Source organism: Sarcophilus harrisii, chromosome 3, assembly GCF_902635505.1.
Source record: "Sarcophilus harrisii chromosome 3, mSarHar1.11, whole genome shotgun sequence".
NCBI classification, from domain to species: domain Eukaryota; kingdom Metazoa; phylum Chordata; class Mammalia; order Dasyuromorphia; family Dasyuridae; genus Sarcophilus; species Sarcophilus harrisii.
Window position 1 is genome coordinate 545312360 of NC_045428.1, and position 137026 is coordinate 545449385.

The window sequence follows — 137026 nt, forward strand, 5'->3', positions numbered from 1 at the left end:
ATCTGAAGTAACTTTTGTTCATATTTTCAAAGCAGAGGGACTGAGAGCCTGAGTCATAAAAACATTTGTGTTGGTAAGTCATATCCTTAATGTTTCTATGATTTCCTCTATTTGAGTGCCAAATCCCTCCATCACTATCCATAGCAACTCTCTTAACTGAGGAGTGACTCCTCTTTCTCAAGATCCATCAAGAAAAAAAAATTCATCACCATGTGACCAATCTTGTGATGACAATCTTGTACCCTGTTTAGCTTAGAGTAGTGCAGTGTAGAGAGTCCTGAAAGTGGAATCGGGATACATATATCAAATAATCCTACATTTACTAGCTATGTGACCACAGAATGTAAAATGGGAACAATAATATTTTTCACCATGTATCTCAGTGATATTATGAGGAAAGTACTTTGCAAATTTTAAAACAAGAGTTCTTAACCTGGGATATGAACTTAATTTTTTTTGAATATTTATTTATAATTCTGTGTATTTTATTTTGTGTTTTAAAATAACATAAAAAGAAAAGGTTCATATTCTTTAGATTGCTGAAGAAATCTGTGACACAAAAAAAGAGTTCAGTAGAGGGACCCTAGGCGTAGCTTGATGGTACAGTGGGTAGAGCACCAGCCCTAGAGTGGATTCAAATGTAACTTCATACTTTTAATATTGTGTGATCTTGGGCAAGTCACTTAATCCCATTTGCCTAGCAAAAAAAGAAAAAATAAAACAAGAGAGGGACTCTAATCGCTGAAACACTTTCTTTGAAGAAATACCTTGAGCACACACAGTCTGGGGCACAGACTGCCCCAGAGATTGGACTCTTCCTAGATCTCAATCTCAAATTTCTTGAGTAAGTAAACTTCTGATTCCTTAGAGAAAATACAGTTGGTACCATTCCTGTTATGGGTAAAGAAAAAAAAATCCATTCCTTCTATGAGTAGGACAGAAGAATCCATACCTACTATAGACCAGGGATTTCATCAATTCTATCAATTGAGGAATTCCTTAGATATGAGTTAATTCCTGGCATTTTTTCTATAGGGAAGAGATTATTATAGACAAATGAATCTCTTATAAGTAGAAGAATTGATGGGATGCAGTAATAGCATACCAAAATGAAGGTCCTCTTGATCTTTGTTTTGCCACTGAGTCTGGAGGAAAGAATGAGAAAGAAAACTTTGCACAGCTCTGCCATACTCAAATCCCATTCAAACACAAGTCAACATACTCCTGTTGTCATTGGTCCTCTTTGAGAATGAAAGATGAATAACAATAACCAAAGTGAAACCTCCTAGAAAAACTCATATTTTGTGACCAGGAGAAACTTCTGGTTCAGCCCAATATGCTAAAAGAGGAAATCATAAAGGATTTGCTGATGAATTATTCTGATCTAAATTTTATCTGACCTAAGTTGGGCACTTTTTGGTTAATAATTTTATTAATTGAAATTTGACCATTGAACAAACTTACCCTTACCAAATATATTACTGATTTGTTGGGATACCCACCACTCCTTAAAAGGCCCATTCTTCTTTAACCTTTTATGTTTTCTACCTCTTTGTTTTCTCTTTTCACAACTTCTGTTCCATTTTACTTTTTTTTTTTTTAAACTATAGTAGATTTAATTTCTTTTGAACATGAGGGGTATCTTTTCTCTCCAAGATTGATTCTTCTTACCAGACAATAAATATATCTTTAAAACCCTACCAAATTTTTAATCCCCTTTCTAGCCACTTGGAGGAAAGATTCTTCTGAAATTAATAAAAAACCTTGTTATATTTGCTGGCCCACAGTCATACTAATTGGCCTTTACAAGATCCTATCAACCCAGTGAATTTAGGATTATATCCATTCAATTATAGCCATAAAAGTTGCCCTAGATGGCAGAAAGAGAGCATAAGCATACTTAGATCCCCATTATGAAAATTTCCCACCTGGTTAATTCTGACTATGACATCCTGTGAATCATTTTAAAGTTTGCTGTGTGGTTATGTTAACTAAGATTCTTGCCTAGAATCTAACAGAGCTAAGGGAGTTTTTCCCTATCATCATTTATGTCAGGTCAGTTTGTACCCATGAAGGAACAATCTTGACACTGTTAGTACTATGTCTGGCCTTTTCCAAGGATTCATAGCAAATTTCTATAAGCAGGGCAGGTGAACTGTGAAGATTTTGTAATACCATATCAATTAATAGATTAATACTGAAACATCTCTGAGTTACTAAGTAAATAAGTTCTTGGATCCACTATTCACTTCTTACTAGTTATAAAACATAATTTGTTTCCTCACAATAAAATTACACATCTTAATGATTTGCCATCTAAAGAAAGCAGCTGGAAAACAAGAACATCTACAAGGAGCACTAGTTAATTTTATCTGATAACTACGAAAGCCAGATTTTGTTCTTCAACAGCCCTGAAGATTATTAATATAAAAGAAAACAATATAAGAAAAATAAGCCAAGTACAAAACATTTTAATTTTTCTTTCAGAGCTGATATGGGATAACAGTATAAGTAATAAATTAGGTAAAAAGATAAAAATTTTCTAATAAGAGTATTAAAATTTGAAAAAGCAATAAGATTAGTTTTCTCTAAGAAATGGGATACACATGTACACACTATTGGTTTTCTGATACTGAAGATCTCTAAATTGAGGGAGCACATGGGGGGGGAGCAAAGAAGACAAGATCAGATCATTATCACTATTTTTTTTTTTTCTCCTGAGGCAATTGAGGCTAAGTGACTTGCCCAGGATCACATAGTCAGGAAATATCTGAAGCCTGATTTGAACTTCAGGGCTGGTGCTCTATCCACCTAGCTGCCCCTACTAATTTTTTTTTTTCAGACATGGGTAGAGACAACCTTATGACTCTTTGTCTAAGAGGCCTAGGAACATGATCTCAACCCTTGCTTCAAGCACAGCCTCTGCCACCAGTTTTCAGGGGAGAACCCCCTGTAGAGATCCAACTAGACACTCATCCCTGCAAATATTTCACTTCTCTCCCAAAACACACAGTCACTAAAGCTACTGAAGACCTACAAAAGAGCATCCTCACTATTCTTTGGTGGAGCCTTGGCAAATAGCTTATCAAAATGGATATGGGTTTATTGATACATGAAGATGCTCTGGTGTTGCACCCTACTGATTATTTTAAGTAGGTGAGTAGGTAAGTAGATAAGTATATTTCATGTCATAGTATCTGATTATCTGCCTCAGAGATGAGTCCTATTATATGCATTGTTTCCCCCTACCCCCCCCCTTTTTTTTTTTTTACAGTGTGAGCTCTTTAAGAGCAGTCATTGTCTTGCTTTTCTATTTATCTACTCTGAGTTTAACCAGGTGCTTGAAAAATAATTAGCACTGGAGAATTACTTTTCCCCCTTTTTCTTTCATGAATAGATGAATCATCCTTATGGTCATTGAACCAATTCTAAGTTCACACAACTAGATTATTGTATAAACCACTTGTCCATCTTGTCCACAATAATATGAGACAGACTGCCAAAATCTAGACATACTTTGTTTACATCATTCCTGATCAGTCTAACAACTCTACTAAAAAATGTAGTTAGTCTAGCATTTCCTGTTCTTGATGAAAACAGGCCTGGCTCTTAGAAATAATCATCACTTCCCTTTCTAAAAGCTAATAAAACCACTCCCTAATCATATAGTCTAAAATTTTGCTAGAAGCTGATGTGAAACTCACACAAGTCTTTAGTCTTTCGACTCCTTCCCCTTTTCAAAACTGCATCAATGGATTTTGGTCTCAAATCCTATTGAACCAGGTTCTGTCAATTTCACCTTCAACACTTTCCCATCCCTCCTTTCCTCTTTATTTTATTCTGCTAGCTTCTGGAATATAAATTTTTTAAAATTTATGAAGTTTTTGATTTTTATACCAATGATTTCCAATTGCCATTCTTCAATACTACTTTCCCATATGGCTAGTTAAGCTAACCCATACATTATGTCTGTTAGCCCTTTGTGCAACTTTGAACATCCATAATTCATTTCCCTTCTAAGGAGGGGGATGGAGATTTAGTTTATATATATATGTCCTCTGGAAAAAATTGATTATTGCCTTTAAACTGAGTTGAACCAGCTTCGGGTATTTTCCTTTTTCTTGATTCTGCTTTCTTCACTGTGCACCACCAGATCACTTAAGTCCATATTTTTTTTCTGAATTCCTACTTTCTAACAGGAAAATCATATTCTATTCATTTAAGATGGCTTGAATATACCATATTAAAAGAGCCTTCAGATCATAATAGTTTTTAAACTGGAGCTATCTATAATTCTACGACGTGGATAGTCTGAGTTTACATCACCTAATGGGTTAGCTTGCCATCTTGGCTTATTGGTTGTCTCCTCACTACTGTCCAAGAGCCATGTTGAGCCCAGCCAGCCTCAACTGCCCGTGGCCTTGCCCTGATAAACACAACATGGGAAAGTAGACCAGAGCCTTGGGGGTGAAGCTCATGAACCTTCGCGGAGGATCCTCCTTCCCCCTACACACACTCTGAGCCACCTTTTTCAATGTGCTGTGAAACCAGAAGGTGGGCCTGGTGTCTTCTATCTTTGATATTCTATGATCTTGGAGAAATCTCTACCCTTCTCTTGGCCTGTTTTCCTATCCTTATGGAGTTGAATTCTATTTAAAAACCATTTATTAACTTCTACTGGTCCAAGCAATGTGTGCATGTATGTGAGGAGTGGGAATATTTACATACAATGTTTGCATAATACAAACTCCTTGGCTCCATGGGTAACTTGTTTAAGTCTTGTATATTATCTAAGCTTCCTTTCAGTTCTACGTCCCGAGATTTCCTAGGCCCTGAGCGCCACGAGGCCAGGGCTCATATATATTTTCTGCCAAAACACTGAGGTTTTTGGACAAATATGTGGTTTTTTTATTGAATTGACTTCAAGTCCAGTTCCCTCTACGTGCCTCAGTTTCCTCAGCTGTAAAATGGGCTGGCCTTAGTAATCTTCTAAGCACCTTACCAGCTCTGAAATCTATGGGTATGAAGAGCTTAGAGGGCTGAGGCAGGGGTGAGAGATGGAAAAGGAGGGTGCGGAGGGGGCACCAAGTGCCTTAATGAAAGAAAGGACAAGGCCTACTCTGGGATTCTGAGGATTCCGTGTTCTGGGAGGGAGGAGGAAAGCCTGCCCGGACTATGAGGGGGTGGTGGGTAGTGGTGGCGAGGGTGGGTGCCGGTGGTGTGTGGGGGGGTGCTGGTGGTGGGTAGTGATGGTGCCGGCCGTGGGGGGCCTCCTGCCCTTTCTCCTCCTCCTCCTCTATCCACCCCTCCCGCAGAATTGGAGAAGAGGGAAGAGGGAGGAGGGAGGAGGAAAGAGGGAGGAGGGAGAAGGAAAGAGGGAAGGAACGTTGCCAGGGCGACGGCGAGGAGGGAGATCCCTGACTGGTCATTACCCAGAGTATTAGTGGTAGGGGATAGCAGATAGGGGGACGGCGAGCACTGCAGGGGGTAGGAGCAAGGGTCGGGGGCGTAGCTAGGGCACCGCCTGCGGACATGGGAAAGGGGAAGGGCAAGGGGAAGGGCCATTGCTAGGGCAGCTCCTCGGAGCAGGGGGCCGGTCACGAAGGGGGCGGGGCCGTTACTAGGGCACTCAGAGGTCAGGAGGCTGGGCCGTGATTCAGGAGGCGGGGTTGTTACTAGAATATCATGGAGGTGGGGGGTGGGCCGTGGGCCAGGAGATGGGGTCTTGGGGAATAAAGGAGTTAGTTCCAGGGCACTGCCTTGGGTTGGGGCCGTTTTTAGGGCTTTTCCACGGAGTGAGGCCGATACTAGGATGTTGCCATGGGGAGCGGGGGGAGGAGCCATTATTGGGGGGGGGGGGAATGAGGAAGCAGGGAGGGGCCGTCTCTAGGACGCCTCCTTGGAGGGGCAGGGGGTGGGGGCCGAAGGGGCGGAGTTTTTACTAGGACTTCGCTAGTTTTAGGCCATCTTGGAGGGGAGGGCTAGGACCCGGGAAAGTTAATTGAGCAGAAGGCGGGACGCTTACTAGGGGACCAGATTGTTTCAGGGGCGTCGCCATGGGAGGGCAAGGGACTGGGCAGGTAACCCGAACCCCCCCCGAGAGACAGAGAGCATAGACATTACCGGGCATTTCCAGGATGGAGGAAAGGGGCAGGCCGTTACCAGGGCGTCGTCATGGGGGGGCAAGGGGCGGGGCCGATAAGGGGAACTGGAACGGGGAGGGGGATAGGGGCGGGGTCATTACGGGTGCCGCCATGACGGGAAAGCGGGGCGGGGCCAGGCGGTTACTAAGGGGTCGCCATGGGGGGGAAGGGTGGGGCCGTTACTAGGGTGCCGCCGCAGCAGGAGGATAAGGGGCAGGACAGTTCTCAGAGGGTCACCGCTGTTAGCGAAAGTCGCTCCCAATTCTCTGACGGAGAGACAAGGGGTTAGGGTGCGGATATTGCTGCTGGGGTTCTTTAGGGGAAGATGTGGGATCCTCGGCAAGGTCCGTAGAAGCCCTTTCCAAGGTTTCTCTTGGCGAGTATGGGCGAGACCGTTTCTTCCCACCTCCTATTAGAGGCCAGGGCTAGATCTTGATCCGAGAGTAGTCCTGAAGAGGGGAGAGTCTGATCAGGTTGTTGCTATACAGAAAGAGCAAGTAGAGAGAGCAGTGTTGGGGAAACTGAGAGCAGAGCATTGTCTAGGGAGCTTCTAGGAAGGGAAAGTAGTGGAAGTGCGAGAGGGGCGTGGCCGCGTTTGTTGCTATGGCGCCGCGTAGGCTTGGTTGGGAGGGGAAACGAAGAGCACGTAGTCTTCGTAGGTTGGGGCTTTCCTAGACGCCTATCGTTATGTCATCAAACGCGCGCCCCTTGTCGCAGGGCTCTCACATCATCGCGGGGCGGGGGCTGTGAAGGGAGCGGGAGGGGGGCGGTGCCGCTGAGAAGTACGTCACGTGTCTCGGTTGCCTACGCGCCGCTGGGCCGTGGGAAGATGGCGGACGGGAAGGGAGACGCCGCTGCCTCTGGAGCCCCGGCCGGGGCCGGGTCGGGAGCCGGGGCCCGCAGCCGCCGCCCGGCATCGCCCGCGTTGGGGCCCCCGGGCCTCTGGTCGCGCCTCTGGCAGCTGGAGACTGAGCTTCGCGAGCAGGAAGTGTCGGAGGGCTCGTCGCGCGTCTACTGCCGGAGCTTCTGCCAGGTGAGGGGCTGACGGGCCCGCACCCCTCGGAGGCTGGGCCGCGGGGGCGCGGGCGGCCTCGAGGCCGGGGCTGGGCCGCCAGTCTCCGTGGGGTGGGCCAGACCAGGCCGGGGCTGGCCTGCGGAGTTTCAGGCTCCGGCGAGGGCAGACCTGCCCCGGGAGAGGAAAGGCTGGCTCGGGAGCTCCCAGGGCGGGGGAAATCTCGCCTGGTATCGGTCGCGGGAGGCCTCGGGGGCCCATTGTTGGTGTCCGATCTGGGCGAAGAGGGCAGCCTCCCCACGCGTGTTCCCCGCCCCACGGTGCCGTAGCATCCCACGGGACGAGGGAGGGACTATCCTTTCCCCACAACCCTCGTCCGACCCCCACAGCCCATTCTGGGCCGTGCCCCCACCTGACTGGGTCTGCCCGGAGCGACACTTTCTTGTCCCTGTGGGGGATGCTGCCACACTTGGGAGGAGATGGCTGCAGATCTCTGCTCTGGCCGGGCAGCGCCTTCCGAAGCGATTTAGCTCGGTTCAAGGCGTCTGGGGTCTTAAATCAATCCCTCACCTTCCTCACTCTTCAGCTGACAGCGAGTCCTTGAAAGGTGGTCTGCCCATCTCTCCTTCAGCGATTTTGGAACGAAATTTTTATTTGCGTTTTAAGGCATTAATGTAGATCTCTCTTCTCTTGTGGTTTGAAATTACAGGGGGTGGAGGAATATAGACCAGTTTAGTAGCCATTCTGAGTCTTAGTTTTTTAGTGGTTCTGAAAAGGTGGACTTGGCTAAATTAGCTCTTTTCTGCATCTTGCTGTCAAATTTTCACTATTGTGGATGGTTAAACTACTTTACAAATGTGCAGGAAGCTTTTCTTTTTGTCTCTGAAAGTCCCTTGAAAATTGAAAAGCTGTGCAAATATAAATTATTGTTGTGAATATTTTCATTCCTGCCGATTTCCTTCCCATCCTGTAGCATAACTCTGAGCCACCTGTGCTGTAAGGCGCCTGTGTGTTCTTAGATTGCAAACTTAATGCTGCTTTGTTTTTCTTAAGAGTGCTAAGGGTTTAACTGAATAATCTGGGTTTTAAAAGTAAATTTTCCCCGAATTTTACATGTCATTTTTGGTTAATCTCTTTATGATTTTTCTCTATTAGTACAAATGCCAGATACTAAAAGTGCCAACATCACAGAATGATAATGAATTTTTTCATAGTTTCACTTTGCTGAATTCAGATTTTATCCTCAAGGCACCTCCTTAAAAATTGTTTTTTTAAGTGGAATTCAACTCCTGATGATACCATTTGGGGTTTTCTTGGCAAAAATACTAATGTGGTTTGCTTCAGCACCTTTTACAGCACCTACTTCAGCACCTTTTACAGATGAGGAGACTTAGGCAAACAGGATGAAAAGATTTGCTCACTGTCTCAAAGCTAGGAATTGTCTGAGGGTCAGATTTGAAGTAAGGAACAGTAGTCTTCCTGATTTCAGGCTGGAACTCCTCTACACTGTACCACCCAGCTGCCCCTTAAAAATACCTTAAAATGATTAGGGTTCTAGACCCTTTATTTGAAGGGGGATTCTCATGTACTTAAAAGTTTTTCACATCTCTTGTTTTTACACTACCTTCATTTCCCAAAGTATCTCTCTTCACCTAGAAAGATATCCCCATTGATCCAGAATAAAGAGAAAAGAGCAATTATTCATCACATCAGTCCAGACTAGCCATATATAACATCCATAGGACTCTCACTTTGGTAAAGGAACAATAATGCATTCTCGTATTTTTGGGGGCCAAGCTTGGCAATTATGATTACACAGGGTTCAATTCCCATTTTTTTTTTCATTTACATTGTGGCAGTAGTTGTCATTTTCCTTTTTCTGAGTATTTCACTTTGCATCACTTATGTCTTTTCATGCTTTGCTTGTATTTTTAATGTTTACTCTTGTGTACTTTTAAATAATGGTCTGCAATTCTCTACTCATATAATATACATATTTTTAGAATAAATGCACATTAGATTATAAGCTTTTGGAGGGTCAGAACAGAACTTTTGTATCTAGGTGCTTGGTAAATACATTTTTATCTTGCTTTGAACTTTTGGTACCACTTAGATATGTAAAGACATAACTTCATAATTTTTTTTTCAATTTCACTTTAGTCAAGGACCCTTTTAAAATTCTTTTTTCATGAAAAATTTTAGATTACATTTAGAGTGACAACTAACATATTCAAGATAAGATCTTACTCAGTTTTTATTATCCCAGAATTATACAAACTATGCAACAGGCAGATTTTTGTCTTAGTCAGACATTGCTTTCTAGAGGTCTAGGTAAGGTGAACTATTTCTTTTCAGTTTCAAAGTATTTCTTTGCTTCCATGTACAGAAGTGGGGAAAAATAAAGTAGATTACAAAAAAAAAAAAAAAAGAAACCAGGAAGAATTTTGTTGTCATTTTTCTGGTGCTGGAGGTCTTTTGGATTCTAGGTTGTCTGCATGCAGAAATGAGTGTCCTCCCTGCCTTTAAAATATATTACTGTAGATTTAAAATTTCTTGAAATCTTTTTCAAACTATACAGTATCAAACTTCTTCAGATATTTGATATAATCTATGGTCCTGACAGGCGCATATATAGTAAGATGGAGACAGAATCCTCCTTCAACCCAAACTCTGATGCTTGATTTTCTCCCATTGCTTAGATTGCTTTCTCTTCTGCAGCATGTGAAAGGAGCAAGTTGGCTTTTGGAAACACTGCAACTCGTTGAAAAATAAATGAGCATGTAGAAGAATATAGAAGCTCTTCATTTGGGAAAAGTTTCAATTTTCAAGGAGTTCTTGGAGATGAAAATGGAAAAAATAAAGCCTCAGAAAGAGCAAAAACCAGCTGAAAAATGATACAAGTTAGACAAAAGAGTGTAATTAGCGAATTTGGAGGTGCCCCCTTCCCCACTCTGCAATTTTGATAGCCTTTGAGAATTGCCTAGGGATACTGTGTGAAGTGATTAGTCCAGTCATAAATTAATCAGTTGGAATTTGGTAAGCCCTAACTACCGTATATATTAATCCCTGAGAGTATTTAGGCAGAAACCTGTTCCAGAGCTCAGAAGCTGACATTCTAATTGAGAGAACATCCTGCAAACAAATAGACACTATAAATGGAAGATAATCCCAAAGAAATGGCCCTTGGGTTAAAGCACAGGGGAAAATCCTCTTCTAGAAAATTGGGCTCTGTGCTGAGTCTTGATGAAGATTAGAAGGTTGAGGTAAGGAGGGAGAGCATTCCAGGTGTCACAAATGAACCCATATACATCTGAGGTAAAGTTTAGAAAAATCTTCCTGTTTGAGGTGTAGGTCTCTTATCCACTACTTGCATCTCATCTGACATGACCTCATTGCATATATTATCTCATTTAATATGTACGCAAGCCAGTGTGACACTTTTTTTTTTTTTTTTTTTTTTGGTAAAAGAAGGAAATAATACTTGTTCTGAAGAAACTCTCAGGTAAGGGGACTGGCCTAATGAGACATAATCAGAAATGATAGAATTGATACCCAAATCTGAATTTTTTGGCTCCAAATTCAGAGCACACATGTACCATATCTAAAAATATGGTAACCTATTTTATTTTTTTATTATAGTAGGAATAATTTTTACATTCCGTTTTTAAAAGTTTCTGTGCAGATTGATTAAAACTTAAGATGCTTCCTTTATTCTTTAAAAGTTCAGTTACTTATTGTCCTCTGTTAAAATTAAAAAAAAAAAAATAAATTTACTTAGTAATTAGCTATTGCCTGAGTAAAAACTATCCTTTAACTACCAAGTATAAATATAAACATCCCAAATGCCCTAATATGCTTTGAATTCTGACTTAGGAAAGCAAATTTAAATGTTATCATTATTAAATACCTATCACTTGTCATTCAAAGGTGAATAATGCTGCATACCCAGTCCTCGAGGAGTTTATACCGAGGGAAGAAAATGTCATTATTATTATCACTAAATATAATAATGACTTATTTGATTTAAAGCGGTGAAGTAGGTACTGCTGACATCATCCCTGTATTATAGATGAGGAAACTGAGGCTCTGAGCAGTTAGGTAACTTGCCCTTCAAACCAGTCTCTTTTTCAGTTGTGCTGTGCTTATCAGGCTGAATGTCTTGAGAGCAAACACTTATGAGTTGGGTAAAGTAAGGAAGACTTCATTAAGGCAGAACAACTGATAGTTGAAGGAGTTGACATTTGAAGAAAAGGAAGGGTTTTGATATTTTGCACTGAAAATGAAATCCTTTTGAAGTGAGAGGAGTGGTCGACATAAATTGTAAGGGATTTGAGAAAGGGATATGAAGAAGTTAAGAGCTAAATTTGCATTAGTTTGTCAGGAATATAGAATGTGAAAGGAATAATGTAATCAAATATGACTAGAAAAGTATGGGGGAGCCACACCTTGAATACTAGGTTAAAGATTTGACTTGGAAAAACCTTTGATATTTTTTTTTCTTTCATTCCATTCATTTCCAAATACATTCTTTCTGAGTGAACGATCTTTTATTAAAAAAAGATTTTTTAAAAAGTAGCTAACCTAATCAACACGTACTAGTAAGTATACTCAGTATTTTATATCCATATCTTCAGCAACTAAAGAAAAGAAGATACCTTTTTCACTAGGGCCAAACTTGATCATTCTAATTACTCAGCATACTGTTTTCTTTATTTCTCTCCATTATTGGGTTTATCATTTTTCTAGTTCTGCTTATTTAATTCTACTTCAGTTCATATATATCCCCATGATTTTCTGAATATATTTATGTGTGAAACTTTTTTTTAACCTTCTTGAAAAATGTTTCTAGTAATGAGATCTTTTGAGTCAAAAATTTTTAACATTTCTAGAAATTGTTTTCCATATTGATGATTGGATCAATTCACAGCTCCATCAATAGTATATTAGTGTGTTTGTCTCTTTTTTGCAGCTCTTCCCAAACATTAACTTATTTTCATCATTGTCCGTTTTTCAAACTTCTTTATTACTGCGATAAAACCTCAGAAGTTTTAATTTACATTTTGGTTAATAATTTGGACTAATCTTTCATATGAAAGTTTGGAGTTATTTTAAGAACTATACTAAGTAGGAAAATGCTTAAAATTTTTTTGCATATGTTCATTTCAGTTTTCTCTAAAAATGAGACTTTTTCCTTAAAAATTCCTACTTTTCGAAGGGAAAGAGACTTTTATGTCCAAGAATTTTTGTGGCAGCCCTCTTTGTAGTGGCCAGAAACTGGAAACTGAGTGGATGCCCATCAATTGGAAAATAGCTGAATAAATTGTGGTATATGAATACTATGAAATATTCTTGTTTGGTAAAAAACGACCAACAGGATGATTTCAGAGAGGCCTGGAGAGATTTACACGAACTGATGCTGAGTGAAATGAGCAGAACCAGGAGATCATTATACACTTCAACAACAATACTATATGATGATCAATTCTGATTGACCTGGCCATCTTCAGCAATAAGATGAACCAAATCAGTTCTAATGGAGCAGTAATGAACTGAACCAGCTACGCCCAGCGGAAGAACTCTGGGAGATGACTAAAAACCATTACATTGAATTCCCAATCCCTATATTTTTGCCCGCCTGCATTTTTTATTTCCTTCACAGGCTAATTGTACAATATTTCGGAGTTCGATTCTTTCTGTACAGCAAAATAATGGTTTGGACGTGTATACTTATTTTGTACTTAATTTATACTCTAATATATTTAACATGTATTGGTCATCCTGCCATCTAGGGGAGGGGTGGAGAAGGAGGGGGAAAATTGGAACAAAAGATTTGGCAGTTGTCAATGCTGTAAAATTATCCATGCATATAACTTGTAAATAAAAAGCTATTTAAAAAAATTCTACTTTTTCCCCCTGCATCTTTAAAATATGTAGCAAATATATATCTGCCTTGGCATGTATTTTAAGGAACTTGTTTTAAAGTTCATGTTGTTAGAGGAAATAAAGACTATGGATTTAAAATTCTTACAAGACTGCTCTTAAAATTCTTTGAGGAGTTAGTTCCCCTTAACTTCCCTCCATCTTTTGTTTACAGGCTGCTGGTGCTAGTGATTCTTTCTGACTTTATCCATTGGGTACATATTTGGACATATTGAAACTTTTGGAAATTATTGTCATTCTCGATAAGGAAAGGAGAAAAGTGGGTTTTGGATGCAAAGGATTGAAGGTACAGAAGAACAGGTGCTTAATGTTTGTCAGATTGTTGCTGGCATAAAGTGAAGGCAACAGATACCTGCATTAAATGTAGAGCTTTGGCCACACATCTATCTATCACATGCTTTCTCCTGAAAGGTTATCAGTAGGTGAAGATGGAGTTTGCTTCCAAGACACTCTGGCTTGTGCTTTTTTATAGTTTATACATGACTAAATTTTCATTTAGTATTATGACCCTAAAGCCTGAGTTTGATGTAGTACTTGTGTTCTCTCATGTACCTCATCTGAATTCTAATTATAGTTTTTAATCTTCCTGAAAGTTTTTCACTGTTCTGGAGCTAAGAGTTTGAAACCATTGGTAGTCTAGGTTTAGTTCCATTTTCTCATTTGTCTTTATCTCTACCAGGCAGCCTTAGGGACACCTTGCTTTGCTCCCTGCCACCTCTTGTTTCCTGTTGTGCTCATTTGTCACCCCAAGGCTTTTTTCAGCATTCTTCTGCTGTAGTAGTTTTCTATAAAGTTGGTATTAGATTTCAGAGCTTGCTTACTTATGAATCATTGCTTGAATGTCAAACTAATTAGTCCAATAAAGCCTCTTTAATTTGGACAGGCCTAATAAGGACTTTGTGGCACTTGGAACATAATTTGGAACCTTATATAAAGTGAACCTATTATGAATTTTAACTTTTAATTTAACTCAAGTTTATTTATCAGTTATTAAAATATGTCCTTTGCTTGAGACCCACAAGTTATGTTTTTTAGTAACTTGGTTGTTTTCTCTTCTTCCCACAATTAATGAATTTTCAATAGTAGAAAGTTTCAGAAATGTTTATTTTTCTATAATCTTACAATAGTATCACCATATAATCTTTAAATCTGGACAGCCTTGAAGCCCTCAGGAAGTGGTGTGCTATTACAAAAGATAAGCACCTTCATTAATTGTGGTTGGCATTTAAACTGAAAGTGAATGGAATATGTGGCGCAATTAAATAATTGCTTGTAACTATGAGAAATTTTTAAATTATATAGTATTTTCTAACTGTTGGGCCACACAGCTAAATCAGCTGGAGTATGTAAGGATTTCTTTTGAGCTGTATCCTTTGCTTCGATTGAAACCTTGATAACTCTTCCATAACTTTACTAAATAGCTAATTCACTTTGTATCAGTCATTCCTGGGATTCTAAGCATCAGTTCTCTCATCTGTAAAATAGGGACTTAGTGCCTTCTTTAAGAGGGAGCTCCTGAGCTAAAGCTGGTGAAAAAGTTAAGGATTCCTTTTTTTTTAAATAGTATTTTATTTTTCCAAATGCAGCAAAGATAGTTTTAAATATTCATGTTCACAAAAGCTTGTGTTCCAGGTTTTTCTCTCCCCGACCCTCCAAGACAGCAAGCAGTCCTATATAGGTTAAACATTTGCAATTCTTCTAAACATTTCCATATTCATCATGATGCACACACATGCAAAAAAATCAGATCAAAAGTGAAAAAAATACAAGGGGGAAAAATGCCAAGCCAAACAGCCACCACCAAAAAAAGGTGAAAGTACTTACTATACTTTGATCCACATTCAGTCTCCATAGTTCTCTCTCTGGATGCGGATGACACTTTTCATCACAAGTCTATTGGAATTGCCTTGAATCACTTTATTATTGAAAAGAGCCAAGCCCATCACAATTGATCATCACATAATCTTGTTGTTAGAGTCAGTTCGTGTAAGTCTCTCCAGGCCTCTGAATCAACTTGTTCATCATTTCTTATAGAACAAAAATATTCCATTACATTCATATATCATAACTTACTCAGCCAATCCCCAACTGAGGGGTATACACTCAATTTCCTGTTCCTTTGTCACAACTAAAAGAACTGTTACAAACACTTTTACATATATGGGTTCTTCTCCCTCTTTTATGAATTCTTAGGGGTACAGATCCAATAGAGAGAGATGCATAGTTTTATAGCCCTTTGGGGCATATTACTCTTTAGGATGTTTGGGTCATGTCACCACTCCACCAACAATGCATTAATGCCCCACTTTTCCCACATCTCTTCCAATATTTTATGATGATCTTTTCTGTCATCTGGGCCAATTTGAGAGGTATGAAGTACCTTGGAGTTGTCCTAATTTGTATTTCTCTAATCAATAGTGATTTAGAGCATTTTCATATGACTAGAAATAAAGCTAAGGATTCTGATAATAGCTAGCATTTACATAGTACTTTGAGGTTTACAAAACATTTTGCAAATGAAACTGTTTACAATTTATAAATGTAAATGTTTACAAACATTTGTTTTCTCACCTCTCCTGTGAGAAGTTGTGGGTGCTATTATTAGCCCCATTTTACAGATCAGGAAACTAAAGCAGAGAGTTGAGTGACTTGGCCAGCATAACCAAGTGTGAGTGTCGGAGGTGAGAATCAAATACATTTTTAACTTCCAAGTTCAACATTCTACAGTGTGATGCCAGGCAGTTGTGGGAGAGCAAAGGTAGCTAGTGTATATTGCAGGTATAGGAGTATGATGGAGTGCCTGTGCAAACAAATAGAGGCCATTCTGAATTTGGGGGGGATTATTTTTAGAGGTAGGCCATTTTGGCTGAAAGTGAGAAAATATGAAGTAAACTTGGAAAGATAATCTTGATCCAGATTTTCAAATTCTTTAAATGCTAAATTCTGATGAGTTTTTATTTTATTGTAGAAGCAATAGGGGGCTATTGATCTTGAATTTGGTATCATAGTTAATTTGTGATTTAGAAAAACCATTTTGACATCTGTGTAGATGATGAATTGTAGGGAAGATACTGGATCCATAAAGGTCAGTTAGGAAACTGCTCTTCAGGTCTGAATGAGAGGTGGAAAAAGGTCTGAACTATAATGATGGTATGAGTAGAGAGGAGAGTCCAGTGCTTTTCCTCCATTAATTTAATATTTATCCTGTATATAACATTGCATATATATATATATATATATATATTTGTTTATATGTTGTCTATCCCGAGAGATTGTGAGCTTTTTGAGAACAGGGACTGTCTTTTGCTTCTTTTTGTGTCCCCAATGGTTAGCACAGTGCCTGGCATATAGTATGTATTTATTAAATACTTATTGACTGAGAAATGTTAAAAAAGTAGAATCCATAAGACCAGATAAATAATTGAAACTATTATTAATTCTATCCAGTGTTTCTCAGAACTGTGTATTCTGTGCTAATATTCCTGAATTATTCTTTGCTATCTAATGGATATTTCCACCTGAGTGTTCCATGGGCATTTTAAGCTCAGGATGTGCAAATTGTGTCTCTTAACCCTCCCTTCTTTTTAACTTCTCTATTTCTGTTTATACTAATTTATTTTTATTAACATTTTCTGTTCCTTTCACCCTTTCTCCATTGGAAACCAAATCAAACCCAACCATTCAAACAATTATTCTTAGTCAGGCTTTAAAAAAAAAAATCCCCACATTAGACATATTTAAAGGTTTAAGTACTTTACTATCACTCCCTTGTCTTCTTCCTGAAAGCCTAAAGTTAGGAAAAAAAAAAGCCTAAGGTAATTTTTACCTTAATTTTTAAGTATTGCACTGGATAGAGAAGTGGATCTGACTTCAGGAAGATTCAGTTTAGATTCAGCCTCAGACATTTGCTGGGGCTGTTGACCTGGCAAAAGTTCACCTGTCTGCCTTAGTTTCTTCAACTTTGATAGGCATAAGAGAATCTGCTTCTCAAAGTTGTTATGAACATCAAATGAGATTTTTATAAAGTGCATAATGCCACGGATTAAATTGCTTTTGCCAACTCGATGCATTTTCAGTGGCCACTCATTCCTCATTTCTGCCTTCTGTTCTGTCCACTTTAATTTTGGTGTCTTCTTTCTGAGACTTTCCCCAATTTTCCCCATGTATCCTTGTTTTTACATAGTTTGAAGACTGAGACAGTTTTTTGCTTTTTGTTGATATAATACGTGGTACCCAAGTAAGCTTGCTGTTTGACTAGATCTTGATTTCGTAATGCAGCATTTTATTCACTACTTTCATTTTGAATGTGTTGAATTTGAAATGTCTTTGGAATGTTCAGAAAAGAGGTTTTTCTTTAGACAGTTGACTGTGGGAATTGGAGCTAAGCAAGGAGATTATATTAGATAAATATGGATTTGGGCGTCATCTGCATGGAGATTATAATTGAACTCATGGGAACTGATGAAATTATCAAGAGGGAGAGTGTAGAAAGTGAGAAGAGGGCCTATGACAGAGCCTGCAGATACCCAGTTTTCCAATGGGAACTAATAGATGATGATCTAACAAAGGATACTTGAGGAGCCATTGAATGGAGAATCAGGATAGTACAATGTTCCTAAAGCTGAAGGAGCAAAGGATATGCAGGATGGTGAGCAGTATCAACAACTACAGAGAAGGATGAAGACTGAAAAGATGAGATAATACCCGTTTGAGATCACTGGTAATATGGGGGAAATAATGGTAGGACGGGAATGGACATTGTAAAGACTTGTAAGGTAAAGAGGGTGGAAGAGTTTGTCCAGAAATTTTTCTACTAATGGGAAGGTCAAGGTTCTTTGTTCTTAACTGATAGAGGAGACTGGAGACACATTAATGTCAACAAAGAAGGAGGCAGTAGGTAAATACAGAAAGATCTGAGATCCCAGAAAGGGATGATATCCAAGAAGCAGATGAGGCAAGTAAACTGAAGGAAACTGGAGGTGTACAAGTAGCAGGGTTGACCTTGGAAAGGAGAAGGGCTTTTTCTTCGTCTGACACTAGAACAAAGAGAAACAAAAAGGAAGGTGATATAGAGGGGTTTTGAATGTGTAACAGAGAAGAAGAGAATGACCTCTTTTTTCATTAAAGTAGGCAGTGTAGGAAGAGGGAGTGCTAGTGATGGAGGCTTGAGGGAAGAAGATGGTTGTAGAATGTTAAGAGCTGAAGGAATTCCTTTTCACTCTTTTGACAGAAATTTTTTCATGGCTCCAGGTATATAGGTATATAAAATCAGTATCCATATCAAACATTTACTGATAAATCATAATTTCACAATCTTCACATTCAGTTACGAGACCCTATATGGGATCATGGCCCACAGTTTAAGAAGCTGGATCTAGTCTTATACAGTCTTTTTTTTTTTTTTTTTTTTAATTTAATAGCCTTTTATTTACAGGATATATGCATGGGTAACTTTACAGCATTAACAATTGCCAAACCTCTTGTTCCAATTTTTCACCTCTTACCCCCCATCCCCTCCCCAGATGGCAGGATGACCAGTAGATGTTAAGTACATTAAAATATAAATTAGATACACAATAAGTATACATGACCAAAACGTTATTTTGCTGTACAAAAAGAATCAGACTCTGAAATATTGTACAATTAGCTAGTCTTATATAGTCTTTTTTTTTTTTTTTAATAGCCTTTTATTTACAGGATATATGCATGGGTAACTTTACAGCATTAACAATTGCCAAACCTCTTGTTCCAATTTTTCACCTCTTACCCTCCCACCCCCTCCCCCAGATGACAGGATGACCAGTAGATGTTAAATACATTAAAATTAGTCTTATATAGTCTTAAAGAAGTTAATTGGTTTGTCCAAGTTCACAGAGTGAAGACAATTAGGACCAGAACCTCATCCTCCTGATTTGCCAGTTTTTTTCCTTTCCATTCATTGTTATATCAAGTAAAATAATATCTATAAAGGGTTGGGGCAGTTTAAAAACACAGCATAAATTAGAACTATTATTATTGTTGATAATAATAAACATCAACTATATTTAATGTTCTGTATTAAGGGAGATAAGTTTAGAGTTCCTAATGAAATAACATTTTAGAACCCCTTGAAGAATTACTGAGGACAAAAAAATCTACAGAATTTACAACATATCATCTCATTTTAGTCTCAGTAACCTAAAGTAGAGGCAACCAATATTCTCATTTAACAGATGAGCAGGAAGTTGAATGACTTGCTTTATGGTCCTGTAAAATGCTCTGTGTTAGAAATGAGATTGGAATCTTTGTTTCTGATTAGAACTCCAGTATTCTGGCTATCATTAAGGAAATAGTAAGCTAACTAACTAAATAAATGAAAATAAAGTCAATATTCATTTCTTTTTGAGTTAGGCACAACTGTTTTACACTAGGTATTCCCACTTGCCTCAGATAGATTATAATGAAACAGATTTCTGCAGTGCTTTGAAGTTTACTTAGAATCACTTTGTGAGGGAGATAGGGGATATGTTGACATCCTCATTTTAGAGTTTAGTACGGTGAAGTCTGAAGTAAGTGCACTAGCTACAACTAGAGGACATTAGAACCTTCCTCATTAGAACTATCCTTAGGTTCATTTAAAAAAAAAAAAAGTGTTTTTTATTACCAGAAACATCAAGAAACTTTGTTTAAAGAGCATTTCCCATTCAGAAAAGATCTTATTTGAAAAATAATTCCCAATGTGGTGATCTTGCTGACACTTTTCTTTGTTGAAATGTGAAATAGAAGACCATAGATTTAGAGGTGGATGGATGAAATACACTATATACAGATTTCTACAATGCAAGTATTATTGTCCTTTTTATAGATGAGAAAAGTAAGACTTAGGTAGTGTTTTTCCAGGGTCACATAGCTGACAAAGTGGAATAGCTGGGTTATACCTTGGTTTTATATATATACCTTGTTCTTTTGATTTCATATCCAATTTTTTTAAATTTTCAGTTTCAAATTTTCTTCCTCCAATCTTAACATCAGTTCTGCTCCATTCACTGAGAAAGCAAGAAGTGTTATAACCATTATACATATACAGCCATGCAAAACAGTTCTGTATTAAGCCTTATTTTGTCATATGGGAGTAAGGAGTAAGAAAAATACATTAAAAAAGAAATTCTTCAGTATATATTGATTCTATTAGTTCTCTGTCTAAGAGTATATAGCATTTTATATCATGAATCCTTTGGACTTGTGGTGGATCATTCTATTGATCACTACTAAGTCTTTTGTAATTGATTGTTGTCTTTATAGTATTGCTGTGTTTGTATAGATAATTCTCTTGTATTTTTCCTCTCTTTGGATCAGTTATAAGTTTTCTGAGGTTTTTCTGAAACTATCCTCTGTCATTTTTACAGCTCCATAGCTAGAATTGTATTTTAAGACATGGAACTTTTTTTCAGAGAAACTTGTTAAAAGATTATTTCTTTTGTTTTCCTCTTTTTTCCTAATTTTGGCTATTTTGATTGTGATTTGGACAATCAAAATTGTCCATTTTAATACCATGAACCTCTCTGTCTTTTATTTGGTTATGAACAAGAGTTATCTGTTAGATTTGATAGATGATTTTTCCCATATTCCCCTAATTTGCTTATGACACTACTCTTTATATTTTTAAATTTCTTTGTCTTGATCTTTGACCATAGTCTTAACCATCCATTCCTATGGATGAATTTTGTTAAAAATTTTTCTACTTCTGTAAAGTAATCCTTTGGTAGTTTGATTGGTGTGGTACTGAATAAGTTAATCTAGATAGCATTATTTTAATTATGTTGGCTAAGCCTACCCAAGAGCAGTTTGTATTTTTCCAGTTGATTAGATGTTTTTATTTGTGTGAAGTATTTTATAACTGTGTTCACACAGTTCTTAAGTGTTTCTTGGCAAGTAGACCCCCAAGTATTTTATACTGTCTATATGTATTTAAAATCTTTTCATTCCATGTATTCTTATTGGGTTTTGTTGGTAATGTACAGAAATAATAATTTGTGAGTGTATATTTTGTATCCTCTAAATTGGCTAAAGTAGTTTATTGTTTGTATTAGTTTTTTAGTTGATGATCTTTTTCAATTTATGTAGTATTTTTTCTCAGTTACATTTAAAAACAATTTTTGACTGTCATTTTTAAAACTTTTGAGTTCCAGATTCTTATCCTTCCCATCTCCTCACTCCCACCCCTATTGAAAAGAGAAGCAGTTCCACATAGGATATGCATGTGTAGTCATGCAAAATATTCCAAACAATGCAAAAACCAAACCCAAATCTTCAGGTAATATAGTCAGAAGAATACTTGAATCTGTATTCAGACACCATCAGCTCTTTCTCTGGGGATGGCTAGCATTTTTCATCATGTAATTGACAACTGACCATCTTACAATATTGCTATTATTTTGTATGCAGTACATTTCACTTTGTACTGGTTCATGGAAGTATTTTTTTGGCTGAGGCAATTTGGATTAAGCGACTTGCCTAGAATCACACTTAAGTATCTGAGATCAGATTTGAACTCTGGTCCTCCTGATTTCAGGGCTGGTGCTCTATCCACTGTGCCCTCATCATTTCTTAAAACACCATAGTATTCCATCATAGTCATACAACACAATTTGTTCAGCATTTTCACAATTGATGGGCATCGCACTATTTTCAATTCTTTGCCCCTATAAATATTATTGTGTGTGTGTGTGTGTGTGTGTGTGTGTGTGTGTATGTATGTATGTATGTATGTATGTATATAGGGCCTTTCCCTTTTTGTTTTATATCTCTTTGCGGATACAGACCTAGTAATGGCATTTTGTGTCCTATTAGCCAGTCTAATAGGTATGAGGTAGTACCTCAGAATTATTTTAATTTTCCATTTCCCCAATCAGTAGTGAATTTAGAACATTTATTCATATTGCTATAGATAGCTTTGATGACTTCATCTGAAAACTGTTCATATATTTTGATTATCAATTTGAGAATAGCTTTTTAAAACTTCAGTTCTTTGAGAAATAATATTTTTATCAGTCTTGATTCAAATTTTTTTCACTGTTACTTTTGCTATTATTATACTATTAATAATTAATAATATTAATAACAATTAATAACAGTATTATTATACAATGATTATACTATTTTCTTTTTTTCTCACTCTGTTCCTCCTCAAAAGTATTTTGCTTCGGGTACCTTAAATCTTCCCTTCCTTTTAACATTCCTTCCCCTCTTCTCTGACCCCCTTCCCTTCCAACTTTCCTGTAAAGTAAGATTTTTATACCCAATTGTGTGTTATTCCTTTTTTAAGCCAGTTCTGATGAATAAAGTTCATTACCCTTTTCTTCCTCCTCCTTTCCCTTTGCTGTAAAAAGCTCTCTTGCCTCTTTTTCTACCTTTCCCTTTTTCCTAGTATATTCTTCTCACCCTTTTGTTTTTTTAGATATTGCTTCACATTCAGTTCATAACTCACTTGTGCCCTCTTGTCTATATATATGCCTCCTAACTGACCTAATAATGAAAAAGTTGTTAGGAATTACAAGTGTCATCTTTCCATATAGGAATATAAACAATTTAACCTTATTAAGTCTCTTATGATTTGCCTTTCCTGTTTACCTTTTTATGCTTCTCTTGAGTCTTGTATTTTAAAGTAGATTTTTTAATTCATCTCTGGCCTTTTTTTTTTTTAAACTGAAGCAATTAGGGTTAAGTGACTTTCCCAGGGTCACACAACTAGGAAGTATTAAGTTTCTGAGGCCAGATTTGAATTTGGGTCCTTCTGACTTCAAGGCCGGTGCTCTATTCACTGTGCCACCTAACTGCCCCTACCTCTAGTCTTTTCATCAAGAATTCTTGAAGGTTTTCTATTTCATTAAATGTCCATTTTTTTCACTGAAGGATCATAGTCAGTTTTGTTGATTCTTGGTTGTAGTTCTAGCTCCTTATTCCAACTCCTCCAATCCTTTAATCTAGAAACTGATAAATATTGTTATTCTGACTGTGGTTTCATGATACTTGAAATTTTCTTTCTTGATAATTATTTGAAAATACTTATATTTTCTCCTTTATTTGGAGAGCTGGAATTTGGCCATAATATTTCTAGGAGTTTTCATCTGGGGAATCTCAGGAAGTAATGGTAGATTCTTTTAATTTCTTTCAACAATAGCACAAACCCCCTGAAGGTTGGGACAATACAGTCTACACCCTGGAAGCAGAACTCTATTTTAACAAAGAGTTAAAACATCTAGTAATAGTCTGGGAAAATGAGCAAGCAACAACAACAACAAAAATTCTGCCCATAGGAAGTTACTATGGTATCAAGGAAGATCACAACCACACACTCAGAAGATAACGAAGTCAAAGCTCCAACATCCAAAACCTCCAAGAAAAATATGAACTGGTCTTAGGTGGAGAACACAAAAAAATTTTTGAAAATTAAGTAAGAGAGGTAGAGGGCAAATTGGGAAGAGAAATGAGAATGGTGCAAGAAAATTACAAAAAAGGATTTGGCAGAAGAGTGGTCCTGCTTGGAGAATGAGATATCTGGAAGAATGATAACAGGATAGAGGTTTGGTCCTGGTAGTGTATATATCTCCTGGCTAGTTCTTCAAGTAGGGAGTCCTGGGGTTAGCAAGGTTGGGAAAGTAGCCTCAACCCTAGCCATAGGAACTTTCATCTTTCACACAATGTGGGAAAGATTGAAGAAACCCTGCTGACAAGGGATCCAGCTGTTGTACTGCTGAGATATGGCCCTGGGTGATTGCAGAAGTAGTGTGGCAGGAACATTGCCGGTTGCTAGGTTAGGCTTCTTGATTTTATGTTCTAGGCCAGAGGTACCATTCTTCCATATCCTAGGAGTAAAGGTGATTACACCAATAATCTAAAACACAGCAAACCTCTCCTACCTCATAAGTCAAATGATCACCTGCCCAAAAAGAATTCATAGAAGAACCTAACAAAGACTTTTTGCTGCACAAATGAGAAATTGAGGAAAAAAATGAAAAAATAAAAAGAACAATCCAAGTAAAACAAGATTATGGAAAGAAAATTAACCAACTAGTAAAGGAGATCCAGAATCTTTAGGGGAAAAAATTGACTCTTTGAAAACTAGAATTGGGCAAAGGGAAGGCAACAAAGTTATAAGAGACCAAGAAATAATAAAATATAAAGAATGAAAAAGTAGAAGGAAATATGAGGCACATCTCATAGGAAATCCAATAGATCTGGAGAAAAAGTCGAGAAGAGAAAATTTGAGAATAATTGGACTTAAAGGTATTATCAAAAAAAAAGAACCTTGACACAATAATACAAGAAATAATAAAGAAAATTGCCCTGAAGTAATAGAACAAAAAGGAAAAGTAGAAATAGAAAAAAATCCACTGATCACCATCTGAAAGAGATCCTACAATGAAATCCTACAGGAATGTTATAGCCAAATTTCAAAAAGGATAAGAAACAAGAAATACAAACATAATAATGATCAGGAGTAGAATTGATTATTTAAAAAAAAAAAAAAAAAGTAAACTACACTATGTGAGCCATATTGGTTAATATTGCCAGGCTATTTAAAACAACTGGATTATATAAAGTTGGAATATTATTGTGGTGTATGAAATGATGAGTTGGTGTGTTTAGAAAAATATGGAAAGACTTGGAATGATGATGTTACTTTACCCATCTTCAGAGAAACAGGAAAAACAAATGTACAATCTTACATAGATAAATATTTGTGTATGATTATAGATGTTTGTGTCTATGGAAGTATACATGCATATGTATATATGTGTATATCTTTGTTCAAATGTAGCCTGTTGGGAGAGGTGGGAGGAAAATAAAAAGAATATAGTGAAAAGTGTACAATTATATGCTTTCTTACAATGGAAATTTGTTTCATATATTGAATCCTTATGTTCTAATACAGGACAATTTTTTTCATTATTCTTTTCCCTGATTAGTATAGGTTTTAAATAAATAAATATGAAAAAAGAAAGACTGAAAAAATGCTAATTTGAATTCAAGACTATGTTTGCTAAGGAGTCATTGCTGCCCAGTAGTACTTTGATAGATGAACCTGATTTTATATTTCTAATATATTTTTAATACGCATTGCTTTTAGAGAAAAATTGGAGCAAAAGAGTACAAGCTTGGGAGAGAAGAAGTGAACATAGCATGGTTGATTTACATTCAGTCCCCTTGGTTCTTTTTCTGGATGCAATGACATATTCTGTCCAAAATCTATTGGTATTCCTTTGGATCACTGAAACACTGCGAAGAACCATGTCTTTTCTTGTTGTTATTGTGTATGATGTGTTCTGGTTCTGCTTGTTTCACTTAGCATCAATTCCATGTAAATATTTTCAAGCTTTTCTAAAATCAGCTTGTTTATCATTTTTTGTAGAATAATAATATTCCATTACCATCATATACCACAACTTGTTCAGCCATTCCTCAATTGATGGGCGTAAATTTACTTATTTTCCAATTCTTTGCCTCCACAAAAGGAACTGCTATAAATATTTCTGCATATGTGAATCATTTTCCTTGAGATACAGATCCTGTATCAAAGGTTGTGCAGTTTTATAGCCTTTTGGGCTATAAAATTGTTTTCCAGAATGTTGGATCATTTCACAACTCTACCACAACAATGCATTAGTGAGTGGACATTGATTGAGTGGACATTGATTCTTCTTCATCTTAACACCATTTCTCATACTTGGGAAATTCAGTTTACATGTTGATATCTCCTCAAAAAGCACATTGCTTTTCAGATCATCTTATTTCACCTCAGCTATATACATACAGATCCCTTTATCTTTGATTTCATTATGTACAATTAAAAATTGAAATTTAATCAAGCTGTATTTAATTTATTTAACCTTCAATGTATTTAACCCGTTGCAGGGGTCCTCAAACTACGGCCTGAGGGACAGATGCAGCAGCTGAGGACATGTATCCCCCTCATCTAGGGCTTTGAAGTTTCTTTATTTAAAGGCCCACAAAACAAAGTTTTTGTTTTTACTATAGTCCAGCCCTCCAACAGTCTGAGGGACAGTGAACTGGCCCCCTATTTAAAAAGTTTGAGCACCCCTGCTTTAGAGATTCCTTCTTGTAAACATCAGTCACAGCGCTTCTAGTAGAGAAACTTCTCTAAAGGTCAAGTTTTGGTCTTGTAATAAACTCCACCATTGTAACCCCACCAATCACCCACTTTTTTGAGAAGCTTGGTTAACCCAAAAGTCAAATCTCATTAAACTGTTGTATTTAACACTTTTCTGTTAAAACTACTACTGTTGCCTAGGAACTTTTGTATTGTAACTGGAAAGATGGGTCTTGGTTGTGCTTGTGGTTTTCACCAGGGGCTATTGTATTCTTAACTCTCACTGTGTCATCAGTAGCCAATAAAGAGAAGGCATACCATAAGCTCTGTCATTTTGCTAATTGTTATCAAAGATCCTGTCAACTCATTTAGGCTCTTTGTATTGGCTCTTCCTCATACCTGGAATGCACTCCTTCACCTATGATCCCTCATTTCCTTCAAGGTACAGGTTAAACACCTTCTACATGAATATTTTCTTGATTCTCTCCAGTTACTAGAACTTTCCCTCACTACCCAATATTTTAACAACTTTGTCCTTTTTTGTTCTGTATGTATCAGGGTCAGGGCATGTGACACAGTAATATGAGTACTGGGCTTGGAATTGGGAAGACATCTTCAGGAGTTCAAATTGACCCCAGATACTTGCTAGCTATGTGATTTTAATCAAATTACTTAACCCTGTTTGTTTCGGTTTCCTCATCAGAAATATGAGCTGGAGAAGGAAATGGCAAAGTCAAGAGTCTTTGTCAAGAAAATCTCAAATGGGGTCACAAAGAGTTGGACACAGCTAAACGGCAAATAAATTTATATTAGAATATAAGTTCCTTCTAAATAGGGATTATTTCATTTTCATTATTTCAAAATATTTCAGTGTGTTTGAATTTTTTAAGTCATTTTTCTTAGTCATCTTTACTAAAAATAGTAAATAATAAAGTAGATTCACTTTTTAGGAGATTACATTAACCTCTACTTCCATTACATAGTAATTGTGCATATTGCTTTCCATGTTTCTGCTTACTTCACACTGCATCAGTAAAGCTTCTTATGCTTTTCAGAGATCCTCATCGACATAATTTCCTATAGCTCAATTATATGCTATTACATTCATATAGAATAATTTCTTTAGCCATTCCCCAATTGATATCAGCCCCTCTATTCTTATATTCAATCTCATCCCTTCCTGGCTTTTCCTGTTTGCACCCTGTCATTCATTTCCTTCCTCCACCCCCTTTAATCTCCAATCTCTTTTTAGCTAACAGCTAATTCCTTCCTTGCTGCCTACACACCCATTTCTTCCCCATGCTCAAAGAACCCTCCAACCCTTACAGAATGAAGGACAAACAACAGTCTATCATTCTATTATTTCTTCTTCCTTTCCCAGCCAAAATAATAGAGAAAGCTTTCTATAGTGCTTTCACTTCCTTTGCCCTCCTTTCATTTTTCCTGAATGGAATGGGCAGTCAAGAATAATTTTTTCCTAGGGCTAAAAAGCTACAGGCAATGTTGAGTGCTTAGAACTTAATCTTATGTCAAGATTATTCACAGCATCAGATGCATGCAACTCAGCCTCAGTTAAATCCAGCATATGAATCTATACTCCTTCCTTCCCCTCACTTCTCTATGTATCATTGGAAATGACTCTTAGAAAATGAAGGGCAAACATCAAATTCTCAACCTTTTGCAATCTGACTTTTTTCAGACTTTCAAATGAAACTACATTCTTCAGAGTTACAAATTACCTCTTCTAAAGAGAATTTTGTATGAAGTCCTGATTCTCCATTTTATACTACTTTAAAAGTATGTAATAAGTTGTACATATTCTTTTCAAAACTGAACTGTTTGTGCTAGTGTTCTATGGATTTCTAAAAACAGTGTTATACTGGTTTTCCTTTGGGTGGGGATTGCTTGCTCACCACTCCCAATTAGCTTGAGTAAGAATTGTGTATGGGGAAACTATACTCTTAATAACAGTTCAGCTTTGTCAAACAAAATCAACACAACACACATATCCACTAATAGTTGTCTCTTTTTGCATCTTATATTCATCAGCTGTTGGGTATGTAACATGATTCATCCTAGCCCCTCTGGTGACATGGTTGATCATTGCTTTAATTAGGGTTAAATCATTCCGTTTTGTTTTTGTTTTTTGAAATGGAGTTTTCCTTGCAGAAATTGTTCTCCTGGTTCATCTTTCTGATTCAGTGCGTGCTTCACTGTATTCTCTGAAACTATCCTTTTTTTTGGTCATTTCTCACAAAGCAATTGAATTCCATTATATACATATGCCACAGTTTAATTCCTAGGATGTCTAAAAAGATGATCTCAGTCACTCCTCCATCCTTTTATATTAGATATATATATTCATAATTATAATGTGATATACATACATAATATAATTTATAGTTCCTCAAGAGGAATTATAAATTATATTATGTATGTATATCAGAAAGTTGTTTTGCTTTAAGCTGTTCCGATATTCTCAGTCCCATGCATCTGTCCACCTTAAAACTTTTCCAGTATACACACACACACATCGCATGCCCATCCTTACCTGTTTGATTTTTGATTATTGGGTTTGATGTAATTCTCTTCCTGTGTGTATGTATATTCAGTTTTTTGTTTTACATAAGCGTAAGATTCATCTGGTGCCTTCTCCCACCTCTTTCTCCACATTATAGTGTGTATACTCTTTTCCTCAGCCATCTTAATTAAGAGAAGTTGCAAGTTTTATCCTCCTTTTCAAACCCCATTCCCCATCTTTTACCATGCAATTCCTTATTTACCATCCTTAAATTTCCTGGTTGAAAATTCCAACCAAACACTACCCTCTCCTTTCATTGTGCCCTTTGAAGTGCCTGTTCATAGACAACAAACCTCCTTTGGTGAGAGATTGTGTAGTTTTCTCAGGCTTATGGATCACTTCTACCACTTCTGATCACTTCTGTTATTAAGACCTGACCTCCGTTTTCTTAATAAATCTTTATAAGAAGACATACATAAGACTCCTCATTAGATATTTCTAATTATGGTATATAGGGGTATGCATAATGAGGGATTGGGAATTTTCTACCTCATAATTGGACCTAGAGGCATTATGAATAATTATGATAAGGTCTGATATGGTTTGCTTTGCACTCATTAGTTAGTTAGCCTCTCTGAGCCTGATCTGATATGGGCAGGGACTGGGGACTGTGTTAGGAGATAGGATAAAAAGAAGCCTGAGACCTCTTACAATTTGAACTCCTTGGCCCTGGGGGTTTGAGACACTAAAAGTTCACGCTATGCCCTTTCTCATGGAAAAAAAAAACAAAAACTAAAAGCTTTTGTTTTCTGACTCAAATTCCACATTTTCTGTTCTGGTGGTTTTATACATTCATTCTAAATCTTCCTTTCCTAATCTTTCCACCTCCTAATTTATTGAAATTGGCTCTCCATACTGACAGAAGATTCTTTGTTATTATCCTTTTGGTACCTTGAGGTTGATAGAATTCATCATTTGACTTTTCCTCTCTCTGCCTTCACTTATCAAACCCTGTCCTTCACACACACACTGTCACTTTCAATTCCTTGGCCCCTAGTTGTTTTCCCTGACCATGAAGAAGCCTGCCCTAGCCATTGTCTTCTTTTCCTGTTTTTTTGTTCCTAGTCCTCTTCTCATATTGCTGATTGACCTTGCTAACTCTCAAGACCTTAGATCATTTTCATCATTGACCACCTTCACTCCTATAACATGTATTGCTGACAAAAACTGCCTTTTGCCTGACAATTAACAAATGTTTGTTGACTGACACAAGTATATTATACCTTTTAAACTTTTGTATTGCCCTTCTTCAAACCCTCAGAATCCATTGTGCCAGGACCTTCTTTTTCTTTTCCTGTTAGAATGATAGCACTATCATCATAGCTACTTTCATTTGCTCAAATAAATTTATCTCTCCTGGTTTCTCTGGATTATAATTGTACTTCAAAAATTCCTATTCTTCCCCCCCATCCCCCGCCCCCATATGATTTTACCCAGCTTTTCAGGAGAAATTATTTTTTCTTTTAAGCCTTTAGTCTTTTAGAATATATATTGCAGGATGATCTGGTTTTTGGTAGAAATTGCCAGATTTTATGTGATACTGATTGTAGTTCCCTTGGTACTTGGACTGCTTCTTTCTAGATGCTTCTAGTATTTGTTGTTATTGTATGTAACAACATTTGTAGATCTGATCAAAGCCTTTGATACTGTCAGTTGTGAGGGCTTATTGGAAATTATATCAAAATTTGATTTCCCAGAAGATTTCATCAGTGCATCAGTTTCACAGTGGCATACCTGCTAGGGTTCTGGACAATAGATGATGTTCTAGCACTTTCCCAGTCAAATTGAGTGAAACAAAGTTTTATGCTTGCTTCCATGCTTCTTAGTATGATGTTTTCAGCCCTATTGCCAATTCCTACAATGAGGACAAACATTGCTTCAAGGCCAGCTATCACATTAAAGGTAAATTCTTGAAAAGACTATAAGTCAAAGCTTAAGTGGATGGATTATTGTTGGTCCATGATTTTTTTGTTTGTATATGCACCCTGCTGAGTTGCAGCAAAGTATAGATAAGATTCTCTGCTGCTTATGCTAATTTTAACACCAAGAAAATATAGGCTACCACCACATCATCCATATATGTGGAACCATCCATTACAGCCAATGGAGAAGTATTGAATGATATGAAAAATTTCATTTACCTTAGTATGCTTTCCAGAGGTACATATTGATGATGAGGTTGATGTATGCAATGTCAGAACTAATACTATATTTGGGAGGCTTCAAAGGAAAGTGTGGGACAGGAGAGTTATTAGACTGATTGTCAAACTCTAAAGAGCTGTTGTCCTTGAAACTTGGTGAAACTTGGACAGTATATCAGTCCCATGTTAGGAAATTGAATTACTTCCATTTGAATTGTCTTGGAAGATTCTGAAGATCACCTGGCAGGATAAGGCCTTTTCTTGAACTAAGCTGCCAAGCGTTCAAACTATTACAGAGTGCAATTCTATTAAGCTATCCACATATTCCAGTGCCAGATATATCTGTACTAAAAAGATTATGCCATGAAAAACTCTTACAGGGCAGGTACTCACTGGTGGTCAGAATGACATGGGAGGCACTGATACAGGACTACCCATAATGGCATGCCCTCATTATACTATATGGGCAAAACAGAATTGAAGTAGCTCAAAAGAAACTTGAAACCCCAAATATTTATATGGATTGTTTGTGCCCAGTCTTTGGCCAAGTATTCTGAACTCGTTTTGGTTTGAGCAGCCACAATCAGACTACTGTAATTTGACACTATCATACGGATGTCATTTTGGTCCTTTTCAACATCAAGGGACAAAAGCCACACAAACAACTTGTGGCATATGATTGTGACAGAATATGATTTTCTTATTAGAAAAACCAGGACTTAAATGAAATGATGCAAAGTGATGTAAACAGAGCATAACATCGTACATGGTAATAGCAATATTGTAAGGATGACCTAGCCATTCTTAGCAATATAGTGACCCAAGATAGTTCCAAAGGACTTGTGATGAAAGGATGTTCATAGGAAGTATGCATAAAATGGTTTTACATATATTTATAAATCTGTGTCAAATGGTGGCTTTCTCTAGTGGTCAGTGAGGAGGGAGGGAGACATGTAACAAAAAAAGTTATATTTGAGGCCCAGAGTCACAGATCTTCATGGTACTCTGTGATATTTCAGAACAGAGTATTAGGGATATTAGAACTCCTGGATCTGGGTTTGCCTGGGACTGAACATTGGTACCCTAAGATTAACTTGCTGCCTGTTGCTATGGGTGTTGTTGCTATTTTCCAAGGTGTCCTAGGGCTTTTTCAGGGGATCCTTCTATTCTTGACTCATCCTAATATAAAGCCTTATAGGTTTTTCCCATGTAGTCTTTGATTGTTCTGGGAGACTACCCAGTTATGGCATTTGCTTATTAAGGTCTGCTGAGTTCTTGAATAATTTTAGAGTGGAAGAAGCTACTTACTATAGTTTTCTCATGTTTCTTGATCATTCTCTGATCTCTTTCAAACTTAACAGGTTTTTCTGGGAAAATTGTGGGAACTGGGCTTGCCACTTTATACTTCAAGTGAACATCTTGACCAGTATTAATCATAACTGATCTTTGTTGCCATATTCAACAGTCTTTTCCCAGGCCATATATATCCTCCTTGACCTTTCTGTAGTATTTTATACTATTGACCATCCTAATTTTTTGGTAGTACTGTTCTTTTTTGTTTGATTGTTATCCTTTATTCCCTCTGCTTTATAGTTCTTGAACCCAAAGCTCTGCCTAGACCCTTTCAGGAAGCTCCCATGCTTCTAATTATCCTTTATACAAATGATTTCTGAATTTATATATCTACTCTGCTGTCAATTATTCTGAGCTCCATCATAACTTACATTGGAGACTTTTATTTGGATACCTTATAGGCGTCTCAAGCCAAGGTAGAATTATTTTCCACTCAAAATCCACCTCAAAATGTCCCCTATATCTTTTTTTTAAATAGCTTTTTATTTACAGTTATATGTATGGGTAGTTTTACAGCATTAACAATTGCCAAACCTTTTGTTCCAATTTTTCCCCTCCCGCCCCCCACCCCCTCCCCTAGATGGCAGGATGACCAGTAGATGTTAAATATATTAAAGTATAAATTAGATACATAATAAGTATACATGACCAAACCATTATTTTGCTGTACAAAAAGAATCAGACTCTGAAATATTGTACAATTAGCTTGTGAAGGAAATCCAAAATGCAGGCAGGCAAAAATACAAGGATTGGGAATTCAATGTAATTCCCCCATATCTTTAAAAGGCACGATCATTCTTCCATTTACCCATCTTAATAACATTGTTGTCAAAAGTAAATCTTTTGTCCCTCTTAATTGGGGAATAGAAAATTACATGGTCACATTTACAGTTGAAAAAAATAACTTTGGCAGCTAAAAGAAGTTGATATGGGAGACTAACTAGAAGTTTATTGAAATAGTTCAGACATGAAGTGATAAGAGCTTAAACGAAGAGATCTATTATGTATGTGGAGAAAGGGAGATGTTGTTCGGTGTAGAATTGACACCACTTGGTATGATTTGTGTGGCCTGAATGTAAGTGAAAAGAGGGTGACACTTGGGAGGATAGTGATACCTCCTGTAATAATATGGAAGTTGAGAAGAATGTTTTAAAAGTTAAGGGTTTAAGAGTAAAGACAGTGAGTTCCATTTTGTATATGCTGAGTTTGAGGTATCCCTCCAATAATCAGTTGATTATGTAATAATGGAGCTCAAGTGAAAATAAATTTCTCTTCCTTCCCCTCTCCCCAAGTTATCATGAATGTTCTTAACCATTTTCTGTAACTTTCTTGATGATACCTTTTCCCCTCATTTACCTAGCACTGTGTTTTGCAAAATAGTTGTATATAATAAGAATTTCTGGATTTCAGAATTTCAGGCATAGGATATGTGGTTAACAGCTTTTTTTGTTATATAAGTATTTGAGCTTTTAGTTTTCCTCATCTTCTTCCTTCCTCTCCTTGAGATAGCTATCCTGATCTCCTTGCAAAGCTCCTATCCTTAGTATCTGACTTTGACACTTAGCATTCTGAAAATCATTGAGAAGGAGGTCCTTATCACAAAATTATTTCAGTAAATTTATTTTGCCTTTCTTTTCTTTTCCCTTATTCAACTTAAGACCAATTATTGGCTGCATTTGAACGCAGGATCAGATCCACCCCATTCTTTGGACATGGTGGACTGTTCACTCTTTGCTCTTTTCTCCTCTTGTGTCTCATCTTTAGTGATGCCAGACTCTCCTTCTGTCTTCTTAATGTCTTACTACCCTTTAAATGTAGGTGATCCATAAGTTTCTGGTGTAGATTTTTTTCTTTATCTTTCTTAACATGTATAAGAATCAAAATCTGGAGTGGAAGAAACTTCAGAGGCTGATAAGAATTCTCTCCAAAAACTTTCCCTTAAAGAACTATAATGATTTGGAGCGCATGCACGTGTGTGTGTGTGTGTGTGTGTGTGTGTGTGTGTAGCTATAAACTAAATAACTTGGATTTCTTCTTTGGGAAGGGGGACCCCCAAAAGTTTCGGGTCCCAGATTAGTGTCATAAGTTGTCTCAAAAGAATTTGCGGGTTTGAACCCATCTCTTAGTCAAGGGGTGAAGTTTATTGAAAGTAATACCATTACAAAGCTGACTAAATTGTAAAGGAATTCAGCAGAGAAACAGAAGCAAGGAGATAGTTATCCAGCTTATCCAGTTACCCAGATAGTTATCCATATCATAGATATGAGCCATAGAAATAGCATATTCTATGGCTCATATGTAGGAAGATCTTTGGGATTTGGTTCACTTGACCAGATTATTACGGACCACGTTATCAGTCAGCAGTGAATAGAGGAGTGGTCTTATTCACTATTGTCTCTGGAGTTTGAGCCTGTGGGAGTTTCTTGAGGCCAGAAGCTACCTAAGGAGTGGTCAGAATCAGACACTGTATTGCTCTACTATATCATATTTATAACCTTAGGCCTTTTCTCATTTGGGAGTGGCTATATAGCTATATCTCAGCTATAGCTCCTTCTGTGCTTTAGTGCTTATTGACAGTATTCTTATTTAAAAATGCCACCTTCTGTTCCAAATTTTCCCCTCCTCTCCACCCCCTCACCTATATGGCAGGTATTCCAATATATATGTATACATATCCATACAGTAATCTTGCTACACAGTTAAAAATCTGAGAAGGAAAACAAAAATGCAAGCAAACAGTAATAGAGTGAAAATGCAATGTTGTGGTCTACACTCTTTTCCCACAGTTCTTTCTGTGGGTGTAGCTTATTCTCTTCTTTACTGAACAATTGTAACTGGTCTGAATCATTTCATCATCTCAATGTTGAAGAGAGCAAGCTTTATCAGAATTGATTATTGTACAGTCTTGTTGCTGTATATAATCTCTTGGTTCTGCTCATTTCACTCAGCATCAGTTCATGTAAGTCTCTTCAGGCCTCTCTGAAATCATTCTGTATGTCATTTTTTTAGAGAACAATAACATTCCGTAACATTCATATACCATAATTTATTCAGCCATTCTTCAGTTGATGGGCATCTATTCAGTTTTCAGTTTCTAGCCATTATGAAAAGGGCTGCCACAAACATTTTTAAAATGCCACACTTCTATCTTAAATGTGATTTCCAAATCATTATCTTCATTCTTTGCTTTTCACCAACTAGTCCCATGTTTCCAATTGCTGCAACATATCTCTATCTGGATGTTCTGTCTTTTGAATAGTACTTGGTATTCAAACTGAGTTTCTTGTCAGCAAGTATTTACAGTTTTATGCAGTTAATTTGTACCAGGAACTGGTACTGATTTGGAGGCTTACATTAAATTAGCGGGAGCCACTAGCAACTGTGGCAATTAGGAGTAGCTTCCTACCAAAAATTGTTCTTGAGTTGAGTCTTGAATGACATTAGAGATTCTGAGAGGCAGAGGGCATAGAGCTAGAAATTGGTATGTAGGGTAAAATCAATTTGGCTGTTTTATATATATTTTTTTAAATTTTTATTATAGCTTTTTATTTACAAGATATATGCATGGGTAATTTTTCAGCATGACAATTGCAAAATCTTTTGTTCCAACTTTCCCCTTCCTTCCCCTCCCACCCTCCCCCAGATGGCAGGTTGACCAATACGTGTTAAGTATGTTAAAGTATAGATTAAATAGAATATATATATATATATATATATATATATATATATACATGTCCAAACAGTTATTTTCCTGTACAAAGAGAATTGGACTTTGAAATAGTGTACAATTAGCCTGTGAAGGAAATCAAAAACGCAGGTGGACAAAAATAGAAGGATTGGGAATTCTATGTAGTGGTTCATAAGTCATTTCCCAGAGTTCTTTCAGTGGGTGTAGCTGGTTCAATTCATTGCTACTCTATTGGAACTGATTTGATGCATCTCATTGCTGAAGAGGGCCATGTCCATCAGAATTGATCATCATATAGTATTGTTGTTGAAGTATATAATCTCCTGATCCTTTGGCTGTTTTATATAGCATTAAAGAGTGATGTGAACTAAATCTGGAAAAAGGTAGGTTGGAGTCAAGATTTTTTTTTTTTTTTTAATCTGCCTAATGCTCATTCATTCATTTGTTTATTATTAAATGTTTAATGTTAACCAACTGAGGTTGGTTGACTTGTCCAGGGTAACATTTCTGGTAAATGTGTAAGGAAGGATTTGAAATAAGGACAACACTTAATACACCTAGCTGTCAATTTACCTTTGCCTTTCTCTCTCTTAATGAGAGATTTTTAATTAAAGCTTTTTATTTACAAAACATATGCATGGATAATTTTTCAACATTGATCCTTACAAAGACTTCTGTTCCAAATTATTCTTCCTTCCTTCTACACCCTCCCCTAGATGACAGGTATTCCAATACATGTTAAATATATTAAATCTAATACCATCTTAACATAAGCCCCATAAAGAGTGCAATCCTTTTTCAAAGCTTTGATTTTTTTTCCTGTTCAGGAGTGTATCTTCTCCTTTGTTGAACTGAAGACTCAAACTCTTGAATAACAGGATTATGCTTTTATTTTTAAATCAGATATATCCTGTCCTTTTTTAAGCTTTTTTAAATCATTGTATAGGGGGTAGACCAAGCTCCGGCGTGGATGGTGCTGATGGTGTTACTCCTCTTCTCCCTCCCCTCCTCCCTTCACCCATGAAGGATTAATTGAGGGGGGTAGATCAGGGGATGGGGAATGCCCTAATGGCTCCTGTTGTAAAGCACCACATTTAATTTCATCTACATTTTATTTAACTCCTTTTGTAATTCTTCATGTTTTTCACCTAGTTTGTCAGTTTGTCAGTTTTTTCTCCTTTTTCCTAATTCTAAAACTTAAAGCCAATTGTATTAAGTTATATGTATAGAATGTTTCTTTAGGAATTGAATCTGGACCATTATCATTGAAATATTTAATTAATTGCTCTCCTACTAGTTTCCACTTGTCTTGCTCTAATTCTTCCTTTGAGAACCAAGAGACAAGTATTATAATGTTTGTAAAAGTCCAGTGATCTGTTCCCAAGTTACAATCAAACCTTGGTTTTTTTATTAGTCTTAATTATGCTTTCTACATACTTTCCTTGCAGTGGAAAAGGCTGTTTTCTAAACATTTGTCCCATTTCAGCTGAAACACTAGTTTAGCCCTTTCCTTCTTGTCTATTTTTGTACCTAATTTGGGGGTCATGGAAACTTCTCCACTGAACTCGGAATCATGTCAGTCTGGACTGCCCAGTGTAAGTCCCACGTTTGGGCACCAAAATGTAGTGTTCTCCTTGGTTTTCTGAAAGTCTTTGGACCAGTCTTCCTTTCAGAAGAGTAATCACCACAAGAATAGCCAGGGATAAAGTCCAAATTCTTTACTGTCTTCTACACATTCTTGTCTCCTTGCCTGGGGGCCCATGCTAGCTTTCAGGAGGCCTTTTCTGAAGGGTCTTGGTCTTAGAGAAATGAAGGACAAGTCAGCCACCATGGTGGTGTGAGATGGAATGAATGTCTCTCCGAGATTGGAACTCCTCCAATCCTCTGTCTTCTCTCTTCCCTCTGTCCCTGAGCCTCTCTAGGTCTGACTCTGATTGCTTATACTCTATTAAAATTAAATCCATTCATCATGGTGAGTATAAGCCAATCATATCACTAGGGAACCATTATTTTTTGTTAATTCAATCACACTGAACTAGAGAACTATTAATTGCCATGCTAAACTAGAAAACCATTGTCTTATCAATTCCATTGAGTTAATACCTTGTAAGAATCCTTGTTTCAAGTACAGAGTTCTGGCCCATTACATCCTTCTTTAAAATCTTTGGGATATAAGCCCAGTAGAAACACTGCTGGATCAAAGGATATGCACAGTTTGATAACTTGATGAACACAGTTCCAAACTGCTCTCCAGAATAGTTGGATCCATTCACAGTTCCACCAATGTATCAGTGTCTCAGTTTCCACACATCCCCTCCAACATTGGTCATTATCTTTTCCCATCATCTTAGCCAATCTGAGAGGTGTGTAGTGATATCTTGCATTTCTCTGATCAATAACGATTTGGAACACCCTTGATATAGTTTCATTTTCATCTGAAAATTGTTCACATACTTGGGGTCAAGATTTTGAAGGCAAAACAAGGTGCAGTAAGCATTTATTAAGTTAGGTGCCAGGCATTGTGCTAAGCCTTGGGGTTATAGCTGTAAGCCAGAAAAAGGAATGAGGCACAGAAACTGGGAGAAGGCATGGTATCAAAATTCAGAAAGTCAGACCTAAATTGTCAAGGCAGATCTTAAATTCCAGGATGAGAGGGTAGCTGAAACATGGTGACAGATTCAGAAGCAGAGCCAACAGAGAATGAGAATTGGCTAGCCTGGGCTCCCGGAGGAATTCACCAAGGAGAAAATGAAGTTGGGTTGCAAGTAGAAATGCCATAGGGACAGATAGATGGATATTCCAAGGTGAAGAGGTGCCAAATAGAAAAGTTTGTGATTTAACCTAAAAATAATCAGAAGCCCCTGGAGTTGGAATCCTTATTCATGGTCTGATAAGAGTCGGATTTGTGTTAATAAGAAAAAACATTTTGAGAGGTATGTGGTGGATGTTCTAGTCCGGCGGGAGATTTGCAGCAAGGGGACCAGTTAGGAAATCATTGTGATTATTCCGTCAGAGCAGATGAAGACCTGACCAGAGTAGTGAGTCTGTGAGTGGAGACAGGTGTTTGAAATATTGTGAAGAATTAAAAAGATTTATGAATTGATAGGACATTTAGGGCGAACCAGAAGCAAGGAGTCAGACATAAAGAATGCACATTGGATGGATGGGAGAGGTTCTCAACAGTAATAGGGAAGCTTGGAAGTTAGTTGGATTTGGAGGAAAAGATATATATATATATAAATATAAATATATAATAGCATTTTATTGACAACATATGCATGGGTAATTTTTCAACATTGTCCCTTGTAATCATTTCTGTTCCAACTTTTTCCTTCCCTCCCTTCACCCCCTCCCCTAGATGGCAGGCAGTCTCATACATGTTAAACATGTTAAAGTATATCTTAAATATAATATATGTGTACACATCTGTACATTTCTCTTGTTGCACAAGAAAATTCAGATTCAGAAAGGTAAAAAGAACCTGGGAAGAAAAACAAAAATGCAAATAGTTCACATTCATTTTCCAGTGCTCTTTCGTAGGTGTAGCTGGGTTCTACCCATCATTGATCAATTGGAACTGAATTGGATCTTCTCATTGTTGAAGAGATCCACTTGCATCAGAATATATCCTCATATAGTATTGTTGTTGAAGTGTATAATTATCTCCTGGTTCTGCTCATTTCACTTAGCATCAGTTTATGTAAGTCTATCCAAACCTCTCTGTATTCATCCTGCTGGTCATTTCTTACAGAACAATAATATGAGGAAAGATAAATTGTAAAAACATGGAACATTGCCTATTTGATTTATGAACAGGAGAATTTTTGAACCAAGTGCTAAATAAGTGTTGTGAGAGGAATAATTTTGATTCCATTAAACTCAAAACATTTTGTACAAATAAAACCAATGTGGTCAAAATTAGAAGGAAAGCAGAAAATTGGGGGGTTATATCTTTTTCAGATAGAGCCCATATATCTCAAATATATAGAGAATTTCTATAAGAATATGAGACATTTCCCTATTAATAAATGATAGAATCAGAATTCAAAGTCATATAGTCATTAAAAAAAAAGCTCAATCATTATTGATTAGACTTTGAGGTGCCTTCTCATTTGTCAGACTTAGCTAAAATGATAGAATAGGAAAATGACAGATGTTGGAGGGGATGTTGGAGACACTAAAAAACACTGTTAGTAAAATTGAACTTTCAACCATTCTGGAAAGCAATCTGGAATTATACTCAGAGACTTATAAAACTCTGTATACTCTTTTTTTTATCTATCAGTATCACTATTAAGTTTGTTTCCCAAGGAGGTCAGGGAAAAGGAAAAGAACTAATATCCTAAAATTTATAGCAGCTCTCTTTGTGGTGGAGAGAAACTTGAAATTGAGGAGATATGGTTGAATAAGTTGTGGTATATTATGATAGAATTCTGTGCTGTAAAAATATATTAAGGTTGATTTTAGGAAAGACTTCAGTGAGTCAATTGAGCAAAACCAAGAGAACATTGTATAGAATAATAGCAATACTGTTTGAGGAGTAAGCTATTTTGAGCTGTGTGAATATTCAAATGAACTATAAAGGACCTTTGGAGAAGTGATATATGGAACAATGTTTTGTGTAGTTTCACATATCTATCATTCTACTTTCTACTTGTCTGTCTCATCTATCTCCATTAATATTGGTCTTCTCTAGTTCGGAATTTGGAGGGATGGATGGAAACCACTTGGAACTCAGATGTAACCAAAAAAAAGATTACAGTGTTCACTTTTGGAGATGCCTGCAGAGCATCCAAGAAATAGTACTAACGGTTCAAGTCTGAAGCTCAATAGCTAGGATGAGATATGTAGATAAGGGAGCTTTGTGAGTGTTAAAATTGTAATTAAAACCCATGGGAGCTGATGAGGTTTCTAAGAGAGAGAAGTGGCTCTCCCACAAAGTCTTTGTTAAAAGGAGGAGTGGTTTAGGAATGATCCAACACAGAAGACTGAAAAGTAATTAACAGGAAACCCCAGAGTCAAGAAAGTACAGATGAAGATGAGCGGGAATAATTGTGGGGACATTCTTCAGGATCTTCAAGAGATGAAAGAAAATATTGTTCCTAAACTTACCTTTCCCTGTAATATCAGTTTTTGTTAATGATCTCACCATTCTCCCAGTCATTCAGGGTTATCATTAACTTGGCGTCTCTTTTTAAAATTCTCTCATCCCCTTGTCTCCATTCTCAGTTATAGAAACCTTTTTGTCAATTTTTAATGGGAAGAGTAGAGGATAACATCAGTCACATCATTAGACAATTTTGCATTCTTGTGTTCAGGGAGTGTATTTTGTAGTGTGGATTACTTAGTCTCTTGGGATATTATCTATTTTGCCAAAACATAATATGTGTGTTAAGAAAAGCTAATTAAGACTTTCCTAGCAATCTATGCTATGATGAGATTAGTGAGTATAGTATAGAGCCACAGAAAATTTTATGGATATTTTCTGCCATGCCACAACTATAAATGGGAAGAGCCACAAAAATATTGAAATGAAAAACGAGGCAACTGATTCTAAGGCCCATAACAAAGTCTATCAATTATTACAGTTATCCCTTCTACATCACAGGGTTTCATTACAAGTGTGGCATCCCTACAATCTGGAACAAGTAAAATTTTTTGGCCTACCTTTATGCTAGAGAAGAAATTTTTTTTTCTTTATTGGGATGTTTAGAGTACTATACATATATTTGATGTACTTGAGTTTCTAAACTTTTTCTGTATTGTCTGCTGCCTTTCAAATATCATCTGTGGCTTTCACAAAACTTCCAAATTCTCATTTGATTTCTTATGTTCCACAATTTTTTTTCCAATAGGTTTCTTCCTACTCCTCTCAATGTCAAATAGTTTTTTAATAGGAAAAAAAAAAAAGGAGAGGGTATATTTTTTCAAAGATTGTTAACATTAGGACCAAGTATGAAAATGCATTTTGTTACTCTAGATGGGAAAGAGTTCATGAACAGAAAAGGAATTGAGAGGATCAAGTATAAATACTGTTTTGATTATATAAAATTAAGGAACTTTTGAAGTAAGGATGGGCTGTCTCATGATAAGGAAATTCCAGGCAGACACTCAGCAGTCTTTGAATCAGCCTCACAGTGGAGCCATCCCTAGGCTTTAAGTAATTTATGAAGACAGAAAGCTGAAAGGGATGTCAGAAGACATTTGAGAGAGGTTTTAACAGTGTGTTAGGGGAGTTGACAAAATGGGTTGCTCCAAGCAAGCAATTTGCTAAAGTTTGTGAACTTGGGGTTATGTCTATGTCCTATCACATAGACAACTTAAATTCAAACTGTCCAAAATTTAATTCATTATCCTTTCCCCTAAATCCACCTCTCTTCTCATCTCATCATCCAAGCTTGTACAACCTCAGTGACTGTCATCTCAACATTGTGACTAATGCTTAATCTCTTCTTGATTGCTGGCTACTTCCCTTGGCTTCTAGACAACACCCAAGTTTCCCTTCAAAAAGCCCTCATGTGTTCCATCCACCCTTTAACTGCAGTGCTCTATCTCTTCTCTTTTTTGTGTGTTTAAATTAGATTGCTTATAAGTGCCTCCATTTCCTTTCCTCTCATATTCTCTGCAGTCTGGCTTCTGAGCTTATCATTGAACCAAGAGTGCTCTCTAAAATTTCCAGTGATCTTTTAATTGCTAAATCTACTGACATTTTCTCAGTTCTCATCTTTTTTGACTTCTCTGCAACCTTTGACATTTGTTTACCTTCTTTTTCTTCATCATCCTTCTTCCTAGGTTTTTGCAACTCCTACCTATCTGATGGCTCTTTTTTCTCTGTATCCTTTACTGACACCAATCTTTAGGGTTCTCCAAAGTTCCCTCCTGAGTCGTCTTCTCCTGTATGATTTCATTTGCTGAGCCCATCAATTCTTATGGATTAAATTATCTCTGCTGATCTTAGATCTCCAACTATCTACTATACATCTTGAACTAGAATCAATTCCATAGACATCTTAAATTCAACATGTCCAAAATGTAACCTATTTATCTTCTCTCTTCCTAAATTTCCTGTTTTGAATACTTCCAGATTCACAAACTAGGTGTCATCCATCCTCCACCCCTCAGGTTTTCTTATCCTCCTATCCCCATAGTGAATGAATTGTCAAGTTCATTCATTTATTCTTTTTGTAGCATTTCTCAACATATGTCCTCTTCTAATACTGCAAACACCATCCTGCAGGCCCTCATCACCCCACACCTGGACTATTAAAGTAGTTTACAGGTGAGTCTATCTGCTTTTTTCTCTCCATTCCAGTTTATCTTCCACTCAGCTGTCAAAGTGATCTCCCTGAAAACACAGGACTAATCTTGTAACTCTCCTATTCAATTAACTTTGATAGCTCCCCATTTATTGTCTTTAGGATCAAATATCATATCTTCTGTTTGACTTTTAAAGCCCTTTATACCTAGATCCCTTTCTAGTCTTCCAATCTTACTCCTTCTGTGGATGTATTCCACAATCCAGTGACACTGCTGTTGTTAAACTTTATATTCATTCTCTACTTTGAGTTTCATTGCACAACTATTTAGAAATGTTTTCTCTGTCTTCTGTACCTACAACTTTCTCCTTCCTCAGCTCTACTTTTGACTTCCTATATACTTCCTTTAAGTCTGAGCTAAAGTCCCACTTTCTGAAAGAAGCCTTTCTCAGTCCTCTTCAATTAGTGTCTTCTCTTTGAAATTGCCTCCATTTTGTCTTGTCTGTAGTTTGTGTGAAGCTGTTTGCATTTTCCTTTCCTTATTCAACTGAGAGTTCATTGAGGGCGGGGACTAATTTTTTTTTCCTTTCTTTGTATCCCCAGCCCTTAGCCCAGTACCTGGTACTTAATACTAGCTGACTATGAATCCATGGGCATTAATGAGATCCATATAGAATGTCCTGTAATGGTCAGTGAAAAGAATCAGGCCTTAATAGGAAAACCATAATAAATCTTGTCATAAAAATTCAGGGAGGAATTGAAAACATCTACAAGGAAATAATGATTTGCAAAAATATGATTATATCTACTTTGAAATAAATTTTTGAGGATTGTTTTCTTGGAATTATTTATATGTTAAGTGTATACTTTATGCTAGGTACTATGCCAGTGGTGGTTACAAATATCAAAATGAGATAATCCTTGACCTCATCCAACTAGGCATATTATCAAAGCCATGGATGCTTCTCTGCATATTACCCCTGAGACAAAGGTTGAAGGGCATATGATTGAGCGAAAGGACATTGACAAATAGCTAAAATCAGGAAAAGGTACTACCTGAGCTGAATTTTGAGGCAGATCTAGAGGTTAAAAGAGGCAGAACTGAAGAAAGAGCACTCTAGGCCTGGCTGGCTTTGCAAAGGCATGAGACCCATAGATAAAAGCTGGTTTTTGGATTGACCAGTTTAGAACATATGTTTCCGGAGGTCATGGGTTAAAGGTCAGCAATACTCTTGCTTGGGGAGAGAAGGCTTTGGAGATGTTGAATTTTAACCAGGCTTTGAAGGATGACTATTGTATATTAAGTAGGTAAGCAAAATGGGGAATAGGCATTCCATCTGTAGGGATTATCACCATCAAATTTCCTGTTGTCTGATAGCAAGTAGTCTGGTTTGACTTAAGCATAATATTCAAAAAGTTCCCACCTCTCAGGGTTATGATAATATATTTAATGTGCTTTGCAAACCTTAAAATGCCATACAAATGCTAGCTAGCATTATTATTTTAAAAATTTATTCAGTGATACAAAGGCCATTTATTTGAAAGGGTTTGAATCTAGTAGTGATGTAGTCAGAACTGTGATACAAGTCTATTAGTCTAGTAGCAGTGTTGAAATATAGAGTAGAGCAGGATTAAACTAGTTAGGAGGTTTTCTGTTGTCATAGTCTAGATAGGTTTTAATAAGAACATGGACTAGAATGATAATGGAAATAATGGGCAAGTGTCAGAGAGGGTATAGAATTAAAAGTGACAGTATTTCACAAGTAATGCTATTTTGCAGAAGGATAAGAGTAGGAACTAGACTTGTCATTTCCTTAGTATAGAGAAGTCCTGGTTTGAAGAAACTCCTGAAGCCACTTATAAGGGTCACATAGCCAGTAAGATACTACTTAGTCTACAGGAGAAGGCCAGTAGTCAAAAAGATGAACAAGGCTTGCTCTACACATGACAGCAACACTGGGGTTGTAATATTACAATGCTGTCAAGTCCCAAGTGCTTTCCTTGGGGTTGATAGCTTGCTTACCATGCCTTAAGTTAGAATAGAAAACAGAAGCTTATGTGAGGAACAAAGTACAAAAAGAAATAAGCTAAGAATAAAGTGAATAAAAAGTAGCAGTGGTATGTTTGGATGACTCAAAATATGTTGATGTCATTTTAAAAAATTTTAAACTTGACCTTTATCTTACAGACATTGCTGCAGTATGCAGGCAATAGGAATACATCAGAACACATGGCGTGCCTTTTGGAAGTATATCGACTCTCAATACAGAGTTTTGCCAGTGCTCGGCCATATTTAACTACTGAATGTGAAGATGTTCTCCTCGTTTTGGGCAGACTAGTACTGTAAGTTTGCAAAAAGAATTCGCACTTTTAAAAAGTGTTTTTTGATTTTTTTTTTTTTTTTTGATATGTGTATTATGTCAGTTCATCAATCTTTATTCATTGACTTCTGCTGCTCTATGATTAAATTTTTTATATCATTGATAGATTCTTCCTATTTAAATATCATTGGCTGGCTTATTATATCTTTGACCTGAATTTCTTCTGCAATAAGATTTTCAGTTCTTTAATTTATTGAAGATCGTGACTAATTGGTGAAAAGTAAACTACATTTTAAAAAAGAAAACTAATTTAGTTTGACAAAAATATTGATGGGAGCTCTGAAATGTTAAAAGAGGCAGTATAAATCTGAGATCAGACTTGGAGTTCAGGTTTTGCCTGATACTTATTGTAACTTTGGACAAATCATTTGATTTTTCTGGGCCTCAGTTCTTTATATGTAAAACAAAAAAGTTGGATTCCTACATTATGTCCTTTTCAGCTCTAAATCTGGGATTTTCGGATTAAATGATAAAAGAAATGTAAAGGACACTGCATTATAGTTCAATAGTTGAAAAGAATCATAAATAGGTATTTTATTTTAATGGGTGGTTTTTTAAGTTGTTGTGTCTCTATCCTCTCCTCTATGCCTAAGTAAGTACCTGGCAGACAACCTGGAGATGAGCTTCTGCTTTTTTAGATGATCTCAATTGACAATCTGTTTAGGGACCCATATTTGAAGCATTTCCAGTTGGATAGGTCCTGCCAGAGCTTGTGTTTAACTGGAATAGATTTGAATATAGCCCCTCATTGTAATATTTATTCTCTCTCAGTTTGTTGACATGAGATTAGCATTGTAATATTATGGAATGTAAAGTTAGAAATTCATCATAATGTATTTCAGTAAAAATAGATAATACATCCACAGTATTATTAATGTTTTTCAATATAGTCATTAGTAAATATGAAAAAGAATGGTAAAAATGTCTTGTGTGTGCGCTTGATAAAAATTGTGATCAAAGGATTTTATAATTTTATAATGAAAAGAATTCTTGTATTTATCAGTTTGTTGAATTATGTTTATTACTAATGATGCTTTTCATAACTCAGTTGTTTAGTAAGTATTCCTGTATGCTATTTTAAACCTAAACTTTTGAAACAGGAAATCCTTCTGTTATGCAGATCAGGTAACATAGAAAGTTTGCCATAAAGGAGTCTATTGGGATATGCTTAAAAGATCAGAATGATTATCACATTACTGTTTTGTTTAGATTTGTAGATTTACTTTTTGAGGCTGTTCATTTCCTCTTTAGATACTTTCATGAGCTTAGTTGCCACCACGAATAGTAGTGCCTTAGTAATGATGAACTTTATGCATGATTTAAAAAAGAGGCCCCTAAGTTATTAAAATGAACTTTTCTGTCTCAAATTCCATGTTCTTTCTTCTACCCTATTCTACCTTTCTATAATCATGCTTGATTTTTTCTTTTAACCTGCCCTGTATCTTTTTCTTCAAGATTATCTCCAGAAGTTGAGGACAATTTGCCATCCAAGTTGCTATCTACTTTTTATTATGTTGAAGCTTTTCACATTCAGTGTTCTTGTCATTGCATACATTCTTTCATTTATTCAACAAACATTTATCAAGAGTCAGTGATATGACAGGCTCTATATTGGGTGTTGTGGGTACTGAAAGACATGATTATTAATATCTAATGATTTGTGGAGATCCACTGCTTATAATGTGATTGAATTAACTCTCCTCTGTCTTAGTAAGATCCCACTCAGCCTTACAAGGAATTTAATATTAGGGAAGCCTGTTGTATTATATGTAGGTTTGGGCAAGGAAAAAATTTTTGAGTGGATTATCCAGATTTAGAGGTAAATGACATAATCAAGAGTTCTTTAGAATTTGCATAGCCCCTGATTATAATATTCATTTTCTCTCATTATTGGTTAACCAGTCAGAATTGATTGCTACTCCACTTTCCAAGGATATCCAGTCTGTGAGCCCACCATGATTGTCTTTGGCATTCAAGAGTGCCACTGACCTCTTTGATCAGAATGCTAGAGTTATAAATAAAATTACTAGTTCCTGAAAAATTGTCTTTCAAACTTTTAAAATGTGACAACACAAAGAATATTGTCATATCTATTCTCATGAAGCAGTTTTGAAGGCGTTGTAGACATACTAATTATTGGGGAGAGTGCTTATTCTTCAGTTACGGTATGAGTGTTCTAATAAATTATTTTAGCTATTACTACTTTTTATTTGCCCAAAATTTTTATAAATAGATTTTATAATATATGGAGGAAGATGGGAGAAGACTGTCTCTCTTGCTCAGGGTGAAAGTAAAGCGACTACTCATTGTCCCAACCCCATTGCTTTAACTAAACTCTATTTCTAACCCCTCCAAATGCTGTCTTCAGTACAGTTTCCTGATGGCACTCTGCCCCCAGAGGATACCCAATCCTTAACCCTACTACAGCTCAGAATTTATGAACTTGATCCACCAGCCATTCCTTTTATAATAGCAGGGATTATAGGTGTGTGCAACTGCACCTGGCTATGTATATATGTATATTTTTATATCACTTAAATAACTTTCATTTTTGATTAGTTCCTTTTTCTCTCTCCTTGGAATAGAACATTAAAAAGGGGGAGGGGGGGAGAAGCACATTTGTTTTTACTAGATGATGTGCCTACTCTGAGTTCTTTCTTTTGATAAACTGGTGATTTTGGCAGGGTTACCTGAAAAAGTATCTTTACTTTCGACCCCTCGGCATGTAAACAAATCTCCCTGTCTGGCACTTCTAGTTCTCCATTGTTACAGGCCTTTGGCCCAGTGTTCCATGTTTTCTAATCCCTTTATTCCTACTTATTAGCAAATAACCCAAATCTCCAATTTTCTGATATTCCTGAGCAAAAGTCAGAAAGGAAAACTTTCATCTGTCTAAATTGGAATTTTGTTTTATGTGTACCCAATATTTTCCCAACTAAATTATAAACATTAGTAAATTAATTAATATGTCGGTATGTCTACTGCTTTATTATTATTCTGCATTTCTGTGTTAGTCCCTAAACCTCTTGCCTTTCTCCTGTTCCCAGTTGTGTCTCCTTGATATTTTCCAGGATCTCTTCCAGAGATAATGTACCTCTTCATAGATGGATAAAACTAACATTGTCTTTTATAGTTTATCCTACAACAATGAAGATATATGGAGAGATTATTTCCACTATATATTTGCACATAAAATCAAAAAAGGAAGAGGTTCTGAGAAATAGTAGTTTAGGGAAATTGACACTATGAACCTGATGTATGTATATATGTAGTCCTTCCATAGCACCTGAACTTTGAAGGTTGGATATTTTTGATGTGCTCCTGGAAAAGTCACTTCTCTCTACACAGTCTGTATTCTCAGCTATAAAATGAATAATTATGCTGTATGATCCCAAAAGACCTGTGATTTTTTTTTTTTTTTTTACCAATTAGATCCATTTGACTTAACAAGTGTTTTTTGCAGTGTGTTTGTTTTTGTTTTACAAATGCAAATGCCTCTGGGAACAATTAAGGGACTAGAACATGTAGATTATAACACCCTTTGTGGGTTTTTTTTTTTTTTTCTTTTTTTCCCCAAAGTACCTGGAATACAGACTCTCTAGTTCTGGTAAAACATTTAAGTGTTTACTATGTTCAGAGCAGCATGTTCATGGATAGAGACCAACCTGAGAGAAGGCCTGGGTTCTAAACTCTTTGGATAAGTACTGACTTTGGAATGCATAGCAAGTCACTTACTTTGCTGCTCTTGGTAGTTTTGTGAGCCTGGAAATTGGAGAGCAGTTTTCCAACTATTATTAGGAGTATCGTTATTGTTAGTTCTTAAGAGCCTTGAAATCAGAGTATTACCCTCAAACATTTCTCCCTCACTCCCTTCCAAGTGTTCTTGGCATTATACTGTACATAGAGGATGAAAAGGCAAAAAGAAACAATTGTGATTTCTTAACAGGTTTGTCACTCTATTAACAGCAATAACTGTTAGAATTATTTATGTTACCTACTGTGTGCCAGGCACTGTGCTAAGTACTTTATAAATACCATCTCATTTGAGCCTCCCAATAACACTGAGATAATATGTTCATATTATCCCCATTTTACAATTGAGGAAGTTATGCAAACAGATTAAATGTCTTGCTAAGGATTACATAACTATTAGTTGGACAAGAAGAATTTATGCTTTAAAACAGATTAAAAGTAGTCTTATACAAAAGATATAAATACAGCAAATATCAAGTTTCTTCTGCAAGCTAGGCTCTGAAGAGTGACACACAAGTATAAGAAAAATGTGATTTCCGCTCCTCATGGAACCCATTGTCTAAACTTAACTTGTAATTATACTAATAAAATCCTCAATTGCAATTTGAACCGCTTTTTACTCTTGTTGTCTTTCTTTATTATAGGAGTTGTTTTGAGCTTTTGCTTTCTGTGCCTGAAACTGAACTACCATGTGATGTATGGGTACCTTTTAATCAGTCCATACAGGTGAGTCTTTTTCAACTCAAAAAAAATACTTTATGATTCAGTCTTTTTTTTTTTATTCTTTAGCAGTTTCATTTATTTTATTTTTATTTAATAGCCTTTTATTTACAGGATATATGCATGGTAACTTCTTAACAATTGAAACTCTTGTTCCAATTTTTACCTCTTATCCCCACCCCCTCCCCTAGATGGCAGGATGGCCAGTAGATGTTAAATATATTAAAATATAAATTAGATACACAATAAGTATACATGACCAAAACGTTATTTTGCTGTACAAAAAGAATCAGACTCTGAAATATTGTACGATTAGCTTGTGAAGGAAATCAAAAATGCAGGTGTGCATAAATATAGGGATTGGGAATTCAATGTAATGGTTTTTATTTTTTTTATTTTATTTTATTTTTTTTTTTATTTAATAGCCTTTTATTTACAGGATATATACATAAGTAACTTTACAGCATTAACAATTGCCAAACCTCTTGTTCCAATTTTTCACCTCTTACCCCCCCCCCCTCAAATGTCAGGATGACCAGTAGATGTTAAAAATATTAAAATATAACTAGATACACAATAAGTATACATGACCAAACATTATTTTGCTGTACAAAAGAATCAGACTCTGAATTATTGTACAATTAGCTTGTGAAAAATCAAGAATGCAGGTGTGCATAACTATAGGGATTAAATTCAATGTAATGGTTTTTGTCATCTCCAGGTTCTTTTTCTGGGCATAGTTTCAGTTCATTACTGCTCCATTAAAAGATTTGGTTGATCTCATTGTGAGGATGGCCTGGCCATCAGAATGGTATTTATGATTCAGCTTTTTTTTTTTTTTTTTTAATAGCCTTTATTTACAGGATTTTCATGGGTAACTTTACAGCTTAACAATTGCCAAACCTCTTTTCAATTTTTCACCCTTACCCCCCCACCCCCCTAGATGGCAGGATGACCAGTAGATGTTAAATATATTAAAATATAATTAGATACAAATAAGTATACATGACCAAAACATTATTTTTGTACAAAAGAATCAGACTCAATTATTGTAAATTACTTGGAAGGAAATCAAAATGCATTTGCATAAAATAGGGATTAAATTTAATTAATGGTTTTTAGTCATCTCCCAGAGTTATTTTTTGGCATAGCTAGCTCCAGTTCATTACTACTCCATTAGAAATGATTTGGTTGATCCGTTGTTGGGGATGGCCCTGATCCTAGAACTGGTCATCTTAGTATTTTGTTAAGTATAAATGATCTCCTGGTCCTGCCATTTCATCAGCAAGTTGGTTAATCTCCAGGCCTTTCTGGGAAATCATCCTGTTGGTCATTTCACAGAACAGTAATATTCCATAATTTTCATATACCACAATTTATTCAGCCATTCTCCAACTTTGGACATCCATTCAGTTTCCAGTTTCAGCCACTACAAAAAGGGCTACAAAACATTCGGACTACAGGTCCCTTTCCTTCTTGATAATCTCTTTGGGATATAAAGTAGTAACACTCTGGATCAAAGGGATGCCGTTTGATAACTTTTGACATAGTTCCAAATACTCTCCAAAATGGTTGGACTGTTCCAACCCACCAACAATGCATCAATGTCCCGTTTTCCGCATCCCCCAACAATTCAATTTTTCCTGTCATCTTAGCCAATCGACGGGTGTGTAGTGGTATCTTAGAGTTGTCTTAATTTGCATTTCTCTGATTAATAATGACTTGGAGCATCTTTTTCATATGACTAGAAATAGTTTCAATTTCTTCATCTGAGAATTGTCTGTTCATATATGATTCAGTCTTAAAGGTAACTTGTGGCTTTCCCCTTACATACTCAGATCAGAGATACCTCAAATTTAAAATGATGTGATTTGAATTTTTAAGGTTGGAATTTGATCCTCCAGGTGTTCTGCCCAGAGGTACATTCAAATCATTCCTTGGCATATATGTGAAAAAGGCAAAATTTTCTTACCTCCAGTAAAAAAAAGTAAGACTGTTTAATTTAAGAAGTTGTAATATATGCTAATAGAGTAAACACCTCATTTATCCAGAGTTTTCTTTGGACCCCAGATCATGGTACATAAGTGAAAGAGGTAGTATAGTAGTCAAAAAAATGCTGGATTTGCAACTAAGTTCAAACCCCATATCCCTTGCTCTTTTGATCTTGGGCAGTTTGAAGTTTGTTTTTCACTATTTCTCCCCTCCACCCCTTAATTTTTTTTTTTGTTTCTATAAATATTTGTCTGTCCCATGTAAAAATTTTTTTACATTTTTAATAGTATTTTCCAAATACATACATAGATAGCTTTCAACATTGACCTGCTTTATAAAATTTTGTGCTCCAAAATTTTCTCCCTCTGCCCCCTTCTCCAAGACAGTAAGCAATCCAATATAGGTTAATTGTCCAGTTTTCTCTAAACTTATTTTCACATTTGTCATGCTACACAAGAAAAATCAGATCAAAGGGGGTGAAAAACATGAGAAAGAGGGGAAAAAACAAGCAAACAACAACAAAAACAAAAGATGAAAATTCTGTGCTTTTGATCCATATTTAGTCTCCATGGTTTTCTCTCTAGATGCAAATGCCATTTTCACAAGTCTATTTGAATTTTTTAGGTACTTTAAGGTTTAGCAAAGCTATATATAGATATAGATATATAGATATGTATATCTAGATCTAAATCTAGATCTAGATATACATATCTATATATCTATATATATCTGTCTCTGTTCACAACAACTTTTCAAGATAGATGCCATAGGTGGAAATTGAGGTTGTAAGAGATTAAGTGACTTGCAAAAGATCATACAGCTAGTGAAGGCCTGACGTGGTATTTGATTTTGAGCTCAGCATTCTGACTTTGCCCTCTGATCTACTCTACTGCTGAGAATGTAAATGCTGTTCCTTATCACGTTAACTATCTGTTGGATATCTTCATTTAACATGTCTAAAATAGAATCTCATTCTTTCTCCTAAACCCACTTTTCCTCCAGACTTCTCTTTTTTTTGAGGATCATGCCCAAGTCTGTCATCTTGAAGTCATTCTTATCTTTGCTTTTTCCTTCATTCTCTCTGTCTAGTTTCTTGCCAAGTCCCACTAGTTCTACCCCCCCAACTTCTAATATCTTAATGTCTGTCACTCTTCTTCCTGTTGAGAAGGTCCTCCATTTTAGTTTGGGCATTCCAAATTCCCATGGAGCGCATTCTAGGTTTTGGTTTTTACAGTCTCTTTGGTATGTGCCTTCAATCCATACCCATCAATCACACCACATAATCATCCTTATATGTCATTCTCTAGCTTTCCAGCTTGCACCTTCCATTCCTCTACTGTAGGCTTATATCTGGGGTCTGGGTGAAAGACCCACCCTGACTGACTTGCTGTTTCCAGGGCATCTTCATGCCACTAACAAAATCCTTAAATGTTCTTGTTCACTATTCAATATGATATATCATATGATATGATATATGAATTTTATTTTTTTGCTGAGGCAATTGGGGTTAAGTGACTTGCCCAGAGTCACACAGCTAGGAAGTATCAAGTATCTGAGGCCAGATTGGAATTCAACTCTTCTTGACTTCAGGGCTGGTGCTCTGTCCGCTGCACAACCTAGCTGCCCCCTTGTCCACTATTATAAAAAAAGTTCTTTGACAACCACAACTGTTGGGCTTGTTTTGCCTGGCACAAAGTACTTAGTAATTGCTTTTCTACTTCATTCATTTACCAAATGCTGTGCAGGTGTTCAGCACTGTGCAAAGTGGAATAAGAGATAATTACTTCACAGAGGACCCTCAAAGGATTTCAAAGTAGGAAGGGTCATCTGGGACAATTTATTTCAATCTATACATGCATAACAATATGTCTAAAAATGATAGTTCTGACTTCAGACTTTCAGAAACTTTTTACATTTTATTTGATCCTAAGAGCAACCCCATAAGGTAAGTGCTACTATCATTTTGTTTGTTGTTGTTTTTACAATTTTTTCATTTAAATTTTAAAATTTGAAGGCAGCACAGTGGATAGAGCACCATCCCCAATGTCGGGGGATTTTGGATTTACTAAACACTAGAATATTCTATGAATTTTATTCTAAACTTGTGCATGTAATGTTTCACTGTTACATTTTATTAATAAAATTAAAATTGATATAAAATTAATCCACTTATTAATTATTAATCTTAAATGTTGTACTTAGTGCCACATAATTTTGATAATTATACTTTTATAATATAATTTGAGATCTGGCAGTATAAATGCACTTTCCTTTCTATAATTTTCCCCATTTCTCTTGAAATTCTTTTTTTTTTTTTTTAAATTTTTTTTTTGTGTTACTTTGTTTTACTGCTATCTTTTTTTTTTTTTTTAATAGCCTTTTATTTACATGATATATACATGGGTAATTTTACAGCATTAACAATTGCCAAACCTCTTGTTCCAATTTTTCACCTCTTCCCCCCCCCCCCCCCCCCCCCAGATGGCAGGTTGAAATTCTTTTTAAAAAAATAATGATTTTTTCTTTTGAAAATACAGGCAACGATAGTTTTCAGCATTCACTCTTGCAAAACCTTGTGTTCCAAATTTTTCTACCTCCCTTGCTCCCCATCCCTCTCCTCTAGACAGCAAGCAGTACAGTATAGATTAAATATGTGCAATTCTTCTAAACATATTTTCACATTTATCATGATGCCACAAGAAAAATCAGATCAAAAAGGGGGGAAAATGGAAAAAAAAAAGCAAGCAAATAATAACAAAAAAGGTGAAAATAAAATGTTGTGATGCACATTCAGTTCCCATAGTCTTCTCTCTGGATGCAGATGACTCCTTCACAAGTCTGTTGGAATTGGCCTGAATCACCTTGTTGAAAAGAGCCTCATCTGTCAGCGTTTATCATACAATTTTTGCTGCTGTGTACAATGTTCTCTTGGTTCTACTCACTTCACTTAGCAACAATTCAGGCCTCTCTGAAAGCATCCTGCTGATCATTTCTTATAGAATAGCAACATTCCATTACATTCATATAGCATAATTTATTCAGCCATTCCCTAATGGGTATTCACTCAGTTTCCAGTTCTTTATCACTACAAAAAAGGGCTGCTACAAACATTTTTTCACATGTGAATTCTCTTCCTTTTTTTATGACCTCTTTGGGATGCTCACCCAGCAGAAACACTGCTGAATCAAATGGTATGCACAGTTTGATAGCCCTTTGGGCATAATTACAAATTGCTCTTCAGAATGTTTGGGTCAGTTCACAAGTCCACCAACAATATATATGATTTGCTTTTTTAAAAAAAGCAATTCTACATATTTTCAATAATGTATTGCTTATTATTGCTTTTTACTGAACTTTTATTTTCTTTTTTGAATGCTTTGGTGGATTTTTGATACTCCCTCCCCCATTGGACTCGCCGCCCCCTCCTACTCCCCCAAGCGTGTATATGCGTGCAGGTGTACACATGTGCACACACACATAGAAAAAGAAAAAACTAACAGAAGAATGAGCAAAAAAAAAAAAAATCAATGCAGTAGTAACCATGTTCATTAATGAAAATCTCTTATTTATCTCATATTTGTCAACATTCAAGAGGTATGTAACATGTTTGCTTTATCTTAGATTATCTGGAGGATCTATGTTTCTTCATAGGTCAGTACTTGTATCAATAGTTGGTGATTATTTAGGTCAGAATTTAAGCCTTTCAAAGTTGTTTTTCTTTACAATGTTGTTTTCCTTGCAAAAAATGGTTTTCTTGGTTCTGTTCACTTTCACTTTGCATGAGTATATACAGAATTCACTGAAATTTTGATTTCTTAGAGCAATTAATATCTACTGTATGCATATGTGATAATTTTTAGGCTTTTTTTTAGTTGTCTTAAGACAATTTCAAGCACTCCCATCAGTTCCTTTGCTTCTCTTTTTCCTCCCTCTAAAATTCCCCCTTTCAGAATAAGGAAGTTTATTTTGCTTAAAGCTTTTCTGTCTCTGTTATTGTTTGTTTTAGCTCTTACTCCAACCCTCACCCTCATCCTTTCTTGCTTTCTCCTTCAGTTCGGTGGGGAATGACTTGACAAAGTATGGTGTATATGAATGTCTTGGGAGACCATTGTATTGTAAGAAAGTATGAAAGGGGTGGTTTCAGATAGATAAAACTTGTCCATAAATGCCCAGGTAAAGAATTCCTGTACTAAATGGAGATTATAACTGGCAACCATTCCAGGTTATTCCAGGATATTCTACATTTTAAATATTCTGACCTACACAGAGATCAGAAAATGTTTTCTTAGATCATTTGTACTGGATTTAGAGTTGATCACTCTTATTTTATGAAAGACAGTGTTTTATAGAGTATAGCCAGTTCTGAAATTTCCTAGCTATAGCCTTAAGCATACACTTGAGTTTCTAAGCCTCATTTTCCTCCTGTGTTAAATAGATCAAATATTCTTGAAACTTTTTTGCAAACTTTATCATGCTATGTGATTGGGAACTATTATATTTCCTTTAAAGTATAACATTTCTCATAATAGTCCTAGTCATTTTTGGGTGAACCTTATGAGTTAAATCCTATGATTTCAAATAATTTTTCTTTGAAATAATGTTATAAATCATGTCTATCACTTATTAATATCATAAATTGAGTAATACCTAGTCTAAGATATATTTTCATAGTGAATCTTGTACTTTTTGTACTTTCCAGTTCTTCCTCCTCCCCCTCTCCCCCATGCTAATCCCAATAAAATACAACAATTTAAATAGCAACATGAAAATGAGAATCAACCTGAGATAAGCTATCTTCTGGGCCAATAGCTAATTGTCTGAATGGTCATAGAAAATCTTTACACAGAAAAAAGCTTTGGAAGGTTCAGTTATAGCTATGAGGATTGTCACTGCTCATTTTGTCAGTCTTGTCAATTGATCTGCAGGTAATTAGGTCAATCAGTCTTTTCATCTAATCTCCTTTATAGAACATTGAACTCCCTCTTTTGTGAGTGTATATTTAATTCCAACACTAAACTATGAAACCAACAAAAAGCCTTTTTTTTAAATTCAGAATTGATTGGAACTCTTGAAGGATTCATAATCTTCTTGGTATTGGTTCTCCATAGGTGCCCTTATTCATGTCCTTGGATTAACTATTATTATCCATAGTGTACTAGAGGTGTCGGTTTCTTAACATTCTGTGGGCAGTAGGATAAACCTTTATCAGTTTTTTAAAAATGTACCTGAGCCTCCATTTCTACTCACATGGGTCCTTAATATGTTGCATTATTATTCCTGTCTTACTTATACCTATCATGAGCCTCTCCAATACTCTTTGTGTACTGCTTTCCTAGAACATTGCATTGGTAATGCAGCTAGAACCTTGCTTATATTCTGCCTTTGGTGCTTACTTTTGCTATATGACCTCAGGCAAGGCACAGAACCTCAGTTCTGTTTTCCATGTTTATAAATCTTATCTCATAGCCTTGTTTTGACAGAATCAAATGAGACAAATGGTAGTAAAGTGCTTTGTCAACCATAACATGCTATAATGCTAATTATGAAGGTGATTATTCTTTGGAAGCAATGTTTACGTATTTCATAATCACATAGTATTGGTAGAAGAATATTGGTTTTGGGTAATAAGTTGGTGCCATTAAAAAGGCTACCATTTCTTAAATATTTCCTATCCAGTTATATTACCTCTATTCAATTCTGAGACTTACTCCTTGAAGTACCCAAGATATATGTGCTGAAATGCTACATAAAAACGGTCAAGATACTCATTAAAGCCTTGAGGGACAGAAAGTTTTTCCTCTTATTTACTTTGGAGGAAAGAGAGAGTACAAGGAACACACAATAGATATTAGTACATAATTCTAATTGGATTCGGATTGTAATTGTAATTGGATAAAATATATGTTCCTTTTCATAGCAGATTCTGGGCTTTTAATGTTGTATTTGATGGATTTATTTTGGGATCACAGGACTCACATGATGCTTTGTTGGAATTTGGAAATAATAACCTCCAAGTCTTGGTTGATATTACCAAAGAAGGTGTGTGGAAAAATCCAGTCCTTCTTAAAATACTGTCTCAGCAACCAGTAGAGCCAGAGGAAGGTAAGTGTTGGCATTTGTTCAAGTACTTGCTTTGGGAGAAAATAGTGGTTAGAACTGAATTAGAGAGAACTTTAGAAATTCAATATTGTACAATTTGTCATAGAGTTCTCCCTGAAGAACTTGATTTGATTTTATTGTTTGCATATTAATATCATTCATTAGTATTTGCATGTTAGCCAGGCCCTATAAATTCTAGTCACTTCTCAGTAATTTAGGTTGGTGATTTTTCAGACTTTTATAGCTTTTGAATTTTCTGTAGTACCTTTTACAAATTTCTTCCTGTGAGTACACCTTCAACCAAAAGAGTATTACAATGAAAAGTTAGTTTTTGCCAATTTGAACCATGCCCCAAAGAATTATAAAATCATGCATATCCTTTGACCTAGGAAAAGCACTACTAGAACTGCCTCCCAGAAGAGAAAAAATAAAAAGAAAAAGGACCTTTATATACAAAAATATGTATAGCACCTCTTTTCTGGGGGCAAAGGATTGGAAACTGAAGGTATGCCATCATTTGGAGAATGGCTAAATAAATTGTGTACGTTAATGGAATAATCTCATTCTGTAAGAAGTGATGAACAGGATGTTCTCAGAAAAATCTAGAAAGATTTCTATGAGCTGATACAAAATAAAATGTATTATTTATGAAGTAACAGTAATATTGTAAGATGAATCAGCTGGGAGTGACTTAGCTACTCTCAGCAATGGAAGGATCCAAGAAAATTCTGAAGGAATTATGGTGAAAAATCCCCAGAAAAAGAACTAATTTCTGAATGCAGATTGAAGCATACTTTTTTTTTTTTAACTTTATTTTCTAGAGGTTCTTTGGTTTGTTTGTTTTTTTGTCTTTGTTTCATTTACAACATAACTTAAGAAAATGTTTTGTATGATGATACATATAGCCTATATCGCATTGCTTGCCATCCCAATGGTGATAGAGAGTAGAGAGGGAGGAAGGGAGAAAATCTGTAACTCAAGAGTTTTAAAAAGGAATGTTAAAAAATGTTTGTATATGTACTGGGGAACAATAAAATAATACATAAAAATAAAAAATAAGCCTTTGCTATGAAAATGAGAATTCTCATTAAGATCTTAGCTCCAAAGAATTTCTTTCAGTTATTAGTTTATTTGATGAAGAATTTCACCGTTTTGTGGCAAATAAATGGCTAGTTATAATACCATAGGATTTAGAATTAAAAGAATCTGTAGTCATCAGTAATCCCATCTTCCCTAATTTTATAAATGAATAAATTGTTCTGTGTTCTAATTAATATTTTCTCATTGAAGTTAAGAAATGCACAAGTTCTAGGAGAGAGAATTCGTAATTTTTATGAATCAATAAGAATTCATTTTGTTAAGCACTTGTTATATACAACAGCTCCGAAAGATTAATTAAACCCAGGTTTCTGTTCTCAAGGAACTTACAGTGTCTCTTGTACAGGAGATAAAACATATACAGGTTTATACGATAAAGTTAGGTTGTGATAAGTGGCCATAAGAGAAATTTATACAGAATTTTGTGGTGTTTTAGAAAGGTCTTCATGGAGGAGATAATTGTACTAGTCCTTGAAGGAAAGGGGTTTACAGTTGAATCATTTTAGACCTCCTTCCCATTTTAGCACATCTGTAAGAAAGTCAGGGAATAATCTATGGGAAAAAAATTTAAAACAATTCATTTTTACTAAAAGTCTTTTAATTCTCTTCAAAAGCTTAAGTGAACTAAAGAAACCATTTAAGGTATATTATCTATACATTCAATTTATTCTTCATTGTTCTGTCTATCTTTTTAGAGCATATAACAAAGTAGTGGCTTTTGAGAACCATATAAATATTCTTGTCATAGTATTTTGACTTTTCTTTATCTTGCTGATACTAAACAGATATCAACTTCTTTTTCTTGGGCTAAGGATCTCTTAAACTTCTTGAGCTGTATACAGTTCAAACAGATTAGAGCTTGTCATTTATGAAAACATGCTTCTTTTTTCTCCCTAGCCAATAGATTTATTGCACGAGAAGGACCTTCTTTTCTGCAGATGCGAATAAAACATTTATTGAAGTCAAACTGTATCACACAAGCTACTTCCTTGTCAAAATTATGTGCAGAATCTAAAGAAATTCCCAATGTGTCATCTTTTCGGCAAGCTTATATCACATGTTTATGCTCCATGTTACCTAATGAAGACGCCATTAAGGAGGTCAGTAAAGCATAATTCCATAATTCTTATTGTTGTCATCCATACATAGGAAAGTCTGATACAAATTTAATAGATTATGTTGGCTGTTGTAGCAGAGTTCTGTTTTCACAATTATGGAAAAAATAAGTAGACCTTTTCACACTTGTTAAAGTACTTCCTTAGTTGTTTGGCCTGTCTTGCTGAATGTGTGTTCATCTGTGAGTTAGTTTGAAAGCAAGTGATAGAATGGCCCATATTAGGATGTGCAGGTGTTTGGTTGGTCAAGCCAGATTTAAAGGAAGAGGAGGTAGAATACGACTTATATTTAAACCAGTACAGTGTGTTTACTTGGCAAATAGTGATTTGTAATACTCTAAAATGTGTATCTTCATTGATTCTGACAAGGCTGTGTGTGTGTGTGTGTGTGGGTGTATTATATTCCTAAGAATTCTTAAAAATATATATATTTTTTGGCTTACTTTTTTTTTTAAAGCAAAATTATAGTAATTTTCTTGTTGGAGATGAGAATATATTTATTTTTTTAAACTACAAAAATTTAATGCAACTTAATATGGACAATTTTAGCTTTTCTTCTATCAGATTGTCTCAACATTTTTTTTTCCTTTTTTTTTATGTACCATTTGACTAAAAATAAATATCCTTGTTTAGTTCCCACATTGGGGTATAATTTTCTTTTTGTAAGAATCCTAATAGAATGGTGTGTGTGTGTGTGTGTGTGTGTGTGTGTGTGTGTGTGTTTAGAGCGGGGAGATATAGATAGATAAATTATATTTTGGGGTGAGCTATATTATATATTACAATTTTTTATTTTAATTATTAACTTGATATTATAAATAGTCAAGGAGTTGAGGACAGGTATCTAGGCATTGCAGACAGAAATTATTGAGACAAAAATTAATATGAAGAATTCTGAAAATAGTAATTTCTTTGGCTGTCTTGAATTGATAGTTTAGCTTTGACAGTGCAACATTATCAAAAAAAAATAAAAATAAATAAACAAAACAAAACTTAAACAACAGTGAACTGTGGATCGTGATCTGGTTTCAAATTCAAATCTTAGCAATACTCTGTAAAACAAAATCCTTGATGGATGCACAAAAATATAACTGTTGCTTTTGAAGGTCAATAATTTGATCCTTGTATATAAAGCACATAAATAAAATTTTAGACACTTCAAAATGTTTATGTAAAAAAATTTCCAATCATAGCCTCACCTGAAACTGTCATTTAAACAAGTATTTTCTGTATGGTAGTCACTGGAGTTAGAAATATAGATAATAAAATTACCTATAACAGTAGTTAAATAAAAGAGAGTATGGGAGGGAGGATAGTAGCAGTCAAAATGAGGAAAAGCTTGAGCTGCTAGGAGAGAGGGACTCTAAACTAAAAAGTGATGATCAGTACAAAAGCACAGAGATGTTGAAGTGTTTGATGTGAAAATCAGAAAGTAAATTTCTTTGGATCACAAAATAGGAATGAAGCTAAAAAAATCATAAAATTTTTGAAGCTAAATAGTTGTTATTCTTTTCTGAAGGTAATAAATAGCCCCTAAAATTGAGTAGGGGAGTCTGTGATCAAATTATTTTGACCACAGTATGTGAGCTGAAGTGGCAAAAGACTTGAATTAAATCAGTTAGAAGGCTGTGTAGTAATTTAATTTGAGATGATAAGTACCAGAACCAAGGTGATAGCTATTTGAGAGTTGAGGAAGAATCAGATTCAAGAGTTGTTGGGAAGGTAGAAATGTTGGAACAGTAAGGTTCAGCAACTCTTCCTATTTGTTGAAGGAGAGAAAATAATACAGGGCAGTGCCAAGGCTACCAAACTCGGAAAACCACAGTTAGTGGTGTCTTCAACAGAAGCAGGGAATTTTGAAAGAGAGAATTAGAGGAAAAGATAATTAGTTCATTTTTTGAACATGTTGAGTTTTAAGATGTTACCAGGAATTCAGTTGGAAATTTCCAATAAGTAACTTGGTTGTGCAGAAGGGGAGAGAGTAGAATTGGATATCTAGCTCTGTCAAGATGACCATTAAACCCGTGGGAGCTGCTAAAGTTAACAAAAGAAATGATGACCTATAACAAACTTGGGCAATGCCCCTAAATAGGAGATTGAAACATGTTGAGCCAGCAAAGGACAAAGTGGTGAGACAAAAAGGAGAGCAGTGTCATAGAAAGCAGAAGGCTATCCCCAGAAAGCCCAAATATGAGATTAGTGTTAGTTATAGAACTCGCCTAAAAAAACTGTCAGTGCCTGGTATTATTTTAACTATCTTCTGCCTGCTAGTTTTACTTCATTTGATTCCCTTTTCATTCTTTTTTAATTTCGAAAAAGAGGGAAAACTAATTCAACAATATTATTATATGATGTTACATTATTTTAAATGTTGCTTGTGCTTTGAATTTTGTTTAAAATCTGGTATTTGGAAGGATTTGTGATCTGCATTATGTTTGCAGAAGTGTTATCTGATAAAAAAATTTTAATGGCCTTGGGACATTTCATAGAAAATAATTTGAAGAATTTTTATTTTATGTTATTTGTAATGATATAATGTGTTTTTATGTAAAAAAAAGCTATAATTTTCATAAAATTGAGGTGGAAGAGAATAGAATCTAGAAGATCAGCTAGTAAAGAGTGCTAGGCATTCAGATTGAAGTTCTCAAAGTTCTTTTTACTTGAAGCTCTTCAAAACAAGTAGAGACCGTTTTGAAGCCCAGAAAATCAGTTATTTTCTTTTGTGTAGTAGTATCTCTTTCTATTTGCATTGTTAAAGTCATTGTATATATTTCTTGATTTTGCTTACTTCAGTTTTAATCAATTCACATAAATCTTTCTGTGCTTCTCTATATTCATCATGTATCATTTGATAAACCCAGAAATATTCCATTATTTTGATGTGTCATACTTTGTTTTGCTATTTCTCAATTGAGGATATCTACTTTGTTTCTAGGTCTTTAGAATTAGTATAATTTGATGGAAGCTAAGAAAAAGAGTGTAAAGAAGTAGGGGAAGGAGGGATGTGTCATGGAGAAAAAAGGTCTAGAAGAATGTGGAATAGAAAGTAGTTTTTGGATTTGATAAAGTAGATAGTCACTTTTGACTTGTGAAAAAGTAGTTTCAGTAGAGTGATTAGCACAAAAGCTTTATAAGAGAGTTTTAAATGAATACCATTTTTAAAAATTTAATATTTGAAACTTACATAATATCAAAAACCACAAGACATTTTCATATACAAAGAGACAAAGAAGATCATATGTGAAACTGACACCTTATTCTGTATAGTATACCTTTAAAAAAATTTATAATAAATTCAAGGCTGTTGTTTTCAAAGCTGTCCCAATTGTTTATAGTTTTCCATCTGAACTTTTTTGTTTTCTTTCAGTGTATGTAAAAATAATTTAGTGACTTTTTTTCCTTTTTTGTTGATGTTAGTTTGTTTCTCTCATCTCCCTTATCCATTCCTCTAATTAAACACACACACACACACGTGCGCGCGCGCACGTGCATAGGTCAGCAAAACAGCTCCACATACATGTCCATGTCCAAAAGATGCCTCTTTCTTTATCTTGAATATATTAGCCCTTCATTAGGAGGTAAGCTGTATGCTTCTTGCACAAAGTTGAAAGCACAAGACTTGTCCAGTGAGTGAATATTTGAGGGGAAAGATACTAAGCAGATGAGAATGACTCCAAGATTGTGAATATGGGGAACTTAGAAAGGATAATAGTGCCCTTGAGAAAAATAAGGAAATTAGGAAGGAGGGTAAGTTTTTTTCATTTGGAAGAGGAGGGAGGAATAATAAGTCTTCTTCCAAGTATTACTTGATTAGAGAAAACAAAGTTTATGTTAATTACAGGAGAAGGGAGATAGTGGCATGACTCATTTAAAAAAATACATCAGGGGGCGCATGATGATGCAGTGGACAGAACACTAGCCCTGAAGTCAGGAGGACCTGAGTTCAGATCTGGTCTCAGATAATTAACACTTCCTAGCTTAAGTACCCCAATTGCCTCAGCAAAAAAAAAAAAAAAAAAAAAAAAAAAAAAAAAAAAAAAAAAAAAAAAAAAAAAAAAAAAAAGGAAAGAAAACAAATACATCAGTATTTATTTAGTCAATAAATATTTATTAAGGGCCAGTTATGTGCCAGGTACTTGACTTAGCTCTGGGTTTGAAATGAAAGGCAGAGATAGTCCCTTTACTTAAAGAATTCACATTGGAGGGAGACAACATGCAAAGAACGATGTACAAATAAGAAGAAATAGTCAACAGAGAGAAGGCTCTAGAATTCAGAGAGATTGGGAAAAGCTTTCTGCAGCTTTAGAGATTGAGTAAAGGGAAGCCAGAAGGCAGAGATGAGGAGGAAGAACATTCCAGGCATGAAAGACAGCCAGACAAAATACTTTTAAGTCAGGAGGTAAAGTATCTTATTCAAGAAACAAGGAGGCCAGTGATGTGGGATTGAAGAATCTTTGAGAGATGGTAAGATGTAGGAGGAGAACAGGTTATGAGATGGTTTAATTTTGATCCTGGAAGCAATAGGGAGCCATTGGAGGTTATTACAATATTCATATATTAAGCACCTGCTATGTTCCAGGCACTGTGCTAAGGCCTGAGGATACCAAGATCCAAAAAAATCTTACCAGCTTTAGTACTCCACGTCAATACCACTCTGTCTCTTTAATTAGAGAGTCGGTCATGAACTCCAAACCTTCATTTAAAGGAATGAGCTCAACTCTGATATTTTGTTTCTTAATTGATGAATATACTGCTGTATTTAGACTCCTGACTCCTCCACCATCCCCTCAGAACCTTAGTATTAGGATAATCTCTTCATTTAAAGGGGCATCTAAGTGGCACAGTCTATAGATCCCTGGATTTGGAGTTAGGAAAACTCATGTTCATCAATTCAAGTTTGGTCTCAGACAAGTTATTTAACTGTTTTCCTCAGTTTCCTCATCTATAAGCTGGAGATGATAACCCCTCAAAAAACCCTAGAAAGGCTCACAAAGAGTCAGACCTGGCCCTTAACAATCTAATAGGGGAAAACCACCGAACAATAAAACTATAAAAATGATCAATAAACCAGAAAGCCCTTTTAACTGGCAGTTTAAGCAACGAATGTGTATTGAACATTTATAAAAGTTACTTTTATCTTTGTGATCTTTGGTGTTTCTATTTCTTAATTTCCTTATTTGTAAAATTAGGGAAGTTGAACTGATGGTTGAAACTGATGATTTCTAAGGTTTCTTTAAAGTCTCAGTTCTATAATTTTAGCACCATGCTGGGGTTGGAAATGGACAAGGCATATGCAAGGGAAAGATGATGTTTCAAGTGTCTTGGAAATAAGAATATCTTGAAATAAAGAATTGTTTAGTTGTTTTTCAGTTGTATCCTATGAATTCATAATTACTCATTTTGGGATTTTTTTGGGCAAAGATATTGGAGTGGTTGCCATCTCCTCAAGTTCACTGAGGCAAACAGGATTAAATGACCTGCCCAGAGTCACATAGCTAGTTTCTGAGGCCAGATTCAGATACATTTCTTCCTGACTCCACAAGTCCAGTAGACTTCAACACCTTAAAACACCTAGCTTCCCCTTAAAAGTAAGGAGTACAGTAGTCATAATTGTCAAATCCTCTAATATAGGTCATGGAGGATGAGAATTTGATTGGGGGAACAGGACGGGGAAGTTGATTATGAGTTACCTTTGAGAGTTTCTATTGAGTTTCCATGGAGTCATGAGGAAAGAAATTGGGTCAAAAGTAGTTCATAAGAGAATTGGATAGTGAAGAATTAAGAGACATTGGATATAGTTTCCTTTTCAAGGAGATAGGCAGTAAGCCAGAAAATTGAGTACAAGCTAGGTAAAGAGAGTAGGATTTTGTTTTGTTTTTTAAAGAATTGGGAGACTTAATTACATTTGTAGTAAAATAAAAGAATCAGTAAAAAAGGATAATCCCGGTGACAATGATTTGTGTTTATATAATGCTTTTAGACTTACAAAGCTCTTCAGTCACAACCACCCTGTAAAATAAGTATAAATAAGATTAAAGGTTTGTTAATTAGATGGTAGCTGAAGCAAAATCTTTAAAAGCACAGAAAGAAATGGAAGAATTAACTCTTTTCCTAGGGTAGAAGAAAGTGGGTAATTATGCTAAAAATGTTTTTTATACTGGCAGACGAGTTTTTCTTGTATGGACTTTATTCTTCTTTGAGCTATGTTCTTCTGCTAGAAGCCTGGAGCATAGTAGTAGCTGGAGAATGAAGTTGGGAGTCAATAAAAGTAGAATAGAAGGATTGTGGAACAGCAAGTTTGTGGCTATATATATCACAAATGTATTCTGGTAAATTTAGTTCAATTTGATGATTTCCTGTAGTAAAACACAGTAGCCTGGGTTCAGTAGTAATGGAAGCAGTTGAGGGGCTCTTTGCAGGGTTGTGAGTTAATGGGCCATAAGCATCATATCAAATGGCAAGAGCATAGAGGATGACTTCCAGACATAGGGTCAAGCATGAGAATGGAAGGTAGATAAAGCTAGCCTGGAGGAAATTGTTTGAAAGAATAGGAAATTGAAGATATGATTAGAGGTCATAATTTTGGTAAGAGAAGAATAGATTCAATTTAAATGAAGGGCAAGGAGAAATTGCCAAATCCAATTGTTTCTTTTCCATTTTCATTGTCTTCTGCTTTTCAGATTTTGACACTATTGAACACTCTCTTCTCTTTGTTTTTTAGGACACCACCTTTTCCTTGGTTTCCTTTTTATTTGGTCCAAATCACATCCTCCAATTGTAGGTGTTGAACCAGGGTTCTGTTCTGAGCCCTCTTTTCTTCACTTGGTGATTTCTTCAGCTTCCATGGGTTTAATTACTACCTCCAGGCTCATGAACATCAGATTTATTTAACCAGTCCTAATCTCTCTGCTGATCTCCAGCTTTCTTTTACATAAGAGTTGAGTTTATTTTAGACATTGTTAACTGGACAATTGTGAGATAAGGTTTGTCAAAATGAATAATCAAAATAGACATTTTTTAAAAATTGTAGAGCTTCCAGCTCTGGATCTCTAATCTTAGGAGGTAAAAAAATAACCAGTTGTTAAAGAATCATTGGAGGACAGTAACTAGAATGAGGAGAAGGTGAACAGTGGTTATAGGGGGTCAGAGTGGAAATGTTACCAGCACAGAGCAGACAGTGTTCCAACTCTTCTCTTGTTCCCAAAGACTGGGAATTTTCAGAAAAAGAGAATTGCATTCATTCAAAAAGGATTATGGGTTAAAAAATTAGTATCCTGAGCAAAAAGTGAGGGTTCACTTTTGCAAGAAGGTAGAAATAATGTTGAAGACCATGGAGAAGTCTGCTGAGAATGAGATTTCCAAAGAACATGGGATGGGGTGAGCTGGGGAGAAGACCAATTTAGTATGATTAGAACAGAGAAGTATCGGAAACACAGAGTACTGTACGTATATTCAGAGCTGAGTACATGATTATAAATTGTTTCTTTTTCTGAATCTCTCAATCTCTCCATACTTCATTATTGGATTCTTCTGTAGTTTTGTCTTTGCCTTCCTCTCTTTCCTTGGCTCCTGAGTTCTTTAAATTTTTTGTCTAGGACTTGGGCAAAGTTACAGGTGAGATGATATCAGACCATGTGAAAGTATCAGTAATGGTGCTTGTACACAGAAATTTAATAAATTCAGTTATCTCAGGTAGAATGATGGGGCAATATAATAAGGTTTATTTTGTTTTAGAGGTAAATGTTACAGTCTGTACTTGGATTCAGAACATGATTTGTACCAGCAAAAGATAAGTTTGAACAAAATTCCATGTTAAAAGCTTCTAGGGATATTTTATTATACAAGAAACTATTTGAATAAGCATTTGTTAAGTGCCTGCTATGTACAAAACTCTAGGATTAGACTTGTTCTGCTTGGCTCCAGAAGGCAGACTTGGATCAGTGGGTGAGAATTACAAAGTGACAAACTAGGCTCAATTTAAAGAAAAACTTCCTGACAGAGCTCCAGAATGGACTGAGCATTCTTAGAGAGTGGGTTTCCCTACACAACAGATACTCAACCCAAAATTGGGTAGCCATTTGAAAATATTTAGTTTGAAAATGAGATTTCTTTTTAGTCCTGATTTGGATTAGATGACCAATAAGATTCTTTATATATCTGAGATTTATTGTTACTGTGAATTAAGGCTGTTCTGAGTAGGGATACACTTGAGAAGAATGTTGTAGGTTTATGTAGCTTGCCTCTATGATGTTTGGAATTGGTAAGTATGCTATAAGTATTGCTAACAAGTTTACAATAGGAGCTGGAAATTTTGCTCAAGCAGAAATTGAACATTAAAGGAACATATGGAAACATGGGCATTTAAGAAGCCTGGGATAGTACTGCCAGTTTGAAGTAAAGTTGGATCCTAATTGTGGAAGGTGTTCAAAGTGAAGAAGGCTTAGTAGTGCAGGGAGCCCAGAGAAGGTTTTAAGAAGAATATATCTTTCAGGTGGAAATTGCTTTGAGTTTGACAGTATGTGCAAAATGGGGGGTGGGAGAAGGTACTCTGGAGTTTTAGAGGCTTTTGCTTTCATGTATTCCTCCATGATAAGGTGGTATTTAAAATGGAGAGGACAATTTTGAAGAGTTTTTTTAATTTTAATTTTTATTGATGGCTTTTTTTTTTAATCTTCATTTCCATTCATATCCCCAATACCCATCCTTCAAGGTAATCTCTGTGACAAAGAAATAAAAAGAGGGGTCCAGGGTTCAAGCCCCACGTTGGGCGCCAAAATGTTGGTGTTCTTTTTCCAAAACACAGCCAGGTGATAAAAGTTCAGATCTTTTATTGTGTCCTTCAGTATAGCCCGGTTAGCTCAGGCCTATCTCTCCGCTTGGTTCTAAGACTTTTCTCTCCCCAATTTTTCCATCCCCAATTTTTTTTTTTTTCTTGCCTTCCAGTATGGGTGTTTAGGATTGTACTACGTGGCGTCCTTATTTTGACTAAATCCATATTGATCACTCTAGTAGTATTTACCTTTTTGTGCTCATTGTTAAGCAAATATTCCCCAACTTTTTTTTTCCCCTAGATCATTAAACCAATAGCATTTTATTTTTTGAAGGCAGCAGGAAAGTTTTTGATAAAATGTTAAAAGTTGCCATGTAATTGTAATTTCAGGTTAATGATTTTGCATAGTAAAAGAGCTACGGAACTAAGGAGAGTTCACTAACAGCTGCATATGAGGTCTGTAGATGAGTTATTGCAAGCAGGTGGGAATAAAGCAGTGTGTGTTGGCACCTATGGGTATCCCAATAATGGGGTTTATGGAACAGGAAACCTCTGCTGGGAGTCCGTAGAGCTAGAGATGCACAATTAAGATTAATTGACTGAGTCAGCTGGAAGCCAAAACACTAAAGACTGTTCTGATAAGGGTGGGCCCTTGCAACTCTTGAGAATAACAACAGCTTCTGTTCTGTACTGCTTTTTTACTTTTCTCAAGGAACTTTCTTCATTGCACAGTGATGGAGGGTGGTGCAAGAATTACTCCCATTTTACACACTAGGAAACTAGGTTCAGAGAAGTTGTCATTTCCCAATTGATATAAATGACAGAGCCAGTCCTCAGACCTTGCTCACCTGACTCTAAGCCCAGTGTGCTTTCTATTATACTTTGTTGATAGGAAGCTGATCTAGTAAAGAGGAAGAGTTTATTCTGGAGCAAAGCACAAGTCTCTTTTGTTGACAGAAATAAGAACATTATAAATTCTGGTCTGAGAAAGGTAATTGTAAGTCTTTAGGACAATCCTTTATTAGCACAGAACCTTTGATTAGGATTCAGTTGCTTTATGTTTACTTTTTATTTTGATAATGACAACAAATTTTTGGGTATGTCTTCTATGGAGGTAAAGAATTTTTTTCTTCCAAAAATAAAATGCATTTAAAAACTATAGAAAATCTTTGATTTGGATGCCATTGGATTGGGTAACTCTAGTTACTAAGCATCAAAGGGAGAGAGACACAATCTGTATTAAAAAAGAAAGACAAACAGTACCTAGTCTTAGTCTTGGCCCCTTTGGGATAGAATCACAGTCTCCAGGTATAAATGATAAACAGAAACACAATTCTCTACAGGAACCAGTGAGCATTTTCAGTTTGGAAACTAAAAGAAATATAAATAGGAGGCCACACATTCTCTTTGTAGTTTTAACAAGTTCTCCACATGTTGCGGAAAGAATTCTACTTGATGTAGAGTTGAGAGACCTGGCTTTGAACCTCCTGCTTCTTTCTCCGTCTGGTATGAAAGCTATTCGTTGATGGTTAACTTATTTTTCAAAACTGTCTTCTTAAAATACATTATCTCTTCTTTAGTCTTACCGGAATTTCAGGGTTCAGCAGTCCACTCAGTTGTGGATCCCCAGAATCTAAACCTTTAGAGCATTGCCTGCTAGGTGTTCTTGGGAGTTTGCCTCTGGCTTCCTGAATGCTTCTCTGCTTTGTAATTGTGTGACTTGTCTCCATCACCCTTCCCCACCTCACCCCGCCCTCCAAAAAACAAACAAAACAAAACAACTTTTGATTTCAAGCCTCGGGTAATTGGAGAATACCTTTGTTTTTGTTTTTGTTTTTTCCCCCAAGGGTTAGTCATTTGCTATGCCATGTTTGTGATTCTGCTAGTCTGTAGCAATATGAACCTTGCGTTCTCTCTCCAGTAGAAGTGGCAGAATATTTGGGGTTTTATGGAGGAAATTATGCCATTAATCAGCACAGATAATAAGCCAAAAGTAATCTGACGATAAATTTGCTATTCTACTCTTTGTTTCCTAATATTTATCTTTGTGCATTTGTGACCATTTCATTATCTTTGGCAGTATTCCCTAATAAGAGGTTGTCCTCTTGATGTTTCTCCTATTCTGGCCCCTGTAACCACTTATCCATAATTAAGTTTTGATAGGCAAAATATTTTTATAGCTTTTTGATCATGGAAGTACTATGAGAAAAGTGATGTTTTAGGAAATTAACTTGTGATCTAGGTCGGGGGTGGGGGGTGGGGGTGGGGTGGGTAGGAGGGGAAGCAATAGGATAACTGGCATCAAAGCAGGGTTGAGATTTGCTAATTATAATTTGAGCCTTTTGTATCACCCAGTGATATGCATTATTTACAAGTCTTATCCCCATTTTACAGATGGGGAAACTGAGGCTCATAAAGGTTAAATCATTTGCCTATAGTCCTATGTCTAGTGTGAGAGGTAGACAAAAAACCAGGATTGAGTATTGTGAACTGAAGCTGTCTATATTACTTAATTATCATTTTTCTTTTTGTACAATTATTTATTTTTCTCTTTCTAATTCTGAATTCAGTCCACTCCTACAATTATGTTAGCAGGAAAAAAAAATAGTGCTTCTGGAAATATTATTTCCCCAGTATTCAAATTGAGGGTGTGGGGGGAGAGAGAAGGGAAAGATGAGGGGAAAAGTAGGAGTAGAGTTAGAGGTTCTGATGGTATTTTTTTCAGTGTTTCTCTTTATTTAGGTTTCTTCATTTGATACTGTTGCCTTTCCTCTTTTCCTTTCTACTTCCTACTCTGAGTTTTTTTTTACATCCCTATCTCCTGATTCTCTTCTGACCTGACTTCCTTCCTTCTTGGTCTCCTTGCTGAGGCTTCCTAAATGTGGTTGTGTTCCATCCCTCTTCTCTTTTCTTTATGCTTTCTCACTTGGTGACCTCATGAAATGTCATGATTTTTAAATATGCCATGCATTTTCTTTTTGCTAAATCCAACATTATCAAACTTTCTTTTTTCTTTCAGGAGCCGCTACCATTTTTCCAGTGTTCCCTGTCTAAAACAATAACATTGTCTTCAACTCCTTACTCTCCTTCAACCCACATGTCCAGTTAATTGCCAGATCTTGGTTTTTATACTTCTACAACCTCTTTCCATCTTGATCCGTTCCTTCTCTATTCACACAGATTTTGTTTAAACTCCCATCAGCATTTCACCTCAGCAATTACAATGACTGTCAAATTGGTTTCCTTTTCTGTAGTCAACTTTCTGAACAGCTGCCAAATTACTATTTTAAAACATAGGTTATATAGCATGTTAGTCTCCTGCTCAAGAAATTTCAATGGCTTCCTAATTCCTTAGGATAAAACACACACTCCATTTGTTTGAAATTTTAAGCCCTTCACCATCTAGCTTCAGCCTGTCTTTTCTATTTGGTTTTGTTACTCACTCCAGCCAAAGTGGCCGCTTTAATATTTTCTTAACAAGAAATTTGGTTTCCTCTCTCTCTCTTTCTCCTTTTTGTTTGCCTCTTCTCCTACCTCACTGCCATGACTGAAATTCTCTCCTCATCTTCAAAATTGCCATCTTTGGTCCTTGACACATAACTAACCCATTTTCTCTTCTTACCATATAGTTCTGTAGTAACTAACATCTTTTATTCCTATTCTTTGGAGTTCCTCATTGTTTTGCATTCTTTTTACTCTGACCTTTCACCCTTTCATTGCCTTCTGTGTGATAAATGTTTTTAGTTCTTTGGAGACAGTTGAATTCTGTCTTTCTGCCACACAGTAATAACTGACAGGATGTTAATATTTTTAAAAAGAACCTCTACTTTCCTTAGAATCCTGAGGTCAAAAAAGTTTGTAGTTTTCTGAAAACAATCCAGCTTGCTCTCTTTTTCCTCCTGTTAAACTTTGGACTACACGCTTTCATCTTTACTGTCTGTCTGAGATCCATATAGTATTTAAAAACTCCATAGAGGATCCATCCAAATGCACATTGGAATCTGGGCAACAAGTATTCTTCATCCATTCGGTTTTTCCTGTGTTAATGCACAGACCAGATTTCTTGTAGCGATTACAGCTCTTTAGGAATCTTAGCAGCATTGTGGGGCTTGATACAGTTAGTCCAGTGTCATCCTCAAAAGAGAAGCATCTAGAGAACCTTATTCTCCATAAGAAATCTAGTTCTTTCTGTAAGATTTTACGAAGAAGTTTTAATTCGATGTTTCCTTTGGTAGCCATTTCTTTCCATTGTCAAGTAATTGCTAAGGTTTTTTTTTGAACTCTTTCGGTCTCCTCTTCTGTCATTTAACCATAGCTGCTACAGTATATTAAGATATATTTAAGATTGGCAAGTGCAGAGCCATTTGAGAACATCAAAAAATTTCATATAATTGTGATTTTGCACAGTACATGGCTGTGGGTAAATCTGATATATTTGACAAATTAATATATTAAAAACTTTTACCTATATTCTTATTGAAATTATGTCCTTTATTTCCAGTAACATTAGTAGAACAAGAAAGGTTTTCAGTGCTGTCAAGTATTTAATATTTTTCCTTATTTTATTATCATTCTTAGTCTGATGGTAAATGTTCATTTGTATAATTTTACTGATTGGTTGAAAGTAGTCCATGAATTTCAAAAGTATAATATTTTCGTTAACTTAAAAAAAAAGTTAGTGAAATTAGTCAATATTGCAAGAGTCCTTTCTGATGAGCAGCATAAAATTAATCACCAAAAGTGTAGTGTATAGATATTTCCTGTGATTTTTAGAGAAGGAAATCATCCTCCTTTCTGGAACAGACCTTCCAAAAAGAGAGAGAAACTTATTCTGGGTCTAGAAGAGTGGATAAGTTTAGAGGGATGAAAGTAATAATTACTTCACATCTCTATAGAGTTTTAAAGTACAAAAACTAGTTATATTCTAGGCCTATTAGTGAATGGGAGCAGTGGACTGAAATCTGAATTATGGAGTGGAAATAATAAAAAGTGCCACCATGAATTCTTATATTTAACCTTACACTTTTCAAAGTGCTTTAACACATCACCTCATTTGATATGACATGGTTTTTGTTGTCTCTTCCTATTTTCTTTACATGACCAAGAGTGAGGGAGAACATGTGAAGAAGCCAGTGTGGGACCAATGTCCAGAAAATATTGTAAGGATGAGAGAAAGACCTTCAACAAGACCTTCAACACATAGTGTAGTTCCTCTATGGGAGGATTTATGAAAGGACATAAGAATCACAAGAGATGAGAAAGTCTGGGTGCTTTGTAATTTTCATTGTTGATTCCATCTAATCTACACAGATGAAACTAAGAATCCGTGACATTATTCATTTTAGCATATTTTACTTATTAATACATAAATGTTTCCAGTGTAGATATTGTAGAACCTAAAAGGATTTTCAAGTAGTGAATTTGTTGATGTATGTTTTCCCCTTACTGATGCAGAGTGTGAGACTTTACTACAAATATATTCTTAAATCAGCTTTTTTTATTTCACATCCTATTTGGATATATTTGATGAAATGTTCCTGCCAGTTATGTAGAAAGTTTTGTAATGCACCCATTTAAAATTCAGATTCATTTGTGAAAATCACCTGGCAAGATAACTGCTTTTAATCTCTTGTGGCTAAATCAGTGGCAGTACAGTGTTAAACACCACCACCACCCCACTACCCCAAAAAAAAAAAAGAAGAAGAAAGAGGAGGAGGAGGAGGAGGCGGCGGCCTGAAATTGAGTTAGAACAGGTGGGTTTGGATCCTGTATCTGCCATTTCCAATATCAGACTACGGGCAAGCCATTTAAATTCTTTCCTCATCAGAAAAAAGAGGATGACAATATTTGCATTATCTATTACATAGGGTTGCTGAAAGGAAAGCATTTTGTAAATTTTGAAAGGCTGTAATGTGAGTTAATAATTGTCATTGTGTTATGAGTCAGGGGGCAGTTGATTTTTCACTAGAATCCAACTTAGTTTCTTGAGCAGCAAAATGGTGATAATAATCTCACATGGTTGCAAGACCTAAATGAAGTAATGTTTATGACAGCACTTTGAAAAGTATAAGGTGTTAGAGAAAAGTAAAGTGGTGGTTCGTATTACCGTATTGGTCTGAATGTAGGCCATGCTTTTTCCCCAGATCTGATTGTATAAAACGTGAGTGCAGCCTTATAATTGCACTCTTAGTACACCATAGGCACAGCTTAAGCCTCGCTGGTCTCCCTAGCAGCAGCAGAAGCAATAGCAACAGCTTCCCCACCGACCCGCACACCTGCTGAAGAAGCCTGTGCCAGACGCCCCTGCTGCTGCCACTGCAAGGTAAGGGAGGCAGATCCCTCCCGCTTACACACTGCATCAGATGACTTAATGTATGTGAAGTGCGTTGCAATCCTTAAAGCACTGTACAAACGTCAGCTGGATTAGAATTAATATCATTGACAATATCTTTAGAGATGAATTTGACTACAAGTTCTACAGTCTATGGTCTATGATCCCTCATTCCTTCCTATGTATATTCCTGAGTCTGTAGAACTACTAGTTGGGCAGTGACAGGAGATCTCAGCAGTGTGTTTCCCTTCTCTCATAATACATACTTTATCCCCTGGCCTGGCCTTCAGTATAATGAGGTGGATGGATGACTCCAAAGCTGTTGCTGAGGTGCTTTATTGTGAGTTCAGTATCACAGAACAGTCAAGTAGACCAGGGAATAGATTCCCATAGAGGAATGGTATTTTTTAATCTCTATAACTGGCCAAGGGACTGCCTAAGAGTGGAATAAGGACAAATAAGAACAACCTGTCTATGGTGTTCTCTTCTTCAGCCACAAAAACATGTGATGAAATTTGGGGATCTTAGTACTATTCTCCAAAATGGATTAGAATTGGGAAAATAATTTTACTAACACGTTTTCTTCTTTATGAAAGATTGCATTTCAGGGCCATGGGGTGTGGTTTGGGGCAGCCTATATTCGGACCAATAGGATGCAGTCATACCCTGCATAAAACATGCCCAACCAACACCATTTCTCAGCAATGTCTTTAATCCATTATGACCAAAATCCCACCTTCATGTTGTGAAACTTACTGTAATGCTGAAATTAGTCAGTTAGATGTTCTTTCACTGGAAGTTATGGTTTCTTGAAACCACTTGATGATATATGGTGGGCTAATTCAGATTTCAATCCACAACTCTTTTTTGTTGGGTGTTCTCAAATATCTTTGTAATGTTCTAGTAGACTGTCTTTGAGGTATTATATTGTAGCCCCGTCAGCTTTCTGAACTCTAGCTTTGTCCCTGCATGAAGTGTTGGCTGGGTTTGCTGTGGAACAGCTGTTTGTCCTAGCATGGTAGTCTCCATTTCATTCTTTGGCCAGTGTTTGATGGGCATTGCTTTAAATCTTCCTAGTCCATCGAGCCATAGATTTGATTTAGAGGGCTTGAATTGTATCAGAGTCTCATTAAAAATGACATCTTAATGGTGTAGTATATTCTGTCTCTGGAAGCTAAACTGAGCCATCATTGTATCTTTAAAACTCAAATACTGCTTCCTTCCTTCTATGTGTTGCCTTTGATTGAAAAAATATTTTTGATCCCCTGCCGCATGGTTCGCTTTACGAATTTAAATTTCTTCATGTGGTTAATTAATTAAAGTTAAGTTTAAGTTAAAATCTTGCTGATTATAGCAACATATTTTTAAGGTCATGTAAAATGAGCACTGGTTAGAAGTCAGAAGACCTAAGTTAGATCTGCCACTGACTATCACTGTGACTTTGGGCAAGTTAAATAACCAGTGTGCAAGTTCTCATCTGTGATATGGAGGTAATTTTACAAATTGAGTCTATAAATCTTGAGAATGACATTTTCCCTTTGAGGTGCCACCCATTTTGATTGTTTTAGCTTTTTAGTGTTTTAATTAGGCACTGGTTTTTAAACTGGAAGGTATCCATCTACAGATTTTTGTCTTAATTTTTTTACTCCAGATTCATGATTTTATTGTTGTAGTAAGCTCTCAGATAAGAATACTGTCCTTTACCAATACAAATTAGCAGTTACTCTGATCTTAGTCTAAGACACCATTCAAAATGTAAGGCATTGGTAACTTTATCCTGCACCCTTTTATCATCCTCTGCTTGTTTTTCTTATCAACATTTTCAGCAAGATTTCTGAGCCCATCAGAAAGTTATCATTGCAATGCTCACTGGATTTTCTCACTTAAATCCAGGACCAATTTTTTGAATTCCTTTCAGATTAAAGATAAATTTTTGACCAATGTTCTTTTCTTTTTTGGGCTTTAACTAGAGAGAAAAGATAGTACTAGAGTTTTTTAAATGGTTTAGTTCCCCCAACTAAGTTGATCTATTATTATTAGTCGAGAACAAACCCAGAACCGAAAAAGTTTTAAAAAGAAGTTTGGGAGAGCTGAAAAGGGACTCTCCCCCAAAACCCTTTATGAGTTACACATTATATGAAGTCAAATAAAGCAGCAAAGAAACGGTCGTCTGACTGGACATCATGGAAGGAAGTTTGCAGATACAATACAACTTGATTAAAATTTGTATCTCAGGAAATTGGAGATTCCTTGCATCAGTCTTTAAATCCGTCGGTAGATTTTGAGTGTCAATATGAACTGGATGTTCTGTCTTAAGTAAATCTGGTCTCTAAATAAAGTCTGGTTTCTGTCCTGCAAGGCTAGTTTCAAACTATGTAATAAAGTTTTCCCCACATTATTCACCCCAGGGACTGCATAAAGACTACCACTAAGGGTGGCATCATCATAAGCAGCAACAATAAGCATATGGCAGCCACTCCCATGACGCTATATGCAAGAGGTTATGTCTCCTACAAAAGTCATCTAGACCTCCTTTCAGGAGCAGCTCCTATGGGAGTATCTATAGATTCCCCCAATATCCCAAGCCTCCAAAGTCAGAACCCAACCATTAAGGAAAAGTTAATTCATCCATTCATATACCAGTTGTGTTGGGATTCCCAGAAGAGCAGTCAGGAACTTGCCAAGTGATACATAGCATGATCCCTTGGTTCCTGACTTGAGTCCAACAGAATCAGGGCTGGGCTAACCCAATTTGGATGGACACATGAAGTCAGAGCTCTTACCCTTCCCTTTATCTTTCACCCTGGCCCTTTATATATAGTGGCAAGTTACATAAAAGTAGTAGTAGTTGTGTTATAGAGGAATTTTAAGTGGGGAAAAAAATGCCACAAATTAAAGACAGAAGATCACAATTAAAAAAAAAAAAAAAACTGTCCAAGTCATCTATCTAGATGCTTTCCAATAGTATTAGTGATTTTACAGCATTGTACTTAAGAGAAATTAACTTTTGAGCAACATTTAAAAAAATAAAAAGGAGTGGGAGAATAGAAAAAAATAAAAAAAGCAGCATACTTGCTAGTCTTGCAGAATGCACAGTCTAGAAAACCCAGTGGGGGCCAGACAGCAGAATAGTGACTAGATTGTCCCACCAGTAGATAAGCCCAGAAGCTGAGGATATGGCTGTTTTCTGTAATAGCCCTCCAGTAGGCTTAGCCCTCCAGTGATTACAAAGCACTACCACACCAAATATCTCTTCAGTCAATCAAGTATTTATTAAAGGGTTTACTTTTGTGCCCTGAAGGCATCTGATGAAAATGCCTTAGCAGCAGCTTTGTGAGGTAAGTAAGGCCAGCTTCTGTACAGTCCAACAAGTTCAAGGATTGCCCAAAGTCATAGAGCTGGGATTGGAACGCATATAATAGGTCCCAGATCCAGAAGGGCCAAACGTCTCATTTTACAGATGAGGACTCTGCAGCCCAGACAGTTGGGTGAATTGCCCAATGTCACACAGGTAGGCAGGAGCAGAGTTGGGCTGTGAACCTGGGTCCTCTGACTCTGGAACCACTGCTGTTTTCCACTGTGCTGTATTTAGCCTGTGATTTCTTTTTTGTAGGGAACACCCCAGGGAAGAAAATCCCTCCACCTGTGCAGATTAGCAGTTACTCTTGTCACTTGCAGAATCGAGATAAATGATAAGATTGAAAAGCTTAATTACTGTCCTCAGAGGCACAAAGTTAATATTTGTCAGAGCTGGGACACATTTTCCTGACTGAATTCTCTGTCTTTTATACCACACTGATTTAAGTAAATCTTCCAGGTACATTGGATACATTGATGTCACCAGCTTTATGTTGTAAATGTAGTACTTTAAACATAAAAATGAGACTATATTTTAAAGTTACTAAGGCTTGGCACCAGTCATTTAGAGAAGTTATATTATATCCACCACCAAACAGTTAAAAACTGAAAAGGTTTTGTATTTAAAGAAATTAAGAAACTTACCCAGAGCACTGCATTCCCCAGTGGTGCCAAGTAAATCAGGTTATTGCCTTATTGTTGTTTGTACTCTAAGCAACACTTCTAGCTCAGCTGAGAGCAGTAATAGCATTAGGCCAGATTTTTTTCCTATGTTTATAACTACAGTAACCTTTTGAATAAACTACAAAGGAGGAAAGAGAGGAACCCTCTTCAAACACTTTATGATTTTTTCCAAGTATACAAGAACCATATTAAAATTCAAAGGTAGCCATTGTATATGTAGTCAGTAGAAAGCCATCCGTGGAGGCAAAATATCCTGGACTTAAGTTCTGCCTCTGATTACATACTGATTGTGTGGCCCCAGCAAGTTCCTTGACCTCTCAGTACTCCAGGCAACTTGCTTAGGCTATTAGTTACAAAACAGGTGTCATTCTGCATTGGTGAGATTTTCCTCACCAAGAGTTCTCTGTACCAGTGAAATCACAGGTTTGGTTTCAAAATCCCAAACCAAGCACACAACAACCAAAAAAAATTAATTCATTGGGAAAGGATGGTGGGAGGGGGATTTGTTTGTAGTGTCTCTACTATGCCCTGCCTGCCCCATGGAACCCCTTTCCTTCTTGTCTAACACATTCATGCTCAAAAACCTCAAAGGATTAGCTTATGTTGGATTTTGCCTTGCTAACCAGCTTAAGATTTGGGACCTGTTGTAAATGTTATAAAGAAGCTTCACTTTGTGCCAAACTTGTTCAGGAAAGTCACCATTTTCTTTTTGACTCGGCCATCTCATTTTTGATAGATTGCAAAATTGGACTGCAAGGAAGTGCTAGACATCATATGTAATCTGGAATCTGAGGGTCAGGATCACACAGCCTTTATTCTCTGTACGACTTACCTAACGCAGCAGCTGCAAACTGCGAGTGTGTGTTATTCTTGGTGAGTATCTTTAGTTTTTATTCCCTTTACTTGATAATACATAGACTAACATTAAGGGGTCACAAAAACTGAACATTGTTAAATTCCAATTCAAGCTCTAGGGAACTTGGGATGATAGTAAATAATATTACAGAACTTGCTGATTGGATGGCAAACATTGTTGAATTCATATGTTCAAAGGACCTAGGTAAAAGTGAGAAGTAGAACCATTGTGTAAAGTATAAACTGAATTTTTGCTGTTTAGATTATCTTAATAAGCTCCTAACACTGAGTCTTGGTTTCTTTTCACCTGGGAGAGATGTGTTAGCATTTGAGTCAGATTGTTCTCAATTGAAATATTTCCTCAGTATCCATAATAGGCAAGACCTTGGGGTAAGTTCTGAGATGCAAAACCAAAACACTCTCTATCCTTAAAATGCTTTACATTCTGCTGGCTGGTGCAAAATGTGTACAAGTAAGTATAAAAGTCCTTCCCTAAGCTTTCTGTGTGGTGCAAGGCTTGCATAAATTTAGGATTTTGTTTATATGAATTAAGATTTCCTTCTCTTCTCCCCTCCCCCTTTTTCTCTCTGTAACCTTATAGAGAAGTATTTGTGTACATATATCTCCTTTCTCCCATTGTATGCCTTAAAACCCCTAGATTTTACCCTCCTCCTGTACAAGGACTTTTTTTTGTTTTGTTTGTTTATTTCTTTATTCATGTCCCCTGGTGCTTGTCATAGATCACGTAATGAAGGCATTGAAGAAAAAGTGATTGAATTAAGTATTATCAAAACTGGGAAGAATCTGTCCTGTGTATTCTAGAAGACTTTGAAAAGAAAGAGAAACCTCAAAGCCTGGGGGAAGAATGGCAGTAGACCTTGCGATTAGATCAGGGATGACTTCTTGGAGGAGGTAGCAACCCAGCTGGATCATTAAGAAAGAAAACTGTTTCAGTAGCTCAAGGTGAAGAGAGCATTTATTTATAAGCTTAAAGGACAACTGCAACAACACCGGCAGGGAAGTGAGGGCAAGATGTGTTATAGTAGTACAGTTTGACTCAACTATAGAGTTGTAGAAATGGGAGGTGAAATAAGGCAGATCAAGTTGGAGGCTTCTGAGTGCTGGGTTGCTTGTATTTAGCCTAACCCTTTAAATGAAGTCCTGTGATGATATAACAGATCAATCAGAACAATCATTAGACTTGTAGAGACTGGAAATGGAAAGAAGCAACTCTTTAGGATAATCTTTTATTCTTGGATATGTTGATTTGACTCAAAGATTTAAAGCTGGAAAAGGTCAATCCAAGTCTGTTATTTTAACTGCCTGCTGCTCTGTGCTAAGTGCCAAGAATACAAGAAAAGTAGAAGATAGTCCCCTGCTTTTGTGTAGCTTGCAATCTAGTGCAATCTAATGGTGAGCTCAACATGTACACAGCTGTGAATAAACAAGACAGAGATAGGATAAATCTACAGAGAGAAAAGAAAAAGTAAAAGGATTTGAACTCAGATCTTTCTGATTCTAAGCCTAGCATTAACTATCCTACTTGTCAAAAATTCTTAATTGGCTGTGATTTTATTGTCCAGTCTCTACAATGGTAGACCTTAAGTTTGTATATATAGGCACAAGAAAAAAGTAAAACTTGTTTCTTCCAATCCAGGACCTATTGTCTGATCGGAAAAGGTAAGATGTACACGTGTGAAATTTAAATAACATTAAGGCAACTTGTGATTCAGGGCTTACCAAATAGCAAGGCTGCCAAAAGAGTTTGCAGACAGGTACAAGAGGTGAGTCATTACTGGCTCCTGTGGCCAGAGCAGGCCTTCAGGGAGAAGGTGGCATTCAATTTTAATTGGGTCAGTAGGTTGTATTTGAATTGGGAAAGTTGAGAGGCCAGGGCCTTCAATCAACAAACTTTTATTAGACTCTTGTGTCTGTCATCATGCCAAGTTCTGGGGCTGCAAAGAATGGTCAAAAACAGAACCTGCGCTCAAAGAGATGTCATGTTCTAATGGGGGAGACAGTGTGTGAGTTATTAGGGTCAGATAAGATAGACAGAATAGATAATGGTAGTCTGGGGCAAGGGAAAACATTAACAGCTGAAGGGGGGGGGGGGGGGTGATGAAGCTCTCCCACAGAAAGTGGGCTTTGAATTGAAACTAAGAGGTAGAAGTGTGAGGAATTTTACAAGATTCCAGGTATGGAAATCAGCCAGTGTAGAAACAGAAGAATGTTGTGTTGAAACAATTGGCAATAGACCAATGTCAGTCTAGTTTAGCTTGCAGTTAAAGGGAAATCAGCCTAAGAGGGCACCACATTGTGAAGAATCTGACGGATCAAGCCAAGAAAAGTCAAAAGGCTGTTGGAGTGGTGCAGGTAAAAGGCAATGAAGGTCCAGACCAGAATTTGAGCAGAGAGAAAGGGCAGTGTGTGTGTGATGTTGAAAAGACAGAAGAGACGTGATATTGGAAAAGGCTCTTTAGTGGGAGTGGAGGAGGCGCTCGCGCGTGTGTTTCTGTGCGTGTGTGTGTGTGTGTGTGTGTGTGTGTGTCTGAGGGAGGATTGAGAGTGTCATTGACAATCATAAGGATATTTATATAGTGTTTGTTTTTTTGGCTTTTTTGCTGAGGCATTTGGGGTTAAATGACTTTTCCAGGTCATACAGCTAGGAAGTATTAAGTGTCTGAGGCCAGATTTGCGCTCTAGTCCTCCTGACTTTAGGACTGGTGCTCTGTCCACTATACCACCTAGCTGCTCTTGTTATAAGGATATTTGGAGGAAGGTGCTGGGGGTTTTTGGGGGTGAGGGAGGATTTAAGAGTATATTTTTCTTTCAGTAACTTTTGAGTTTGAATTCTAATTCTAGCTCTAAATGTCCAAGACATAATTGAATAGGGTTGACTTTAGCTCAAGAAAGACCCTGAACTTGTCTTTAGTCCATCTAAACTGGACTAAAGATTGGACCACCTTTAGGGAACATCAGACATGATAATGGAATCCATAGGAGTTAAGGAAATCACTGAGTAAGCAGAAAAGAATGCATGGAAAGCCTTGAGGAACTCCCACTAACTAATCTGTTAGTTAGTGATTACTGTGCTAATTGGGAGTTTGGGGACATGGAGTGAAAAGTAAAGTAGGAGTGAGTCTCAGATTATTTAGAGCCTAATATATCAAGCCCAATAAAAGAGTTCAGGTTTTATTCTGTGGTAGCAATAAAGAGTCAATCAAGGAGTTTGAGCAGGGGAAGAAATGAGGCATTCAGATCTGGGGACTTTGTGGAGGATTAGAAGGATTAGAAGAGGACAGAGACTAGAATTGATAAGAGGTTGTTTCAGTAGTACTGGAATATGGTGATAAAGATCAGACCTAAAGGAAAAGCAGTAGTAGTAAAGAAGAAAATAGAGTATTTAAAGACATTGTAAAGGAACAAACAGCAGAATAAATGACTAAATCAAGTAACTAAAATAAGTTGATGTTATGGTTTTGAGTATGGGAAAATGGTTTCATCCACAAAAACTCATCAGAAAGGCCTTTTGGGGGGAGTTAAGGTTCTTAACATCTTGAACTAGAACATTGAAATGGAAACGTCCAAACATTTAGATACTTAGGTCTCTCATTAATGTGAAGAGTGCAGAATGATAGTTTTAGATGATCAGGATAAGGGGTGGAATTGTTGAGAATGGAGCATATACTGACAAGAGAGGACAAAAGACCAAGAAGTAAAGCTGCAGCAGTCCCCAAAGGCAGTGGAAGAAGCAAACACCAGTAAAGAACATAAAGGAATACTTTTGAAAATAAAATAAAACAGGCTAGTTCCAGTAAAGAGCTGGTTTTTAAAGAAAAAAATAGAGGCTATTAGATTGGACAGGAAAAATCTTTTGAATCTCTTAGCTGCTGTGCAAGGTTTAGGTTCTGTAAGGTGATGACATTTGATTTTTAGAAGAAAGGAAAAGTAGCAAAGAAATGAATGCAGCAGCTAATAAGAAGGGGAGTTGAACTGTGACAAATGCAGTGTGCTCTATAAGTCACAGGATTTGAAGACTATCATGTATATGTCATGTTTCCAGGACAAATCTGTTTCCTATCCTCATCTAGAAAAACCATTAATAAACACGAAGTACCTGCCATATGCCTGGCACAAAAGAGCTGCTGTTCTCAAGGAGTTTACAATCTAATGGGACAGGCAGCATGCATATAAATATATACAAAGCAAGCTCTATGCAAGATAAATGGGGAGATATTTAACAGAAGAAAGGCACTGGAATTAAAAGCAGGATTGGGGAAAATTTTCTGTAGTAAAAAGTTTATTTTGGATGATCTCTGAGGATTCTAAATGTATAGATTTCTATCCAAAGGAAATAGAAGAGACAGAAAGGTCACATGGACTAAATGATAATTTTTTCTGATTGAGCAGTGATCAGTCTGTTAGGTATGCTAGGCCAGAGAAACACTTTAAAAATCTAAGAGGAATGTCTAAGAGCTCTGAGCTCTTTAAAGTCAATGAGGCAAGCAGGTAGTACAGTGGTATTGGAGTTAGTAACACTGAAGTTCAAATCTGTCAGACAGTTCCTTCTTGTGTGACTGTGGATAAGTCATTTAAATCTTCATCAGCTTTCTCAACCATAAAAACACAGTAATAGACAAGTATAGGATTTATGGTAGTGACAGTCATCATTTAGTTTGACTAGAATGAAAGAATATACGAAATGAAGGAAAGTCTCAGAGTCTGAAAGTCTTTAAAGACTCTCAAGAATTTAAAACTAGTAAATTGCAAGTAAATTAATAGAAAGTTTGTAAAGCCATTGAAATTTCAGGACTTTTAAAATCATCTTTCATTCCTTTAATATTGTTACTCTTTGCTGGGCTCTGTAGAAATCATTTGAATGAAATTTAACCTGCCTTTTTTCTATACGATCATTGATTGATTCCTGCAAAGATAGCTCTACAATTGGAATTCTGCTTTTTTGCAATAATAAAGAATTAGCAGAGATTTCCTAAAGTTTCATTTTGAACACTACTGATGGATGTTATGCTTGAAATATTTTAGTCCTTGTTCTTGATGCTCTGGAAGAGAAATAGACTTATGAAACATGATTGTGAAAATAGAGCTTATGAGTTCCAATTTCAGAATATTAGTGAATCTGAGCTAGGAAATTTTAGAAATTTTTAAAATTTGAAAGATCCGTCAAGGACTGACTTTTTGTAGCTTTGAAACAAAGACAAGAGTGTCCTTCCCAGAATAGGACATATGAAAGACTATTCATTAAGCAAAAACTGAATCCCAATTCTGTTTTAAATAAGATTTTAGGATTATTGGGTAGACATGTAGATATCTAGTTTTTCCTGTGAAACATTTCTTTGCATATGAAATTATCAAAGAGACTTCAGTTCTCCACATGTTGTTTTATTGAACATTTATTGAGGATTTAAGTTTCTGTGATATTTGTGATTATAAATGCATTGGTATTTTTAAGCCTAAAAGTATAACTAGAAGACATCAACAGTTTCTTGATTTTATTAGGTTTTTAAACTATTCATCTTAAGTATTTACTATTTGTTTTCTTCTCCCCTCTTGTAGTCACTTTAGAAGGCGCTTGATTACAAACCATGTAAGCAAATCAGATTCAATATTTTGTTGTCATATTTTCATAAAATCCAAAATGGAATTTCTAAGCTTGAACTTTAATCACAAAGTTTGCTTCTCAATGACTTTTATTTGTGGTTGGAAAACCACTCTCAAAATGGGAAATGTGTAGATGGTTTTAAGACAGTTTGAATAAAGATACAAGTAAGAAGTTTTAAGTAGTAGCTCTTTTAGACCTTTAATGTGATCAAAGACAACACATTCCATCATAGAATTTTCAGATACTCACATTCTTAACTTCTACTCAGGTTTCTGGAGCCCATGGATGCCCTGCTAGATAGTAATAGTAGAGAATTTTATTTGGCTCATTAATTTGTATTTTCATAGTTGGAGGCTCACTCAGTAATTTTTACCTAATTCAATTCTAAAAACCACTCATGGTTGGCTCTTTTGGTGAAGAAAACTTCTTATGTGGTACTTTGATCTTAGCATATTCTATACTTGGTTCCAAAGAATGAATAGCTTCCGAATCTTCCTGACATGATCATTGTCCAGAACCATTCTCTTGGGAGGGACCTCTTTGAATTTTCTAGATATGATCAGTCAACAGATGTAAATTTACCTGTCCATAAATACCCTTGAGATAGAAACACTCTTAAGGGATGTATCAGCAAGTTGGCTCTATTCTTTAGGCCTGCTGTAACAGAGGAGTATACTGGAATAAGAATCAAAGAAAGTACAAAATTAGAAGTGCTAAGGATTGCATATTCTTATTAATGTCCAGTTTTAGTTGTGTCCATTTTAGGGAATACAGTAAGTAGCCTTATAACTTTTGAAAGGGTTCTTAGCCTTGCTCTGATAACCCCGAAACCCTGGATATTTGTGATAGCCTTCTAGATCCTATGTATTTCATGACATCAGTTTTGGGTGTAATTGATTTTTGTATATCAATCTGACTAAAACTCTTTGAGTGGTTAATGCCTCTAAAGTTTTCCATCCTTTTTAAAATAGTTTTATAGTTTGCATGGTGCCTGGTATATTCATAAGCATTTAATAAATGTTCAGTTTTTAAATAGTCAATTAGTAAGCGTGTATCAAGAAATACTATGTAACACACACTATGGTACATACTTAAATTAGAAATAAAAAGAATAAAATAATAACTATGGTACATACTTAAATTAGAAATAAAAAGAATAAAATAATACCTAAATGCAAGAAGCTCACATTCTAATACAATAAAGTGTACTCACTATACTGTCATGAAATTTTCCTTGAAAAAAGACATGTACATTTATTAGTCAATCCTATTAAAATACACATGAATTACTTTGGGGAAGTTCTGTATGAAAAGAAAATACAAATGTGTAAGTTGTTTATCAGAAATGGGAACTGTCACTTTATATGTACTAATAAAAGATTTGCATTACTATTACTATTATTAGTACATCACTATTATTCTGTTAGTGTATACAGTTCTTGAGTTTTGAAATATAACTGTCTCTGAACAATCGATTTTGATTAACTGTAGGGAAGGGAAATTCATTATCAAGGATGACATGAATATATGAAGTGGGCAAAAAATTTATTAAAGAAAAAGACTGATCACAGGGGGAGATTGGCTGGTCGTTTGGCAAGAGGAAGAGAGGGGCAACCCAAGTACTACAATTTGAACTCACAAAATATTAAAAGGCCTAGAGGAAGGATGCATTCTTCATAAAGGATTTATGAGATGATGTGGATGACAAGGACAAAAGACAAATTGGTCGTGAAGCTTTGGATAGATTTCATTCTGTAGTGATGGAAGGGAGAAAGTTAACTTTAGATCCATTGAAGCATTAAAATTACTTACACATACATACAAAATTACTCAGAATTACATAAAATTACAGAGAGAGAGAAAGAAAGAGAAAGTATAACTTATAAGGAAAATCCTCCTTAAGAAAACAGGGCAGAGTGCTGCAAAAACCATTCCCAAGATCATTTTGGACCATTCTCAGGAGCACTGAAAATGCTGGTTAGAGAGAATGTGTGCCAAGGAGACCTCAGTAGACTCTAGTTCCCAACTGAGAAAATACGTACTCTATCATTCTTATCCTTAACTCTTTCCCAAGTCAGCTTTTTTTTTTTGGGGGGGGGGAGGGTTCCCTTTATTTTTATTAAAACTTTTTATTTACCAAGCATATGCATTGGGTAATTTTTCCAACAATGATTCTTATATAAACCTTTTGTTGCAAATTTTCCCTTTTTTCCCCTCACCTTCTCCCCTAGCTGGCGGGTAGTCCAATACATGTTAAATATGTTGAAATACATGTTAGATCCAATATATGTATACATATTTATACAGTATCTTGTTGCACAAGAAAAATCAGATCAAGAAGGAAGAAAAGCAAAAACAGAAAGGAAACAAAATACAAGCAAATGACAACAGCGTCAGAATGCTATGTTGTGTTCCATACTCTGTTCCCATGGTTCTCTCTCTAGGTGTAGATGGCTCTCTTCATCACTGCACAAATGGAACTGGTTTGAACCATCTCAGTGTTGAAGAGAGCCATGTCTATCAGAATTAATCCTCGGATAGTCTTGTTGTTGATGTGTGTAATGATTTCTGTCCCAAGTCAGCTTTAAGAGAGAGCACAAGCGCTCTCCAAAACCCTACCTGAACCAAAACACATCATTTTTTACACTTCTGTTTTATATTCTCCCTATTGTAGTATGTATAAATACTGCCCTTTTTTTTTTTTCTCCTGTGACAGCAGTGAGTAAACTGTTCTTTGTTTTTATATCTGTCTCTTCCTCCTCTCTGAGTATTGGACCTTGCAAACATTTCTATATCTCTTGTCAGTTTTGAAACCTATTCACAATTCTCTTACAATTGGTTGCTTCATAAACTGCAGGTCTCCCCACTTAGTTTATTTTCTACATTTACAGGAACAAGTTATCATTCAAAGCTTCATAATGTGGATTAGGGAAGGAGGACATCTATGGTGGGTGCCTAGACATTGCATAATTTTTCCATCCTGATAAAAGAATGTACATATACATTTTACATTAGCAATTTAATATTTTGATTTTCTTCTCTGTTAAATGAGTGGGTTTGATTTTTTTTTTTTTTTTTAACCTGCCCATTTAAAATTTTAGGGCCTAAATATCTTTTAGGCAAAGATTTAGTCAATCCTAGAAGATGTTTCTTCTCAGAATTGAAAAACAATGGGATCTTTAGAGAAGTTCCATCACATTTATAACATCACTTCTCTGCTCCTTCTTAATTCTCCTCAATGGTGAAACCCATTTAATAGTCAGCCCCTTTGAGTCAGGATTTTGATTCACTGTGTCCTTTGATGACTGATTACACAGCATACATATTGCCTCATTTTATGACCATTAGTGAGCTTTGTTACCACTTGGTTACATTTTAAAAACTACTATTCTTTTTTCAGACAACTAGAAATGTTTACCCTGCTATATCATTTTTATGTTTGCTAAATTTCTTCAGGAAATAATTTTATCATATTATTTTTAAACATCTTTTGGTTATATATGTAACCTTTAGAAAGATCTGTTACAGCTGCTGTCACTTGTAAAAGACACATTGGAAGGGCAAATTGATTCTAAATTTCCTGTTTTGCAGGAAGATTTTAGGTCACATACAGTACTATCTGTGCTGGGTAGTTGAGTCTACCTTATGAGCCTTTTTTACATTGTTTCTTTTGGTGAGTTCTGCATTCCTAATAACTAGTTTACTGATAAACTTTTGGAGCATAACTTGTTTGTAAGTTTGAGACTACATTGGGAATTGGTTTTGATCTTGACAAATCTCTAGCTAAAAGAGAGCTAAGCTAACTTGTTAGGTGAGTGAATTAGGATTGACAAAGATGTTAATAGTTTAGAACAATGACATTGCGTAGCTCTGCCTCTCACTTGAATTCAGTTCACATGCAAGTCAAGATATCTTGTGATATCACTGGTCTTCGAGAATGAAAGATAAACAACAATGTTAAATTTACTAAGATGAAATGTAATAGGAATACGTGTAAAGCTTTGCATTTATTGTTGTGTTTTGTTTTATTTTATTTTATTTCATTTATTTTTGCTGATGCATTTGGGGTTAAGTGACTTCCCCAAGGTCACACAGCTAGGAAGTATTAAGTGTCTGAGGCTGGATTTGAACTCAGATCCCCTCCTTCACGGCCAGTGCTCTATCCACTGTGCCATCTAGTTGCCTCTTTATTTATTTTTTTAATCAACTACACAAGTACACATAGGAAGGGATATGAGTAGTAATTTTTTTTTTTTTTTGCAGAGGCATTTAGGGTTAAGTGACTTGCCCAGGGTCACACAGCTAGGAAGTGTTAAGTTTCTGAGAGCAGATTTGTATTCCAGCCCTCCTGACTTCAGGGCTGGTGCTCTATCTACTATGCCATCTAGCTGCCCCTGAGTAGTAATTGTTGAATCATGTGTCTCTTCATCACTCCATTTGGGATTTTCTTGGCAAAAATACTGGAACAGTTTGCCATTTCCTTCTCCAGCTCATTTGACAGTTGAGGAAACTGAGGCATGCAGGGAATATGTGATCTCCCTAGATCTCCATAGAATCACATAGGAAGTAAGTATCTGGAGCCAGATTTGAACTCGTCTTCCTTGCCTCCAGACCCAGCACTATCTAGCTGCCCTTAGAGAAGAGGTCATTTGAGAGACTTGTGTATTCCATTTAATTGCAAAGTTCAGTCTGACTCACGATGGCCAAAAAAAGCACAGTATTAAAGGTGCTTCCAACAAGAATTCCTGGTTGTTCACCACAAAGGGTGCTAACCACAAATTGAATCAGTTTTCCACAAAATGGATGAACACATACATCCTGGGCATCTTGAACAAGGACAATAGGGAAATTGTGGTTGGAAATGGGTTAGAAACAGGGAACCTATTTCTTGGAATGGGGAACTGAAAAACTATACAGTCTATGAGTAGTAGACATACTTTTTCACTGATTAGCTAGACATTAGAAAAGCATATTGATTAAATAGGCTATTAACAACTTGTATCTTGAGCTTATCATCATGTGGAAATTGTATGGTTTTCCATGAGTCCAAATGAGGAATTAACATAAAAAAAGAGGTGTTTTGGCTCACACAGAAAAGAAGTCTTGTAAAACAAGGGACTTAGGCTCATAGGAGCAGGGAAGTTAAACGCTAACAAATTACCAATACATGCTAATTTCTAAGTTAAATAATTCATAGTTTGTTCAGTTTTCAACTCTGACCCCATTTGGGCTTTTCTTGGTAAAGATAATAGAATACTTTGCCACTTCCCACTCATTTTACAGATGAGGAAATGGAGGCAGGCAGAGTTAAATGATTTACCTAGGGTCACCCAGATAAGTTCAAATCTGTCTTCAAATACTGTCAGAACTTGGGGAGATGAGTCTTCCTAACTCCAGGTCTGGTATTCTATCCACCATGCCATACACCTGTCCAATAATGAGCCTTAATGAACTGGATTACTTTTGGAAGTGTTGGTGCTTTCATTGGTCCCAATTGTTGCTTACTGTAAAAGCTTCCTCAGTTTTGTTGTGTTTTGGTTTTGTTTTTTCTTTTCTCCCTTTCCTCCTTCCTCCTTCCTCTTTCTTTTCTTTTTCCCCAAGTTCTTTACTTGGTAATACTTGGCTACACATCACGTGGTGCTGCACACATTGCCAACTATCCTTTTGGTAAAGGACATCATTTAGAACAAAGAAAGGTGATGTATCAAAAATGAGTAATAATAGATGAACACCTAAAGTATTTCAAAGCATTGAGGAGTTATTTAAAGTTATTAAAAGAATTAGAGGAAAGCCTTCAGTATGTGGATCCTTAAAAAAGAGTTTGTTGAATGGCCCTGGCAAGAATTGTGTATGACAAAAAGATATGTATAAGGAGCGAATGTTTACTTCATTGAGATCACAAATCTTATTTAAAACTTTAGCTTAGAAGTTACAGTACTCAGAACAAGAGTTTTTCTGTCTACTTTAATTTGATACTGATTTTTGCATTTTAGGAGAGACTTTTAAAAATTGCATTGAATCCCAAGGAGGAATAACTAAGATAGTTAAAAGGATTCCAACCCATGCCACATGCAGGCTGATTGATGGGGCTTAGAATTTTAGATGTTCATCATTGGTGTCTTCATATATTGGAAGGACTAGCTTGTGAAAAAAGAATTAAACCTACTTCTAGAGAAGAGAACTAGAATTAATAAGCTAAAAATACAGAAAGACAATTTTTGTTTAACATAAAAAAGCTTCCTTAATAGACTTCTGATAACTTATAGAACAGTTTCCTATCCCTCCAGGTGTTCATGTAATAGCTGAATGATCACTTTTGTTGTTGGAGAGGATGGTCCTTCCCCATCTTTTCCTAACCTCCAAAATAAGGACATTCTCAGATTATAGGGTACTGCTGCTGTTTTCTTTTCTTCTTCTTTTTTTTAATTTAATAGCCTTTTATTTACAGGTTATATGTATGGGTAACTTTATAGCATTAACAATTGCCAAACCTCTTGTTCCAATTTTTCACCTCTTACCCCCCACCCCCTCCCCCAGATGGCAGGATGACCAGTAGATGTTAAATATATTAAAATATAAATTAGATACACAATAAGTATACATGACCAAAACGTTGTTTTGCTGTACAAAAAGAATCAGACTCTGAAATATTGTACAATTAGCTTGTGAAGGAAATCAAAAATGCAGGTGGGCATAAATATAGAGATTGGGAATTCAATGTAATGGTTTTTAGTCATCTCCCAGAGTTCTTTTTCTGGGCATAGCTGGTTCAGTTCATTACTGCTCCATTGGAAATGATTTGGTTGATCTCGTTGCCGAGATTGGCCAAGTCCATCAGAACTGGTCATCATATAGTATTGTTGTTGAAGTATATAATGATCTCCTGGTCCTGCTCATTTCACTCAGCATCAGTTTGTGTAAGTCTCTCCAGGCCTTTCTGAAATCATCCTGTTGGTCATTTCTTACAGAACAGTAATATTCCATAATATTCATATACCACAATTTTTCAGCCATTCTCCAACTGATGGGCATCCACTCAGTTTCCAGTTTGTAGCCACTACAAAAAGGGCTGCCACAAACATTCGTGCACATACAGGTCCCTTTCCCTTCTTTAAAATCTCTTTGGGATATAATCCCAGTAGTAACACTGCTGGATCAAAGGGTATGCACAGTTTGATAACTTTTTGAGCATAGTTCCAAACTACTCTACAGAATGGTTGGATTCGTTCACACCTCCACCAACAATGTGTTGCTGTTTTCTAAGCAAAATAGCATAGCATTTCCTCCTCCTCATCCTCTTCCCCTCGCCCTCATCCCCCAAGTTTGTAACTTCCCATTCCTCCAGTGAGTTGGAATGTCTCTTGGGTAAGTTAAGTCTGTAGGCATAGCTCCTCTCTGTGCTCCCATTTCTCTTAAAACTCTTGAGATTTAAGACTTTTAAATGAAAGGGATTTACAGTCTTGAATGTTAGGAATACTTTTGTGGCATTCCTTCTCCTCTGGATTAGATAAAAGGGAATAGATTCTTTCTTCAAGACAGTAGCCCTGTATTGCTTTCCATTTCATTAATAGGCCCCCTTTTCTTGACTTAAGTACATCCTATAGGTCAGAAGCTCCAATTAGCTTACAAACCTTCTCCAAAACTATAAGTTGGCTCTGTTCTCATGGCAGAGATAAGTAAATACTCTTTTCTCTGCCTACACCTTATTATCCTCCCCTTATTACCCTTCATCTTCTATTTTTTCCTCTACTTGATTAAAATATATACCCTTCTCTCTATTCCCCTTGTTCATTATTTTCTTCCTATTAATTCATTTGACTTTGTGCAATAGTATAAGCTTTATTTTTCTTTTACATAAGATTAGTTATTGTCTGAAAAATTAAAACAATGTAGAAGAGATTGAGACAGCCATGGAGTGGGTCTTACAAATCTGCCTGTAAACAATTCTATGTACCACTTAATCTGGTATTTTTATTCTTCATTATAATCCTGGGTAAAATTCTCTTGACCTTATACAATATACATACACACTTATAACTGAGGGCAGTACATTAGGCTGGGAGAGAGGGAGAGGGAAGATTTCATGAACCATTTGACAAGAAGATTGAACTAGTTGAATTTAAAGGCCATCCAAAGCCCTTCTGATTCTAGGATTCTCTAAGTCAGTATATGTTCAATTAAGCCTTAAAGCATCCAGATTATGAGGTATTTATAAGATAATACAAAGATCTAACAATTACTGTACAATTTTGCATAGATATGCAATATATGATCTTTGGAAGCAGAAACTTTCATATTTTTCTTTGTAGTTGACATGCTTATTAGCAAAGAGTAAACACTTAATAAATGCTTTTTAATTCTATATGGACTAGTTATTGAATTTTAAGATAGTCATAGGACTAAGACAATTGTTCTGTAAGTTTATAATGTCGATCATGTTAATTGTAGTTATTGCTTCCTTGTGAACCAGTAGAGTGTTTTAGTTCATAGTTATGTTTCTGTCCCTAGTTGTTGTTAGGTTGTGGAAGAAAAGGGTCAAGTATCTAAGAAAAGGGATATTTTTTGTAGGATAGCATTGATTTCTTGCTTATAACAGTAGATAAATTTAATAGCCAACTTGAAAAATGTGAGAAGTGAATAGTAGGAGTGGAACAGGGAAAATGAAATAATAACATATAAAATCTTAGTTTTCTACATTATTTGGACTGCTAAGTCAGTCAACAAATATTGATTAATCTTCTACCATGTGCCATGTATTGTGTTTCCAATAAACATTTTCCCTAATATAATTTTTTAAAAATCTTTTCCAGAGATTTAAGAAAGGAAATGAGATAATCAATTAAGATTGTTGGATGATTTTAATAATATAATTCAATGCCATTTTAATGAATTACCTCCGCAAACTGAATAATAAACTTTTAGGACTGAAATAGTTTTAATAAGTGAGTCAGGTCATAGATTTCATCTAAATTCTATGAGAATGAGCAGTTCAACAATCCAATCCAATACATATTCATAGAATTAGAAGCAGTTTAACTTGGAAAGCCAGCAGCCCAGAGTACCCTTAGAATATTTGTCAAATATATGCGTGTGTAGAATTCTAAAGTTAGTGAATCTAGAATATTGTCTCTTCCCTTTGGGAATCCTCATTTGTTGGAAAAGCAAAAAAAAAAAAAAAAAAAAAAAAAAAAAAAAAAAAAAAAGAAAAGCAACATGTGTAAAATGGTCTGTGGTAGAGGAATAGAGTGTCAACTCCTTCAGATTCAGAAAGGAGGGTAAAAAAGACTAATAATTGAGAGATGCTGATGAAGAGGTACTTTCATAATGAAAGTCTTAATGAACATGTTGTTGCAGATTTTTCTTCCCATGTGGCAATCTTGCTTACAGACTATAATGAGTAAAACTTCAAATATATCTTGTTGTTTTTAAATAGTCACCAACTGACTTTTCTGTCTTTTCTTAGGGAGCTGACTCTTTTTTGGAGTAAATTGCAAAGAAGAATTGATCCTTCTTTAGATATATTTTTGGAGCGTTGTCGACAGTTTGGTGTTATTGCTAAAACACAGCAACATCTCTTCTGCCTGATTAGAGTTGTACAAACAGAAGTAAGTAATTTAGGCTCTTCAGGAAAGTGGCTCAGAGAAATAAAATGACCTGTCCACGGTTACACAACTAATAAATGTTGTAGTTAGGCACAAAATTACATTATAAGTCATTGTTGACGGATAACATCCTTATATGTATTCCAGATGCTCTTAAACATCATAGTTTATGTTCAGAGTCAGTCATCTAACATGATGCAAAATCTAGATCATGAAGTTATCACATTCCCAACTCTGATTCTTTAGTATTTCTATTTTACATCATGAACTATCACCTTAATTTCATCCAAAAATTGCTAATGTCCCTAACCAGAATCTTAGAATTTCATAGACGGTAGGGAATTTTTAGCAAACAAGGAAGAAGCATTTATCACGTACTAGGCATTGTGCCAAATACTTTACAATACAATAATGTCTTTTCCTCACAACAACCCTAGAATCAGGTGCTATTATTATCCCTATTTTTAACTTGAGGAAACTGAGGCTTAAGAGGTTAATTGATTTGCCCATCTAGGCAATCCAAATGTTTCATTTTATAGTGGAGAAAACTGAGGCCCTGAGAAGAAGAAAAAAAAAAACTTGCCTAAAGTGACCTTTAATGACCGAGCTATCTAATCCAAGTGTCCAGATATGTGCAGCCTAATGTTTTCTTCTATTGTGTTGTATCTCCATTTTTTTCCCTTTGTATTCATTTCTGTTACCATTTCTGTCGTTCTTTGAAATAAATATTTTCCTGCATCCTTTTCCATCATGGAGAATGGTCTTAAAGTTGAAAATGATTAAAAAGGAGCTGAAGCTGTAGTTACATAAAGGCTAGTTTCTTTATATGAGTGTTCAATCTCCAGTCCCTGCAAATTTATTTTCCAGGATAATAATAATAATCCCATTTAAGGAGCCTTTTCAGGTTTTCAGAGAACTTTACATATTTTCTTTTATTTGATCCTGTGAGTTAGTCCTTTAGGTATTTAATATCTCCATTTTAGCAGTGAGGAAACTGAAGCTTTAAGTAATGCCTAAAGGGGTTCAGAAAGAATCCCCAGATATGACTAAAGAACCTCTTGGTGTAGTGTTGAGAGCTGGGTTAAGAATAGTTAGAGAAAATAACATGTTAAGAGGGTGGTGATAAACTTGCTTCAAACTCTTTAACATGGTCAGAGAGTGGGTGGGGTTGAGTGAATCACCCTAAGAAGTTTGAGGCGATATGATGGATGTTAAACAACCAGTAAGAAGGTTGTGGTCTCTGAATGAAGACATAATTACCTATTCTTGTTCCTGGAACAGAGGTGGAGAATCAGGAAGGTGGTATAGTATAAGAAACACTGGATTTGGAGTCAGAGGACCTGAGTTTGAATCCTGCCCGAATGCTACTTACTACTACTACCACTACTACTACTACTACTACTACCACTACCACTACTACTACTACTACTACTACTACCACTACCACTACCACTACCTGTGTGACCTTGGGCAAGTCACATAACCTCTCTGGACCTCAGTTTCCTCCTCTGTAAAGTGAGGGGGGTGGACTAGATGACTTCCAGTGTCCCTTCCAGCTGTCTGTGATTCTAAGAAAGATCATCAGATGGGTAATACATCATATAACTTTTTATATAATATATCTGTGCCAGTTCACTTAAATAGTAGTACTTCAGTTTCCTTTATTGCCCAGTGGGCATAGGCACAGATGTGTGAATTACAAAATATGCATCATCCCTAAAGTACTCCCAACACATTCATGTTCTGAATGTTAATAATTTAAATAAAAATGAAAACTTTTTTTAAACACACCATATTTGTACTGTATATGACCTTGAATTGCTTTGGTAAGTTACTTTCCAGCTTTCCTGCCTTTTCATACATTTACCCTTGTCTAGGAAATCCCCTTTACTCTTCCATGTTTATCTAAGCTATATCCTTCTGCATCCAGTTTGTCTTATCATTCTTCTGTTGATTACAGCACTGAAAATCAATATCAATATATCAATATACATCTCTATGTGTGTACCAAGTTTTAAGTTTGACGCTAAAGACTAAATTTTTTATTACTTTGTATCTCCCACTCCTGGATGGGTGTTTAGGAAATATATACATGTATAAATTGTGGTTGATTTTTCTCACATTTTTATGTGAGATCAAGTGGGCACCAACTTGAATGTACAATAGAAAGAATAATTAAAGACTACTTTCATCTTCATATTAAGATCAAGAGACTAGAACACCTTTCCAAAGTAAATTGTGTAGCTGTCTTAGGAAATGTTTCAAACATTTGTTTGTTTTCTTTAGTTATTATTGGTCTTTTCATTTTTGAATTAGATCAATGACATCACATGATGGTATCTTGTATTAAAATTGGATTTAAGTGCGGTAGAATTGCACAAAGTTGGCAGCCTCAATTTTTTTTCTTTAGTCATCAATATCTGGGGACAAAACAAAAATCAGGATAACTCACAGTGACTCGGAATTACAGTGAATGATCTTGGTATTATCCATGTCAGATAAAGCTCTAACCATTCCAAAGCACCTGCTTCAGTTGACTTCATGATTCCAGTAAGGGAAGTCTTCAGGTGTTTGAATTGGTCACTCCTCTAATTCCCCAATAGATTTGTGACCCTTTGGTTATTCCCCACATGGTTGACAAAACCATGTCTGTCAAAATGGTTTTTTACCAAAGAGTGACCATCATATATGCTACAGCTTCTTAGAGCCACAGGTGAGAGTTGAATGCCATGTATACACAAAGGGTGACTAGGCATCCCTGAACAGGGTTCATAAATCCCTCAAGCCCACCAAAGGTGCAAGTCCTCCTCTTTGAAAAGGTACTCCCAGGTTCTTTAGTAAGATTGTCCCAAAAATACAGATAACTTTTCAAAAGTGATAAAAATTAGTAAAAATTAGTTTTTGCCAGTTCGTACTGGCAAGAAAAGTGAAGTGTCTGCCCCTAAACTCATTAATTTCATAAGTGCATATTATTGGGGTACCTAGGTGATGCAGTGCATAGAGTACCAGTCCTGAAGTCAGGAGAACCTGAGTTCAAATGTGGTCTCAGACACTTAATGCTTCCTAACTCTGTGTCCCTGGGCAAATCACTTTACCCTAATTGCCTCGACAAAAAAGAAAGAAAGAAATTTCACATAATTTGGATTCAAGTGAAATAAAGCTAGATTTCAAAAGGAAGAGAAAATCAGTATAAAACTTTGGAATGTTTAGGAATAGTAACAGTAGTGAAGATTTTTTACACAGACATATTCAGCTGTTTTCATTCATTATATGAGATATATCCTCATTGCATTGAAAAGGCCAATAACCCAGGGCCAAAGAATGGTACAAGGCTGGAGAGCTGGTGAGAGTTTTTATATAATTTTCTTCTCTTGTTTCAGGACAAAATCAATTTTTTCTTCCTCTCTTCTGTTAGGCAGAAGATGCTGGTGTGGCAGTGTCCATTTTATTATGTGTGAGAGCCCTTCAAATTCGATCAAGTGAAGATGATGAAATGAAAACATCAGTGTGTAAAACTATTGGTTGTCTTTTACCAGAAGACCTTGAAGTTAGAAGAGCCTGTCAGCTTACTGAATTTTTGTTAGAGCCCAGCTGGGCTGGATTTAACCTGTTAGAAGAACTATACCTGCAACCAGATCAGAAGTTTGATGAGGAAAATGCTCCAGTTCCCAACTCTCTCCGATGTGAGCTTTTGTTAGCTCTAAAAGCACACTGGCCTTTTGATCCTGAATTTTGGGACTGGAAAACCTTAAAACGACATTGTCACCAACTCCTAGGCCAAGAAGCTTCTGATTCTGATGATGACCTCAGTGGCTATGAGATGTCGATTAATGAGACAGATGTTTTGGAGTCTTTTCTCAGTGACTATGAAGAGAACAAAGATGATAAACATTCCAAAAGAAGAGATTCAACAGATCAGCAGAAGGAGAAAAGAGACAAAAAACCAATTGGTTCTTCTGAAAGATATCAGAGGTGGCTTCAGTATAAGTTCTTCTGTGTCCTCTGCAAAAGAGAATGTATAGAAGCAAGGATACTCCATCATTCCAAGATGCACATGGAAGATGGAATTTATACTTGCCCTGTCTGTATAAAAAAATTCAAGAAAAAGGAATTTTTTGTACCTCATGTAATGGAACATGTAAAAATGCCACCAAGCAGAAGAGACAGACCCAGAAAGAAATTATTGATGAAGAGAGAGCGTTCTCAAAAGGGTAATGGCTCCAGGAGTCCTTCTGGAGCATCTGATCAAAACCAGTCATCCAATGAACAGGGAGATTCTCAAGAGTATGTTACCTTCAGCAAACTAGAGGATTGCCACTTGCAAGATAGAGATTTATACCCTTGCCCTGGGACAGACTGCTCCCGAGTATTTAAGCAATTTAAGTACCTAAGTGTGCACCTCAAAGCTGAACACCAAAACAATGATGAAAATGCCAAGCATTACTTGGACATGAAGAACCGGAGAGAGAAATGTTCTTATTGTCGGCGACATTTCATGACAGCTTTTCATCTACGGGAACATGAGCGAGTTCACTGTGGACCTCAGCCTTATATGTGTGTCTCTATAGACTGCTATGCGACATTTGGGTCAGTGAATGAGCTACTTAACCATAAACAAAAACATGAGGATCTTCGATACAAATGTGAATTAAATGGCTGCAGTATTGTTTTCAGTGATTTGGGACAGCTTTATCACCATGAAGCTCAGCATTTTCGGGATGCATCCTACACATGCAACTTTATTGGTTGCAAAAAGTTCTACTATTCTAAAACTGAATTTGAGAAACACCTCTCCATGCATAATGGTGACATCTCAAATGGAGATATTAAGACAACAGTAAAACTTGAATCTGCAGCAAATGAAAAGAACAGTTGTCAAGATCAACCTCATTTACTTGACCCAACTGAGAAATCTCATCTACCTGAGGATCTGCTTTTCTCTGTGGAGGCAACTAGTTCCCAGTTAGCTCCAGATATTGAGGAAGCTGGCTCTGATAACCTAAAAGACAATAGTGACAGCAACTCCAGTGATCAATTAAGTCACAGCTCATCTGCCTCAATGAATGAAGAACTCATTGATACACTGGACTCTCCTGAGACTATGCCTGATATTTTACTATCCTCTCATGATAAAGTCTTTGACCCTTCCAGTTTAAAAGAGAAATGTTCCAATGTGGCAGTTTGTTTTGATGGGAAAAAGTTTACCTGTGGTTTTGAAGGCTGTGGTTCCACATACAAAAATGCTAGGGGTATGCAGAAACATCTCCGAAAGGTTCATCCTTGCCATTTCAAGCATAAAAAACCATTGGGAATAAAAGATAAAGAGATGTTTCCATTTTTGGACAGTGAACACAGTCAAACAAATGAAAACTTTAATGCTGAGCCTAAGCCGGGTTCAGATACAAACAGTGACTCCCCAGATGAAGGTCTAGATCACAATATGCACACTAAATGTAAAAGTGATCTTCAAAGTTGTCACCATTCTCCTGAAGCCCCTATTTGTTCTTCCAGAGTTCCGTGTACTGAGGATGCCATGTTGGAGCTTCTGTTGCGCTTGAAACACTTAAGCTTGAAAAACTCAATAACACACACATCCTTCTCAGGGTCACTGCCAGTGTATCCATCCAATGGTGCTAAGTCCCTTCAGTCAGTTTCATCAAGCCCTATCTCAGACCTTCACTTTCAGAATCAAGAAGAAAATTTGTCAAGTCAATATCTTGCACAATTGGCAGCCAAACCATTTTTCTGTGAACTTCAAGGCTGCAAATACGAATTTGTGACCAGAGAGGCTTTGTTGATGCATTATGTCAAAAAGCATAATTATTCTAGAGACAAAGTCCTACAGTTATCCATGTTTCAGCATCGATACTCCCCTTTTCAGTGTCATATTTGCCAAAGGTCATTTACCAGGAAAACCCACCTTCGAATTCATTATAAAAATAAGCATCAGATTAGCAATGAAAAAGTCACTCATAAATTATTTGATAATGGAAAATGTGATCATATAAGCCCCTGCACAGGGGATCACTTGAAAGGTAATGTCTTGGGTGGTTGCTCTGCTTCTACTTTTTGTGGAAGTGCAGATCTTGGAGATGATCAGACAAATAACTCTGAAAAGCAAATCCGACATCCTAAAAAGGAAGAGTGTAGTTCAGAAACTGATTTGGAATCTTCCTGTGAGGAAATTGATAATAATATGACAGGAAAATCGTCTAACATTTCATCACCAATAGATAGCCACAGGGAAGAATTAGAAGCAAGAGAGGGAAGAGGGAGTAGAAGAACTGTTGCCAAAGGAAATCTGTGCTATATTTTGAACAAGTACCACAAACCATTCCATTGTATTCATAAAAGTTGCAATTCTTCATTCACAAATCTAAAGGGCTTGATTCGACATTACCGAACAGTGCATCAATATAATAGAGAGCAGTTGTGTTTGGAAAAAGACAAAGCACGAACAAAAAGGGAACTAGTCAAATGTAAAAAAATATTTGCTTGCAAATATAAAGAGTGTAATAAGCGTTTCCTATGCTCCAAAGCACTGGCTAAACACTGTAGTGATTCCCATAACTTAGACCCTGTTGAAGATCAGAAAGTCCTTTCTGAGTCTGATTCTGCTGCCAGGTTTCCCTGTAGCCAAGCACAGTGCCCAGCGGTCTTCTACACTCTTAACAAGTTGAAGCACCATTTGACAGAACAGCATGGTATTGAAGGAGAGATAAATTCAGACTTTGAAATTCATTGTGACCTTAATGGCTGTGATCGAATCTTCACACATCGAAGTAACTACTCTCAACATGTGTATTATCGACACAAGGACTATTATGATGACCTCTTTGGGAATCCAAAAGTGGAAAATGAGAGTGTACTGAGAAGTGAAGGTGAGAAAGGTTATGGAACTACCCGGTCTCACAGTGAAACAAGTCAGAATAATAAGAAAGCATTAAATACTAAAACTAGAAAATGTGGTGGCCTGATTAAAGACAAAAAGCTTCCAATCATTTTTAAAACAAAAGAGGAAGCCCTAAATATGTGTGCAGAGCAGTCTGAACACACTCAATACCCCTGTATGATCCAAGGCTGTGCATCTGTTGTCAAATTGGAAAGTAGTATATTAAGACATTACAAACGTACACACCAGATGAGCAGTGCTTATTTAGAGCAACAGATGGAAATGCTAGTAGTTTGTGTTAAGTATGGTACCAAAATTAAAGAAGAACCACCCTCTGAGGTAGAGCCTTGTGTAAAGAAGGAAGAAACCAGAAACTGTGAACCAGGAAGCACAGTACATACCCACCGCCCTGGTGAAAATGAAGCATCTCTCCAAAAGGGCAACAGTTCCCCTCATCCAGAAAATAAAGGAAATGGCAGTCAGGAAGGGTGTGTAGAAGGCAATTCTGTATTTAATACAGATACCTTCCTGTATAGAGAAACTTCAAAATGTAACCATAGTTCAGAAACCACTAGCTTGGAAGAGTGTCATGTTACTGATCCCTCTTCCTGTAAAATTGAAAAGTCTACACCTAAGAACACTGATGGAACTGAGAGCAGATCCCATTTAACAAATTTCCAGTTGCCTTTACCAAGAAAAAGGGTACCAGAAACTGGGCACCATACCTCTAAACTGGAAAGTAATGTGGTAAAAACTCCAGTTCATGTTCCAAAAGATACATTTCGGAAACATTCACAGGCCAGATCATTTGATTTGAAGACTTATAAACCCATGGGCTTTGAATCTTCATTTTTAAAATTCATTCAGGAAAGTAAGGAAAAAGAGGATGATTTTGATGATTGGGAGCCATCGGAGCACTTAACAGTAAATGAAGTTCCACAGCCCAGTGATGACTTAGCAGGGAATGCAACTGTGGATGGTATAGTGAATGAAAAAAGCCCTAAAGTTGATATACCTCTTCCTTCCAATGATTCTGCAATTCATGATAACATGACTGCAATCCAGCCTATCATTGTAGCAGAATCATCAACTGTCCCTTCCCTTGAAAATCTGAGGGTCATATTAGATAAGGCACTAACAGACTGTGGAGAGCTTGCCTTAAAACAACTACATTATCTGCGGCCGGTGGTCGTCCTGGAAAGATCTAAATTTTCCACATCTCTTTTAGACTTGTTTCCAACAAAAAAAACAGATGAGCTTTGTGTAGTAGGGAGTTCCTAAGTAGCAGTTTTGTTTTAGAGAACAGACTGGCTTCAGTACTGCAGCATGGGGACAATTGCCAATTCGAACAAAGGCTGAGCAGCAGCCACACCATTGTTTAGGGTAGGGTAGGCTGTGCATTTTCATGAATGTATAATATCTTTGTCAACAGTATTGGCAGCGTTCATTAGCTCCCCAGTTGGTTTGTTTATTGGTTGGGTTATTTTGTTTTGTTTTGTTTTATTAAGAAAATGGAACTGTGCTCTGTTTGGTGCTAATTAATACATCAAATATACTGGGGCTTCCTTTTTCAAATTAAGTGTGCATGATTGTATATGGAACAGATACTGAGGCCCTAGGGTGGGAGGGCTGGGGGGAGGGAGGCAGACAGAGTTCTTACTTGACTTGAATGTGCACCTAAGGGTGCTTTGTGTAATATATTGTACACTACAGCATCTTATATTTTTTGAGTTGAGTTTCAATAAATTACAATTTTTCACCCATTTCTGTTTTAATTGGCAAAAGTTTTCATGCCATTCACAAGATGGAATGAACATGTGTTCTTATGCTTCTTTCCAGTTATGACTCACTGAAGCAACCAGTGTTAAACTTCTTTAAAGAAAAATCATTGTTTTAAAAAGTGGAGATGAAAGGGAGAGGCCAGTTCTTAATGCAGCCTGGAATTGTAGAACTAATTGTCACATGGTCCACTGAAATTTTTTATCCATATTCACCAAAAGTGTCGTTCATTCATGTGTGAAGGGTGGAACTTGACACACCTTTCATGAAGTTTTAGAAATGGCAGACAGAGAGAGACTTAAGGAAGTGGAGGAATCATCTTTTGGTTTTTTGTTTGTTTTTGTTTTTTCCTGCATGTACTGTTTAAGATAATTGAACAAAGATTTGAGGGTCTTTATTTTATATTACTCATGAGAATGATACACTAGTGAAATCATAGTTCTCGGTAACTAAATTTTAATGCTGCTCACCTTTATTTCACTATTCCTGCATGTAATAATACTAGCTTTCATTGTACCCTCTATTCCAAGGCTTCTTAAACTTTTTCCACTTGTGACTCCTAAGAAATTTGTATGTGACCTTGGTTATATAGGCATACAAAATAGGTGTTCAAATCAAACATTTACTGATATTAAGTCATAATTTCAAACACCCTCACATTCAATTGTGTAATCCCATGTGGAGTCACAAACCACTAGCCCACTAACGTCCTATCACTCTTAAGTGTAATTTTTACTTTTGGGTTGTTCTACATCACCTCTGGTGGCACTTCCAACCTAGAATTTCTGTTATTCAGATATGAATAACATGGTACTTGCTTATGGTAAACCTTTTAAAATGGAAGTAATGATCTGCTACTCTCTCAAGATAAATATTTCATTTGAGGATAATTAGGAGTAATTTCACTTCTCATATTGGAAAGATCCATTTGGCATAGAAACGAGTCTAGAAACCAGTTCAAGTCTCATACTGCAACTAGTTCATGATATGACTTTCCCTTCCCTACCCCGTGTTAATATTTTTCCAAATACATACTTTTCAACATTCATTTTTATAAGCCTTTAGGTTTCAAATTTTTCTTCCTCCTTCCCCCACTTCATCCCTCCTCAAGAAAGTGTGCAATCTGATATGACATAAATGTGTATTCCTTTTAAACATATTTGTTGTCTTGTGTAAGAAAAATCAGATCTGAAGGGGAAAGACCATGAAAAAGGAAAAGTAAACCAACAAAAAATGAAAATACTATGCTTCAATCCACATTCAGTCTCCATAATTCTCTTCCTGAATCCAGATGGCATTTTCCATCCCAAATCTATTGAAATTGTCTTGAATCGGCATTGCTGAGAAGAGTGAAGTCCATCACAGTTGATCATCACCCAATCTTATTACTGTGCGCGATGTTCTGCTTCTGCTCACTTCATTAACCTTAGTTCATGTAAGTTTTTCTAGGCTTTTATGAAACCAGCCTGCTCATCATTTTGTATAGAATAATAATAATCTATTATATTCTTTTATCATAACTTTTTTCAGTCAATTTCCCAACTGACTGGCATTTTTCCACTTCTTGCCACTACAAAAAGAACTACAAATATTTTTGTATATATGGGTCTTTCCCCTCTTTTATGATCTCTTTGAGATACAGACCTAGTACACTGCTGGATTAAGGATATGCACAGTTTGATAGTACTTTGGGTGTAGTATGTTCCTCTACAAAATGGTTGGATCAGTTCACAACTCCACTAACAATGCATTAGTATCCTAATTTTCCCACATCCCCTCCAAATCTTTATCATCATTTCCTGTCTTCTAAGCCAATCTGAGAGGTGTGAAGTGGTACCTCAGAATTGTTTTAATTTTCATTTCTTTAATCAGCAATTTGGAGCACTTCTTTCCATATGACTAAGTTTCTTCATCTGAAAATTATCCATTCATATACTTAGACCATTTATCAATTGGACAATGATTTATGTTTTTATAAATTTGACTTAATATTTTAGGAATGAGAACTTTATCAGAAACACTAGCTGTAAAAATTATTTCCCAGTTTTTTGTTTCCCTTTTAATTTTGACTGCATTAGTTTTGTTTGTGCAAAAACTTTCTAACTTAATGTAACCAAAATTAGCCATTTTGTATTTCATACTCTTCTCTACTAGTTCCTTGATTTTAAATATCTCCCTTCACAGATCTGATAGGTAAACTATCCCTTGCTCTATTGATTTGCTTAGTATTACCCATTCTGACTAAATTATGAACCCATTTCGACTTTATCTTGGAAACCTAACACCTTAGTGTTAGGTGTTGGTCAGTGCCTACTTTCTGTCATAGTATTTTAACAATTTTTGTACCTATTTTATGTCACAGTGAGTTCTTATCCCAGAAGCTGGAATCTTTGGGGTTATCAAACGCTAGATTGCTGTAGTCATTGACTGTTGTGCATGACTTTATCTTAGTTATCTCCCTAAACAGTTTAAATTTTACTTGTTCATAAAGTCCATGCACGTAAAGCAAATGAAAATATGTGCAAACTAAATGCATCCATATTTGGCACAAAAGGAAAGAACTACCAAACTGATGAGGCAAAAGTAGATTTTTTTTTTTTAAATATAACTTTTTATTGACAGAACCCATGCCATACCCATGCCTGGGTAATTTTTTACAGTATTATCCCTTGTACTCACTAATGTTCTGACTTTTCCCTTCCCTCCCTCCATCCCCTCCCCCAGATGGCAAGCAGTCTTATACATGTTAAATATGTCACAGTATATCCTAGATACAGTATATGTGTGCAGAAGTGAACAGTTTTGTTGTTGCACAGGAAGAATTGGATTCAGAAGGTAAAAATAACTCAGGAAGAAAAACAAAAATGCAATTGGTTTACATTCATTTCCCAGTGTTCTTTCTTTGGGTGTAGCTGCTTCTGTCCATCATTGATCAATTGAAACTGAGTTAGATCTTCTCTTTATCGAAGAAATCCACTTCCATCGAAATACATCCTCATACAGTATCGTTGTTGAAGTATATAATGATCTCCTGGTTCTGCTCATTTCACTCAGCATCAGTTCATGTAAGTCTCTCCAAGCCTCTCTATTCATCCTGCTGGTCATTTGTTACAGAACAATAATATTCCATAACATTCATATACCATAATTTACCTAACCATTCTCCAGTTGATGGGCAACCATTCATTTTCCAGTTTCTAACCACTACAAACAGGGCTGCCACAAACATTTTGGCACATACAGGTCCCTTTTTCTTCTTTAAGATCTCTGGGACATAAGCTCAGTAGAAACACTGCTGGATCAAAGGGTATGCACATTTTGATAACTTTTTGAGCATAGTTCCAAATCGCTCTCCAGAATTGTTGGATTCATTCACAATTTCACCAACAATGCATCAGTGTCCCAGTTTAACCGCATTCCCTCCAACATTCATCATTTTTTCCTGTATATCTTGGCCAATCTGACAGGTGTGTGTAGTGGTATCTCAGAGTTGTCTTAATTTGCATTTCTCTGATTAATAATGATTTGGAACATTCTTTCATATGAGTGGTAATAATTTCAATTTCATCATCTGAGAATTGTCCATTCATATCCTTTGACCATTTATCAATTGGAGAATAGCTTGATTTCTTATAAATTAGAGTCAATTCTCTATATATTTTGGAAATAAGGCCTTTATCAGAACCTTTAACTGTGAAGATGTTTAAGAAGTTGATTCTTAAAAGATCAAAGTGGGGGGGAGAGAATGTCCTGCATTGTGGTAACTGGGGAGAGGGTGTGTTTGTGCTATGCAAATATGTACAGGTGGGAAATGGAATGTCAGGCACCAGGAGTAGCTAATGAAATAAGTTGGAAAAGTTAAATAGACCTCACATTGTTCAGGACTTTATTTAGGGTTTGTCAAATTTGTAGCTACACTGGTTGTTACATATTAGAAAATCACATTAATATTATATATTTTTTATTTTGTTACAAGATTTCCCAAATGTATTTCAGTCTTGTTTGGGAGCCAGGTGGTGCTTGATCAAATTTGATATTTTTGGGGTAGAAAATATGTGGAAAAAGGAAAAAGTAGGGAAAACAGGAGACCCATAACAGTTAAATCAAGTGAGAATTAACATACAAATAGAGTGAACGGAAAGAAAGGGACATGTGAGAGTTGTGGAGGTTAGATAACACAAGATTTGGCAACTGATTAGATTTGGAATAAAGCAGAAGAGTTAGATTAATGCCCAGATTGGGAATCATTAGTTGACTAAAAGGTTGTTGATGTCTTCTATAGAAATAGAGAAGTTTGAAGTAGGGGTGAATTTATTGGAACATAGGAGTTCCATTTTGAACAAATGTTTCAGATACTTGTCCTATTCACTTCTGCCTCTTAGAATTCCCTTTAGTTCATAACCACATAAATCCTTTCCTGATCTGCTCAGCTACTAGGGTATTCCCTCCCAAAACTAGCTTGTATTTATTTGATATCAATGGATATATAGAGATCTCTGTCTACCCACACATATACATGTCTCTCCTGGTGAGGGACTGGGATTTAATTTTTTTCTTTGTATTTCAAGCACTTGGTAGAGTACTAGGTACTTAAGTGCTTAATGCTTATTTATAAGAAGATATCTAAATGGTCATGATATGGGAATAAATTAGTATTGGGCATAAATCAGTTAGTATTGGGCATAAGGATTTGGTGATCATTTGCATAGAGTTGTTAATTGAATTAATGGAAGATGATGAATTCACTAAGTGTGGAGGGATAAAACCTAAGAGAGAGTCCACAAGAGGATCCAATAAAGGAAATTGAGAGGAATGGTCTGACAGAAGTATGAGAGTAATGTCTTGGCTTCCAAAGCATGGTTGACATTGTTAAAACAATTGAAATCACATATCAAGAGCTTTTAATTATTCGTGATGATTCCTTTTCTGAATTGTTTTTCATAGGCAAATCTTATATCTTGGCTTGATATAATTCTCAGTTATTGGTATTTGGATTAAGTCAGAAATGTCCGTAGCTGCTTATATCTGACTACTAATAAACTTTCGAATCATGGCTTCAATTTCAGTTTTGCTTTGATACTTCAAAGTCAATTTAAAATATAAAATGATATTCTCAGCTATTGGTCTGTAGAAATATTAATGCTTTTATCACTTCACAAGGTGCACTGTTGTGCTTCAATCTAAGCCCCAACAGGTCATTTTGTTTAGACTAAACAGATAAGGGGTTATTAAATATCCCATTTTTATCAGATTCTGCTCTTTAAAGCATACCGGTTTATGGTTTTAGTTAACTCTGACAATAGTCTCTTGTTCCTTCCTGTACTTTACCTTTAATTTCAGGACTGTAATAGCCTATAGATATTAATATCTGGCATCTAGTTTTGTCCCAAATCCTTCACCAGCATTTAAGTTGAAAGCTACCATTTCTACCTTTCAAAGTGACCTGTAAATTTTTTTCCTTCAAAAAAAGGAAGCATTTTCCCTAAGCATTTCTGTGTTAACCCAGTGTAAGCCCACCCCTTTTTTTGGAAGCAAAAAACTGAGCTGCTTACTGCTTTTCCTGATATTTGGTTCTCCCTACTCCATTTTGTGTGTGTGTGTATACACTACAATCCCAAACAGTGTCACCATGTTCTATTATGCTCATACCTCAAAGCTAAAAACTCCTTTTTTCTACTTCATCAATTCTGTTAGGCTTTTAGTTTGACACCATCTTATTCTACCAAACATACATTTTTTAGTCTGGGCAACTTCCTCATTGTCAATGAAATCCAATGTACTTCTGCTCCCAGTCTTCATCCTTCATCTTGCCCTAGTCTTGAAGTGAGTTCTCAACCCTCTTTCTATTGAAACCTTTAAAAGTTATCTCTATGAAATGTACCTTGATTGATTATTCCAACCCTTTTACTGATCTTCATCTTTTCTGAACTCAAGTTTTTACTGACATAACACAGAACTTGCATATTTTCCTCTTCTCCCATGCATTTTAGTCTTTTCGTTTCCTTAAGTTGTCTGAATGAGCAAAGAAAATGATCCAGGCCATTTCCCATAGCAAACAAAGTATAAGGTCAAGAAATTATTAGATGTTAATGCAGTAAATTTTGAGGGCCCAACATCTCATTCTCTGTCCATCACTATTTGCCATGCTATCTTACTGAACCTAACCGAAGAATCCTATTCTGTAGCCACTCTGTTGCTCTCATGGTGAGAATGGTAGTGCAGAATTAAAACTCAGGAGACCTGTTGGAGATCTCTCAATTTATTGTAACCTCAGAATTGCATATTTTTAGATTATAGAATAGTTGTTCAGTCATTTCTCTGTTATGTTTGGTTCTTCAAGAGCCTATTTGAGGTTTTCTTTTTTTTTTTTTTAATTTTTTTTATTTTTATTTAATAGCCTTTTATTTACAGGTTATATGCATGGGTAACTTTACAGCATTAACAATTGCCAAACCTCTTGTTCCAATTTTTCATGAGGTTTACTTAATACAGATATTAGAGTGGTTTGTCAGTTCCTTCAGTTCACCTTAAAGATGAGGAAACTGAGGCAACTGGTGTGAAGTCACATAGCTAGTAAGTGTCTGAGGCCAGATTTGAACTCGGGCAGATGAGTCTTCCCTACTCCAGGCCTAGCACTATATCCATTGTGACATCTAGCTACCCCTTCTCAAATAAAATTAGCCATAAAATGCACTGCCTTTTAGAGTTGTTATAAAGATAAATTTAACATCATAGAATTAGAGTTGGAAGATAACCTCCTAGAAATGATGTAGAGATGATTTAATTTGACCTCATTTTGTAAATGAAAAAAAGGGCCCCCATAGAGATGAAATAACTTGCCTGTGTTTCCACAGCTAAGTAATTGGCCAAGACATCTTTTGAACCCAAGTCCTTGGACAGATTTTCTGCTACACAACTTTTCAAAACTTAAAAGTGTTAAAGAAATATTAAGTGGTAATGAAGAACAGAGCAATAGGATGATTTGCAGAAAGGCTAGGGGAAAGATTAATAATATCCTGACTTGGTCTTCCTCTCAAATGTCTCTGGGATAATGACATCATAAAGACACAGTTCATAATAGCTGAAGAGCAGCCTGTATTTAACCCTATGGCTCCTAACACAAACTTGTACTCCTAAGGCCTCTGATTGAAGGTTCTTCCTGCATATTGCACATGTAGTTCCAGGAGTTGCAATAGGGGTAAAATGCCATCATCATCCTACATCGATCAAACTTCTGGATTCTTCTCTTTTGCCACAATTTGGAACTGGCTGCAAGATAATAATCTCATTTTGAAGTCAGATTCTTGGCTTTCAGAATACCTAAATCCAACCTGGCAAACCATGTTTTGGATTATCCTTACCATTTTCCTGGTAATAGGAACATATGCCTTTTGGAAACGAACTTTTCGATCAATTCAGGTTATACTCTTTTTTTTTTTTTTTTTTTTTGGTTACTGAGGAATTTAAGCAATCGTACAAGAGTTGTAGTTACCATTTACTAATCTAAAGAGTTTTTAAATTGGGTTAGAATTTTCAGAAATGAGCTCTGGCCACTGAGATTGACAAGAACCTTAAAAAGTTTAAATTTCCAAAAATGTTTTCTGGCAAGATGGTGTGTGGCTTGAATTTGCCTTAGCATGAACTCTTATGTCTAGGATGATAAAGGAGCCTCACTGAGTATCAATAGGAAGAAACAAATGTTTAATCTGGTTGAAAAGAATTCTAAGAATGGGACATTGATCTTTAAATATATTAAGGATTTATTGGGAAAGGGGTGCTAAAATTGTTGAGCTAATCTTTCAAGGGGTAGAACTAGGGTTTTATGGGCAGAAATTATAGGAAAAGACATTCTAGGCATAGTGAACTCCTCTGCCTTGAAAAATTTCAAGCAGAGCATGTGAGACCATGACGAGTGATATATAAGAGGATTCATGCTTCACATGAGAATACTCAAAATCCTCTAAATCCCTTTTAATACTGGGCTGCTATGACTTTTCTAATACAGGGAGTACACTTAGTACTCTATATTTATGCTTCCCTCAGCAATTATCACTGACTAGTGCTTATTGACTTTCTTCAAATCTTCCTTGATCCTTTTCCCATTTTTGAAATGAGTCTATAGTCTGATACCATTTTTATTCCTAATATATTGCACAGGTCTCCAAATTGAGGTGAACTAGTGAGTTGAATTGAATCATACAAGTACAAGAAGGTCTTAGCAGGATTCTACATGAGGCTCCTAGGTCAAAAATCCAGGGAGGATTTGGAATAGTTGATGATAAGCTGGCATTTCGAAGAATGTTCATTATTTGGTTAAGACTTTTATAAAATGGATGTGGATCTGAACTTAAATTTTGGTTCTGTGTTTAAAACCCAAATGTCATCACATCCTGAAACTTTAAAATCATCAGATCCAGATATCTCCTGTGAATTCAAGAGAAGCTCCTGTGCTGGAGGCTAGAAATATGAATACAAAAAATTATATAGTCCTCTGGGGGAAGTTAATGATACTTAAGTAAATCTAAAACAAGAGTAGGGATTAAGGAAAATTCAAACCAAGTGCTTCTAGGAGAATTTGAAGAGAGGGAGAAGCTTAGAGGGGAAGCATATTTTTTTGACTTATTATATATGTATACATATATGCATATATATAAAATTATTTTATTACAGAAGTGTTATTTGAGCTAAGCCTAGCAGAAGGAAGGTATGTAACAAATGTTTGCTAGCAACACCAAAATGAATGGCCTTGATGTGATTTGGCTAGAAGGTGTTGTGCATGAAGGGAGAGAAAGTTAAATAAGATGAGTAAAGGTAAACTGGAGTGATATGGTGAAGAAACTTAGAAGTAGTTATTTTCTCATTTAGCAAGAGAACCACTTAAGGTTCTTTGGCAACAGAATAACAGACATGCTCATTAGGTTATTTTGTAAATGAAGCATTGATATTTAGGAATGGATGGAAAAGGTTGGAAAAAGTAACAGGGTGGCTATGTAGTTCAGTGGATAGAACACCAGGGTTGAAGTCAGGGAGACCTGAGTTCAAATCCAACATCAGTTTATTACTGTGTAATCCTAAGCAAGTAACCTCTTTACCTCAGTTTTCTTATCTGGAAAATGGGACTAATAATAGGGTGTAGGTTTATAAGGCTGTTTTCCAAGGCAGGTCCTGGCTAGAACCCACATTCCGATCAATCTCCTGTATTTCAGGGTTGCTTCAAATAGTTCTTTTAACCAAATCACTTGTACAGTGTCAACTTCTCAGCCTACAGTGAAAAATGGAATGACTGTTTCTATGGTCATCATGGGCCATCATGTGTTGTCCATCTTTGGCCTAGAGGTGGATTTCATTTCTCTCAAATCCAGCCCAAGCACAATGTAATCCCTGTGAGAATCAGGGAGGATCTTCTGTGGAAGATGGTAGATCATGAGAACCTTGAAGGAAGCTAGGGATTCTAAGAGGTGACTGGTGCACTAACCACTGACAGAGACCTAGACCAAGTCAGGAAGGATGCAAAGAAATGCATCCTTATAAAGTGCCTTCTATGTGCTTAGCCTCTCATGTATCTCCTTTGATCCTAGTAGATGATAGTATTCTAGGTACTTTATAATTGAGAAAACTGAGGCACCAAACAGTTAAGTGCTGTGCCCAGATTCACATAATCAACAAATGTTAGAGATGGGATTTGAACTTGGGTCTTTGTAAGCTTTAGTTCCTTCTGCCTGAAAATCAGTGTTCTAAGATCTCTTTTGGCTTTGTAATGAGACATAGCACATAGAGAGTTGGGTCTGAAACATGGGTTCCAATACTTCAACCCACTTAACTGTGTGGTCCAGGGTTCATGTGTGACCTCTCTGAATCTGTTTTCTCATCTGTGAAAGAGGAGGATTCATAGATCCACAGGTTGTTGTGAAAACCAAGTAAATGTCGGTGAAGCACTTTGATAGCCTTAAAAGCAGTATCTAAATGTCCGTTGTTATTGTTGTGAATAAGCAGAGGTGGTGAGGGGAAAGTAGATTTATGCCAGTGCCTCAGCACAGGGGCAAGAGTTTAAAGAGCAGAAAGGAGGGACCTGTTTATTGAGGACCCAGAATGCATGAGTGTGAAAAACTAGGGAAGATCAGCTATGACAATTATGAAAAGTAGTTTGTTTTTTCCTATACTCAATAGGGAGCTACTAGAGGTTTATTTAGCAGGAGGCATAAGATATTACAATCTGTTTTATGGGTGGGCAAACAAGCTTCAAGAGATGAAATCCTTGGACCTTTACCATATGCTGAATAGACGAGGGAAATGCTCTAACATATTTCTAAAGGAAACAAAGTCTTGGGTTAAAGCAAGAGATATTTCAGGTACCCAGAAAATGCTCAGCTAGGACCCCCATTCCCTACTAATTGTGAGTAAGTGTTTTGTTGAATTAATAACTATTTTACATAACACTACAAAAACACTTTATTACAAGAAGTAGATAAAACCAGGACCCTTTCCCCCATTTTTAAAATAAGAAAGTTAAGGAAGGCCAAGAAAGACTGACTGCTAGATCAAAGCCAACCCCCACTAGAACTGGGTTAATAATGTTTTCATGGACATAAATATAATCAACTTAAAATTTTTTGTTTTCTTTTGTTTTAGAAAATCATCCTCTTTATTAACTTACTCCTTATGCTTTACAAGAAGGGCACAGATCTTTTTCAAGAAATATTGTCCAACAACAGTGGAGGAACAGTCTATTACCCCATTAACCAAGATAAAAATAACATGTTGGTCACCCTGAACCTGCAGGAGAAAATCCTCAAAAAGCTTCAAATGGTAGAATGTAAAGTGAAGGATCTGGAAAATTTGATCGTAAACTACAAAAACAGCAAGAGGAATTGTACAGCGCCCTATTGTAGCTGTTCGGACTGTCAGAGCCCCATGCCCACTTCTGGGTTTACCTCTACATCAGACCATGAATCCAGGATATGAGTCTACCCCTCCCTAGAAAGACTTCCATCCATCATCTTGAGTGGCATGTGGAGTACAAATAAAATGCTTCATATCCCTAATCTGGCTCTGTGGACCACCTGTTCATCCACTAGATTTTCTCTCTTTCCTAGGACTGAGAGAGGATTCCCTTGGATGGGGGTGGGGGAATAAGTGGGGGGATGAAGCATGCATGGGGCAGCAGCAGCAACCCACAAATGTTATAAGCTCCCTGGGTATAGTGTTCAAAGCATTGATAAAGCACCTATTTAGGCCCCATTAGTTGGATCCAACCCTGGAAAAAGAAGTTAGTAGAGGAAAAGTAATAGAGAATGAGAAGAGAAGTAAAGGAGGATACAGGAGGCATTCTGGATGAGAGAAGACAGAGAGGTGAGAAAGGAGATGGAACATGGGACTAATTTCCGAATTGGTGTGTGGGATTTGGTCCAGAACTATGAAATTGTTGATGTAGCAAATTTGTGGTTGAAGAAGTGAAGTTGCTGAGAAATTGCCTATTTCTTGAGGAAGTTTCCTCCACCAGGCGAAATAGGCAATTTCTCAGCAATTTCAGTCCTAAGAAAGAAAGAAAGAAGTACATCTTTGGGATGGTAAATGGTGTCATCGTTGGTCTCAATTCTTATGCAGGGGCATCTAGGTGGCGCTGTGGATAGAGCACCACCCCTGAAGTCGAGAAGACCTGAATTCAAATGTGGTCTTAAGACACTTTAACTTTACAGTGTGACCTGGCTGTGTGACCCTGGGCAAGTCACTTAACTCCAATTGCCTGGGGGGGGTGGGGTGGAGAATCAAATCTTTCTGTAGTCCTTAGTTGTTTAAAGAGTGTAGTCTCAGACAAAATGTGGTCTAGGAAAGACATTTAATTTAGAAAAGCTAAGGTAACTCACTGCACCCTGAGCCATCACCTTTGTCTTGCAGGAGAGAGCAAAGCTGATTACTGAGCAGCTCTGTCTCACATCTGACGTAAGCGCATCTCAGGACATCACCAAGGATGTCACTGATTCTCTTTGAAAACAAAGGATGAATACTGTAAGAAAATTGTCTGCATCTAGATGACATAACTCAGTGAGAGGGCTGGTCAGGAAGATCTAACGCTGTGTGACACTGGGAAAGTTAGCTAACCTCAGTTTCCTTCTCTGAGAAATGGGAATAATAGTGCCTACTGCACAGTTCTGAGTAGCAAAAGAATGACACATGGAAAGGACTTTGTAAGATTTCTTCAAGCTTCACTGTTAGGAGGAATAGGGCATTCATGGTAAATGACTTGCTTAGGATCATATAGTCAGGGGAAGACTTGATCCAGTCTTCCTGATTCAAAATCTTTGTCTCTCTCTTGTCCTCGGTGCTGGGCATTCTGGGCTTTAGTATTCCCTGCTAATTTGACAGCCAGGCTAAATTGAATGAATCAATCCATCACTCATCAATTACGTGAATCCCTTTAAAATGTGGGAATGTAAGGTGGGAACAATACCCCCTTGGAGCCCTCCACTTTTGCTGTTGCCATTTCCCCTAAGCGCCATCACCAAGGAGAAGCAGCCAGCACTATCATGACTACTATGGCTGGCCCCGGTGGAAGTTTCCTTGTTCACCCTTCCTATCTCCCTTTGCTCTCCCTTATCCTCCTTCCTTAGAAGCCCCACTCTTGCCCCACAAAGCAGGGGCTCCAGAAGTATGTAAGCTAGGCTAGCTCTTCAGGAGAGCAGAGAAAGCATTTGGTGTTCTTGCCGTCTGACACATATAGTGGCAAGTCAGTTGGTTTAGTGTAGCTTGCACCAGACTTTGGGACCTACTATGAAACTTTCCTGACCGACTATGATTAGTTGCCATAGGAACTAATATAATGGGGATGGAGAGAATAATGTTTGATTGGGCATCTTTTTTTAAACTTAGAAACCATATATCTTTTAAATCTCTTCTCAGTAAAATACTTTTATAGAATTTTTCATTCCTTGAAAATCTTGCTGTATTTACCCTTGAGCCTGAATTGCTGGGCTGGCCTAGATCAGAACTAGCCCAGAATAGAATAGACAAAAAGTGTGGTCTGTGTAGGTTTAGTGAGTGTCCCAAATAACCTTTCAGAACTAATGTTACGTTAGCAGCCTTCACTAGATTCTGTCTAACCTTCCTTATACCCCTAGAAAGACTATATCATTTTATAATTACTTAACCCAGAGAGGAGCATAATGGATGACTTGTTCACTATGGTGTAATCAAGGAATCACTCCTGTCAAGACCCCTGTGGAAAAGGTTCCCCACTCCCATCCTGTCTTTGCCACCTTTCTGGAACAGATTCAGAAGAAGTACCAGTCATTCAAAGGTCACACTACTATATAAAAATAAAAAGGTTGCTCTGAATTACTGAAAAATTATTAGAAAAATCTTTGGCCTTTCCCAACCCTGTATCTGGGTTTCCTCTCTCAGTCCAACTCCCTCTATTTTTCACAGGCAATCAAGTTCCTATAGTCACAGTTTACCAAACAGAAAAGTTGCAAAGAAAATCATTAAATCATTAAGCATTCCTTGCACTCAATTGTCCCCCAGAACTTCCTCCCACATCTTGTTCCCGTCATTCTCTCTAAAGCTGCTAAAGGGACAACTCAGAAGCACTCAAGCAGTACTTGATAAGTATGAAAAGATTTGTCTGAGATCAGCTCTACAAACAAGGGAGAGATAGGTACTACACAGGACATTTTTACAGGTTCAGTCACCTAGAGGGAGCCTTGGCAATGGCCTGTCTCTCATCCATGCCGTTAGCCTCAAGATTATTCTAGTATTCAGACTGCAGGAGGGATCTTGGAGTTCTTTCCATGAGCAGTTTCTCACCTATTGTGGTAGCAGAAGTCGGAATTATCATGACCTTCTTGTGTGTGTCTGTCCCTCTCCTGAGAGCTTTTGTTTCTGACAGAAGTCTTTTGGTCTGAAGCTGGCTTCTTTTAGCAGTCTTCTCGGATGAGAGGTTCTTGTTGTAAGTATATCTCTGTTCTCTGAATTTCCAATTCATGTCATGGTTGGTGAGCAAACATCAGCAAATTTTGTGTAAAGCCAATGACATTATTCCTGGCAGAGTTGGACATATACACCAGAAATGTTATATGTTAGCTTGAGTTTTCTGCTAAGACCTCAGGATCCAAAGCATTTTCACCTATGTGCAATTAGAACAATGATTGTTGACTGACTGACCTAGGCTATAGATCATCTTGAGCAATAGCACAAGTGTAGTTCTGCTGAAGCCAGCAGTTCCTTCAGTGGCTGATCCTCAGTGCCCACTGAAGTTATCCAGGATCCTGAGAACAGATGCTAGAAGGTTCCCTCTCCCACATAACACCAGCTTTCTGGTTCTGATTTCTGGTCCTGACACCGGGACATATCTGGCAGTGCTAAAATACGGCTTATGTTCTTACTGTTAAATTGTAAATGCTTGAGGGCAGGGACTAGTTGGGGAGGGGGTGCTTTTGTATTCCTAGTGCTTAGTGCAGAACCTGGCACATGGTAGGTGCTTAATAAATGCTTATTGACTATCTCCTTTCACAATAACCAAGCCTCTACCCTCCATTTCTTGCTTTCCTTTATCAAAGGAAAGTCTCCCTTGGAGAAGGGTGGAGGGAATCTAGCCTATGCTTCCAGATAGAGATACTTGTTCTAGCTCCCTTTGAGCCTCACAACTATAATCCTATGCTACATGATGGAGCCACAGGACATTAATCTCCACCAGTAAGGAGAGAATGATACACCAGTGGGTTTGGGGACTTTGGTTACACAAAGTTAGTAGAGAGAGCTGATGGAATGAATGACGAAGCCAGAATCCAAAAGGACCTTGACAGGATAGAGCAGAAATGTCAAATTGGAGGCTATGAGACTCCCAAGTATTACTGGAACCAGATGAAAGTGTAATTTGGAATCATTTAACAAAAAATAAAAATACAACTAAGATAATGTATTTTGTGGTTTTCAATATAAGCCAATGAGGGATCGGTTTCTATTTGAATTTGACACTTCTGGGTTGTAGTGTTAGGCTGAAACTAATTAGATAAAATTTTTTAGGGATAAATGTCAAATCTTGCATTTGGGTACAGAAATAAATATAGAAATAACTATCAGAAGAAATAAAGTATAAGATAGTGGAGGCTTAGATAATAGATAAGAAGATAAACTGTTCAGAAAAAAAGTTGTGGGGGTTTTAGTGGACTGCAAGCTCAATAGGAGTCAGAAATGTTATGTGATAGCCAAAAAAAGCTAATAACATTTGGGGTTATATAGAAGGGGCACAGCTTCTGCAACAGTAAAGTTTTTAAGCAGAGTCTGCATGGTCATTTATCAGGTGTGTTATGGAGGGAGATTTCTTCTCAAATATGAGTTGCCCTAGTTGACTGCTCGAGTCTCTTCTATCCCTCAAATTCTATGTCACTATGGAGACAGTGTTCACTCTTTGCTAAGATACTATAGGACTGATATACTTGATTAGAAGCTCAACAAAACTAGCACTTGTCAAATGACAGCTTCCAATAGCGAATCCAATACTTTCTTCAATCTTTCCTTCTATTCATGTATTGAACTCATCTACGTATACCAATATCTCCACAGAGTTCATTTCCCCAGTTGCTTTCCCCATCAGCTGTTGGAAAATAGTAAGTGGTTCCAAATACAAAACACTTTTCCCACAAATAAAGTCAGATCTAAACAATTGGGAAAATATCAATTGCTCATGGGTAGGCTATACTAATATAACGAAAATGACAATTCTGCCTAAGTTAATCTACTTATTCAGTATCATGCCAATCAAACTGCCATAAATTTATTTTATAGAGCTAGGAAAAAAATAACAAAATTCATTCGGAAGAGCAAAAGGTCGAGAATGTCAAGAAAACAAATGAAAAAAAAAATGCAAAGGTTGCCTAGCAGTACCAGACTTAAAACTATATTATAAAGTGTCAGTCATCAAAACCATTTCATTCTGGTTAAGAAATAGTGTAGTGGATCCATGGGATAGGATAGGCACACAAGACACAATAATCAATGACTCTAATAATTTACTGTTTGATAAAGCCATAGATAGTAGCTTCTGGATAATAACTCACTATCATTTGACAAAAAGCTGGGAACACTGGAAAATAGTAAGGCAGAAACTAGACATATATCAACATCATCAACATCTCCCACCCTACACCAAGATAAGATTGAAATGGGTCCATGATTTAGCATTAAGAGTGATATATGCAAATTGGGAAAGTAAGGGATTATCTGTCAGATCTTTGGAGAAGAGAGGAATTTATGACCAAACAAGAAATAGAGAATATTATGAAATGCAAAATAGATAATTTTGATTACATTAAATTTAAAAAGTTTTCACAAACAGAATCAATGCAGCCAAGATTAGAAGGGAAACAGGAAGCTGGGAAACAATTTTTATAGCCAGTGGTTCTGATAAGTCTCATTTCTAAATATATAGAGAACTGACTTGAATTTATAAGAATGTCATTCCCCTGTTGACAAGTGGTCAAAGGATATGAACAGACAATTTTCAGATGAAGAAATTAAAACCATCTATAGTCAATGTTCTAAATCACTATTGATAAGAGAAATGCAAATTAAGACAACTCTGAGGCACCACCTCACACCTATTAGCCTCAGTTTGGCTAAAATTATAGAAATAATAATAAATATTGGAAGAGGTGTGAGAAAACTAGGGCATTAATACATTGTTAACATAGAATTGTGAAATGATCCAACCATTTTGGAAAACAATTTGGAACTATGCTCAAAGAATTATCAAACTGTGTGGACACTTTGATTCAGCAATGTCACTTCTAGATCTATATTCCAAAGAGTTCTTAAAGGAGGGGAAGGGACTCATATGTACAAAAATATTTGTAGCCCTTCTTTTTGTGGTGACAAAGAATTAGAAATTGAGTGGACGCCTATCAGTTGGAGAATGGCTAAATAAGTTATGGTATAGGAATGTAATAGAATATTATGGTTTTATAAGAAATGATGAACAGGCTTATTTCATAAAGCTTGGAAAGACTTACATTGTTGGAATCTTTACAAAGTGTTAAGACATTGGAGTTGATAGAGACAATAGTTATCTGATTTGGCATGGTTCAGTGTGATTGATTTGATCTTAGAAAGATATTTTGGGCCAGAACTTGAAACAAGGTACTAAGTGGAACTGATAGAACAATGCTTGTGCTCACACCTTTAGAGAGCTCATAAGTATCTAAGTACTCAATGGAGTTCACACATTTGGGAAAATTCAGGGCTGGCTTAGTCTGAATTCACACCTCCCTTGAAGTTTTTAGGACGAGAGAGCACTCTGGGAGATAACCCATAATCCCTGGCTGGAGAAGGAGGAGTTAACCTTTGGGAGATGATGGAGGAAGCTCTTAGAGCTGGGGGAGAATTTCTCCAGAACATCGACGGGGTCAGAGACAGAACACTCTGGAAGAAAGCCTACAAGCCCTATCTTCGAGGCAAGAGATTCATTGCATTTTTCAACTTGGTGCTGGCTGGAGGCTGAAGAAAGCAGAGGCAGAAGCCAAGGACAAAGCTGCAAGATCTCTTGGAGCCAGGCAGAAAGATAAACCTCAACTAACCCGGCTAATTTGGAAGGAGAAAGAAACATTTGCATTTTTACCAGTTGGCTGCATTTTGCAGTAATTATTGATTATAACTGAAACTAAGGCTGCCTCCAGAAAACCTTCACATTACATGACCTGATGCTGAGAGAAATGAGCAGAACCAGAAGAACATTGTACACAATAATGGCAAGATTATATGATGATCAACAATGTTAGACTTAGCTCTTCTCAGCAATGGGATGGTTCAAGACAATGTCATCCACATTCAGAGCAAGAACTATGAAAACTAAATGTGGAGTGAAGCATACTATTTTTACTTTTTTATTTGCTTTTTTTCTCATTTTTTCCTTTTGTTCTGATTTTTCTTTCAAAATATGACTCACATAGAAAAATGTTTAAAATGATTGTACATCTATAACCTATATCAGATTGCTTGCTGTCCTGGGAAAAAGGAGGTAAGGGAAGGAAGGAGAAAAAAATTTGGAACTCAAAATCTTACAAAAATGAATATTGAAAACTATATAACTGGAAAAATAAGATACTATTAAGATTTTTTTTTTTTAATAGCAAGATGCTTCCAAGATGGCTTGGAATATACATGTATTGGTAAAATCCAGATGAGCAGGCAAATAGCAGTCCTCTACCATAAAATTCTGATGGTATTTGCTGGGTAAGCCAACAAAGAGGACCCCTGGTTACCTAGCAAATAATACAGAACATCCTGAAATCATGACATGGTTCACCTTTTTTGTTCCAAGTACAACAGTCTATATAATCATTTTTTCTCATGTTTCTGTGCTATCACTATAGTCAAATGTGTGTAGACTGGGGGACTGTGAAGAAACTATTCATTAAGATAGTTTTTGAGACTTGTCATCACAGACAGAAATCTTTCTAGCATGTTCTCAGAAAGGTCAGAAGTCAGGTAGATTTTTTTGAGCAGAGGTTCTTTGGAAACATCTCACTCTTCACAATAAAAATGCATCCATCCTCTTGATAATTTTCTCACTCAATTGGTCCTTCCATTCTTCAGCCATCAAAATAAACTTTTCAGCAGCCTCTTCCAAGTTCGAGGAGTCAGTACTCTTGAGATGGCTTGCTTCTAGTTTCCCTTAATCTCCTGCAAGGGTGAATGTATCAGTCAGAGTATTTAAGGATCAAGTTCCAGCTTCTTCCAGTTTCCAACTAATAGCTCAAAGAATATGGAGTTGTTTCCAATCAATACTGATTACCAGAGATAACTGCTGATCAGAGATAATGCTGATGCATTAGAGCCACAGTGTCTATCTTTCTTTTAACAACTTCCTCAGGAAATTTCAAGCTTACTGTGCTTACATCCCAAATATGAATAGCCCTTGTCACTTATTATATTGAATCCTAGTTCTTTTATGTGTGGTCACTTAGGATCTACTGTCCAATATAACAGTGCAGTCCACATTTTCAATCTTGACCATCACATGTACACAAGGTCCTAAGAGTTCACATGGGATGGACCCATAAGCAGCTAAAGGTGAAGAAAAAACAGTTTAATGTTTTTAGAATCCAAGGTGAACTCCTCAACCCTGGCAACATTTGTTCCTTGAAAGATCCTTAGGTGTTTATTGCTTCCCAGTTTATTCCTTCCTTTCTAATCTTGTCTGCATTAGTTTTGTTTGTACAAAAACTTTTCAATTTGATATAATCAAAATTTTCTATTTTGTCATCAATAAAGATCTCTAGTTCTTCTTTGGTCACAAATTCCTTCCTCCTCCAAAAGTTTGAGAGGTAAACTATCCTATGTTCTTCTAATTTATTTATAATCTCATTCTTTATGCCTAGGTCATGAACCCATTTTGACTTTATCTTGGTGTACGGTGTTAAATGTGGGTCAATGCCTAGTTTCTGCCATACTAATTTCCAATTTTCCCAGCAATTTTTGTCAAACAGTGAGTTCTTATCCCAAAAGCTGGGGTCTTTGGATTTGTCAAACACTAGATTATTAAAGTTATTGACTATTTTGTCCTTTGAACCTAACCTATTCCACTGATCAACTAGTCTATTTCTTAGCCAATACCAAATGGTTTTGGTAATCACTGCTTTATAATATAATTTTGGATTTGGTACAGCTGGGCCACTTTCATTTGATTTTTTTTTTCTGAGACTTTAAGAATTTAACCAATATACTTTTCTAGACTATCATTCTTTGTTATAACTTTGTGGTTTGAAATACTTATCTTTTGTCTTGGGGAGAAGGGAGATAAGGGAAAGAGGGAGAAAAACATAAAATACAATTGAGAAAAAAAAGAATATTGTGCAAAATTTAAAAAACATCTTTTTGACTGGGAGGCTCATTTGTTATCTAAAGTTTCTTTGTAGTAGTTATGTCTCTGTAAAATTTCTGAAGTCTTTTTGCTTCTCACAAATACACCTTAGATTTTCGTAAAACATGCCAAGTTTTTCTGGATAGGTAAATCTGGTTTTATATGCCATGATCCTTAATTTTATAAATTTTATATTTCAGTTTCTTTAATTGACTCTTAATCTCCTGTGATCCTAATCATATTTCTTCAATGAGTGATCTCTTTATTTCTTTTAGCACCTTGGAACATTTTTCCTCTTATATTTGTCAGTTTCAGGCTTACCCATCATGTAGCTACTAGGTATGCTAAATCTTAAATTCTTCCTCTTAAGTAGTCACGTAGAGGTCTTTCTATTAGTATTTATAGTTTTTTTTTATTAATTCTGGGAAATTTTCTCTCATGATTTCCTAAAATATTATATCTAGATGTTCAAAATTCTCTGGAAAATTAATAACCCTGAGATTTCTGCATCATGATTTCTCCTGCAGGTTTATCACTTGAGTCTATGTTATTTTTCAATAGTTTGAATAATTCAGTGGATTTTTACATTTGTATTTCTAGCATTTGTTCATTAGGTGTATGTGTGTGTATATATATTTCCTGATGACATAATTCTGTGGCTTTTATTTTTATGTTTTAATCACATTCTCCATATTGAAAATTAAATGTTTTTTCATGTTTCTTAAATCTAGCTTAATTTTATCACTCGATTTTTTTAAATTTTCATCTAACTTTTTGATTTAGTGTTGAAATTTTATTAATGTTGCTAATTATTAATATATTTGAATATGGCATTTGTTCCCTTATTCCCACCTCATTAAGGATGAAACATTAAATCTCAGAATTCAGGGGTGATTTTTTTAGGCATGGCTATTATACATATGAGTTACAGCCATTGGAGTAGATTTATAAATGGGAGCAGAGTTAATGGAAGAATGAAGGCACGCTGGTCCCAAATGAACCATAACTAAAAGAGATAAACATGGAACTGGATCCCTGAGAAAAACAGGAGATATTTTACTCATTCTTCTTTTTGTTTTGTTGTGGTGGTATTATTGTTGATTCTGTCTGTGAGTGTCTCAATTGTGTTCTGAACTTTTATTGAGTCTTTGTCTCTTGATATTCTGGGCATTTTAGTATTTTTCTTATATTTCATTGGCATTCACTCTTTGTTGCACAATACCCTGAGGTTGGACTGATGGACCAGCTTGAGAATATTGAGGTTCACATAATCCTTGCCCTAAGAGGCAAGATTGCCTAGAGAGGACAAGATTGGCAGCAACATAGCAAAACAAGGTAGGTCTACCATATAGACCTAGAGGAAAGTTTTGGACAAGGCCATGATTCTTGTCTAAAGCTGGGTAGTTCTAAATATAATATGTTTTATTATTATATATACTTCCTTGAAATGGAAATTTATTGTTAATATATTTTTAATCCTTTTCTATGTTGTGCTATATACATAGCAATTTCTTGTTTTTTTATTAATTTTTTAAATGATAGGGAAATTTAGAAACTACAAAAAAAAAATTTGAGAATTCCACAGTATTTACCAATAAAATTGTCTGTCCATTTCTAAGAAGGTAGAATTTAACTCCACCAAAGAGAAAGTGTAAGCACAACTTAGAGAGATGTAGGATTTTTGGCTCAGTAAAGAGGCAGATGAGATTCTCTTATATATAGATAGATAGTAACAATCCACAGTACTTCTATGATGCTCTAAAGTCTATTTATGGGCCAAAAAATTTTGGTGCATCTCAACTATTCAGTAGTAATGGATTCACACTGATCCAAATGATGGAATTTCTTCCTTTTCAAAAGTATTTTATTTTTCCAATCACATGCAAAGATAGTTTTCCCATCCCAAGTCTATTGGAATTGTCTTGGATCACTGCATTGCTGAATGGATCTAAGTCTATCATAATTGATCATCAAACAATCTTGCCGTTGACTTTGTACAATGTTTCCTAGTTCTACTTACTTCACTCAGCATCAATTCATTTATTTTTCCAGGCTTTTCTGAAATCATCATTTCTTATAGAACAATAATATTCCATTATTTTCATATACCATAACTTATTTAGCCATTCCCCAATTGATGGGCATCCACTCATATTCCAATTCCTTGCCTCCATAAAAAGAACTACTACATTTTTTGCAAATGTGGGCCTTTTTCTCTCTTTTATGATCTCTTTGGGATATAGACCCCAAGAGTGACACTGCTGGATCAAAGGGTACGCACAATTTACTAGCCCTTTGGGCATAGTTCCAAATTGCTCTCCAGAATGGTTGGATCATTTCATAATTCCACCAACAATGTCTCAGTTTTCCTACATCCCCTCCAACATTTATCATTATCTTTTCCTGTCATCATTGCCAATCTGATAGGTATGAAGTGGTATCTTAAAGCTGTCTTAATTCGCATTTCTCTAATCCATAGTTATTTAAAGCATTTTATCATATGATTACAAATGACTTTAATTTCTTTTATCTGAAAATTGTCTGTCCTTATCCTTTTACCATTTGTCAATTGGGGAATGGCTTATATCCTTATAAATTTGAGTCAATTATCTTTATATTTTAGAAATGAGGCTTTTGTTAGAAATACAGGCTACAAACATTTCCCCAGCTTTGTTTCCCCAAATGATGTAATCTCTTTTTTTTTTTTTTTTTTTTTTTTTTATTTTTTTATTTAATAGCCTTTAATTTACAGGATATATACATGGGTAACTTTACAGCCATTAACAATTGCCAAACCTCTTGTTCCAATTTTTCACCTCTTACCCCCCCCCCACCCCCTCCCCTAAATGGCAGGATGACCAGTAGATGTTAAATATATTAAAATATAACTTAGATACACAACAAGTATACATGACCAAAACATTATTTTGCTGTACAAAAAGAATCAGACTCTGAATTATTGTACAATTAGCTTGTGAAGGAAATCAAAGATGCAGGTGTGCATAAATATAGGGATTGGGAATTCAATGTAATGGTTTTTAGTCATCTCCCAGAGTTCTTTTTCTGGGTATAGTTAGTTCAGTTCATTACTGCTCCATTAGAAATGATTTGGTTGATCTCGTTGCTGAGGATGGCCTGATCCATCAGAACTGGTCATCATCTAGTATTGTTGTTGAAGTATATAATGATCTCCTGGTCCTGCTCATTTCACTCAGCATCAGTTCGTGTAAGTCTCTCCAGGCCTTTCTGAAATCATCCTGTTGGTCATTTCTTACAGAACAGTAATATTCCATAATATTCATATACCACAATTTATTCAGCCATTCTCCAACTGATGGACATCCATTCAGTTTCCAGTTTCTAGCCACTACAAAAAGGGCTGCCACAAACATTCGTGCACATACAGGTCCCTTTCCCTTCTTTATAATCTCTTTGGGATATAATCCCAGTAGTAACACTGCTGGATCAAAGGGTATGCACAGTTTGATAACTTTTTGAGCATAGTTCCAAACTACTCTCCAAAATGGTTGGATTCGTTCACAACTCCACCAACAATGAACAAATGATGTAATCTCAATTCATAAATAGCCAATCAGAAGAATACATACTACATTGCCCAAGATTTTGCTTTCTCATCCTGCTAATTTTTATAAAAGACCCTATTAGCCTTCATTCAAGAGGCTGTTGATTCAATTTGTTGGCTACTGCTTTGTTGTTCAGTCATTTCAGACACCTCATTTAGGGTTTTTTTTTGGCAGAGATATTAGAATGGTTTGCCATTTCCTTCATCAATTCATTTTATAGATGAAGAAATTGGCAAACAGGGTTAAGTGATTTGTTCAACTTCACACAGCTATTAAATGTCTGAAGCTGTATTTGAGTTCACAGAATTTTTGTGACTTCAAACATAACATAACACTATCTAACTGTGCCATCTAGCTGCCCTACTGGTTACTGCTAGCCTAACTAATAAACTGATCATGCTCAGAATGAACTTGGTTTTTTAGTTTATCTGAATTTTCAGACTTAACACATAGATAGATGCAATATAAGGTTTTACCTCGCCATCAAGAAATTTGAGAAGAGCCATCCTTTCATTGCCATAATGCTAGCTAAGGATAAAGGAAGAAACAAGACCTAGTGTAGCCAAGTCTGCACAGTCTCTCCTACATTCTTTAAAAGAGATATTAGACTGGAATTATATCTATCATCTGTTGACCCTTAAACTCTTTAGTCTAGGGATACAATAGGTCTAGAACAAAAGATGCATGTCTGGTCTTCAGAGATGAAAGGTATCCCCAAACTTATTATACCTGTCAGCTTCACTCCTCATCAAATGCTAGTTGTATAAAAGTCAATCACAAATAGCTTGCTATGCCAATCCTCAACTAATAAATGGTAAAAGGATATGAACAGAGAATTTTTAGATAAAGAAATAAGTCATTTCTAGTCATATGAAAAAAATGCTCATAAGCATTATTGATCAGAGAAATACAGATTAATACAACTCTGAGGTACCACTTCACACCTCTCAGATTGGCTAAGATGACAGGAAAAGATAATGATAAATGTTGGAGGGGATGTGGGAAAACAGATACTAATACGTTATTGGTGGAGTTGTGAGAAGATACAACCATTCTGGAGAGGGATTTGGAACTATGCCCAAAGGGCTATCATATTATGCATAGCATTTTTATCCAGCAGTGGGTCAAAAGAGACCCACATGGGCAAAAATGCTTGTAGCAGCTATTTGTAGTGGCAAGGAACTGGAAGTTGAGTAGATTTCCATCAGTTTAGCAATGGCTGGATAAATTATGGTGTAAGAATGAAATGGAATATTATTGTTCTATAAAAAACGATAAACAGGCTGATTACACAAAAGCCTGGAAAGACTTACATGAACTGATTCTGATTGAAGGGAGCAGAACCAAGAGAACATTGTATTCAGTAAAATGATTATGTGATGATCAATTGTGATCAACTTGGCTCTTTTCAACAATGAAGTGATTCAAGGCAATTCCAATAGATTTGGGATGTAAAGTGCCATTTGCATCCAGAGAGACAACTATGAGACTGAATGTGGATCAAAACATAGTATTTTCACCTTTGTTGTTGTTATTGTTGTTTGTTTACTTGTGTTTTTTCTTTTCTCTAGTTTTTCCCCCTTCGATCTGATTTTTCTTGAATAGCATGACAAATATGGAATCATATTTAGAAGAATTACTCATGTTTAACCTATATAAGATATCTTGCTATCTTGGGGAGGGGTGAAGTGAGGAAGGGAGGGAGAAAAATTTGGAACTCAAAGTTTTGCAAAGGTGAATGTTGAAAACTATCTTTGCAAGTATTTGGAAAAATAAAATACTACTGAAAGAAAAAACAATAGCCCACTATGCAGGAAGGTCATCTGTCCAAGCCAAACAGCAAACAGAATTTGTAAAAGTTATGCAGATTAAAATATAACAAGAAAGATACAGAAATAAATGAGTTCTTCCCATCTGAGAATGAGATAACATCTCAGCTCATCCAGGAAAGAAGGGACAATCTCAACTAGAGGGTGTTATTTCTGAGCATTCTTTAGAATTTCAAACAAGTCTAGGGACATGACCAGTCTAGCTTCTGATGAATATCCACCATTTCAAATCTCTCTTTCTCTACTGCATCTCAGAACATTCACTTTCCTGTGTGACTGCAAAGGTTGGGTCAAATCAGTTCAGTCTTTTATATATACATGTAGCATATACTCAGAATCTTCTCTGCCAAAGTCATGCTTTCCTTTGTACACTGATCTTGTTACACAGAGCTGTTCCCATCCCACCTAGCCTGGATGGGAGCGGAACTACAATAGTAATATAAAGCTGGAGGTTTGTATAGGTTCTGTTCAGTCCCCAAGGTAGAAATTACTGTGAATAAAGTGAGAGCTCATATTCAGGGATATAAGTTGAGTTCTTTATCAAAGTTACTGATTTAAGACTAAAAGGCTAATTTTGCTTGCTTTCAAAAAGCAGATCTTTGCTATTAGTCCTTTTTTTTTTTTTTTTTAAATAAAAGTAATCAGGCATATATCTTTTCCTTTTAGTATTCCTTTGATGGGTGATAAATTTTGTCATATTGTCTAATTGTTATTCCATTTCATTTGAATTTTTTTAAATTGGTATTTGATCCACTCATTGAGATGTTATTTTAATCTCCATTTAAATAATTATATTTTGTTCATATTTCTTTTATTGATTATAATTGATCTGTAAAGGATATGTTTAGGATTTCTGCTTATGCACATTTGTTCATGAGTTTTTTTCCCTTAGCACAAAAGCGATTTTTGAATAGATGCCATCGGAATCTGATAATACATATATATTCTCTAAGATTTTGAATCTTTGAATCTCCAAAATGTCTGCAAAATTAACTTTTTCCAATATTGTTCAAATCTGTAATATCTTCCTTGCTCAATCTTCCTTTGGGATTTATTGTACTTGGAACATTTGGGTCAATTAAAATCAGTGATTTAATAGCTTAGTCTTTATTCATTTCAAATAGCTTTGCCCTTAAGAACTTGAGTGCTCTGCTATGCAATTTATATGTTTAACATTGATACTGTTTCATTGACTGTGAACTAGTTTCTACCTTTGTTTCTCTTCTTGGAATCTACGTTTGCTATCATGTTACTTAAAATCATGATAAAAACTTCTATTTTTTAAAGATTCTGTTGACATAATAGATTATGAGCCCTTAATTGTGAATCTGCATTATGTTTTATATACCTTTGTCACTGGTAACAAAATCTAGTGTTTTTGTTTTTTCATTATCTATTTTGTTGTTTAAAATTGATTTTTAAAAAGTAAGAGTGAGGGATGTGTTTAGAATTGATATTATTAACTTCATTTTGTTTTATATTCACATCTTGCTATGAATTGCTTCAGCACTTATAGCAGGATCAACTTACAACAGACTGGCTTCCTACTGTCTCCCCTCGCATCCTTTTTTAGATAGGTGATGCAGTGGATAGAGTAACAGCCATAGAATCAGGAGGACTAATACTCCTGACTTAAAGTCTGTCTTCAAACACTTACAATCTGGACAAGTCATTTAAGTCTGTTTGCCTCAGTTTCCTCATCTGTAAAATGAGTTAGAGAAGGAAATGGTGAACCACTCTAGTATCTTTGCCAAGGAAATGGGTACTCCCACAAAGAGTCAGACATGATTGAATACAAGTGGCAAAGGAAGACTTTGATAGCAGCCCTAGGAAATCTGCTCCTTTTCTTTATCTAGTCTCAGAAAGGATGTTTAATTCCCTTTGATCTAAGTTATGCTTTTGAACTCTGTGTACAGGGATACATTCTGCTCACTCTTGTAATAAGAAGGCTTTTCCTCCCTAGTGATTAAAAACTACTTTATAAACAAGTATCCTCTTCGCTTCATTAATTGGTAGAATGGAATAATTCTTACTAGCTGAATTATGAGACACACATGTCCAACAATTTCTGGTCAAACATGTCTAGCTCTGAGTGAATTAAGGAAGTTTTCCTGTTTTTTTCTTATACTGATTTATTGACTGAAGCTAGTCAATGAAAACTCATGCAACATTGAGCCAGAAGAGCAGCTTACTTACTAGATTTTAAGGGGAGAGATAACTTTACACATTTTCTTTTTCTGTCAGCCAAATATTGGTAACTGTGAAGCTGTTAGACTTCCCATAAAAAAATGGGCTATGCTTTCCCCTCCCTCCTGGAGCTTATGGTTTGTTGCTCATATGTGGCAGGAGTCTGTGTGCTTGTTTAGGTGAGCCTGAGTCAGGATGGCAAGGCTCAGGCTTACCTTTCTGCTTGGTCGTCATTGTTTTTAATATTTTCCTTAAGTACAGATGACTGAACAGTGATCCTTAAATGGATGTTTCTAGTCTTCGTGAATTCAAGCAGACAAGAGTTCCTGAATTCCTCAGGCAGAGCTAACTGTCAGCTGGAAAAGCTTTCTCCAAATGAATTCTGCAACAAAAAATCAACACCAGAAAATCACCCCAACCTCTGGTCTGACTTGACAGAAGACATGGACCTGGAAGAACTGTGTTTGGACAATGGCGAAACCAAGGTGAAGGTAAAATGGCTGTTTTGTGAGATGTTTCATGTTTAAATGTATTAAATATTAATTTTAATTAATACATATATTACATATATTAATACACATATATCAAGTATCAAACTCTCTGAAGAGTATAAAAGGAGTTATAAGTTATTGTTTCAAGTCCTTTTTTACACTATATGTCTATTGTATTTTGATTGGTTTTGTGTTTGGGGGGGGTATTGTGGGTGTGGTGTGTGTATATATATGGAGAAAACAAAGTCTTTTTTTTTATTATCACTTTTTATTGACAGAATAATGGGTAATTTTTTACAACATTATCCCTTGCACTTTTCCCTTTTCTCCCTCTACCTCCTCCCCTAGATGGCAAGCAGTCTTATACATGTTAAATATGTTATAGTATATCCTAGATACAATATATGTGTGCAGAAGTGAACAGTTCTCTTGTTGTACAAGAAGAATTAGATTCAAAAGGTAAAAATAACCGGGAAGAAAAACAAAAATGCAAGTAGTCCACATTCATTTCTCAGTGTTCCTTCTCTGGATATAGCTGCTTCTGTCCATCATTGATCAATTGGAACTGAAGTTGATCTTTTCTTTGTCAAAGATATCCACTTCCATCAGAATACATCCTCATATAGTATTGTTGTTGAAGTATATAATGATCTCCTGGTTCTGCTCATTTCACTCAGCATCAGTTCCTGTAAATCTCTCCAAGTCTCTCTGTATTCATCCTGCTGGTCATTTCTTACGGAACAATAATATTCCATAACATTCATATACCACAATTTACCCAACCATTCTCCAATTGATGGGCATCCATTCATTTTCCAGTTTCTAGACACTACAAAGAGGGCTGCCACAAACATTTTGGCACATACAGGTCACTTTCTCTTCTTTAGTATCTCTAATATAAGCCCAGTAGAAACACTGCTGGATCAAAGGGTATATACAGTTTGATAACTTTTTGAGCATAGTTCCAAACTACTCTCCAGAATGGCTGGATGTATTACAAGTCCACCAACAATGCATCAATGTCCCAGTTTTCCCGCATCCCCTCCAACATTCATCATTATTTTTTCCTGTCATTCTAGCCAATCTGACAGGTGTGTAGTGGTATCTCAGAGTTGTCTTAATTTGCATTTCTCTGATCAATAATGACTTGGAACTCTCTTTCATATGAGTGGTAATAGTTTCTTTTTTTTTTTTTTTTATTTAATAGCCTTTTATTTACAGGATATATACATGGGTAACTTTACAGCATTAACAATTGCCAAACCTCTTGTTCCAATTTTTCACCTCTCACCCCCCCCCCCACCCCCTCCCCTAAATGGCAGGATGACCAGTAGATGTTAAATATATTAAAATATAACTTAGATACACAATAAGTATACATGACCAAAACATTATTTTGCTGTACAAAAAGAATCAGACTCTGAATTATTGTACAATTAGCTGGTGAAGGAAGTCAAAGAGTGGTAATAGTTTCAATTTCATCATCTGAAAATTGTCTGTTCATATCCTTTGACCATTTATCAATTGGAGAATGGCTTGATTTCTTATAAATTAGAGTCAATTGTCTATATATTTTGGAAATAAGACCTTTATCGGAACCTTTAACTGTAAAAATGGAAAACAAATAATCTTATCACTAACCTGCATTGAATATCCTTTTGGGGAGATCCTAGACATGAGTTAAGCCTAAAATTGTAAGTGATTTTTCCTGGGGCTCCAGAATGGCAGCCTAAAGGCAATGAAAAGTCTAATCCCTCTCGTGAGAAACCAGGTTCCTCAGAATTGAACACTGCCTTCTTATGAGTCAAACAAAAGTTGGAGCCCTTTAATAAAAGAGGGTGCACAAATCTTCCTTCTTCCCCAAGACTAGCAGTGGTATAATGTTGAAGAGGGAAGTGGAGCTAGCACTAGCTAGCACCTAATAGCTAATACTAAAATTTGGCTAATATCATTTCTTAGAAGGAAAGACGAAAAGGAGCCAGCAGAGACTGGGGAGGGATCAGATAGCTAAGAAAAGCAAGAAGACAGTAGTGTTGTGGAAGCCCATGGAGAAGAGGTAGTTGGTATTGTCAAATTCTGTAAGAAGGTAAAAGATCTTGAGGAGCAAGAAAAGGTCATTTGGATTTGGCAGCTGAGGTCTCCAATAATCTAGAGAGACAAATTTCAATAGATTTTTAAAACCAAATTGCAAGGAGCTGAGGGTTATGGAAGGAAGTGGAGGTGACATTTTCAGAATCTGGCAGTGTAAAAGAAAGATCAGGCAATACAGTGAGGAGGACAATGTTAAAAAAAAAATTTCTAGGACCAAGGAGATCTGAATTTGTTAGCCATAGGGAAGTTCTTAATGGGTCTTGAGAGAGCTGGAATGATAAATGGAGCAAGCTCTTTAGAAGACCTGATGAAAGGGGATCCTGATCGGAAGTGGAGACATTAACTTCAGCAGGAACAATAACCTCATCCTCAGAGACTTCAAGAACAGAAGGATAAAGATATAGAGGTTGAGGTGTTGAAGAACAGAGATAACAGAAGGCAGCATTGGTTTAAATTTTCTCAGTAAAATAGGATGAAGGCTGTCTGCTGGGGTAAGGCAAAAAAAGAAGGACTTGAAGAAGAAAGGGGCTTTGGAAAGGCAACTGTGAAAATATGACAGAAAAACAGAATAATGGAAGAATTGCTTTTTGAACAGGACCTAGTGGGGGTATATAACAAGAATTTGTGGTGAGTCTAGTCTAGAGGATTTTATGACTGCCCCAGCAGCATTTACTTGCTCAAGAGAGCTATAGAGGCTTTATAGTAGAAGTGGGACAAAAAAAGAAGAGAATCAAAAATGGAGATGAGTGTCCCCCATGTTCCCTGCTGATTTGAGTAATTATAAAGCCACAACTGGGAACAAAAAGAAGTGAGGCTAATGCCTGAGAGAACTGGATGCTTAAGGATCTTGGTGAGGTCTTGAGTACTGGATTTGAATTGAGAAAATCTGGATTCAAACCCTATTGAAAGTTATGCAGACTCAGGGACCCCTTCATTATTTTGTTTGGCTTGGCACTCAGTATTGGAGAAAGTGTCACTTAATCTGAAGCTATGCATTACCTGCTATTAGTCATGTAGCAAGTCAACCTGTACATGTTTGTATCTGGCAAATTGTTGCTACTCTGCTATTTTGGGTAGGAACTGAGATCAATGGCCCACCCCCTTTTATTGACTCAGACCTATCCTATTTATCTTTATCTCATTATGTTATCAATAAAACTTGGCTCCATCTTGAAGCCATTGCTGATTCCCAATGATCAGCCATGTTGCTTGTGTTGTTGTTCAGTCATTTCCAACTCTTTGTGACCCATTTGGGGTTTTCTTGGCAAAGATACTGGAGAAGTTTTGTCATTTCTTTCTCCAGGTCACTTTACAGATGAAGAAACTGAGGCAAACAGAGTCAAGTGCCCAGGGTCACACAGCTCATAAGTCTCTGAGGCCAGACTTGAATTTAGGAAATTGAGTTTTCTTGACTCCAGGCCAGAGCTATCCACTGTGCCAACATGTTGCTACCTTGATGCATTTAATTAAACTCCTTTTAATTATCTGTCTTGAGTTTTGCCTTATTAATCAGGACAAATAATTTTCCTTTTAATACTACTTTCTTTCCATGTGACCATAAGCAAGTCACTTTTCTAATTTCAGACTTTGGACCTTATTTCTTTCTAAACATCTGCCTTCTTACCCTGGAGAAACCTCCACACTCTCCTAATTGGCGACTTCTTGTTAAGACCTGTATTTCAGGAAAAACCACTTCCATGGTTTGGTTTACTTCCGATTCAACTTTCAGGATTTCACCTTCTTACCATCTTCCTACCTCCAAAGGAGCAAATCTTTGCCTTTCCCTTTTTCAACTTCTCTATATGTGTTGTCTTCCTACATTAGAATATAAACTCCTTGAAGGAAGAAACTTTCTTAGTTCTATTTGTACAGTGCCTGCACATAGTAAACACTAAATAAATTCTCTCTCACTTATGTATGTCGAGTCAAGAAACATTTATTTATTTTTAATTTTTTAGCTTATACATATACATTTCTTTTCTTTTTTTTAACATATTTTTTCATATGAGTCATATTGAGATGTTACTTTCCATTTTATTGGAATTGTCTTGAATCACTGAATTGTTGAGAAGAGCCAAGTTCTTTTTAAAAATTGTTTCTTTTTAACTGAAATTTTAATTAACATTTTCTATTTTAACATCACCTAGATTTTCTACCATATCCCACTCTTCCCTCCTTATGTCCCAGAGAATCAAACTTTTTGGGGAAAAAAAAGGATTTTAAAAAGAAAAGAAAAAGCAGAGAAAATCAACAAATTCAATCAATGCTTTGAAAAAAAAAATCTGACATAATATACTATATTCCACAGCCAAAAAATAATTACCTATGCAAAGGAAAGAAGGCAGGTGATTTTTAAAAATTTTCAATAGTATTTTATTTTTTCAAATGTTTGCAATATTCATTTTTGTAAGACTGTGTTCCAGATTTTTCTCCCTCCTTTACCTCTCCCATAAACAATCTGATAATTGAATGTGTGCAGTTTTTAAACATATTTCCATATTTGCCATGTTGTACAAGAAAAATCAAAAGAGAAAAAAAAAAACATGAGAAAGAAAAAGCCAACAAAGAAAAATGATGAGAATATTATGCTTCAAATAACATTCAGTCTCCATAGTTCTCTCTCTAAATGTGGATGGTATTTACCATCCAAAGTCTATTGGAATTTTCTTGGATCACAGCATTGCTGAGTAGAGCTAACTCTAGTATAGGTGATCATCATACAATCTTGCTGTTGCTGGGC

At 36.2% G+C, this 137026-nt stretch overlaps 2 protein-coding genes across 2 annotated transcripts; both read left to right on the forward strand.

The window, feature by feature from the left end:
* The first annotated feature begins 6351 nt into the window (after positions 1-6351).
* Positions 6352-105431, forward strand: RLF (RLF zinc finger). Its single transcript, XM_031962242.1, has 8 exons — positions 6352-7176; positions 45393-45547; positions 49983-50064; positions 58020-58152; positions 60145-60347; positions 80241-80377; positions 95443-95584; positions 98997-105431. The coding sequence occupies exons 1-8, from the start codon at positions 6973-6975 to the stop codon at positions 103752-103754; spliced, it is 5814 nt and encodes a 1937-aa protein (XP_031818102.1). The 5' UTR covers positions 6352-6972; the 3' UTR covers positions 103755-105431.
* Positions 105432-111353: 5922 nt separating this feature from the next.
* On the forward strand, positions 111354-115294 carry TMCO2 (transmembrane and coiled-coil domains 2). The gene is given in 3 exon segments (XM_003765411.4): positions 111354-111671; positions 114882-115192; positions 115194-115294. Coding segments are annotated over 3 exon segments (564 nt in total). The 5' UTR covers positions 111354-111455; the 3' UTR covers positions 115231-115294.
* The last annotated feature ends 21732 nt before the right edge of the window (positions 115295-137026 follow it).

Excerpts from the sequence above, each read along its gene's own strand:
- RLF (XM_031962242.1), top strand. The coding sequence starts at position 6,973 with ATGGCGGACGGGAAGGGAGACGCCGCTGCCTCTGGAGCCCCGGCCGGG. Across the intron at positions 45,548-49,982 it reads GTTTTGGGCAGACTAGTACT|GAGTTGTTTTGAGCTTTTGC; the intron begins GTAAGTTTGCAA and ends TCTTTATTATAG. Across the intron at positions 50,065-58,019 it reads CTTTTAATCAGTCCATACAG|GACTCACATGATGCTTTGTT; the intron begins GTGAGTCTTTTT and ends TTGGGATCACAG.